The sequence below is a fragment of the Argopecten irradians genome, chromosome 8 (assembly GCF_041381155.1).
Source record: "Argopecten irradians isolate NY chromosome 8, Ai_NY, whole genome shotgun sequence".
Lineage (NCBI taxonomy): Eukaryota > Metazoa > Mollusca > Bivalvia > Pectinida > Pectinidae > Argopecten > Argopecten irradians.
Genome location: NC_091141.1, coordinates 23,685,799 through 23,828,024, shown reverse-complemented (window position 1 = coordinate 23,828,024; position 142,226 = coordinate 23,685,799). Strand labels below are relative to the sequence as shown.

General features: G+C 34.9%; 5 protein-coding genes and 1 pseudogene across 8 annotated transcripts; 2 read left to right on the top strand and 4 right to left on the bottom strand.

Annotated features, from left to right (window-relative positions):
- Window positions 1-18,335: 18,335 nt before the first annotated feature.
- Window positions 18,336-20,541, bottom strand: LOC138328825 (uncharacterized). The gene is made up of 4 exons (XM_069275555.1): window positions 19,757-20,541; window positions 19,348-19,525; window positions 18,724-18,773; window positions 18,336-18,440 (listed from the first exon to the last, which is right to left on the bottom strand). Exons 1-4 carry the CDS (start codon window positions 19,763-19,765, stop codon window positions 18,387-18,389), a joined length of 291 nt encoding a protein of 96 aa, XP_069131656.1. The 5' UTR covers window positions 19,766-20,541; the 3' UTR covers window positions 18,336-18,386.
- A 12,232-nt stretch (window positions 20,542-32,773) lies between these two features.
- Window positions 32,774-43,785, bottom strand: LOC138329736 (cytochrome b-c1 complex subunit 7-like). The gene is made up of 4 exons (XM_069277024.1): window positions 43,668-43,785; window positions 37,481-37,520; window positions 35,039-35,167; window positions 32,774-32,985 (listed from the first exon to the last, which is right to left on the bottom strand). The coding sequence occupies exons 2-4, from the start codon at window positions 37,500-37,502 to the stop codon at window positions 32,789-32,791; spliced, it is 348 nt and encodes a 115-aa protein (XP_069133125.1). The 5' UTR covers window positions 37,503-37,520; window positions 43,668-43,785; the 3' UTR covers window positions 32,774-32,788.
- A 1,412-nt stretch (window positions 43,786-45,197) lies between these two features.
- On the bottom strand, window positions 45,198-49,702 carry LOC138329797 (monocarboxylate transporter 12-like; annotated as a pseudogene).
- Window positions 49,703-61,306: 11,604 nt separating this feature from the next.
- Window positions 61,307-76,830, top strand: LOC138329735 (G-protein coupled receptor GRL101-like). Its single transcript, XM_069277023.1, has 18 exons — window positions 61,307-61,461; window positions 61,753-61,798; window positions 63,433-63,596; window positions 64,337-64,415; window positions 64,867-65,018; window positions 65,717-65,887; window positions 67,245-67,355; window positions 68,293-68,418; window positions 68,820-69,032; window positions 69,397-69,757; window positions 70,491-70,642; window positions 71,346-71,495; window positions 71,983-72,099; window positions 72,511-74,079; window positions 74,349-74,506; window positions 74,799-74,841; window positions 75,369-75,595; window positions 76,072-76,830. Exons 1-18 carry the CDS (start codon window positions 61,443-61,445, stop codon window positions 76,195-76,197), a joined length of 3,984 nt encoding a protein of 1,327 aa, XP_069133124.1. The 5' UTR covers window positions 61,307-61,442; the 3' UTR covers window positions 76,198-76,830.
- A 7,315-nt stretch (window positions 76,831-84,145) lies between these two features.
- On the top strand, window positions 84,146-111,215 carry LOC138329734 (G-protein coupled receptor GRL101-like). Its single transcript, XM_069277021.1, has 20 exons — window positions 84,146-84,283; window positions 92,192-92,265; window positions 95,761-96,060; window positions 96,461-96,506; window positions 97,008-97,168; window positions 98,240-98,318; window positions 99,761-99,912; window positions 100,577-100,747; window positions 101,484-101,594; window positions 102,109-102,234; window positions 102,549-102,761; window positions 103,195-103,555; window positions 104,728-104,879; window positions 105,405-105,554; window positions 106,071-106,187; window positions 106,492-108,069; window positions 108,278-108,408; window positions 108,708-108,750; window positions 109,247-109,473; window positions 109,908-111,215. Exons 2-20 carry the CDS (start codon window positions 92,202-92,204, stop codon window positions 110,031-110,033), a joined length of 4,308 nt encoding a protein of 1,435 aa, XP_069133122.1. The 5' UTR covers window positions 84,146-84,283; window positions 92,192-92,201; the 3' UTR covers window positions 110,034-111,215.
- Window positions 111,216-113,060: 1,845 nt separating this feature from the next.
- On the bottom strand, window positions 113,061-139,859 carry LOC138329731 (mucin-22-like). Of its 4 annotated transcripts, XM_069277017.1 has the most exons (10): window positions 139,641-139,857; window positions 131,900-132,199; window positions 130,988-131,287; window positions 123,164-123,460; window positions 122,230-122,526; window positions 120,682-120,978; window positions 119,346-119,642; window positions 117,456-117,758; window positions 114,347-115,819; window positions 113,061-113,952 (listed from the first exon to the last, which is right to left on the bottom strand). In XM_069277017.1, exons 1-9 carry the CDS (start codon window positions 139,672-139,674, stop codon window positions 115,503-115,505), a joined length of 2,442 nt encoding a protein of 813 aa, XP_069133118.1. In that variant the 5' UTR covers window positions 139,675-139,857; the 3' UTR covers window positions 113,061-113,952; window positions 114,347-115,502. The 4 variants fall into 4 exon arrangements, with proteins under 4 accessions (XP_069133118.1, XP_069133120.1, XP_069133119.1 ...); XM_069277019.1 differs by lacking the exon at window positions 123,164-123,460 and having other exon boundaries at window positions 139,641-139,859; XM_069277018.1 differs by lacking the exon at window positions 122,230-122,526.
- Between the last annotated feature and the right edge of the window lie 2,367 nt (window positions 139,860-142,226).

Below are 142,226 nucleotides of genomic sequence, written 5' to 3'. Positions count from 1 at the left end.
ACGAATGTTAATTTGAATTCATTCAACACTTTGTTTGAAATTGGTTTCCCAACAGAAATTTAATGTTAAATAGAAACACATCGGCATCATTTTAAGCCAGTATATTGTTTGCTCATTTAAATAACCCATGTCACCAGTCTCGTAGTCATCGCTGTTGTTAAGATGTTGTCCTTTTTCAATTCCCATATAACCACAATAATCAGAATTCAAAATAATGGTCACTAATGGTATGATAATACAATAAATGTACATATATTGATATTTATCACAACCCGCCTGATATCCAGCGTTCTAGCCCGTGTTAAATGTTTGTATTGTAACAACAAACTATGAAAAAAAATCAAAGTGAGTTTAAAATGGTGAAGGTTCCACGTAAAACGAATATTTTCAAACTGCGTTGACCTGCACCAGATGTTGAATAATAATTTTTCAAAGTGGGTTAAGAAGGTCTTTGCGTTGATTTTTTTTTCAAACTGCGTTTTTGTAAGTCCATTTTAATATAAGTCTTTAACCCTTCAAAGCTATATTGCAGTGCAGTTGTCGGGTAGCTTTGATTTTTAAAAGTTTTGAAAATGCATCTGTTGAAAGAAAGCATTTATATATTGTTTTCATTAATGGGACAATTCACTCAAGCTTATTCTTTTACATTAACCAAAAAGCTAAATATGACATAAATGTATTGTTTTACATTTCCTATGATACATATAACATAAAATATTGACAAATTCCACGTCATTGTTTAATATTTTAATTGATACCCGTTGTAATTACAAATCATTGATCAATACGATTAAGCATGCACAATATGTACGCTGTACTCATACCCGAGTCAAAGTCAAGCACGTTAAACAAATGAACTACATCACCACTGAGGAGAAGGTAAACACACTACTGTCGGAGTGATTTGAGCAGTTCTAGACAAAAGTTGCATTACTCTACGAGCAAGGGACAGGGTTCGGCATACAAGATGTTTGACCACAATGGTGGACAGCGAGCGAGTTTTTCACGCATTTCACCACCATGGGCTTTTCTGGCATATCACAGTAAAACAGACTTATCTTATTTCTATTAGAACTGGGTTTTTTCCGATATATGTACAAATTGTAATGTTCTCTTAGACTAAATTGTCCCTTTAACACAGAGGTAGAACACTATAAGCTAGTTAGGTACGCGATACTTATGTTGCTTTATTACAGGTCTTTTCAATATACACAATGCCCATAACTGTTTCAAATCATATTATAACATATTGGATATTAGACAAGCCTCAATGTGAAGTTTAAAGACATTATCATATAAGAATATATAATGTAATTTCATCCATTGATAGCATGATAAACACACATTTCAAGCTGTTGTGCCAATGTTAACTTCACTGTCTTTTATATATGGTGTCGTCATGTAGGTCAACTTGTCGTCATAGATAGCGAGACATTAAGTCGTCAACTTAGTAACGTAATACGTCGACTTGGCGAGATAATAAGTCGACTTGACGAGATAGTAAGTCGACTTGACGAGATAATAAGTCGACTTGGAGAGATAATAAGCCGACTTGACGAGATAATACGTCGACTTGGCGAGATAATAAGTCGACTTGACGAGATAATAAGTCGACTTGGAGAGAAATAAGTCGATAATAAGTCGACTTGGAGAGATACTTATGCATGAGTTCATATTTCTCTATATTTGGAAATGTTCTTTGAAATTTCATAACGGGACAGATCACTTGACAAGTCACCAATTTTTCAACGCATTCAAAATATGGCAGTTCTGAAAAAAGTGGGGTAAAGTCAAGATTATTTGAATTGCATGGAATGAAAACACATATTGTTAGTAAAACATGATTATTTCGTCAAGTTGTAGAAAAACTGAAAGCCTCGGCGCAGTCCCGAGATCTCGTGCACAGCAAATTCCCGCCAAAGTCTCGGTTAATATAATTTCCGGAATATATAGCAACGAAGCGCACCGCAGCTTCGTTACAATATCATCTTCATCTAGAACAAATTTTGTGAAACTATATATGGTATAACGTAATTCAGGAGCAACTTTGTGGAAGGATTTCTTAAGAAAAATGTTACGCGAAAACCTGAGAACTATCAAAATTTTCTTTAGAAAACAACAAGACAGAGTCTTACCAGCATTACATCATGTATTTTGCAATATGTCATATGCTCTGATTTCCCATTATTTGAATAGGCTAATATATCATTGTCATGAAAAGGTAAAACTATAGCATATAAAAACTCTATGCCATTACATTGAGATTTAAAAAAGTAATATTATAACGTCGCAACCAGGTTGGCATTGCGCTTACATGTACAAATGTATCAACTCTAATGCCCAAAAGTGCGTTCATTTGGGTGCTGTCCAATGGTCATCGCTTTTCATTTAACAAACATATCCAGGATTCCTTTTCAAATTACAAAGCCAAAATAACTTTGAATTTGATTTTTTAACTTTGATTTTAAACTGCCAGGTAGAGTGTTTAATAATGAACTCAAGTTACACCTTTAACCTTTAAAAACCTTTTAATCATATAATCGAAACGAATGTTTAATTTGAATTTGTACAGTGCTATTCTGATGTATTGTTAAAAACAAACATGTTTGATAAAATTCGCTTTCATTGTTTTTTCTACACCAGAATCAGTTTATAAAGACCTGTTAGTAAATAATCAAATCAATATTTAATAACTTACTATAAAGAAACTGGAGAACACTCTATCAACAAAAACGATCCTTTGGGTGTAATAGATGGCCGGCATAGTATCAATTGGCAGCAAAGGAGTTCGATATAGCGATAAAACTTATCCTCCTTCGGATAACAGTTTAAAAGCGGGGCTCTTTTGCGTTGCAAGTATGAACTCTACAAGGTGTTCTCCTTTAAAATCAGCTGATATTGCAAATGTCAGCAACGACATCACAACGGTAGTTGCAAACATCATCTAGATAGTAAACAAATTATCGACAGATATACACAATCGACAGAAAACACACGTTTAAATACTTAAATCAAACAAAGACATCTATTTAGCTCAATAAGTATGTGGCATACACTATAATATGTAAACAATAACTATTACTATACCTTGAAAGATGACGTATTTCGTATTTTATAATATTTTCATTTAGACTATTTTGATGATTCAAGATCATGGGTTCTCTTGTTGTAAGGATATTATTGTCTCATAGTATTGTAGAGGGCCATATGAAATAGTGACCTTGCCGCAGCCGAGAACACTATGCAATAATGCCCTCTCAACCAGGCCATAATGAGTTCAGTACATCACCTTAACATGTGTACATGTCATTTTCATTTCATCGAAAGGTCAACATTGCTTCCTGTTGCAAATTGCGTTATTGCTTGTTAACAACCGGGCACATACGGCACATTACTATTGGTTCTTATAAAATAATCATAATTTGCATACTTAGCAAAACAACTTTACTCGTAGGCCAGTAAGTACATTCATAAAAGATATAAAATATCGATAAAATGCCTGACAACATTGGGTTTAGTTTTTCATGTGTGGATATCTACGGTATGTTAGTCTTAAACCATTGTGATTACAATGTATCTTTGCTGTGCATCTATGTTAAAATTAAGATGTTTAAATTTGCAATTGTTAATACCGCAGCAAAATAGACGAAAAATTCCTTGTCAAGAATGATTTCATTTTATAGTCCATGATCACAGCGTAACACACACAAAAAAGCAAAACTTTAGTACCAGGTGTTTCAGTTCAACATGTGTAAAATCAGAACCCATTCCAAATGTTTTCACCGTGAAATCCATACGCATTGTCCCGTGATAAGAAAACATTTATCTGACCACAGGCAAGAATATCCATGATTTTAATGGTTTGAGATTTTTTTTCTCAGCCTAATTTTAGGACAAGCTATACGAAATCTCTGCACGTTCTCAATACTTGTATGACGTTGCGACAACAATATCAATATCAACAATGATATAATGTCTCACAGCGATGAATACGTCAACTCATTTATGATACGTCAGTCTTGCTTGCGTTGCTGGCACAACATTTCAGGGACAGAGAATGACTCACTGGGTAAGAGAAAAATATTCACCCCATTTATCTTTTTCAACCCTCAGAATAGGCTCCTTAAGCTGCCAAAGGCTCTGCATAGCCTCCTGTGAGACAGCTGAAAAATTGGAACTTTTGAGTTGAGATTCTCTTGTCTCACATGGGGTGCACGATTCTATAAATCTTACCGATGTCAAGACTCTCGTTCAATGTTTTTTTTATATAGTAGAGCGGCTAAGGCCGATCTATTGGCAAAATCGTTCAAAGTTTGAAGAAATCATGAAACTTTGCATATAGCTTCCTTAGGACATAAGGTTTCAGGAAAAAAATGAACCCCAAAAAATAACGGTCCCTAGCGGCCGCCATATTGGTTTTCAAAATGGCCGCCAAAAACCACCTTCTGTGACCCATAACTCATGTTCTATACCAGCTAAACCCAAAGTTTAAACATCTACACCCATATAATTCATACTTAGGAACATTCTGGTAGTGTTAAACTTTATGTAGAATTACCGCCATTTTGTATTTCAAGATGGCCGCCAACTTTACGAGCTAAATATATATATATATATTGCATTTAAATGGCTAAGCTGATTTTAAGTTAATATAGTGAGAGTACTTATATTTTTGTTCTGTTTGATACATAAATAATTTGATTTTTTAATTTTAACATATCCGTCATTTTGAAATCCAAGATGGCCGTTTGAATTAAAGTTGTTTTTGTATTTCACTCTGTAAGTGATCGAGCAAAAAATCAAGTTAACACTCTGAAAATGTTTATATATATGACGTGCCTTGAATTGCAACTCTGCAGGCATCACCAAAGGATAATCTTTCATGGGCTTTATCGAATGCTCATCTGGAACGTCCTCAAAGTCGCAAGTCAACAGCGATTGACCAAATCACTGCCCATTTGATGATAACACATAACTCATACCTTGTCACTTCTACTGCGATCAATAGGGCGCATTCTCTTCTGTTTTTGACAGTAACTCCACAGTTGATTTCTTGTCATTACCCATTACTTTCAATGTTGGCAATAGCTTTTAAGTTGAACGTGCAGGAAACAGGAACACCTATTCCAACATTATAGAGTACTGGTATCTTCTTCCAAACCTTAATACTTTGTCTTCCTCTTTTCAAATCTTTCATCATAGCGTAACTCCTTTGGAGCTTTCAAGTCATTCATAACCACTTGAGAACATCTAGATACACATTTCACCGTATGGTGCCTGAGAACACAATCCACCTTATCTTTCATGTGTATATATAAATTCCTTCTTCAGATCATTCGGACGTCTGTCATCCCTTGTTGCCTTTAGCAAAGTTGATGAAAGTGTTTTCTTTTAGTGGCTAGGGCTTCTTTGTTTTTTCTCTTTTCAAGATGTCTGCCAATTTACTCAGTACCTTCTCATGGCAACCGCTATATTTTCTTTAAGGAGCTGGGGTTGTAGAACGCGCAATAGTTCTTGGTGGCACAGTCAGCAGCCTGCACTAGTACTATCGGTCCCATTATTTGTCATATATCGACATCAAGCAGAACTGATTTCGGCAAGGTTCAAGATGACCAATATTTGACTAAGTTAAGTTGCTGTCTATGTGGTTATAATATTGTTTATACTATCATCTCCATTGTTTGCACTCAGTTTGAAGGCTTATTGTTCTTCTGCTCTCCATCGCTGCAATATATTTTCACCCAGTCCTTGGTGCCGTATGCATGTTTTTACTCTTCTTAATACAACACCATAACCTGTCTTGCCTTCGCCACCTTCATCTCCAGTAATGAGATTGGGAGTTCTAGCTAGGAGGATCACGAACATTTGTAAAGTTTTGACATGGAGATACTTATGACTATCTTTGCAACGACTTGTTTGTGGTTAATTCTAGTGAGTGCCACTAGCTACAGTCAATTTGATAGACGTACAATAAGGGGTTATATCAGATGAGGTAGACATTCAAGCTTTGGTGGCAAAACCTTGCTGTGAACTTACTCGAAGTCCTTCCTTAAGTAGTGCCTCCTGATGTTGAAGTCGTTCGTTATTACAACGAAACAATTTCCCTGACATTGTATCTGATAATTATCAGTAGAGGGAATATCTTCCCCTGAATCCACATCAAATTGACTGATATATGTGCGACCATCTCATCCATGAAGCTTCCTTTGGAAGACGATTCCTAAATGATATCCTTGCATTTAGTACATCTGCCTGTAGGTCTGATTTTTCTCCATCACACAAAGTTTCTCTCGGATGACTGCCAAAGTGATTTCGGTTGAATATTTTCTGATCATTCCCTTGCTGTGGTCATGAATAAAGATGTGATATCATCCATATGCATTAAATAGTTGCAGTCATAATAAACCATTTGAAGCCTTGAATGCCTTCTTGCTTCAGCCAAAATATATTCGTTAGCCGCCATGAATATTTTCATTTATCTGGCAAATAATATCTTACATTCCATTTTAAAGAAGGAGATGATCCTCAATTGTTTTTTGTTGTTTACAATTTATATCTTTCGGAAACACCTGCTCTGCTCTCTACAGTTTATCGGATATGAAATCTTTCTTCCGAATGACATAAATGAGTCTCTACAGTATCTTTTTATAAGGTTTTGGCACGTCTTGCATTTGTACAGTGTAAAGTATACCAATAGGTTATTGTGCTTATGTAGTGAAAAGTTTATTTCCAATTGCATGATATAGACGATTTCACAGATCAATTTGTGTTTGTTTCTCTAATTAAATATGAACTTAAATTTTGGGTTAAAAAGTCTCTGTCAAAGCCTCTTTTTAGAGTTAAAGCACTGAGTTCTTGTATGAGTGTTCTTTCCAGAATGACAAATATTGCTGTCGTATAAAATTTGGTTCTATAACTATACTTATCTTTTTGGCATGAAAATGAATTTGAAACACATAAATGGTTTTTTTCAAGCTGCTGTACACTGAAAGAGTTAAAGGTCCGATACCTGTCCGAAAGGATGAATGGATAAGGACGACGTCGGAGATTATAAACGACCCACTTTATGGAAATTAACGTTTGCATTCAATCCATCTATTCATATTGGTTTAGAAAATAAAATGCTAAGTGTAATATTTACAGAGGTTAATAACATTTGGTACTCAAGTTTTAAAGTAATGTTTCAGAAATTATCAGCCGTTTCAGTTAATTTATATAACTTTAATTTAATGCTGGCGGTCATCTTCAGATTGGCGGCCATTTAGAAAACTAAATAAGATTCAAATTATTTTGTATCAAATGCTACAAAATATAGATACTCACTGTATTTGCAGATATTTTTTTTATATATCATTATATATAGATATAGGTACATGTAGTAAATTTGGCGGTTATCTTGGAATACAAAATGGCGGTCTTTCTACATGAAGTTTAACACTACCAGAACGATCCTAAGTATCAATAATAATAAGTATCAATACTATTGGTGTAGACGTTTAAGAACGGGTTTTTTAAACTTGATTTTTTTTTTTGCTCGATCACTATCAGAGTGAAATTCGAAAACAACTTTAATTTAAACGGCCTTCTGGGATTCAAAAATGGCGGTCATTTTGAAATTAAAATACGAATTAAAATATTCATGTTACAAGCACTACAAAAGTATAAATACTCTCATTAATTTTGCGGGTTTATTTGCTTTGATTAATTGTATTATATACAGATATAGCTCGCAAAGTCGGCGCCATTATTGAAATACAAAATGGCGGTCCTTCTACATGAAGTTAAAACCACCAATATGTTCCTAAGTATCAATAGTATTGGTGTAGATGTTTAAAGTTTGGGTCTAGCTGGTATAGAACGTGAGATATGGGTCGTTGAAAGTGGTTTCCGGCGGTCATTTGAAAACCAATATGGTGGCCGGCAGAGGCCGTGATATTTGGGGGTCTATTTTTTTTCCTGAGACCTTATGTCCGAAAGAAGTCATATGCATAGTTTCATACTTTCTTTAAACTTTGAACGATTTTTATGCTTAGCCGCGCCACTAATAGCAAAGTAAAGCTGAACAGTTATTTTTTATCCGTTATTAAAGCGTCACCTGTTTTGACGGATGCAGCGAAATTAAATTTAGCCATTTTTTGCTTTGTTTAATTCCTTGGAATAATTAGAATTTTGGATTGTACATTGTTACATGAACGAATAACAGAAAGGAGAAACCAGCAGCTAAATTCAAAACACAATTTAATTATATATACAATATTATACAGAGATGGTTTACAATATCTAAAGTAATTGGTGGTGGTACAAGACTAGTACGATGATTTAAAGTGTTACTTATCTGTATGCGAATGTCCTGGTATAATCCTTGATCCTTCCAGGTTTCAAATTAACAATAATCACAAATCCACAAGGAAATTGAATGTCCACCGATGATTTGTAAAGTTCCAGGCAATATGAATAAATCCACACACAGTGTTGTAATAATCCACAGATAAAGTCACAATAGCTCTCCCAATAGAATCTAATATGGCACTGTACAATTCTTGATATGTCTCATTACAGGTCTCATTACAGTTCTGATTAGCCTTGGACAGCTGGAGTATATATAGCTAAACCCTAATTCAAGAATATTGGAGAACCTTCTACTTCTAGAAATATCTAACTAAAAACAGTAAACAAATAAACACACATAACTTTCTGGAAATAGATCATTCTAGATCTCTACTTAAAATCAACATGTTTACAAACATATTTGTTTATACATGATTATATTCTAGAAAGTTCTATAACCTAAATCAATGATATGACCTTCATAGGATGTATTGATAAAAAAAAAACTATAGGAGTTATCTCCCTTATCTCATAACTACATGTATTTAGTGTCATACATAACACACCCCTCCTTAAAGAAAAGAAAGTTTTCTTGAAAAGGAAACTTTCTTGACATATCAAGTAATATTTAAATCCTTGATAAAGCATCAGCTAGAATATTGTCTTTCCCTTTGATATGTTTGATGTCAAGATTGTATTCTTGCAAAGTCAAACTCCACCTGAGAATTCTTTGATTTTTGTTTTTCATTTTCCCAATGAATGTCAAAGGGTTGTGGTCGGTGAAGACCAACACAGGCACAACTGTAGTGCAGAGATACACATCAAATTGGTTCAAGGCCAAAATCAACGCTAAACATTCTTTCTCAATGGTGGAATAATTTCTCTGGTGTTTGTCAAACTTTTTCGAGAAATAACAAATTGGATGGTCAATTTGTTCAGTACCTTCTTGCATCAAAACAGCACCAACACCTACATCGCTGGCGTCAACAAACAGTTTAAACTGTTTATTAAAATCTGGAGCAGTCAGAACTGGTGAGTTTTGATAGTATGGCTTTCAATTTCTCAAATGCAGACTTACATTCGTCTGACCAAACAAATTTGACATTTTTCTTTAACAAAGCAGTGAGTGGAGCTGCTATAACAGAGAAATTTTGACAAAATTTTCTGTAGTATCCAGCCATACCAAGAAATCTCATCAGCTCTCTCTTGCTTCCAGGAGATGGAAAATCTATAATTGATTCTACTTTGGCCTGAACAGGTTTAACCTGCCCCTGTCCTACAACATGGCCTAAAAATTCAACAGTTGCATGACAAAATTCACATTTCAATAAGTTTACAGTCAATTTCATGGTAGTGAGTCTTTCGAAGAATTCACGAATCCCGCGTAGATGGTCTTCCCACGTGTCGTGGTAGTTGATGACGTCATCGATGTATCCATCACAGCCTTCCAGGTCTGATATCACGCTGTTAAGAAGACGTTGAAATGTTGCCGGGGCATTCTTCATACCAAACGGCATAACTTTGTACTGGTACAAACCTTGTGAGGTTACAAATGCCGACACTTCTTTAGCTCTTTCTGTTAATGGCACCTGCCAATATCCTTTCAACAGGTCAAACTTGCTTACGTACTTGGCTTTGCCAACTTTGTCAATACACGAGTCAATCCTTGGAATTGGATAAGAGTCTGTTTTACTGACAGAGTTTACTTTTCTGAAGTCAGTACAGAACCGGTATGTCTTGTCTGGCTTTGGCACCAGAACACATGGAGAGCTCCATTCACTTTTGCTTGGTTCAATAATATCATTGTCCAACATGTATTGAATTTCTTTCTTTAAGTGTTCTTCTTTCAAAGGATTGACACGGTAAGGATGTTGCTTGACAGGTGGCGCATCGCCTACATCCACGTCATGATAGATAGCATCTGTTTTGCCTGGTGTATCCGGAAACAAATGATTAAAACTCAAGTATCAAATCTTTCAGTTCATTGCGTTCCTTTTCTGATAGATGACACAGTTTCTTGTCCAAGTTCGCGAGCACATCTGAATTCCGTAACTTAACACCACAGTCTAAACCTACATCTTGTACACCACCATCTAAGTCTAATTTACAAATATCAGCTGTACTTTCACTTTGTGATGGTACAGAGGCCAAAGTAGCAATAGGTTGAGAGGTCTTGCTCTCTTCTCTATCTACATATTTCTTAAGCATATTAACATGACATAATTGAGTTTTCTTGCGCCTCCCTGGAGTTTGTACAATGTAGTTAACATCATCGACCTTTTTCTCAACAACATAAGGTCCAAAATATCTAGCTTGCAAAGGCTGACCCGGTATTGGTAATAATAGAGCCAAAATTTTGTCACCTGGATCAAAACTTCTTGCACGGGCATCTTTATCATACCATGTTTTCATTTTGGTTTGAGTAACGGCCAAATTTTCTTTTGCCAGTTCACATGCCCTTGTCAACCTTTGCTTAAAGTTAGACACATACTCTAAGAGATTCACTTTAGAATCTTCGTCCAAAATTTTGTCTTTCAAAATTTTCAAAGGACCACGTACAGTATGTCCAAACACAAGTTCAAAGGACTGAAGCCAAGAGATTCTTGTACAGATTCTCTAACGCCAAACAACAACATGTGTATACCTTCGTCCCAATCTCTTTTGTTTTCAAAACAATAAGATCTCATCATATTCTTCAATGTCTGATGAAAACGTTCTAAAGCACCCTGAGACTCTGGATGATAAGCACTAGACTTATACTGCTTGATCTGGAGCTGGTACATGACTTGTTGAAAAATACCAGACATGAAATTCGAACCTTGGTCCGATTGGACAGCTTTTGGAAGACCAACCAATGTAAAGAATTTAACCAAAGCCTTGACTATGTTAGGGGCTTTAATATTTCTGAGTGGAATGGCTTCAGGAAAGCGTGTGGAAGCACACATAATAGTTAAAAGATACTCATTCCCAGACTTAGTTTTGGGTAGAGGACCTACACAGTCTATAATGACTCTACTAAATGGTTCCTCAAATGCTGGAATGGGGTGCAAAGGTGCAACAGGGATTTTCTGATTAGGTTTCCCTACCACCTGACAAGTATGACAAGACCTACAAAAATCAGCCACATCCCGTTTCAACTTGGGCCAAAAGAAGTGATCTAAGATCCTGTTATAAGTCTTGGTCACACCTAGATGCCCTGCCATAGGTACGTCATGAGACAAACTCAGAATATCTTGCCTATACCTCGGTGGGACAACTATTTGATTGACAACCTTCCAGTCTTCCTCGGGAGACACATCAGGGGGGGCGCCACTTGCGCATCAACACACCTGACTGACGGAAGTAACAAACCGGGACTTTCTCAGCCTCTTCCTCACTCAAAGCCCGATTACACAATAAGGAGATTTCAGGATCTTTCTCCTGTTCTACTATAAGCTCCTCTCTAGACAAAGATGATTTACTCATCATGTCAGACAAAGAAGTACCCTTGTTAGGAACAACTCTATCACTATCAAAGTCTACAGGATTGCTCAAAAGATCACACTTGCTCCCGACATCCTCTATATCATGAGCCAAGAAAGTGTCACCTAACCCTGGACTATAATGATCCTCAACTACTGCAACATCAGAAACCTTCTTACTCATTGAACGAGTTACAGCACAAGAAGGGAAAATACCAGGAAATTCCTGTTGAATAGTCTCAGCATCATCTGTTTTATCTGGAATACTGGACACTAAGGGATCTACCCTAACTTTCTCTCCAGCCAAGTCATTGCCTAAAATGAGCGACACGCCCTCTATGGGAAGTTCCGGTCTAACACCAATGGTGACAGGCCCAGTAACCAAATCTGACTTTAAATAAACACAATGGAGAGGCACATTAACAAAACCTAACTCTACACCTTGAAGCAAAACACTACTACCAGATGAGGTCTCCTCAGACAAAGGCACTACGCCATCTAATATCAAAGAATGAGAAGCCCCAGTATCTCGCAAAATCTTCACAGGTTTCAAGTTGGTAATATCACTAGTAAGTGAAACAAAACCTTCAGAAATGAAGGGAGAGTACTTCTCCAAGACGCTATCAGACTCTGAGCTCTTAATCTCAACAGACACTTTAGAATCTTCCACAATATCACTAAGTTTCTGACTAGGCTTTGACATAGCTAACACAGAAGGAACTGACTGTTTACGCCTTTGCTCCTTACGCTGGAGAGAATAACATTCAGACATAGTATGCCCTACTTTCTTGCAGTAATTACAAACAGGACCAGAAGGAGACCCCACACCTGCCCTATGATCTGTTTTAGAATCAGACTTAGTCTTATCACCTAATTTAGGTTTGTCGTTAGAAGGGCCACTAAAGGTTGGGTTCCTAGGCTGACCAAATTTACTAGTACCTGTGGTACTGTTTTTGTCTTGAGAACTGTTTTTAACAAATGAGCCTTTGTGGGTGAGAGCGTAATCATCAGCCATTGTAGCTGCTTCACTAAGTGTTTCAACTTTTCTCTCATCTAAATGAGTTTTTATGTTTGTGTGGACACAACGTTTAAACTCCTCTATCAACAATAATTGCCTCAATTTACCGAAATCGTCATCAATTTCTTTAGAATCACACCACCTATTAAATAATTGTTCCTTTTCTCTGGCAAATTCTACATGAGTTTGTTCATCTCTCTTTCTCGAGTTTCGAAATTTCTGGCGGTAAGCCTCAGGAACTAACTCATAAGCTTTCAAAATAGCTTTCTTGACTACTTGGTAATTTGAAATATCATCTACAGATAAAGAAGAATAAATGTCTCTAGCTTTACCAATCAAGACACTCTGAAGAAGCATTGTAAGCTTATCTTCAGGCCATTTCATACTATCAGCTATTTTCTCAAAATGCAGAAAATACTTGTCAACTTCTTTCTCTTGAAAAGGAGGAACTAACCTAATATTTCTACTGACATCAAAACCTCTGTTTCCTTGTAAACCCCTAAAAGTTGGATTACTTGAACCGTCTTGAGAAGCTAGCTCTAATTCTTTAATTCTAAGTTCTGTTTCAGCTTGAATTTTCTGCTTCTCTAGTTCTAACATCTGATCTCTCTCGATCTCTTTTTCTTTTAATTTTCTTTCCATTTCTTTTTCTCTTAACTCTCTTTCTTTGTCTATTTCTTTTTCTCTTAACTCCTTTTCTATTTCTCTTTCTCTCATTTCTTTCTCTATTTGTTTCATTTTCATTTCATTCTCTATTTGTTTCATTTTCATTTCATGTTCAAGTTCCATTTGTCTAATTTGGATTTCTGAAGTGACTGTTTCCTCTATACTATCTAATGCACTAGAGTCAAATTTGCCATTGTCAACAAAATATCTTATAATTACATTCCTAATTTCAGCTTTCCTCAAATTAGTTTTGATAGTAAGGCCTAAATGTTTACCCAATAATAGTAAATCCTTCTTACTAACTTGCAAAAGAACTTCCAGGGATGGCGCTTTAACAAACTGTTCTACCTGCATAGTAGTCATATTTATCTAGCTGTTGGTTTCAAATGTAAACTCAAAGTTTGTACACAAATTTTGAAAATTTCTTAATTAATTTTTCAAAGTTAGATTTCACAAATTGAATATCGATCCCGGACACGAGCCCCCAATTTCTGTTACATTAACGAATAACAGAAAGGAGAAACCAGCAGCTAAATTCAAAACACAATTTAATTATATATACAATATTATACAGAGATGGTTTACAATATCTAGAGTAATTGGTGGTGGTACAAGACTAGTACGATGATTTAAAGTGTTACTTATCTGTATGCGAATGTCCTGGTATAATCCTTGATCCTTCCAGGTTTCAAATTAACAATAATCACAAATCCACAAGGAAATTGAATGTCCACAGATGATTTGTAAAGTTCCAGGCAATATGAATAAATCCACACACAGTGTTGTAATAATCCACAGATAAAGTCACAATAGCTCTCCCAATAGAATCTAATATGGCACTGTACAATTCTTGATATGTCTCATTACAGGTCTCATTACAGTTCTGATTAGCCTTGGACAGCTGGAGTATATATAGCTAAACCCTAATTCAAGAATATTGGAGAACCTTCTACTTCTAGAAATATCTAACTAAAAGCAGTAAACAAATAAACACACATAACTTTCTGGAAATAGATCATTCTAGATCTCTACTTAAAATCAACATGTTTACAAACATATTTGTTTATAATATGATTATATTCTAGAAAATTCTATAACCTAAATCAATGATATGATCTTCAAAGGATGTATTGATAAAAAAAACTATAGGAGTTATCTCCCTTATCTCATAACTACATGTATTTAGTGTCATACATAACAACAAGTAAATATTAAAAGCACATAAGCAAATATCTTTATTAATCATCCGAGACGTTTCTACTGTCGATTATAGTTTATTATACTGATTGTAATTCTTCATTTTCGCTCACATTTAGTTACTGTTTGATTTCGATGTATGAGTAGTAAAAAGTAAAAAATAGACAGATACACAATTCATTTGAAGCATAATACTAATTAGGGGAATGAGCCCTGAGCTTCAGGTCGGAAACTGGGTCTCCGCGTCAAATAGCACATCTTATGTACGTTACTAGCGGTATACGGTCCCAAGAAGCCATGCTCGTGCACGACTTTTGAAGGTTGCTGTTATCTTAGTGTTTCCATCCCAGCGCAGGCACTCAACATTTATTCAACGTTTAGATCTGGTTGATATTAGGTCACGACGTCGATAAATGTTGATTCAACGATTAAACAATGTTAGAATTTCTGCGTTTAAGATTTGTTGAAATCTAGCATTGAAACAATGTTGATTTGTTCAACCTTTCCGATATTGAAAACGTTAATGTTGAGAAAAGGTTGACTCAATTACCAGTTTTCAACATAAGCATGATTACTTCAGATAAAGCATAGTTTGGTAGATGTATCATATTTTGTTACAATATTAAATGATTACAGTACTGAAGTGTGAACATTGCGCATTTTTTTTAAATAGAACGAAACTGTTAAATCGGAAATAAAAAAAATCGAAGTTTTCACAATAATATTCAGTATAACCTCCCTTGTTGGCCGCTAGGGTATAACGACTTTGCGCCGTATTTTCTACTTCCGGTTCTTTCTTCACGTACGACTGACCAGCGGTCATTACATCATCGATTGAACTTCATAATTGTAAATCTTCACGCAGACTTATCTTCCATTTTTGAGCAACGAACACAAAGAAGTATTTCAAGGTAAGTTATATGTTTAATTTGCCTTGCACAAGCGTTTCTCTTTCTTTACAACGGATGTATGACCCAAGTGAAAAGGGGGGCATGTTATGGCTTATTCTTACTCCAAAAATGTTAGAGGTACGACACGACGAGACACTTTTGATCATAACGTCATGTCTCAGAATGTTCTAAATTGAGAACATCTAATATTATCAAATCGGGGAGAAGTCCTTATTCCACTATTATAGTGTAATTGCAATAATACAGTAGCTAAATATAGCATAATATATATATATAATATATATAATATAAACCTGTAAACAGTAACAAAACAAATCTGTCAAAAAAGGGTAATTCAAACAAAAAAGCGAGTGTTACATTATGTTAGAATATGATCCATGATCTTAGTTGTTACGAAAACGATGTCGCAATTAAAAACTCGTCTGTACAATTTCCTGTAATTATCGACATACTGGTACTAATAACAAAGGGGAGTAACTCAAATCATTTTCGGCCACCTGTCAAAATAATAAAAAAAACGTGTGAATTCCCTTTCGGTTGAAGCGACTATAACTTGAATGACCAAAAAATGGGAGAACATGTACAACTTATTGTGACCTTCAGATGGATTAGTAAAATGATAAATAATTAAAGGAAATGAAGAAACAATTGCAATTTTCTGCTAGAAAAACGATGGTTTTACAGAAAAATACACGGTTGAGTTTTTTTATTTTAACACTGACCATGTATAGATAGCATACACAACTCTCGCTTTTTTGCAAAGTATTTGGTATTAAGATGGTATTGGTATTCCACTATAATAGTGCTCGTGGAGTGCGGACTTCTTCCCGACCTGATTATTGGATTAGTTATGGGTTACCACTGATCAATTGTGTAAAACCAAGTTTTCTCTTCGGTATATTAATTCAAAAAACAAATTCCCTCTGACATTAATTCTAGTTATTTCAACTGAGTTGTAATAATAATTATGAATTGATTGCATGGTATTGAACTGAATGAATAGTAACTAATATCTGTAAACCGCCATACTAAACGGCATGTCCGAGTACCCCAAACACCTAAATGTGAAACAAAGCTTGTTTACATAAATATGCATACATAATAAAGGCAATATTTTTATTGATAAAGTCAAACGTTTCATCTTTCCAAAAGTCAAAACATATAATTAAAATTACACATATACATTAAATGTTATTTTACTATCTTTATATAGTTGTCCAACTTGTACTGAAACGTTTAAATAAATTAGATTTAATGTATATATATTATAAAAAAGAAAAGTTTTGACCAAATTATACTGTTGGCACGCATATGCTAGTATGCTACTGACTAACTGTGCCTGAGAAGATGCTGATATTAACAATAAATAAAATGAAGCAACGAGATATCTTTCCAAATAGTAACCAAAAGTCATAGATTTTTTATTTCTATGTTATCTTTCGTAATTGCAAATTATATGTGCATGTTTCTTCTATATCGACTACTTGATAAGGCTTTTGTAATGATTATATTTTCCAGAAGTGATCATTGAACACCACCAGACCACAATCCATTTGTGCAAGACATGGATGGCACAGTATCTCAAGTATGCTCCCGAACGAGCAGGTGGAGGAGGCCGGCGGGCCATCGAGGTCATTGCGTGAAACTAAATATTTAATAAAAAAGAAGTGTTTTAGTTTTTTATACTATTGAATTGATATAAGGTTGGATTTTGTTAATTAATGCATAACCAGCTATTTAACAACGTTGAATCAACACTATATTTCAACATTGAATCAACGTTGAAACATCCAACGTTGAAATTTGGTTCGTTGATCCACTTTTCAAAATCTAATATAAATTGACTGTTTATTCAACATCGCACTTCAACGTTGATTCACTGTTGAATCAACATACTTGTGCCTGCTGGGATAGAACATTCCAAAAATTGAAAGCATACCAAAGGTTTTCCTGTTTCAAAAGTCCTCATTTATCCCATAACTACGCATGTTTCTTAATGGACAAATAATATCATAAATTCCATAGCTGTTGGTTATCGTTTATGTTTTACACACCAGTTTGTAACCACCTACGGCGCCTCTGATTGGTCAACTCTATCATCATTTGATTTCTATTGGTTTTTTTTTACATAGGACTACTTTTCATTTTTCTTTTAAATTATATTGTATTTACAGTATAACAGGTAGTTGCTTATTGACAATAAGCATTAGACAACCGAATTGTAGTTCTCTACTTAGGTACTATAATTTATTGCGGAAAGATATAATGAATCATTATATGGTGGTTGGATTTTTAATGTAGACGAGAAACAAACAATTACCACGATATAAACAAGTTCCGCAATGCTTGACGATTGTTTATCATGCTTATCTAAACTCCTGTTAGTTATTTTTCGTATTTTTAAAAGACACTCGCTCAAGTCTCTTTAGAATTCGAGTTCGACAAGCACACATATGTTTATAACACATGTTGATATAATACGAGCACACCTTATTTTCTCACTGAAATTGATTTGTTAACCCTTCATACGTGTATCTGAGCGTTTTCAGCAATGAATGCGATTGATAACATAATTACATGGTATATATCAAAATATTTTCTAAAATAAATGTTAAGTTTGTTCCTCTGTTTATTGACCTGTGCATCAACAAAATGTATAATGAAATTAAGACAACGCTTATTCCAATACTTGTTATACCGAAAAAAATAACCCAAATACATGTAGTTGTAACAAAAATAAAACTAAAAACTGTATAATGCTGCCATGTTTTAATTTATCTTATCCAAATGACACTACCGAGTTATTTATCCTACAACAGGTCCATTATGATGGTGGTGATGCAGTTCAGCAGCGATATGCTGAAACGGAAAACGTAGAACATTTTATACACATTATATTATAAACAAAAGACACACTGGTATTAACCTTTGGTATGTATATCTCCGGCGTAGATATATGTCAAAGGTTTAAATACTTTAAAGGAAAGATAACTATATCGTATTACTGGTAATATATATAACCTTTGTTATGCATATCTTTAGAGTAAAAATATGTTTAAGTTTTAAATACTTTAAAAATAATTGTGCCTTAATGATTATTTATAAAAGGTTCACATAACAATAGAATTACAGGTATACTTACCGTTGACATGTAATGTAAGAAGACATGCGTTTCAGCTGGTGACGAAATATCTGGGAAAATCATCAACAATTTTTACTAATGTATGAAGTTTTAAATTACAGAATGCTTTTGCAAGGAATAAAAGACATATTTTTGAGTAATTATATATGGATTTCGGCCTAAAATCTTACTTTCGTCAGTCAAAACACGACACTGAATACATGTTCTCATAAAATCTTACGTTTCTGAAGTTTCAGAATTTTGTATAATCTTACGGAAATATAGAAAAACGAACCAATCGAAATCAATGGAAAAAACTGTCAAATTCACGAATCATGTATACTATTAATTGTAAACATATTATGCTAATCAACACGTTTGTCCCCTTAATATAGCTTCGCAAACATTCCTTAAGCTTAATAACTTTAAAAAGTCCAGTCTTTAGATATTACAGAGTTAGCTCCCTTGCGGGTAGGTACCCATTGAGACGTCATTATTCTGTGGGCGCGTTTCATATCGTTTTCTACGAAAATGATGACTTACGTCCGCAAATATAAGACGTCATAATCAAAACCTACTCGCAAGGGCAGATAACTCTATCATATACAAATACTGAATAAAACAAAGCGAGAGGTAATCACTTACGTTCAACTAAGGCGAAGACTTTCGAGTATCCGACTTGTTCTATATAAGCTGTAACTGTCCCATTTTCAGCTGCCTTAGCTAGATTTAACATCAGAGATTGATCTTCAGAAGATAACTGCTGAAACGCAGCGTTACCGGTCATAGTATTGATGATGTTTTGGAGGCTTCGTCGGCCGACCTGTTGATGCAATGGAATATTGTTTTGGTTTGTTGAATAAAATGGTTTGTTTGGGTCAATTTCATTATTTTTCTAATGCAATTTGCACGTATTTGTTGTAATCGTTAATGTAAAATGATACAATCTGTGTTACCAAAAGTATAAAGACAATTTATTATTGTTTTATTTTTAAACCTAATCGATGCTCTCCTAATCTACGATCTCATAATTCAAAAGAAGGAAAGACCCTACCGCTGGCATAGTTGTTGTTTCTTCCTGCCCGAGTTCCTATTAAAAGATAATGACATTACATACAGATTTCCGTTGCTCTTTAAACAACGATCACATACAACGTGTAAAACTCTAAGAAGACCACATTTTAATCATTTACTATAAAAAGATAGCGAACAACTTGTTCCAACATTCCTGTCATACCGGCCATGCTTTGTAATGAAACTCTCTAACGAGTAATTGAAAGGCGAATGAATACATTTAGTTCTACATAGCGATGGATGTGGTATGAAGACTGAACATTTTGAGTCTAATTGAATTATCATATGATCTGACTAACACGGGAAACAAATATCACGAATTCCTTATTTCCTTGCACTAATGAAAAATTTCAACGTCTCGATCTCGCTCAATAAAATATAACTGGTATTCATCAAGAAACAAGGAACATCCTCTATTTATTTGACACGCAGATATTTTTATGTCTGAAATATTTTGTTAATAAAAAAAATATATATATGTAAATACCACAATGAGATATTTTTCAAGCAGGTGAGCCTCCTGTTTGTTGATTTAATTCACATCTGTAATGGAATAGCATATTTAGTATTTCCAGTGGTTTCTTTGTTTTTCATTATTTTCGCAATGACTTTAGCAGACCTATTTGTAACGGTAATAGTTAATTAATTCATATATATTTCTTTATCTTTCTGAAGATTCTTCAATACAAAACATCTACATGTTTTGTGAATACATGCTATACAATATATCTAATTATATTATATTGCGGTGTGTTTTGCTTGCTCCTGATTGGCTTTTTTTTTTTTTTTTTTTTTTTTACAATTTGATTTTGATTATATTTCAATAATGTCCATTTGCGAAGAAAATGGAGATAACCGAGGCAGAATGACTATCGGTTTGTCGTCAGAATAGTGATGAGTTCCGAAATGGAACGAGTCGCCATATTTTATTTTCAACTGAAAACAAGTTACTCTGATATAGCATTCCTTTGAGCTGCTGAATTTTTGTCATGGATGTATCGGTCTACGGATGCGATATATATCCGATGTCTAATTCTAGAAACCTGAATTGTTCGCTTAGATGCTCCAAGACTTGTTCTGCAATCTAATGTTCTGTACGCGCATAATGGCGTAACTATGGAATTCCCTGAACATTCCAGAAGCCCCACCCCCTCCGGTTGTACTAGAAACCGCAATCAGCGATACATTTTATTGTTTATTATCGTTACAATGCTTGAAAACATAGTGTGATTACAAATAATAATTAAATTGGGTCTAATAACAGCTCTTTCTTGTTATTATAAAATCCGTCAACTAATGACGAGGAAACTTTTACATTTCATTGTAAAGTTTCGTACTGTCAACTGAATATTGTCAAAACGCAATTCTGTCATCTGTGAAAAGGTAAAATGTAAAGTATTCAAAATTTAAGCGTGAACTAGAAGTATTCCCATACGCCATTGCGATTACGCTATTTTGAACGCAAACAGAGAAATTTAAATTCCAACAGCTTCTGTTTAACTCTCGCGTCAACATCTGTCTGCGTAGAAGCTTAAATGTATGGTCTATTATGTCTCCCGGCAACTACCACGTAAATCGCACGCCTCGCGTCAAATTACTAAAATTGGTCAAAATGAGGACAAGCAGAACTTGACCAGATTGAGACCGCAAAATGTGATACGCATTAACTGTGGTTTTCTTTGCCCGACTTTAAAAAAACCCATGAGAAGCAAATGTCATGGTCTATAATACGACAAAACATCACGGCAGTCCGCGAAACTGAATATAAAATAATTCCGTCTAATCACAGTACCACGTCGACCGAAACTCGATTCTATCAAGACCAATCTACGTAGTGGGTGACAGTGTTCTGTTTTCAGCGGCTGCTAATCAGTTCAATTAACTATGGATCTTTTCCATCTCGGGTAACTGGGGGAATGTATGGCTGTGATGTAGGGTCTGTAGGACCTGAAGAAAGTGGTCTTCTGGAGCGATGGTCGAAGGGGCAGCACTCGCGAACACCACAAGGGACGCCAACTGGGCAGGAAAAAGCATCATCTGAAATGTGACCGAGATGATGACAGTAAAAAGGCAAGTAAAATTTGTCAAATTGCAAGCCGAAAACATAGAATGAAATTGTATTCAAATTTCAAGCCGAAAACATAGAAGTGAAATTGTATTTTGAACTCAAAATCTGGAGGATTACGACTTTGAAATAAATATGTCGGGACACCGTAACTACACTCTCTCTCGGGCCGGCCCATGGATATCTTACTCCCAACCTGCAGATATTAATCATGTCCCAAACACACAATCCGCAGAATTTTATTTGCTGACAATTATTCCAATCGGTAATTGATTTGCGGCTATTTCGATATTTTCCGTCGACTGTATGGGTAGTTTTCCAGTATACTAATTCATGTGTAAGACTCTATATGCATGTTTCGAGGACGAGAGCCTGTTCAGAGTGATCCATTCAAAACCTGACACAAAAGTCCCTTAAATGACTCGAAAGCTTTTTCGATATACGTTTAACACAGCTTAATAGAACTGAAATTTTAAAAAAAAAATTGTGTACCAAATGGTGCAGGCGCGCAAAGATGTTCTGGTGTCTTTTATATTCTTATATTCTTATTACAAAGAAAAATATTTAGGAAAATAAATTATAATTTAAAAATGAACATGTTTTTAAGTTCTTGAGTAGATAGCTTTTCATAACAGAATCAATGTTTCAATACATGTAATTGTAGTAGTCAGCATTAAATCACATAATGACTTATTCACATTTTATGTATATGCTAAAAAGTAATTGTTTAAGAAGCTTTTGTTCACAATGTGAATTTATAATAATTAAATAAACAAAGAAAGTTCCAGATAACTAACCTCGATGTGTTATGGACGGTTGGTTCGACTCTCCGTACTAAGTGTAAGTCTTATCATGGTCAGTCTATTATTTATATAGTATGTCTTCTGGTGACTATTGCTTTGGAAAACATAGCACCGGTCTAATTCACGAACCGTCCAGGATTCCCGCCACAAAATCGAGTGTTCATTTGAGTCTCCAGCCTACCGCTGATTACTCCCTCGCGCGATCCATCAGACTTCTAATCGTCTGATACCTATCGAGGCGCGTTATATTTTATGAACCCCTCATGTATATAGAGGCCCCTAGGGCAAGTGATCTATAATAAGACAGGAGATCAGTCGTAGGGGTTAACTATATACTCTGTAAAGACAAATTAACCAAGGATGGTCCAAGCGCACAATATCAGACCGCTAGTACTCAGATCTCCCTCAAACCCGATAAATCTAACTATTTATAAACCAGAGATACGATAAGTGGTATAAATCTTTTGAGCAACCATATTCTCAACAGAAGTACAACTATCAATAATACACTCATTAATTCGCATAATGATTTCGGTGGCAAAATAGTTCACGGCAACTATTAGAAATTTGAAGAATGAAAGCTGGGCATTTTAAACAATATTATATTAGGACAAAAACGTACATACGAATTTTTTTCTAAAATGTCCTGTCATTCTGACTCATGTACTATTTTCTAACCTCTACTCATTATATTCATCAGAAGCGAATGTTCGAACTTCGAACTTAAGACCGCCGTTCGTTGGTTTCCTCCGGATATTTTTGCTTTCTTCTGCCTCCTTAACCCTCCAGGTTTTTTTTTTATGCTGACTGATATCAGGACGAAAAACTAATCAAACAAAACCAAAACAAACACCACTAAGAGAAAACACTAATTTTAAAAGAATTATGACTCAGTGTGGTAATTTTTGTAAATTACAAGTTTGCATCAGTGTGATACAGCATTGATTACATGGGAAAACGGGTACATGGTCCTAGTTGTAAGAGGTGACAGGAACTTGTGCTCGCTGTTCCGGTGTTGGTTTTGCGGATGGGCGCTTATTACATACGTCTTATTGTTTGTTAATTTGTTGGGTTTCTTTGTTGTTTTTTCGCGCTATGTAGATTTTATCAATTAAATTCCACGCTTAAACTGAATTAAAATCGACCGAATTGGTATTTGTTTATTGTTATAATATACAACAAGAAAGATATATACGATAAGATGAACTTACTGTCAAATTTTTATTAAAAAAAAGTAGTTTTTATTTTTATATCATGCCGCAAAAACAGAAAAACAGAGCTCAAATCACGATAAATAATTATTGGTTCTATAATGGATTCAATCTGAAATTTATTTTCATTCAATTGTGCCATGAATTTTAATTAAACCTGCTGATTCAAACGCAAAACGAATATTTGTAAAAGGTATATTGATTGGGGGAAATCCGATTTATTAATAAGCACCACTAATGACAATAGACTGAAAATAATGATTTCTCCATTAAATACCCTATCTAACTTCTGAAAAATGCCAATGATACAATTAATAAATCAACAAAGCGTTTCTTCCAATGAGGCATTTGTAGGCGGATTTTGTTATGAACAAATGTATCTACAGTCCTGTCGGAAAAAAATGTTATGTGATGAGTTCAACATAGCCATGTAAAAGAGTGATACCGTAAATAACGATAGTTTGACTTTGGAAACTTTTGGTGTTTTAGTACAATAATTTGTTAATTTTAGCGTTTCCATTTACCTATTGTATCTATATACATGTTTTCACACATTTAATAAAATGCAAAAACTCGAACAGATGGAATTGTTTATATAAATTGAGTATCATTAACGAATAACAGAAAGGAGAAACCAGCAGCTAAATTCAAAACAACACAATTTAATTATATATACAATATTATACAGAGATGGTTTACAATATCTAAAGTAATTGGTGGTGGTACAAGAGTAGTACGATGATTTAAAGTGTTACTTATCTGTATGCGAATGTCCTGGTATAATCCTTGGTCCTTCCAGGTTTCAAATTAACAATAATCACAAATCCACAAGGAAATTGAATGTCCACCGATGATTTGTAAAGTTCCAGGCAATATGAATAAATCCACACAAAGTGTTGTAATAATCCACAGATAAAGTCACAATAGCTCTCCCAATAGAATCTTATATGGCGCTGTACAATTCTTGATATGTCTTATTACAGGTCTCATTACAGTTCTGATTAGCCTTGGACAGCTGGAGTATATATAGCTAAACCGTAATTCAAGAATATTGGAGAACCTTCTACTTCTAGAAATATCTAACTAAAAACAGTAAACAAGTAAACACACATAACTTTCTGGAAATAGATCATTCTAGATCTCTACTTAAAATCAACATGTTTACAAACATATTTGTTTATACATGATTATATTCTAGAAAGTTCTATAACCTAAATCAATGATATGACCTTCATAGGATGTATTGATAAAAAAACTATAGGAGTTATCTCCCTTATCTCATAACTACATGTATTTAGTGTCATACATAACACACCCCTCCTTAAAGAAAAGAAAGTTTTCTTGAAAAGGAAACTTTCTTGAAATATTAAGTCATATTTAAATCCTTGATAAAGCATCAGCCAGAATATTGTCTTTCCCTTTGATATGTTTGATGTCAAGATTGTACTCTTGCAAAGTCAAACTCCACCTGAGAATTCTTTGATTTTTGTTTTTCATTTTCCCAATGAATGTCAAAGGGTTGTGGTCGGTGAAGACCAACACAGGCACAACTGTAGTGCAGAGATACACATCAAATTGGTTCAAGGCCAAAATCAACGCTAAACATTCTTTCTCAATGGTGGAATAATTTCTCTGGTGTTTGTCAAACTTTTTCGAGAAATAACAAATTGGATGGTCAATTTGTTCAGTACCTTCTTGCATCAAAACAGCACCAACACCTACATCGCTGGCGTCAACAAACAGTTTAAACTGTTTATTAAAATCTGGAGCAGTCAGAACTGGTGAGTTTGATAGTATGGCTTTCAATTTCTCAAAGGCAGACTTACATTCGTCTGACCAGACAAATTTGACATTTTTCTTTAACAAAGCAGTAAGTGGAGCTGCTATAACAGAGAAATTTTGACAAAATTTTCTGTAGTATCCAGCCATACCAAGAAACCTCATCAGCTCTCTCTTGCCTCCAGGAGCTGGAAAATCTATAATTGATTCTACTTTGGCCTGAACAGGTTTAACCTGCCCCTGTCCTACAACATGGCCTAAAAATTCAACAGTTGCATGACAAAATTCACATTTCAATAAGTTTACAGTCAATTTCATGGTAGTGAGTCTTTCGAAGAATTCACGAATCCCGCGTAGATGGTCTTCCCACGTGTCGTGGTAGTTGATGACGTCATCAATGTATCCATCACAGCCTTCCAGGTCTGATATCACGCTGTTAAGAAGACGTTGAAATGTTGCCGGGGCATTCTTCATACCAAACGGCATAACTTTGTACTGGTACAAACCTTGCGAGGTTACAAATGCCGACACTTCTTTAGCTCTTTCTGTTAAGGCACCTGCCAATATCCTTTCAACAGGTCAAACTTGCTTACGTACTTGGCTTTGCCAACTTTGTCAATACACGAGTCAATCCTTGGAAGTGGATAAGAGTCTGTTTTACTGACAGAGTTTACTTTTCTGAAGTCAGTACAGAACCGGTATGTCTTGTCTGGCTTTGGTACCAGAACACATGGAGAGCTCCATTCACTTTTGCTTGGTTCAATAATATCATTGTCCAACATGTATTGAATTTCTTTCTTTAAGTGTTCTTCTTTCAAAGGATTGACACGGTAAGGATGTTGCTTGACAGGTGGCGCATCGCCTACATCCACGTCGTGATAGATAGCATCTGTTTTGCCTGGTGTATCCGGAAACAAATGTTTATACTCAAGTATCAAATCTTTAAGTTCATTGCGTTCTTTTTCCGATAGATGACATAGTTTCTTGTCCAAGTTCGCGAGCACATCTGAGTTCCGTAACTTAAGACCACAGTCTAAACCTACATCTTGTACACCACCATCTAAGTCTAATTTACAAATATCAGCTGTACTTTCACTTTGTGATGGTACAGAGGCCAAAGTAGCAATAGGTTGAGAGGTCTTGCTCTCTTCTCTATCTACATATTTCTTAAGCATATTAACATGACATAATTGAGTTTTCTTGCGCCTCCCTGGAGTTTGTACAATGTAGTTAACATCATCGACCTTTTTCTCAACAACATAAGGTCCAAAATATCTAGCTTGCAAAGGCTGACCCGGTATTGATTGGTAATAGGGCCAAAATTTTGTCACCTGGATCAAAACTTCTTGCACGGGCATCTTTATCATACCATGTTTTCATTTTGGTTTGAGTAAGGGCCAAATTTTCTTTTGCCAATTCACATGCCCTTGTCAACCTTTGCTTAAAGTTAGACACATACTCTAAGAGATTCACTTTAGAATCTTCGTTCAAAATTTTGTCTTTCAAAATTTTCAAAGGACCACGTACAGTATGTCCAAACACAAGTTCAAAGGGACTGAAGCCAAGAGATTCTTGTACAGATTCTCTAACGCCAAACAACAACATGTGTATACCTTCGTCCCAATCTCTTTTGTTTTCAAAACAATAAGATCTCATCATATTCTTCAATGTTTGATGAAAACGTTCTAAAGCACCCTGAGACTCTGGATGATAAGCACTAGACTTATACTGCTTGATCTGGAGCTGGTACATGACTTGTTGAAAAATACCAGACATGAAATTCGAGCCTTGGTCCGATTGGACAGCTTTTGGAAGACCAACCAATGTAAAGAATTTAACCAAAGCCTTGACTATGTTAGGGGCTTTAATATTCCTGAGTGGAATGGCTTCAGGAAAGCGTGTGGAAGCACACATAATAGTTAAAAAGATACTCATTCCCAGACTTAGTTTTGGGTAGAGGACCTACACAGTCTATAATGACTCTACTAAATGGTTCCTCAAATGCTGGAATGGGGTGCAAAGGTGCAACAGGGATTTTCTGATTAGGTTTCCCTACCACCTGACAAGTATGACAAGACCTACAAAAATCAGCCACATCCCGTTTCAACTTGGGCCAAAAGAAGTGATCTAAGATCCTGTTATAAGTCTTGGTCACACCTAAATGCCCTGCCATAGGTACGTCATGAGACAAACTCAGAATATCTTGCCTATACCTCGGTGGGACAACTATTTGATTGACAACCTTCCAGTCTTCCTCGGGAGACACATCAGGGGGGCGCCACTTGCGCATCAACACACCTGACCTACGGAAGTAACAAACCGGGACTTTCTCAGCCTCTTCCTCACTCAAAGCCCGATTACACAATAAGGAGATTTCAGGATCTTTTTCCTGTTCTACTATAAGCTCCTCTCTAGACAAAGATGATTTACTCATCATGTCAGACAAAGAAGTACCCTTGTTAGGAACAACTATATCACTATCAAAGTCTACAGGATTGTTCAAAAGATCACACTTGCTCCCGACATCCTCTATATCATGAGCCAAGAAAGTGTCACCTAACCCTGGACTATAATGATCCTCAACTACTGCAACATCAGAAACCTTCTTACTCATTGAACGAGTTACAGCACAAGAAGGGAAAATACCAGGAAATTCCTGTTGAATAGTCTCAGCATCATCTGTTTTATCTGGAATACTGGACACTAAGGGATCTACCCTAACTTTCTCTCCAGCCAAGTCATTGCCTAAAATGAGCGACACGCCCTCTATGGGAAGTTCCGGTCTAACACCAATGGTGACAGGCCCAGTAACCAAGTCTGACTTTAAATAAACACAATGGAGAGGCACATTAACAAAACCTAACTCTACACCTTGAAGCAAAACACTACTACCAGATGAGGTCTCCTCAGACAAAGGCACTACGCCATCTAATATCAAAGAATGAGAAGCCCCAGTATCTCGCAAAATCTTCACAGGTTTCAAGTTGGTAATATCACTAGTAAGTGAAACAAAACCTTCAGAAATGAAGGGAGAGTACTTCTCCAAGACACTATCAGACTCTGAGCTCTTCATCTCAACAGACACTTTAGAATCTTCCACAATATCACTAAGTTTCTGACTAGGCTTTGACATAGCTAACACAGAAGGAACTGACTGTTTACGCCTTTGCTCCTTACGCTGGAGAGAATAACATTCAGACATAACATGCCCTACTTTCTTGCAGTAATTACAAACAGGACCAGAAGGAGACCCCACACCTACCCTATCATCTGTTTTAGAAGCAGACTTAGTTTTATCACCTAATTTAGGTTTGTCGTTGGAAGGGCCACTAAAGGTTGGGTTCCTAGGCTGACCAAATTTACTAGTACCTGTGGTACTGTTTTTGTCTTGAGAACTGTTTTTAACAAATGAGCCTTTGTGGGTGAGAGCGTAATCATCAGCCATTGTAGCTGCTTCACTAAGTGTTTCAACTTTTCTCTCATCTAAATGAGTTTTTATGTTTGTGTGGACACAACGTTTAAACTCCTCTATCAACAATAATTGCCTCAATTTACCGAAATCCTCATCAATTTCTTTAGAATCACACCACCTATTAAACAATTGTTCCTTTTCTCTGGCAAATTCTACATGAGTTTGTTCATCTCTCTTTCTCGAGTTTCGAAATTTCTGGCGGTAAGCCTCAGGAACTAACTCATAAGCTTTCAAAATAGCTTTCTTGACTACTTGGTAATTTGAAATCTCATCTACAGATAAAGAAGAATAAATGTCTCTAGCTTTACCAATCAAGACACTCTGAAGAAGCATTGTAAGCTTATCTTCAGGCCATTTCATACTGTCAGCTATTTTCTCAAAATGCAGAAAATACTTGTCAACTTCTTTCTCTTGAAAAGGAGGAACTAACCTAATATTTCTACTGACATCAAAACCTCTGTTTCCTTGTAAACCCCTAAAAGTTAGATTACTTGAACTGTCTTGAGAAGCTAGCTCTAATTCTTTCATTCTAAGTTCTGTTTCAGCTTGAATTTTCTGCTTCTCTAGCTCTAACATCTGATCTCTCTCAATTTCTTTTTCTCTTAACTCCTTTTCTATTTCTCTTTCTCTCATTTCTTTCTCTATTTGTTTCATTTTCATTTCATGTTCAAGTTCCATTTGTCTAATTTGGATTTCTGAAGTGACTGTTTCCTCTATACTATCTAATGCACTAGAGTCAAATTTGCCATTGTCAACAAAATATCTTATAATTACATTCCTAATTTCAGCTTTCCTCAAATTAGTTTTGATAGTAAGGCCTAAATGTTTACCCAATAACAGTAAATCCTTCTTACTAACTTGCAAAAGAACTTCCAGGGATGGCGCTTTAACAAACTGTTCTACCTGCATAGTAGTCATATTTATCTAGCTGTTGGTTTCAAATGTAAACTCAAAGTTTGTACACAAATTTTGAAAATTTCTTAATTAATTTTTCAAAGTTAGATTCCACAAATAAAATATCGATCCCGGACGAGCCCCCAATTCTGTTACATTAACGAATAACAGAAAGGAGAAACCAGCAGCTAAATTCAAAACACAATTTAATTATATATACAATATTATACAGAGATGGTTTACAATATCTAAAGTAATTGGTGGTGGTACAAGAGTAGTACGATGATTTAAAGTGTTACTTATCTGTATGCGAATGTCCTGGTATAATCCTTGGTCCTTCCAGGTTTCAAATTAACAATAATCACCAATCCACAAGGAAATTGAATGTCCACCGATGATTTGTAAAGTTCCAGGCAATATGAATAAATCCACACAAAGTGTTGTAATAATCCACAGATAAAGTCACAATAGCTCTCCCAATAGAATCTTATATGGCGCTGTACAATTCTTGATATGTCTTATTACAGGTCTCATTACAGTTCTGATTAGCCTTGGACAGCTGGAGTATATATAGCTAAACCGTAATTCAAGAATATTGGAGAACCTTCTACTTCTAGAAATATCTAACTAAAAACAGTAAACAAGTAAACACACATAACTTTCTGGAAATAGATCATTCTAGATCTCTACTTAAAATCAACATGTTTACAAACATATTTGTTTATACATGATTATATTCTAGAAAGTTCTATAACCTAAATCAATGATATGACCTTCATAGGATGTATTGATAAAAAAAGCTATAGGAGTTATCTCCCTTATCTCATAACTACATGTATTTAGTGTCATACATAACAATATGCATTGCTAGTAAACACTTGAACATCAACTTCTTCTGGATAGGCAAGCTTTGCTGGACCAATATGGATATGGTGTTAAAATGCTATTTCAGGCTAATAATTCTAACCCAGTTTTACTAATTTCCTATTAAAACTAAGCAACTAATGTTCATAAAAGTGTTTTTCCTTTATAAACTATAGTAAATTTGATTCCCTCCAAAAGGGGAAAATCTGAAATCCCAGGGCCATGAAATTCACACATTTTGTAAAGGGCCTTAAGACCTTCCAATCTATGAAGATTATTTGGTTCCATCCAATCTATGAATTTAGAAGACAAATTTTTGATAAGTTAGCCAATTTGACCCCTTTTGGCCCCGCCCCTCTAAACTCTGAGGGTCAGCCAGGACCAATATGGATATGATGTTAAAATGCTATAAATCTCCTATGAAAACAAAGCAAATAATGTTCATAAATTAATTATTTTCCCCTATATAAGCTATATTAAATTTGATTCCCTCCCCAGGGGAAAATCTGAGATCCCAGGGCCATGAAATTCACATTTTTTTGTAAAGGGCCTTAAGACCTTCCAATCTCTGAAGAGTATCTGGTTCCATCAAATCTGTGAATTCAGAAGAAGATTTTTGAAGTTTTAGCCTATTTGACCCTTTTTGGCCCCGCCTCTAAGGCCCCTGGGAGGCAGTCATTGAAAATTTGTTAATGGGATTCAAAGGCCATCTCATGGGAATAATTCTGACACTATTTGACTTATTTTCTATGATAAATGACCAAATAATGCTCCAAAATGGGTTTTTACAATATAAACTATAGTAAAGTTAACCCCCTCCCCAGGAGGAAACCTGAGACCCCAGGGTCATATAAAAATTCTCCTTTTGTAATTTGCGTAAGAAATTGGACTACATCAAATACATTTTTGACTTATTGAAATTTTTTATAATTATAAGATATCTGTGGTAAGTGTATAACAAACTATTCTTATAACAAAGTAATTTCATTGGATGGTCCCCAGAGGTTCGTTATAATCTTGTTTTACTATGCATGTGCACGTGTTGTACATCATATTTACTAGCTAAGATTTACATCATCAGAGGGACAACTGTAAACAAAATCACTTGCACTTCCGAGATAACGTTCTCTAATACAAACTAACTTATAGCTCAGGCAAACTTTTCATTACCAAACAGACATTAAAATACTCTGGCTATAATTATAAGCTAATTGAAAAGAGAAATTCATTTCAATCAGAATTTCCGAAATAAGACATTAAATACTTAATCAATTTTACAATTTCATTACAAATTTCCATTAAAAGTTAAACTCGCATCATTCATTATTCTTTTCATTTGAAATGTTTATTTAAAGTTTAATTCGCATCATCCATTATTTCCTTAAATAGAATTTTCTATATAAAGTTTGAACTTGCATCATCCATTATTTTTTTGTTAAAATTTTCCTTAAAATTCATTAGAATTTCCCATTAAATGTTTAACTCGCATCATTCATCATTCCTTTTATTAGAATTTCCCATTAAATGTTTTACTCACATCATCCATCATTCCTTTTATTAGAATTTTCCATTAAAAGTTTATAACTTAATCATCCATTATTTCATTCATTAGAATTTTCCATTAAATGTTTTACTCACATCATCCATCATTCCTTTTATTAGAATTTTCCATTAAAAGTTTATAACTTATATCATCCATTATTTCATTAATTAGAATTTTCCATTAAATGTTTTACTCACATCATCCATCATTCCTTTTATTAGAATTTTCCATTAAAAGTTTATAACTTAATCATCCATTATTTCATTCATTAGAATATTCCATTAAAACTTTTACTTACATCATCCATCATTCCTTTTATTAGAATTTCCCATTAAAAGTTTAACTCACGTCATCCATTATTCCTTTTATTAGAATTTTCCATTAAAAGTTAATATAACTCACATCATCCATAGTCCATTCCTTCCTATCCAGGATTGTCTTGCCTGTACTGTGTAGGAAAGCTCTGCTAATTCTAAACTGCCTTTCACGCTGAACAGATTCAGGAAGTCGCTGGACTGCAGCCTCCAATACTCCTGGGGCGTAGATATTACGCTTCGTACAGTCATCCCGGTACAGTCCTGCCAACGTATAAAAATAAATAAAGGTCTCAAATTACCGAGTGTTAAATGGGACTTATTCATGTACCATGCAATACTCGATAATAACGTAACTATTTATAATTTTCCTGCTGAAATGACGTCTGAGCTGGATATCATATTTTGATGGCATTCCATCACCAATAGACTAATAGAATCTTACATGGGTCGGTGAAGTGGACAGGGATATCTCAACCCGAGTGAAAGAGTTAATTTTGCCAGTCAACCCGAGGCTTGCCGATGGTTGATGGAAAAAATCTTTCATGAGGGTTGAGATATCCCTGTCCACTTCACAGACCCATGCAAGATTCTTTTTCTCGCATACTTAGTAGAACAAATTACGAGATTCCACTTGGTTTCCAGCTTTTTCATCGCGCCATTATCGCAGGAACGTTGTTATGCGTCAAAATTGATGACGTCATCTACAATGCGCGGCGCAGTTACGCCACATGTATTGATGACGTCACGTTATTATCTCGCACCTCGGACAGGGAAATCTCACTTGATACCCGGTGCTAGATTTTTCTATCTCGTCCGATCTGTCTGGTACCTTTACGCGAATTTTGGCGGAATTTTACGCAATTCACGTAACAGTCCGCGCCTGTGACGTCAAACTCTCAAACCGGTGACGTCACAAGCGTCAGATAATCAATATATATGCATTCAGTCATTTACCATGCATTGTTTGGTTGTTGTTTTTAATCATGAAAACAGACTGTACCGATTAATCATCGTTTTCTCTTTGATATAACTGAACTATAGTTTTATGCGGAATGACTGAAATCGAAGCGCAGATGAAATGGTTAATCGGCTTTGAACCAGGAGGCCCAAGACGGGATAGTTTTACACTCTGAACGCGTATATAGATGGGTTTTGTTATATCTTAGAGGCGCGAGAAAAAAAAAATCTATTACCTTTAAGTGATCGAGATCGGGTTATCTCAGTCTCGGGCTAAGATTTTGTAACATCCAAACCTCGGCTAACGCCTCGGTTGGGATTATGTTACAAAATCTTAGCCCTCGACTTAGATAACCCGATCTCGATCACTTACAGGTAACAGATTTTATTAATCTAGCGCATGTGAGCTGTCTTACACCCCCCTGTGTAAGATAGAGTTATCTTTTCTACAGCAACCGCGGGATATCAATAACAATAATCCTACACAATCATTATCGAGTATCACCTGGTACGTGAATTATTCCCATTTATAACAGATTTTTGAAATGAGTCTTAAAAATGTTCATTTTTGCGAGTCTTTACCAGCAAAAATCAAAGACAAGCTTCTTTAAATCCAATACAAATTTATCACAAACTTAGATTACTTATAACAAGCTACATCTAGCAGAATTTCAACGTCAAAATAGTAGGCATAATTCCATGGGAGCAGCCATTTTCTCATATTTAACTTCCTCAAATCGTGACGTCAATTAATTACGTCACAATGGACTTTCAGTCAATGAAAAGTGCTCCAGGTTATACATTATACTTCTGACACATGCAAAAATATTGGATATCAGGCAGATTATGGGATAAAATATTTCTTTGAACTTAACACCAAAGATTAATGGTCTGTGAGAAGTCATGTGGGCAGTAAATGAATATTTTGAAATGTGGTTTATATTTTTCAAAAGACTATCGATTATGAGAGGTAATAATCAATTATTAAAATGGGAAATAACTTAATTGTGCTTATTTTATACTGTTCTGAATCTTTACTGCCATATATATATATATATTGGTGCAAAACCACACTTCAAAATGCCTTAGGCATGTTAGATATGTACAAAAAAAAATAAAAATTAAAAAAAAACTTCTTTTCACTGTTAGTTTATCTGATATATCTTTCTAAAATTCTTCAAGTCTTAAAGATTAAATATATAAATATAGGGAATTTTTTTGTAAATGGTATACAATTATGAAATCGAATTGTGATTTTAATTTACAACCAATTCCCAACACTAAGGTCTGATCCATGCAAAACTAATAATATAAAAGTTTTATCGTTAACGATTATAAATACTTAAAAAAGACTCACCCATTTGTGGATAATATATTAATTTTCTGTAAACTTTCTTGTTAAACATCTGGGCTAAGGGATTTGAGAAAACTGCAGTCGCAATACTATCTGCCCATGAGGTCTTCACCACTTCAGACGAAATGCGGGCTGAAAAATAAACATACAAACAAATTAAGGACTTATATTAAATTCATGTAGCAATTCTATCTTTGTATATTACAGAGTAACGTATATTATAATCATCTCCTTTGCAGAAAGGTTTTAATTGTGACATCATTATATTTTGTGAGGAAAATGTGCATATTCCAGTATCAGGCCTTAATCAAATTACAATACATGAAGCAGTATGCGCGTGTACACTGATGATCGTAATATATTATACATGTTCATGTGCAATCTGGAATCCAGTATATATATATATTGTGAACATACATATATATAATCTTTGACCATACATGATTTTGTTAGTATCATGTTTGATTAATGTAAAATTGTTTGTATATACATAAATATTTACCGAATTGTTAATTGCATTATTGGTAAAAATACTTCAGCTGTTCACTGAGTAACAATACTGTATTTGCTTGGAACTTTTATTTTGATTGGACACTTGATTTTTATATAATAAAATATGTCTCAAGTTAATGCCTTATCAAATCCACTATCAATTCTTTATACTGTAAAGTTTATAATGAATAAACAATGTTATTTCATGGACTTTTCTTGATGTTAATGTTTGCAGGAATATTTAAGGGAACAGATGATTATTTCTTTTAAAATTCTATTCCGGCTTTATGGGTATGAGAGGATAAAGATAATTGATCTGTAAGTCATGTAATCCTGATGAAGCCATATCATGTTCTCTGTGTGATGAAAATTGCTCCATATCAACAGAATAATAGTAATCAACACTATGCACTTAAAGATGCTCCATCGCTGACAGAGCATAAATCATATTCATTATTTTAACAATAATTGGTGTTTTCTCGTATATATATATGTCTAATTAAAGTGAATAGTCGGGCAAAGAAAACCAGTCTAAATGCGTTCATTGGCCTTCCAAAAGTTCTCACATATTAATACAACGGCCAAGTTCTGCTTACGTTTCCCAGTTCTGACCATTAAAGTAAAGGAAAGTTGAAAGCATTGAAAGCGAGGCTGCGTGTAAATGTACCGTGTAACCATGGACATAGTCAGCCGGAAGGACCAATTAGGATTCCTATACTTTAAATTAATTTCTTCGTACGCAGACAGATTTTGGCGAGAGATTTTATTTTTCCATTTCATAAGAAATTATATTGGATACATTCACACCATTTTTACCGACTTTAGCCATCCTTGCCCGACTGTTCACTTTAACACAAAAAATAATATTAGATAATTTATTTTGCCTTTGGTACATGTGCAATCATTACTTTATTCCATATAAGATATAGTGACAGATTTTTTTTGGGATGCAATTAATTATTTTTCATATTTTTAAAATGAAGTAAAATTAGAAGCTCAAACTTTTCAATGTTGGTGTAAAGTATACGTATCTCCTAACCTTTGTAACTGAAGAAAAACACTAAATCGTCTGCTCCTGTTTTTGATAATGAAAAAATACCATATGTCAGCGGTGGAGCATCTTTCGTAATAAGATAAAATTAACCATACATATAATTATTGAACCATACGCTACTGTTTAGGTGAACTTGGATAAGTTTTTATATTTCAGAAAAAAACTTTTATCTAATCATATTACCGTCATCCATAAAATGTATTACAATCAGCCAGTTTTGAAAAGACGTTAGATGGTACTGTCATCTCGACGACATTTTTCTAGCACTTTATGTAATAAAATTAGTTGCTTTCACAAATATCTGAAATTATATGTACATGCAGCTGGTACAGATGATTCTCTGGGTACCAATGGAATTCTTTCGTACATGTATTTATCATAAAATATAGCAAAATCAGCTCAAGCTGAAGCTAAGCCATTATCTTCGCATCCATTTTTGATAACCGTAATATATATTACGTATACGGTCACCAATGTGTGCACAGTCACGTAGGTGTACAGTAGTCATTATTATTATCCACATGTGGGGTTTGCGCTGGATGGGTATTCTATAAATGCGGTCCTTCTCAGATAAAATGGAGTCCCCTTATGTAATGGGGTGGACTTTCAGAACAAAAAGTGCATGGATCCTTTAGAATTTATTCCGAATTTGCATATTACAGAGTTATCTGTACTTGCAGGTAGGTATTGATTGTGACGTCATGTGTTCGTGAGTGTAACATCATACGTTTTGGAGAAAGCGATGTGAATTGTGCTCACAAAACAATGACGTAACAATCGATACCTACCCGCAAGGAAGCTAACTCTAATATGCAAGGACGGAATATGCTGAAAAAGGATATGGCCAATCTTAGACAGTTCATATATATACATTCATGTATACCAGTTAATATACTTACTGACAACTGATTTTGCACTCATCTTGACCAGCTGTGTAGCCTGCAATGAATGGCAACAAAAAATATTATAGTATTTTTAATATCTTACCATTTAAAGCTAAAGGCTCGCAGAAACATAAAAAAAAATCTTAGTCTTGTTTTATAATTATCACAGGAATTGAACGACCATTTATCAAAGTAACTCCTACATTTTTAGCTCACCTGGCCCGAAGGGCCGGTGAGCTTATGCCATGGCGCGGCGTCCGTCGTCCGTCGTCCGTCGTCCGTCGTCCGTCCGTCCGTCCGTCCGTCCGTCAACATTTCCTTTAAATCGCTACTAGTCATAGAGTTCTGCATGGATTGTAACCAAATTTGGCCACAAGCATCCTTGGGGGAGGGGGAACAGAACTTGTATAAATTTTGGCTCTAACCCCCCAGGGCCAGGAGGGGCGGGGCCCAATAGGGGAAATAGAGGTAAATCCTTTAAATCGCTACTTGTCCTAGAGTTCTGCATGGAATGTAACCAAATTTGGCCACAAACATCCTTGGGGGAGGGGGAACAGAACTTATATAAATTTTGGCTCTAACCCCCAGGGGCAGGAGGGGCGGGGCTCAATAGGGGAAATAGAGGTAAATTCTTTAAATCGCTACTTGTCCTAGAGTTCTGCATGGATTGTAACCAAAATTAGCCACAAACATTCTTGGGGGAGGGGGAACAGAACTTGTATAAATTTTGGCTCTGACCCCCTGGGGGCAGGAGGGGCGGGGCCCAATAGGGAAAATAGAGGTAAATTCACTAAATCGCTACTTGTCCTAGAGTTCTGCATAGATTGTAACCAAAATTAGCCACAAACATCCTTGGGGGAAGGGGAACAGAACTTGTATAAATTTTGGCTCTGATCCCCCAGGGGCAGGAGGGGCGGGGCCCAATAGGGGAAATAGAGGTAAATCCTTTAAATCGCTACTAGTCATAGAGTTCTGAATGGAAGTTTACCAAATTTGGCCACAAACATCCTTGGGGGAAGGGGATCAGAACTTGTATAAATTTTGGCTCTGGTCCCCCGGGGCAGGAGGGGCGGGGCCCAATAGGGGAAATAGAGGTAAATCCTTTAAATCGCTACTAGTCATAGAGTTCTACATGAATTGTAACCAAATTTGGCCACAAACATCCTTTTTGGAAGCGGAACATAACTTGTATAAATTTTGGCTCTGACCCCGCTGGGGCAGGAGGGGCGGGGCCCAATAGGGAAAATGGAGGTAAATTCTTTAAATCGCTACTTGTCCTAGAGTTCTGCATGGATTGTAAACAAAATTAGCCACAAACATCCTTGGGGGAAGGGAAACAGAACTTGTATAAATTTTGGCTCTGATCCCCCAGGGGCAAGTGGGGCGGGGCCCAATAGGGGAAATAGAGGTAAATCCTATAAATCGCTACTAGTCATAGAGTTCTACATGAATTGTAACCAAATTTGGCCACAAACATCCTTTTTGGAAGCGAAACAGAACTTGTATAAATTTTGGCTCTGACCCCCCGGGGCCAGGAGGGGCGGGGCCCAATAGGGGAAATAGAGGTAAATCCTTTAAATCGCTACTTGTCCTAGAGTTCTGCATGGAATGTATCCAAATTTGGCCACAAACATCCTTGGGGGAGGGGGAACAGAACTTGTATAAATTTTGGCTCTGACCCCCGGGGGCAGGATGGGCGGGGCCCAATAGAGGAAATAGAGGTTAATTCTTTAAATCGCTACTAGTCCTAGAGTTCTGCATGGATTGTAACCAAAATTAGCCACAAACATTCTTGGGGGAGGGGGAACAGAACTTGTATAAATTTTGGCTCTGACCCCCTGGGGGCAGGAGGGGCGGGGCCCAATAGGGAAAATAGTGGTAAATTCACTAAATCGCTACTTGTCCTAGAGTTCTGCATAGATTGTAACCAAAATTAGCCACAAACATCCTTGGGGGAAGGGGAACAGAACTTGTATAAATTTTGGCTCTGACCCCCCGGGGCCAGGAGGGGCGGGGCCCAATAGGGGAAATAGAGGTAAATTCTTTAAATTGCTACTAGTCATAGAGTTCTGAATGGAATGTAACCAATATTTGGCCACAAACATCCTTGGGGGAAGGGGATCAGAACTTGTATAAATTTTGCCTCTGGTCCCCCGGAGGCAGGAGGGGCAGGGCCCAATAGGGGAAATAGAGGTAAATTCTATTAATCGCTACTTGTCCTAGAGTTCTGCATGGATTGTAACTAAATTTGGCCACAAACATCCTTTGGGGAAGGGGAACAGAACTTGTATAAATTTTTGCTCTGTTACCCTGGGGGCAGGAGAGGTGGGGCCCAATAGAGGAAATAGAGGTAAATCCTTTAAATCGCTACTAGTCATAGATTTCTGCATGGAATGTAACCAAATTTGGCAACAAACATCCTTGGGGGAAGGGGAACAGAACTTGTGTAAATTTTGGCTCTGGCCCCCCGGGGGCAGGATGGGTGTGGCCCAATAGGGAAATAAAGGTAAATCCTATAAATCGCTACTTGTCCTAGAGTTTTGCTTGGATTGTGACCAAATTTGGCCATAAACATCCTTGGGGGAAGGAGAACAGAACCATTGGCTCTGACCCCCTGGGGGCAGGAGGGGTGGGGCCCAATAGGGGACTTAGAGGTTAATATCAAAATTCCTTCAGAAAAGAAACAATGAACCTGTATTCAGAACATTACTTGGCATTACACACAAACCAGGTGAGCGATACAGGCCCTCTGGGCCTCTTGTTTGAAATAACAATACAATTTACATGTATGAACAGCGACCCTGCAGGTGCACCAGAATTTGGGAGGAATTCTGACAATCTACCTGCTCTAAACATGATGTTTAGTGGGTTGGATCAGGGAGTCACAACTCTTAGTTTCTGACCACCCGAAACAGATCAATTTACCTAATCTTGAGAAGAAAATAAATCAGAAAAGGTTCTAGAGTGTAACTATAGTGTGACTAAAACATGAAATAATTTTCAAAATTGGGGCTGTAATTGATCCCATGAACCCTTGATTACATTGTATTAATTAATTAGCTGTTGCTCAGGTCTTCATCTGTATAGATCAACCAATGCAATTGCAACAAGAATATGCAAAAGAGTAAGACTGACTGAGGCATTTGCCAATGTTAGTCCATAGTTTTAAATGAAATATATATATTGAAACCTTCATGAATCTGTTTCCTTTGGTTAGAAGATAAGTCGTGATTTGTGACTCATAAATTTATCTTACTGAATTGGCCCAATTCAATTAAAATTAGACTTGTAATTCCACTACGACACTTTATGTTACACTGACTTCAATTGAAAATCTAACAACTCCCTGTTCAGGTTCACCTCAGCATGACCCCTATATGCTTAGCCAATCAGAGTAGTGTCACTTCTGAAATCTTTGATGTGAATGAATCTCTCAAAAGTGTAAGTGGCTATAGTATATATATGTCCAGATATGTTAATTCTAGGCCAGGGGTCACGCTGAGGTGACCTCGAACAGGGAGTTGTTAGATCTTTGTACAAATATTGGAGTGTAACATAGAGCATCATATATATATATAGTGGAGCAGAATTACAAGTCTAATTTTAATCAGAGATTTAAATAGTATTGGGATAAGTAACTAAGGCTGTTCTCGCGATATCACGTACACACCTATTGTTATCGTAAACGGATGAACGGTTACCGCGAGACCAAGTCGTGCGTCTGCGCACTAATAGCTGGAGGCGAGTTATCATAGTGTTAGCCCGTGAAGCTGTGTACGGCATATTTGACTACAAACCAATAAACATCGAAAAGTATCTGATAACTTTTTTACTATTACATTATATATTAGAGACGCTCATCTCATGCATGTATATATATTTTACATGTTGTGTTTTTATGAAAAATTGTAAAATTAATACCTATGTATTGAAAATTCTGTAAGTAATGATCATAATGTTAGTAAATTTTGGTGATTAATGACATATTATAAAAGCTTTTCTTGATTTGTTAGAATGAAAAATACGACACATATAAATTAAATGAATTAAAACCTGGAAATTCAATTCGGCTTTAGTAAAAAAAATTGCTTGGTAAAGTAGGATAGTTAAATAAATTATATTCAAATCTCTGGTGAAGCGGAATATTTACATTTCACTTAAAGATGCTCCACCGCTGACAAATGGTATTTTTTTCACTATCAAAAACAGGAGCAGGCGATTTGGTATTTTTCTTCAGTTACAAAAAGTTACTTACTTTACACCATTACCACCATTGAAAAGTTTGAGCTTCTAATTTTGCTTCGTAGTTAAAAATATAAAAAATAATTAATTGCATCCCGAAAAAATTCTGGCACTATATTCTATATAGAATGAAGTACTAATTGCGCATGCAACAAAGGCAAAATAAATTATTTAAAATATTTTTTTGTTTAATTAGACATATATATACACGATTAAACACCGATTATTGTTCAAATGATAAATATCATTTATGCTCTGTCGGCGGTGGAGCATCTTTAAAATTGACTTTTATTTCAATATGGTTCTATGCATTATAAATAAAGCTGTTTGGGAAAATTAAGATAAAAAATAGAAAAATATTATCTATTTTACAAACTTAATGTATAGCCTTCAAGACTCAGACACAGGTAAATGGACCCCTATTGAGTTAAGTGAGGCGATGACCTGGGGCGGTGGCCAGGTGTTCTGGCCGACGGTTCACCTGATGACAGTATGACACCTGTACATAGCAGTTGCAAATCACTTTCCGTTAATTAGATATCAAATTATGCTATCACAGCTCGATCGACACTGTATCTCTTCGCCATGATACATGTATGTTGGCTACCATCGATAATTTGTTAACACTTGTACTTGAGCTTTTAAAGTTTCCATATGTACAAACTCAACCAATAGAAAATTAATATTTGAAAACTTAATGGAAATCAGTCAATTATTGAATTCAGAGTACGTGGTTTTAATTGTGCTACCTTTCACGACCCTATCGGAACAGTATCGTCGCCATTATAAATTTAGGGTAGCTTCGATGATATGTGTACAGTTTTACCTCCGAAAAATTCAAAAGGTTCAATATGTTCAAATTAGATCAATTTAATATATTAACATTTAAAATTTACCAAGCAACAAATATTTGAAAACTAAATGGAAATCGGTCAATTATTGAATTCAGAGTATGTGGGTTTTATTATATTAATATTTCACGGGGCGATCGATTGTACCGATCGAGGAAGTAATCATGTCGGGATGAGGACATTCACAGTTAACATTACGTTTATTTAGTGTAACACCTCTACAATTATGAAAATGTGATGGATTATTCAAATAAATTACATTTTCAATAAAGAGCAAACTTTAAGCTATTTGGGGTTTTTTTCTGTTCATCTCCTGAATTATAGCCTAGATCGCTTCATCGGACGAAGCGTAGTTTCAATATGGCGTCGTTAGACTGTACTCGACTGTAATTTAGACACGCGATGCACTCTGGGATAGCTTCCGCTGCGGGCGTCGTTAAGTAAGGCTATGAGCTACCTTCTTATACCTACTATTTAAATCTCCGTTTTAATTAGATTGAGAACTGGCCCAAGTTAAAATGACATTGTTGGACACCATTGTGACTTGTCCTCTATTTCTAATTTAACAATTTGATAAGTGGTGTATACATGTATGTCGAAATCATATTACTTTCGGATTCCCTACACACTAGTTATTAGTAATGCACAAAAACATTTCCGTGGGCATTGTACAATGTATAAAGCAATGTTACATAACTGGGTGATACTAGCTTAAAATTGTGGATACGTGATACTGAAAGGACAGGCGTGTCGTTCAGTGTAAATCCACTTCAAATGGAAAATTATCTTCTCGTAGTTAAATATTTTTGTCAAATTGAAATTTATAAATAACATCCAAACTTCGGGTGAGCACATCCTTAAACGATATTGAAAGCTCAAAGCAAATGAAACAAGAAAATTGAGATTATTCTGACGTTGGACAACGAGCCCAACAGTGCCAGGTCAGTGGCATGGCTGACAACAAACGATGCCCGATTTGTCCTGCAAACGAACTTTAGGATTGAATCTTTGAATTATTATTTTTCTAATTATTCTCCAATGTAAACATCAGCATAAAATATTAGTAAAACAGTTAAAAATAAACGTAAAATAACCTATCTTTTCCTCACCTGATCACCGGTCTTCTTTCCGTAGTGACCTTGAGTGTTTACTCGTTCAGACGCTTGTAATTTGCCAAACGTGTAGGTTACCCAGATTTTAGCATAGGCACTAGAGAACCTCGATATGTTTGGTAGCAGTGTACAATAGATTTGAAAAATTCAGCAAAATAATGTGCAGGCTTTAATCATGTACACACATCTTTTTAACCTTATATAACACCTATATAAAAGTATATATATTTTTAATCTACACAACATATTGCAATTGTCATGCAGAGTTTATTTTTTGGAGAGGTCTGCATTTTGTTGTTTTGTGAGCCTGTAAAAACCATGGTAACCAATTTTTTTTCTTTGAAAAATTGCAAAAAATTGGCATTTTCAACCCAAACTCTACTGTACTAGAAATTTTTTTCTTGAATACAGTTTAAAACCAAGCATCACTGTCGTGATAGCGGAACTGAGCCTATTTCGACATAGGTATATTATTAAACTTTTGAGCAATCTTACCTCGTACCGCGGCTATCAATTTCTGCTGCTACAGAATTGAGTTTTTCCATCTTAGACGCACATTCGGATACCCTCTAAATCATTAATCTCAAACCCATTTTGGGGAATTTCTTAATGCAAATGCGAAGCCTACATATAATTCTCTAGATTGAATTCACCAATTTTAGGACATATACATTATGAAGATATGTAGAGGTAACTCCTAGGTGAAGAAATATATATTAGTATTATTCCTATTCATTGACCCTAATTATTTAAATCATCATCTATTTTCGAAAGATTTGATGTGTTTACCAAATTTGTAGTGATGTGATTCTAAATATAGTTCGTGGTATGTTTAGTCACCGCAGCAGGCTTCTGAAGGGTTGTTTTTTTATTGGCGGAATATCATTAGCTTCGCTATATCAAGTTTATTAATTCCTGCTCCAATTTAAATACCCGCGTATGATATCTAACATTTGACCTTTGCTTTTGTTTAAATTGTTCAAGACGTGATGATAAGTGAACAAGTAAAGACAAGCTTATATCTGTTGTTACTCTACAAAACTACCCAACTCGTTTTATGTTCATATTATACAAATTAATGGAAGTGGAACTTGGTAGATACGAACTCGGATAATTCGACAAACCCGGCTTAATACGAAGTACTTTGTCGGTCCCGGCCGAATTCCCTCATTTATCTTTGTTTGAAGAACTCTGATAATTCGAATTCGGAAAACTCGAAGAGCTCGGATAATACTACTAATTTAAAGGTACATACATTAATTTGTATAATATGAACATAAAACGAGTTGGGTAGTTTTGTAGAGTAACAACAGATATAAGCTTGTCTTTACTTGTTCACTTATCATCACGTCTTGAACAATTTAAACAAAAGCAAAGGTCAAATGTTAGATATCATACGCGGGTATTTAAATTGGAGCAGGAATTAATAAACTTGATATAGCGAAGCTAATGATATTCCGCCAATAAAAAAACAACCCTTCAGAAGCCTGCTGCGGTGACTAAACATACCACGAACTATATTTAGAATCACATCACTACAAATTTGGTAAACACATCAAATCTTTCGAAAATAGATGATGATTTAAATAATTACAATGAATAGGAATAATACTAATATATTTCTTCACCTAGGAGTTACCTCTACATATCTTCATAAACCTAGTAAGTTACCATGTACATGAATATGGTTCATGTTTGTTTTGTTAGTTTGTACTACCAATATCAGGTAAGTACTAAAATTGACTAGACTGATGTCTAATCCTATTAACATTTTAATATAGTTTTGTCAGAACAATATTCGGGATTTCGAAATTGAACCCTCCACTATACAAAACTGTACTTACCCGCCACACTGAAGGAGGTCCCATAGGTCCCACCGGAGTCGACTATAAAACCTAAAAGAATAATTTAACGATTTCACATTTTTCTGCTGGAATGTAGAAGGGGTAAATCAATGGTAGACAATAACATGGAATCGTTATTTTATTTACAATAGGGATTACGTGTTTCACTACATTAATTACAGGTTACAGTTTGGTTGTTGATATAATACACCTAGTCTTATAACTGGCATGGACATCTCATATAGCACAGAAGCAACGGATTCAGTCGTTTTACGGCCATAGTTTGGCAGGGCATTAACAAACAAAATCACCAGATCAGATTCCATGCTGGAGAAATGTTAACTGTTTTACACAGGACATATATTGCACATGTTGATAACCACCTCCTATAGTAGTATACATGTATTAAAATACTCTTTTCTGGTCTCGAAATATATATTTTATGTCACTTACTAAAACAGCCAGTGCTCTAAATTTGAACTTGCTAAAATGGTATACGGTGCCATAGTTTGGCAGGGCATTAACAAACAATTCACCAGATCAGATTCCAAGCTGGAGAAATGTTAACTGTTTTACACAGGACATATATTGCACATGTTGATAACCACCTCCTATAGTAGTATACATGTATTAAAATACTCTTTTCTGGTCTCGAAATATATATTTTATGTCACTTACTAAAACAGCCAGTGCTCTAAATTTGAACTTGCTAAAATGGTATACGGTGACACCATGTTTTCCAATAAAATCAATATATTCACAATCATTATGTCATTGCTACAGTGTTCCCTGATGAAAACCACTTGCTAAAACAGCAAGTGCATGTTTTCCCACTTGCTATTCGGTTACATCTACTTGCAAATAACAAGTAAAAAGCATTATTTTTGAGCTCTGCTTTGATATGTGGATATGAAGAATAGGGATATTCCACCTGATGGTTACAAAATGTCAAACAGGAGGCTTGTCTGGGGTTTACAACATTTTGTGATTCCGAGAGTAGGATATCTTTATTCTTCATATCCACATGTGAAAGAGTATATTTCTCTCATACCTCGACCTTTTATTGCAGTTTTACTAAAACTTTGATATCCTAATAAGTTATAAAAACTGTGAATGTAACTCAATTCTCTATATATGAAAACTTGTACTGTATAATATTTCCGAAGCAAATCATGCTTGTATCATTTTAAGTAACATCAGACCAGTCTCTGATAAACAATGGGCACGTGTCTATACAATACGGTTGCAGGCAACATGAACGTATTGCATTAGACCAGTCAGTATTACACCTGTAGTTATGAGGGAAACGGTACTTATCTCATAACTATGCATGTTTCACAATGGAAAAACCATGTGATAAATTCCATAGCAATTGGTTATCATTTTTGTTTACACACTCCAGTGTATTTACTGTATTCAGGTAGAAGCTTATTGAAAGTATTAAACAATAGAATATTAGTTCACTATCAAGGCACTATAGTTTATGGCGGAAAGATATCATTACACGTTGCATGGTGATAAGTTTCCCTGAATGATCACCACGGTATAAATACTGAGTTAAAGTTATGGGATAAATAAGTTTCACAACGCGTGACTGTTGTTAATCATCTTTATCTAAACTCTCGTTAGTTAATTTTCAAATTTCCCAAAGACACTCGCTAAAGCTCGTGTCTTTTAAAAAATTGAAAATTAACTAACTCGAGTTTGATAAACAACCGTTACTTGTTGGGGAATCTCTATATATAATATTTACCAGCTAATGGAGGTCCAATCAGGGTGCCGACACCAGTGAATACCATCTCTATACCAAACGCAGTCGCTAAATTCTGAACCCCTACCAGATGTGGTGTAATGATGTTCAGTAAGACGTAACAGCATCCGGAATAGGACCCCAGAAAGGCAGCATATATTGTCTGTCCAGCAAAACTGGTACCATAGTAAGGGAACAGCAACGTCGATACACCAAGAAGAGCGAACGTTCCGAAGTATAGAATGGAGTTGGATATGTTTTCTGTATTTCCAGCGAGACCTATGAGGAACCTCGATATTTCATTATCCAAGTTACAGTCATTAGAAAGGACGCTTGGAATGTAGGCGTTCCGCATGATATTGAAAAGTATGGTAGGTGTACATACATCATGTAAATTCCTACATGGCTAGAAAATAGACTGAAACATATCATTATGAATGGTATACTGGTAAAAACTTTTACTCTTTCACAAAATCTGGTCTTTTTAGGTAGACTTATGAACGACACTGACAGATTGGTGTCTGAAACGTTTATTTCGTCTTTATGATATTCTAGATAAGAGGGGAAGCACAATGCCCCACAGACAGACATGTTAAGAGCGATCCCCGCCATTATAAAGAAGAATCCACTGTTTCCATAGTCGTCTCTCACCATCTGGATAACTGGCGATAAAATGAAAACTCCCACACCGGCACCACATGAGGCGACTCCAGTTGCTATGCCCCGCTTTTTCTCGAAGTTCAGCCCGACTACCACTAGTCCCGTTGTAAATATAATTCCAGAACCACTTCCTGATAATACGAGGAATACACAAATGACTTATTAAAGATGCTCCACCGCCGACAGAGCATAAATGTTATTCGTCATTTGAACAATAATTGGTGTTTAATCGTGTATATATATATGTCTAATTAACACAAAAAATAATATAAAATAATTTATTTCCCCTTTGGTGCAAGCGCAATCATTACTTCATTCCATATAGGATATATTGACACGGAATTTTTTCGGGATGCAATTAATTATTTTTCATATTTTTAACTTGAAGTAAAATTAGAAGCTCAAACTTTTCAATGGTGTTAATGGTGTAAAGTAAGTAACTTTTTTAACTGAAGAAAAATACTAAATCGTCTGCTACTGTTTTTGATAGTGAAAAAATACCATTTGTCAGCGGTGGAGCATCTATAACAGACTCATTATTATATATGTTGTGCAAAACTATGAAATATTGGCAAATACTTTTTAAACAATATAATTTACTAGATAGCTATTGTCAACAACCTACGTGTTTAATTATTATCATTTTTTAATATCTCATAAACAGACGCGGTCGCCAAATACTGTTTATTGTGCAACAATTGACTAAAACTGACATGAACAGCTATATATACTCCCTATTTCTGTAATTATTCCCCCTTATGTATTAGAAACTGAACAAGTTAGGGTGATCAAGCTTTAGGAGATAGATATCAATGAAAAATTTGTAAACGCTTTGTTTTTGAAATTTTATCAAGAATACATGATAATCTTACCTGCAATAAAGCCGTATGAGAGGAATATAAGTTCTAATGACGTCATGAATGCACTTGCTATCAGTCCTGACGTCATAATGACGGAGCCGACGATGATAGAAGTCCGACAGCCCCACCTGTTGATAATCCAGCTCCCGACGACACCTGAAGTGTGGTACAATAGCCACAGAATAGACTGATGTCAATGTTTGTCACATTTATTTGATGTGATGGATGGAAAAATCAAGTTGTAATAACTATATGTATGACTACGCGAGAATGGTGCCGGGATGTTTTTTTTACGTCATTGAATGCATTATGTTGCCTGGACAAACATTTTTTTTGTGCGAAACAGACACATACTATCACTAGAAACGTTAGAATAGTAAACAAGAGAAGTTAAAGCTAGACATTATGTTGGGGACTGTCAAAAATACTTGTATAATATTATACAGCATATTAGAAGGGCTGCAATATGAATCACATCAAAATCAGCAAGGTAGGCAAGAAGTCTTGAAATTTACCTAATGCTTGAATGTTCGATGGCCGATAGAAGCCTATATAGAAAGTATTTTACAATTACAAAAATCCTAGGCAAATTAAAAAAAAAAAAAAAAAAAAAAGCTCGGCATAATGGTATCACTAGATTACAAAATTTGTGTAGGCATATTGGTAATACTAGTCCCATATCGGCCATGGTATGAATGAATGTACCAGAGAAAGGTAAATAATTAAACTGGTTTGGAGCGTACCTAGTAATACCCACGCCATTACACATCATTTCACGCATTACAACTTCACTGAAGTGCAACTAGTACGGCAACGATGTTTTGATTCGTTTCCGGTATCGCTTCGGCGACATGAAGACCACGGTACCGTGCTTTGTATCACTAATTTGCTGGCGTTACGGCTGATACCATGATTCATGGTATGTAGTGATTGCTGAAGAGTATGATAAGTTTCAACCATACCAAAAGAATATATTATTATCTGTTTTCTTATATTTCAAAAAATGCATTTGAATATCACACATGACAGAAAACACAGCTAAATTTTTCGTTCAGCTTCGATTTGCCTACTTATATTGAGGTATAGTTTTATTGTGATTCAATATTGGAAATTTTTAGACTTTCCAGTTTCCATTGGTATATATTTTGTTTACAATAATGTTGAAATTACTTATGAAATACAACAATTTGTGTTCGATATCACACTAGTGTCGCAACGGTTTTGAATTTCAATAGTGTACGGTTGAGACACAAGTTAAAAACAAAAGTGAGTGTACGGTTTGGATTTCTTTCTTTCAGAAAATGACATGAAAAATGGACCAATTTGTGTACTATTTTTAGAATTAAATTCATTAGACAAAATTTTAACGTGTATGCGGTAAGACGACTTAGGAAAGCTTCAAGTAAAGTTTCAAATACTGGTAATGCTATCTTCATTTTGTAGTAGACTAGAAATGGGTACACTAGTTTATCCCGTAATGCGCTTGATATACAGTAACAGTTTTGCATACATCGGCTATTGTAATTAAAAAAAAGCATATCAAATAGCACGCACAAGGACTTAAATATACTTATAAATACTTGTTGCGAATTAACACACCATAATAGAAATATATATCACGTGACTGTGTTTTAACATATATCCGCACCATGATAAATATGGTAGAACAACCAATTTATGTCACACACCGATGCATGTCAAAATATGACAACGAATGCTTAATTGCACTAGTGAGACACGGGCAAAGTCATTAGTCGTTCCAGTTATAAAGAAAAAAAGCTAAAGTTTAATTACAAAACGCGTTCGGATACGTCTGTATAAGAAAGAATATTATTTGATAAACAGTTGATGATTTTGGGGGAAATACTTGGTTCGATTTGTGTTGTCATGAACAACCGATTAAACAATGACAGTGTCTGACTACCGATAAACCAAATATACAAAGATATTTATACTTTTTCAGTTTTAGAATACTTTAACGTTATTCAACGAATCCTCACATTGACTTAAACTCAGTTTTTGTGACCTCTTGAACTCTGAAGAAATTAGTACACCAAAATCCACATGTAACTGCCAATGTTAATATCGAGAATTATCATACATTGGGTTTAATAGCCAGACATAGGTACTGTACATGTGTACAGTGACAATTAGATAAATATCGGTTATTAACGGGCACGAAATTCAATCTAACGTAATTTCAAAAACGATGAAGAGACATCAAGAAACCAAGAAGTTACGCCCACAAGAGTTTGATAATTAGCTAAAGTGTATATCAATGTACACCCAACACAGTGCCCATGGACCATTTTATACGATTTTAAACAGAAAAGCATCGCTCTTTCCAACGATAGTAATCTGTTTCTTAAGACTTCCTAGGAAAATGATTTTTGGCCGCTAAAGCGTAGGCGTGGTAGATTTTTCTTGGTTTTTTTGTGTGTGTCGGGGAGCTTTCCACCTTTCGCAATATATACGTACTTTGTAGAGTGTGAGTTTAACGATTTTTACCTAGACCCCTTAAACGTGTAAACATGGTCTATGGGCTCTTTGATTGGTCCATATTGAAATGAACTGTAGCTTATTCTCAGATCCTTGTGGTTACGCTAGGATTTGAGGACGGCGGAACAAGATGTCCGACTCTATTGCATATTTACAACAAATTTTGCCGTTAAAATTCTCCCAAAATAGTTTTTGTAGGTATGCGATAAAGTGTTTCATAAATTCAAAAGTTTTCAACTAAGCTAGTGTACGCTAATAGTGCAAGCATGACCGGACTTAAGAAATGACACAAAATCTCAAACTGTGTTATTCAATACACGGATAGGTTTAATTTACAACTTTAGAGATCCCAAGTCTTACACAGGTTACTGTATATACATTTTACACCATTCCGAAATAAAGTGTATTTATTTAGTGGAGTCGTCAGTATGACACAGTGTTGTATGTATGACCACCTGACGTGTATATTAGTGGAGCCGTCAAATATGACACAGTTGTGTGACGACTCCTGATGACCAAACCTGACACAGTGTATATTAGTGGAGGATCGTCAGTATGACACAGTGTTGTATGTACTGTATGGCCATCTGACGTGTTTATTAGTGGAGTCGTCAGTATGACACAGTGTTGTGTGTACGACCTCCTGACGTGTATATTAGTGGAGTCGTCAGTATGACACAGTGTTGTGTGTATGACCTCCTGACGTGTATATATTAGTGGAGCCGTCAGTATGACACAGTGTTGTGTGTATGACCACCTGACGTGTATATTAGTGGAGCCTCCTGTCCGTCAATATGACACAGTGTTGTGTGTATGACCTCCTGACGTGTATATTAGTGGAGTCGTCAGTATGACACAGTGTTGTATGTACTGTATGGCCATCTGACGTGTATATTAGTGGAGTCGTCAGTATGACACAGTGTTGTGTGTATGACTACATGACGTGTATATTAGTGGAGTCGTCACTATGACACAGTGTTGTGTGTATGACCACCTCACGTGTATATTAGTGGAGCCGTCAATATGACACAGTGTTGTGTGTATGACCTCCTGACGTGTATATTAGTGGAGTCGTCAGTATGACACAGTGTTGTGTGTATGACCACCTGACGTGTAATTAGTGGAGCAGTCAGTATGACACAGTGTTGTATGTATGACAACCTGACGTGTATATTAGTGGAGTCGTCAGTATGACACAGTGTTGTGTGTACGACCTTCTGACGTGTATATTAGTGTAGTCGTCAGTATGACACAGTGTTGTGTGTATGACCACCTGACGTGTATATTAGTGGAGCCGTCAATATAACACAGTGTTGTGTGTATGACCACCTGACGTGTATATTAGTGGAGCCGTCAATATGACACAGTGTTGTGTGTATGACCACCTGACGTGTATATTAGTGGAGCCGTCAATATGACACAGTGTTGTGTGTGTATGACCACCTGACGTGTATAATTAGTGGAGCCGTCAATATGACACAGTGTTGTGTGTATGACCACCTGACGTGTATATTAGTGGAGCCGTCAGTATGACACAGTATTGTGTGTAGGATGACCACCTGACGTGTATATTAGTGGAGCAGTCAGTATGACACAGTGTTGTGTGTATGACTACATGACGTGTATATTAGTGGAGTCGTCAATATGACACAGTGTTGTATGTATGACCCCACCTGACGTGTATATTAGTGGAGTCGAGTATGACACAGTGTTGTGTGTATGACCACCTGACGTGTATATTAGTGGAGCAGTCAGTATGACACAGTGTTCTATGTGTATGACCACCGTGACGTGTATATTAGTGGAGTCGTCAGTATGACACAGTGTGTGTGTGTATGACCACCTGACGTGTTTATTATTTTATTCTATATGCAGTATGACACAGTATGTTGTCATGGTATGACCTCCTACTGACGTGTATATTAGTGGAGTCGTCCCTATGACACAGTGTTGTGTGTATGACCACCTGACGTGTATATTAGTGGAGCCGTCAGTAATGACACAGTGTTGTATGTATGACCACCTGAGGCGTGTCATATTAGTGGAGCCGTCAATATGACACGTGTTGTGTGTATGACCACCTGACGTGTATAATTAGTGGAGTCGTCAGTATGACACAGTGTTGTATGTACTGTAATGGCAATCTGACGTGTTTATTAGTGGAGTCGTCAGTATGACACAGTGTTGTGTGTACGACCTCCTGACCGTGTATATTAGTGAAAGGTCGTCACTATGACACAGTGTATGTGTGTATGACCTCCTGACGTGTATATTAGTGGAGGCGTCAGTATAAACAGTGTTGTGTGTATGACCACCTGACGTGTATATTTTTGTGGAGCCGTCAATATGACACAGTGTTTGTGTGTATGACCTCCTGACGTGTATATTAGTGGAGTCGTCAGTAAATGACACAGTGTTGTATGTACTGTAATGGCCATCTGACGTGTAATATTAGTGGTAATGTCGTCAGTATGGACACAGTGTTGTGTGTATGACTACATGACCGTGTATATTAGTGGAGTCGTCACTACTGACACAGTGTTGTTGTGTATCGACCACCTCACGTGTATAATTAGTGGAGTCGTCAGTATGACACAGTGTTGTGTGTACGACCTCCTGACGTGTATATTAGTGGAGATCGTCATTATGACACAAGTGTTGTGTGTACGACCTCCTGACGTGTATATTAGTGGAGTCGTCAGTATGACACAGTGTTGTGTGTATGACCACCTGACGTGTATATTAGTGGAGCCGTTCAATATGACACAGTGTTGTGTGTATGACCACCTGAGTGTATATTAGTGGAGCCGTCAAGATATGACACCAGTGTTGTGTGTATGAACCACCTGACTGTATATTAAGTGACCGACCAATATGACACAGTGTTTGTGTATATTAGTGGAGCCGTTAATATGACACAGTGTTGTATGTATGGCCACTTGACGTGTACTATTAGTGGAGCAGTCAGTATGACACAGTGTTTGTGTGTATGACTACATGACGTGTAATATTAGTGGAGTAGTCATCTATGACACCAGTGTTGTATGTATGGCCACCTGACGTGTAATATAGAGTGAAGCCATCAGTATGACACAGTGTTGTGTGTATGACCACCTGACGTGTATATTAGTGGAGCCGTCAATATGACACAGTGTTGTTATGTAAGGCCAACTGACGTGTATGTTAGGTGGAGCCGTCAGTATGACACAGTGTTGTGTGTTTGACCACCTGACGTGTATATTAGTGGAGCCGTCAGTATGACACAGTGGTGTTGTGTATGACCACCTGACGTGTATATTAGTGGAGTCGTCAGTATGACACAGTGTTGTGTGTATGGACCACACTGACGTGTAAGTTATTAGTGGAGCCGTCAATATGACACCAGTGTTGTTGTGTATGACCACCTGACGTGTATATTAGTGGAGCCTATCAGTAATAGACACAGTGTTGTGTGTATGACCTCCTGACGTGTATACCACATGATAGTGTAAGTGACCTGTCAGTTATGACACCAGTGTTGTGTGTATGACCACCTGACGTGTATATTAGGTGGAGCCGTCAATATGACACAGTGTTGTGTGTTATGACCACCTGACGTGTATATTAGTGTGAGCCGTCAATATGACACAGTGTTGTGTGTATGACCACCTGACGTGTATATTAGTGGAGCGCGTCAGTATGACACAGTGTTGTGTTGTATGACACCTGACGTGTTATATTAGTGGAGCCGTCAGTATGACACAGTGTTGTGTAGTATGACCACCTGACGTGTATATTAGTGAAGGGCCGTCAAAGTATGACACGCAGACTGTTGTTGTGTGTACCGGACCACCCTGACGTGTATTGTTAGTGGAGCCGTCAGTATGACACAGTGTTGTATGACTGATGGACCACCTGACGTGTTTATGTAGAGGAGTCCGTCAATATGACACAGTGTTGTGTGTGTATGACCACTCTGACGTGTATATTAGTGGAGCCGTCAGTATGACACAGTGTTGTTTGTATGACCACCTGACGTGTATATTAGTGGAGCCGTCACTATGACACAGTGTTGTGTGTATGACCTCCTGACGTGTATATTAGTGGAGCCGTCAGTATGACACAGTGTTGTGTGTATGACCACCTGAACGTGTATATTAGTGGAGCCGTCAGTAATGACACTGTGTTGTGTGTATTGACCACCTGACGTGTATATTAGTGGAGCAGTCAGTATGACACAGTGTTGTGTGTCATGACCACCTGACGTGGCCTTGTATATTAGTGGAGCCGTCAGTATGACACAGTGTTGTATGTATGACCACCTGACGTGTATATTAGTGGAGCCGTCAATATGACACAGTGTTGTGTGTATATGACCACCTGACGTGTATTATTAGTGGAGCGTTCAGTATGACACAGTGTTGTGTGTATGACCACCTGACGTGTATATTAGTGGAGCTCGTCAGTATGACACAGTGTTGTGTGTATGACAGTGTTGTGGAGTGTCAGTATGACACAGTGTTGTGTGTACCATCTGACGTGTATATTAGTGGAGCCGTCAGTATGACACAGTGTTGTAAGTGTATGACCACCTTGGACGTGTATATTAGACGAGAAGTAGCGTCAGTATACCACAGAGTTAGTGAGTAAAATGACCACCTGACGTGTCACATCTTAGAGGAATGCCGTCAGTATGGACCCAGTGTTGTTGTATGACGACCTGACGTGTATCTTAGTGGAGCCGGTCAGTATGACAGCAGGGTTGTATGTATGACACCTCACGTGGATATTGGTGGTGTTGTCAGTATGAGGACTGTATTGTGTGTATGACCACCTGACGTGGTATATTAGTGGTGCCGTGAGTATGACACAGTGTTGTAGTGTGATGACCACTCTGACCGTGTACTATGAGTGGGTTGTCAGTATGAGGACTGTGTGTGTGTGGGAGCTCATGACACCTGACGTGTATATTGTAGTGGTGTTGTCAGTATGGACCACAGTGTTGTAAGTGTTGCCACCATGACGTGTATATTAGGGGGAGACGTCAGTAAGACACAGGTTGGTATGAATGACCTCCTGACGTGCTATATTAGTGGAGAAGTCAGTGATGGAACAGGTTGTGTGTACAGAGCACCTGACGTGTATATTAGTGGAGCCGTCAGTATGACACAGTGTTTTGTATGACCACCTGACGTGTATATTAGTGGAGCCGTCAGTATGACACAGTGTTGTTTGTATGACCACCTGACGTGTATATTAGTGGAGCCGTCAATATGACACAGTGTTGTGTGTATGACCTCCTGACGTGTATATTAGTGGAGTCGTCAGTATGACACAGTGTTGTGTGTATGACCACCTGACGTGTATATTAGTGGAGCCGTCAGTATGACAGAGTGTTGTGTGTATGACCACCTGACGTGTATATTAGTGGAGCCAGAAGAGATCTAATTGGCCCTAAGTGTCATCTGACTATAAATACAATACAACAATAACTAACATTCTGCTTGGTAACATCTCCCTTGATATCGCCACAATTTAGAAGCGTTCCGAGAGAAAAATGAACATGGCGGTGACGGTTAAAGTAAGTGAGCTACACGATGTTTAAATGGAGTTTGTACAAAGTACGGGTGATGACACCTCCAAAGAAGATTATGGATGATCACAGTTCTGGGTACTGTTTACCCTAATCCCACAAGCGTAGATAATTTTGTGATTTTGGCTTGGTTTTTGAGGTATCCCATTAGAGCCGAAACGACAATTCGACCGGACAGCGGAAATGTCTACCTGGCATTAAGCCCAATGATATTATTGGTGATAGACGATTATAACCCCTATAGAGATAGACAGGCTAGTAGCCCTGCTTAAGTCCCATGGAATATCATTAATTAGATATGATATTTGAATATTCCCGCTAGGTAAACAGGAAGTGGTGGTACCTGTTGAACCTTGACAGAAGTTGTCATGTTAGCCGTGTATAATCGTGGATCGCGGGGCTGGAGTTAAATTATAGTGTATTTTATAAAGAGTACAGTATTAGTTATTTAATAACAACCATGTATATATTTATTAGGCTGTGTTTAATTTCATAGTGCATTATTGTGGTGTATATAATGTTGCTTATACCTAGTACTGATGTGTAGTATATTTAAAGGTCAGTAACGCGGGATTGTTTACTCATGTTTCCAGCCAGAGTTAGGTTGTTGTTTTTAAGCGATGGCCAAAGCTTGGTGACCGAAATAATCAGTAAATTGTTACGGCACATTCTTTAGTAGCGACTACGTGGGATGTTCTGGGGAAAGCATGGCAGGATCATCGGCACGGTCTATGCACGTGTTTAACTAGGTGAGCCAACTTACTTGTTAAATTATGTTACCGACATAGGTATGGCTTATGGTAGGGACTTCTACGTGGATATGTTCTGGAAGGAATGGAACAGGACATCACGTGGTCCACACACCTGTTTAACTGCGCAGTATAGTTTTGTGCAAAATGTGCATATTACTGGCGGTTCTGTCCAGCCTCAAACCAAGTCCAGTCAGAAAATCAAAACATTTCTATTTTGTTAAGCCTGCATTCAGGCGCCGGTAAGGCTATATTGTATTCTGAATTAAAATTAGTAAATTTTGACAGTTTATGATGAGCTAGCTGGGTAACCTTTGGGGCAAGCATTGTCCAACGGCACGTGTACCCAGTCACGTACCCAATCATTATAAATAGCCCCCCAACAAGGGCCGCAATAAGGCCCCAGTCAGAACTGAAACCAGACGGAGAACGGAACTGACTGAAACTTGGAGACTGAAACTAGACTGAAATTAGACGGACATCAGACGGGAATAAGACTGAGACTGGGTACTTCCGCGGGGTGGTACATCACATACACCTACGTCACCGCCCTCCTCTAGGGCATCACCTTTTGAGAGAGAGAGAGAAAGTGAGAACTCTTGTCTACACTTTGAATAAATAAAAGCCGTCAACAAGCTTCTACCCTACTCCTTGTCGTCATTTCGACCAACACAGGTTTTCTATTCCTCGACAAGGTGGGTAAGGGGTTATTCGTCCATTTACGACCAACACAGCACATCCATTAGAACGACATGGGACCTTGATATATTTTTGAAATAATTTTAAACTATCATTTAGGAAGTTAGATGGTTATTATAAGAAAACATGAGCTTGGTAGAAAAAACTTTTATATAAGCCGGCACCTAGTGCATTATGAATTGATTAGCTCCGAAAATAGTCTAGATCAACAGGCGACTGGAAAACCCGGATATGCCATAACCCATTGTTAAAATGGCTGGGTATTTAGAAACATATTTATCCATTCGGGTGGGTTGTGTCTCTGCTATTAACACGAGGTATCGCGGTCTATTACAGGACCTAATGTGGAGATTGGCTCAGATAGACATTTTCCCACAAGCCCTCCACCGGGCTATTAGTTCATGAGTAGACATGAATCCATGTGAGGGCCACTTGCCAGGTTACTGACGCGTTAGTCAGAGGAAGAACCACCTTTTCTCGAAGTATCTTCCAGGGTAGACATTCCACCATCAACAAACCTAGCAAGTTCTAACAATGATTCCTGGCTTACTGTTAATAGGACGTAAAACTATCAAACGAAACCAAATTCTGTCTTAAAGATTCTGAGTGGTTTTAAACCAAGGAATGTTTGTATCAACAGATGGAACAGCCATTTTGACGATAATCAGTTTCCATGACCAAGGGCGGCATTAGTGGACGTACAGTATTAACGTGTTATGTCCCAATGTTCACCACTTTAGACATTCAAAATAGTAATATTGTGCTGATGTCCTGCATGTAGCAAATGGTGTATAGCTGATTATAGGAAACCTTAGTGGCGGAATAATTGTATGTTATTGTACCCATATAAGCCGATTGATTAACAGATTTTGGGTTGCACCACCATCACTCAACTGTTGGATAAAAGTTGAGGTTACACATATACTTACCATATATATCTAGATATGGCTGATTGAGCAGTATTACCGAAAGTGTCGTTAGCAAAATATCGTTATCAATTTGAGTAAGACACCTAGTTTTGAATAAATGACTTATCTGACATTTAGAGAAACGTGATCCATGAAAAAGGTTTCTCATGAATTGACACTAATTGTATATGTAAGTTACCTCCATTTTAAGTCCCCCTACTAGTTCAGTAGACACTAGTTGTCAGCCGTGTTGTCATTTAGCCAACGGAATCTTTATATCGAAGCAGTCACGCATGCTCATGTGCGAACGTAGCCCGTCATCACCATAGACCGTACAGACTATATGGAAAATGTATACTTTCTTTTGTTTCAAAAACACCTATATTGTTATATTGAAACGATATGTGGGCATCTGACCAAATTGTCATCAATCGTTATGAGTTTTGATTAAATGTTTACTACAGGTAAACTAGAAATGTTTATATTTGGCCTGTAATCTTGTTTATGATGTCATTTAAAGTATTATTTTACAAGTGCTTGCTCCCCAACGCTCCTCGCATTGAGTCGACATAAGCAATGCAACACCAACTTGCAACATGTAGCAGGGACAAATCCCTTGAAATGACACGGTTACAAAACATTGCCTATTGAAGTAATACTATAACGAAAAATTTAGAAAACAGACATGAATTTGTAGGAGTATGCGTTAACTAAAATGTCATCTTCCTATTGCTAGGTTACCACTATGCTGTCTAAGAAAGAAAGACAATTCGGGTAACCACAAGTTCGATTTTCTGATATAAATGACCGAGAAGATAATGAAATTAGAGACTATCATTAGAGACAGCCGACTATTCCCAGAATAGAAGGCTTACTCATAGACAGCAAAGTTGGATTTGTGTTTTTTTCTTAGAAAGTAGGGCACTACTCAAAAAAATTTGGCCCAGTCAGTATAACGCTTAAAGATAGGAGCAGCCACACATTCTTAGCCGTGTTTCAAATAGGACATTTGCAACTTAAGCCAAACTATTTACTATGTTTGGTCTATGTAATGCCGTATACAGAAACTGCAATCCTGGGGTTTAGTTCTTTCAAAACACGTTAATCTCCCCTGAATCATCACGTTTTCAATGTTTTTGACGCTGTATGCGTATAGGGGCTTAGAATCATTTATGTATCACGTTTAGTATCACTAAAATTGGCTGCACTTTTAATGACGGCTATTAAGTCCAAATATGTCAGGGATCACTTCCTAATAAACCATGGTCACACAGCGATTGCATCCGTTCAGATTTCAGTGTAGAACAAGCATTTGTGGTAAAAGTATTCTGAAATATAATTTTCTGGCAATTATTTTAATGAATTCTGGTTCCATTTACAGATTGAAAAATATATCTATAGTAGTATGACATGTTGGAGATATTACTTTTCTATTTCTTATTTAGACCACCATCGTGTAAAAATAATAATCAGAAAATGCGTGTGCTAATTGACGGAACACGGAACATACTAGAATGACAGTACATATTTAAAGCGGAATGAAAACGGAACATAGAAAAACACAGAAACATATGAGATGAAGTTCAATATTTTCTTTGATTTTTTGGGGGTTGTTTTCTGAGCTTATAAATCTTTGCATTAAATCCTTTTGAATTATTGGTATCAAAAGTATTATTAAAACTGTTCGTTAGTACGAGACCTGGCTACATGTACCTTGCACAAGCTCATAAATTATAAAATGGCTTTCAACAGAACAATTAAAATTGCTAAGCAATACAATCATATCATTGTTTAATTTCCATATTCTTTCCCATCCAAAAGTTAAGCTTAAGTGTAACCCACTTAGCTTTTTGGGAAGTTAATACTTGTGAGGACATTAGTATCATAAAGGAGTCCTTTGCAAATGTATAAAAAAATGAAAATGACTTTTATTATGTTTTATCTGTAAAGCACTACGCCTGACTGGGTCATTTGTGGTAAGCTTCCAGGACACACTGACACTGAATTGTACATCAGATGATCCCTCGCCGTTTCCATTGCGATGGTTCTTCTGGGGCAACAACGGATCCGATGAGATACTTCCGGGTTCGAACCGATGGAGGTACCGAACGACAATTACAACGACGACAATTTCCGATAACATAACATCGAGTGTCCTACAAGTCGAATACAGCTCCCTAGACGATACCGGTGGTTACGAGTGCCGTTCAAATCAAGAGACAATATTAGAGATGGTTTTTATACAGCACGGTATGTACCAATGCAAAAAGTAAATAAAAATAAGACAATAATTGCATTGATATATAACATGAAATCTTCGAAGGAACTCTCTTTCGTAGTATGAAGGTTTTCGTGGTAATACGATGTAACAATATGCAAATTAATCGTTGTTTCTTCATTTATAAGTTAAGTGCTTAATCTAATTTGTTTATTCTTAGTATATCAGCTAAATAGTATCAGTGAACATCTTTTTGTCTTTTAGAGTATCACTCTCAAATTTAGGTTTGGCCTAATATCTGTTGTTGATTTTCTTTTTCGTAGATACGTGTTTAGACAGGGACAAAGTAGAGAGTATTTTTATTCCTGGGTAAGTCTATACTCTCATTAATTAGTTTCGCTTGATATCATACTTTTGTGAAAGACCAATTAAAGGAAAAAATTCTATAATACTTTTTGGAAAGCTGATTGAGGTAATCAAATCTACTATATGTTAACATTAATCTTTATGGTACTATCATTATGTAATGTTACACAATTACCCTCTACGTTGTAACAATACATCGAAAGAAATACAGTCAAACCTGCTCTAACGACCGCCTGTATATAACGACCGCCTTTCTATAACGACCGGTTTTTAGACTCCCCGTGCGTTTTTACTATATAATGGCATAACGACCACCTGTCTAATGTGGCTAACGACCGGTCGTTTTAGCCCCGTCAAAGTTGTATAACGACCGGTCCCTGAGATCGACTTTTCGAGTACGGAGTACAGTGTATGTGTAGTAGCGTCCCTTTGACCTACTTCCGGTAATTAACTCCCTTTGTAAGCTAAAGGCAGCCATTACTGAAGCCCAAGCTATGAATTGTTTATACAGTATTGTTTGGTTTATAACCTAGCGGTCGTAACATTTGAGGTACAAATATGGTTGCCAACTTAAGGATGGACGTTTTAACGACCGTTTATGCCTATCAACGACTGAAATTATGTTTGGTCGCGAACGCCATGTGCATGAAAAGATCACTCGTAAAGCGTGATTTTGAAGCCACAACTCGGATGATACGGTAGGCAAAATAAAACATGCCGATTTATTTAATGTGTTCCGTTATTCATTGTCGATATTTAGCATTGTTTTATTACTAAGAAATGACCTGTACTTAAGATATTTCAAATTAGGCCAATAAATTTACGTTCTTCTTCTTTACGATTAGAGTCAGTCGGATTATCGCCCGTTGTGACCCGGGTATATTCTCGACGTGTTTCTAAATAAAATACGGTCCGATTTCTTGGTAGAAATGTTACTGAAAGTTAATATGTGTACCTTCATTGTGATTTTAATAGTTTTTAGACTGTATATTGTGAGAAAACGCATCCAAATCGATCTTTCATGTTCCGAGATTAATCCGTCAAAACTGGTTACACGGCAACATTACATACGACTTGGCAGCGAGAATATGTTGTAAAAAAATATTACACGCATACATTTTCTGAAAATAATCGTTCACAGATAATTCCGGGCCATGTGAAGTCAGTAATTAGGTAATGATTATGTTCATAGCTGAAAAAATCTACTTTGTATCAAAACGAGTTGATTTTGTTATGATCGAAATTTCCGATTGCATTAAAATAAAACGAACACAAATCACGGAAATATATTGAGACAATTATTTCTTAAATAATGCATGGCAATAAATATATAAACATCCAGTAGCAGGTCTGTTTTGTATTAATACAATTCTGTTTTATTTACTGGCTCGTTGGTTGGCATGAAAGCCCCAACCTGTCTATAAAGGCAACCTGTCTATAGTGACCGTTTTTCTGTCTCCCCTTCAGTGGTCGTTATAGACAGGTTTGACTGAACAAGTGTATACAAGAAACAAAGCCCAAAAAACTTACCGGAAAATTAACCGGACTTTTCCACCACACAAATAATCAATTGAATGCTTCACAAAAAGCTCATCAAAAGATATGAGATTTCATTGAGCGTTGTTTCATCGTTTCAGAAAAGGGTGTCTTTTTGTAAGTTCGAATAAAGGCCGAGATTATGACTGTAATAACATTGAAATATCCGACTGGAGAGATCAATTAGTCGCCACGGATATAATACAGAGATTTCTGTCCCATTACGGAATTGGAGGAGTTGGAGGAGAACAACATTTTCTGATAAGTAAGTTGATCAGGTTTTAATGACAGCTTACAGATAAATGAAGTACAAATACATCATCGATATCAGACTGATGGAAGAGTTTAAACAAGCTTATTTTTGTGTGAGATCAAATACCACGTAATTCGTGGATGAGTATCGAAAAGTAATTGCCGCGAAGACGCTTCAACTTCAGGAACTATATATATATCCATTAAACTGCGAAGCGCAAAAATAAACGGCCGTTACAAGGGCGTTAGGGCTGAAAATGCGAAGTTCAGTCGCCGCAGAAAAAGGTTGTTTACAGTACTAAAAAGACACATGTAAATAGTAAATACCTAAAGCGGAAGATGCAGGGATGTTACTCTCAATAAATGTGAAAATTTCGTTAGGAAATCACAGAAAACAAATTAAAAAAATCCGAACGAATCAACAATTGTTTATAGTTTGTGCTATATTGATACATGTCTTTTGTATATTTTGTAATATGTATTTTGATCAGATAAGAATGATAATGCAGACCCAAACTGTATGATAAACTTTTGATTTTATGGGCAATGTTAATATGTATCTTAACTTTGTGATTTTTATGAAAACATAATTTACATATATTCACTGACGACATTTTGTGATGGCCTGTTTGACATTTAAATGACAAAGGTTTATTTAGTTAGACTAATAACAACAATACTTTACTATCATTATCTTGATACATTGCATCAATGAGAATCACTTAAACCATTTTTTTATTTTATTTTTCTCAGAACTTACCAACAACGATAGAAATTTCCATTGGAAAAGCTTTATAAGAGACAATTCAAAACGCCTTTCATTTACAGCCTGGTGAGTTTTTTTATTGAAGAAAATGCTGATACTTCAAGGTTATGTGGTTAGTACAACCAAAGTACAATTATATATTCTTATCATTGTTACATATATATATAGTAGTTTATGCGGTGATGGCTCTCGAGTTGTTAAGGTGAAAAGACATGTAACCACTAGTTTTCCACCTGAAGGTTTCGCGTTCAAACCCAAATAGGGTATCATCAAAAACGTGTTAGACGTGTATAATTGTAAGTGTTTTAGTCTTAAGGAAAACTAAAATAGGCTGAAATTGTTCTGTTAATACAATCAAACAGGTTGTCGTAATTATTCAACCTGTGAGTGGTATGATCATTTTCACGCCGTATATCTATTATTGAATTAGTCTCGCCTGTCAAGACGTCGCACGTCTAGCTACTTGCAGAACATTTGCATAATAATCTTTGTACTTGTGTTCGTTTACATCTTCCAGGGGAGACTATCAATATGCTGATGAGTTCAGCACGTGCATTTCTATTTCGATCACGCCGGGTCGTACCTTCAGTAACTGGGTATATAGTAGGTGTTCTATGAAATACTCACTTTGTCTGAATTCTACAGGAACGGAGGAGAAAACAGTTCTGCGTAAGTACCGTAATTACAAAAAAACATATTCATGAATTATGTAATAATCACATATGTGTCGGTCGTGTAAATCAACATAAAACCGACAAGGTAATGTTGTAATTATTTGAAGATGGTATGACAAAATAAAATGTAAAACTCTTGGAACATTTAAGCTATTGTAGCTTCATTAGCTTAATTTGTGTTTAATTTCATAAAATTTGTAATGAAATGAACTTTCAGCGACATGTTATAAATTTTATGTAATCTTCATCTTACAACTGTGTAGAATAATACTTATAACTTTGGTACAAGCTAAAAGAGCATCAGCACCATCCAAAGGAACAATTGCTTTAATTTACAGTATATTGATCGAACATTTACAGGTTCAACAATCTAATTTAAACTCCATATATCTATTTAGCTTTGATGTTTAAATCAGCATTATTCAAATCGAAGGTAAACATAATATCAGATATTTCAGAGCTCATATTGAAATAAACTTGGACATACATTTTACAGTATAATGTATGAACTTTTAAGAAATATGTTACTCCAGGAGAAGACGCTTACGTACACTAAAGAATAGGTGTTTTTAACAAACTATTCACTTGTGGATACCCGTAAATGACCCTATTCAAGTTGCAAATGGACATTAATCAAATCAAATGATACTCCCAACCAACAGATGTTTTATGTAACATTTATGAAAATGTTAGTTCCAGCCACTCGTACACCTAATACCAGTGGATCGACAATGATACCCAATATCGTCCTTGCCCGCCTGTTTCGATGTCGACAGACAGGAGAATACATACTGTCCTATTTTGTGTGTGATCACCGCCCAGATTGTATGGACCAGTCGGACGAGAACGCATGTTCGGAAGGACGTAAGTGTTTTGTTGTAAATTGTGAAAAACACTAGTGATAGAAAATGGTGTCAAGGTCATCTATGTAATAACATACTTAACATTGTGACACTAAAAGTGAACACATAAATATGACATAAAACGACTTATGATAATATGTATCAACAGATTTATATATGGGATACTATGGAGCATACCTGACGATACTATTACCATGATATATTGCAAATGATCGGCATTATTCCATCCAATTTTTTTATTTCTATCATATTCATAGAAGAAAATGTTGTAGTGATTTTTACTGATGGTCTGACTAATTGTAATGATACTCAACTAGAACTGTCGAGTAGACGACTAATACCCCGCTCCACAAATTCAGTAATAACTCCATTAGTAGAGAGCATTACATATCCCTATATAGTTTACTCAACTTCCCTTTATGTCATAGTTTTGTGCACCAAATTTTATCAAACCTATCTGAAGTGATTTAGGAGGAGTTCGTCGGACAAAGATGTATCTATGGACAGACGGACAACCCGATTCCAGTAGACTGTCCCCACCCCATCCTCTCCCTCTCTTAACTTCGTTGTATTATACTTCGAAGTATAATTATTTAGTGTCTCTGTTTTGTTTCTGTTTATTGAACTGCCTAGGACGAGATTTAAAGGCTTTAAAAATTCTTTCAACAACCTATATCTCTGAGTTTGAAGCCCTCTGGTGACAATGGCCAGGTGTCTGTAGTTTCAATTTGTTTGTTACGCACGAGCATCCATATTTCTTTTTATGTAATGTTATTTAGTTTATCTCAGGAAAATAGAAAAAAAATAGAGGGTATTCCTTGTTTCTTGATGGGTTTCCGTTACATTTTCATCGAATGAGGTGAGATCTTTGATACGTTTCACGAGTGCGAAGTTTCCAACTCAGGAGATGAAATATTACCGGTATTCATCAAGAAACAAGGAATATTCTATTTATTACATGTTTGCTCGCTTCCATTTACAGAAGACCCTCGATCACTATTAGTTCTGTCAAAGTTTATTCCGCCATTGTGTTTCCCAGAGTTATTTGCCCTTGCGATTATTACATTGTATTTTTGTGAGCGTAACGTCCTATTTATACACAAAAGTATGACGTCATTTTTATGTCCAAACTAATAACGTAATAATCAAAATGATGATTTCACTGTCAATGCTGCATTCCGATTTGTCAAAAGCGAGGGAAAATATCAAAACTGATATTTTCACTTTAATGAAGTATATCGCTTTTATGTTCTCCCTAAAATCTTATACATTTGTATTTCACTGCGAGGATGTAATAAAACATGTAATGTGATTTCCTTGACAAACAACTATTTTATTATGTATTGTTCATTTTACAGGCGATATTAGTGGAGTGACTTTTCTCTGTGACAATGGAAAGTACATATCCCTGAATTTGGTGTGTGATTTTTATCGGGATTGTTATGACGGCTCCGATGAACGCAATTGCCGTACGTATATTTTGCTGTATACACTAGCAATAGAATTACGATGCATTTTACTAATATTTCTTCATCAGATATACTAACGATTTACTTGCATTGTTTACATTCTAGTCTGGTTTAAGGTTGATTATTGTTCTTCCAAATTACATACAGTGATATTTTAATGTATAATTACGTCATCGAGAAATAAGGTGGATCTCCTTCTTTGATGATCATGTTTTGTTAATAAGGGAGAAACATCCACGATCTGGGAAGACAATAATAACGATCGACTGTTCTCATTACCTTATCAATAAAATTCCCATCTTATCAAAAAACAGATTATTCTAAAATCGTCATTTATCGTACGGTTTAGGTCTTGATGTAGTTTCGGATGGATTGACCTATCAAATTACTGCTTCCTTATGTTTGCGCTGCAACGAAAACGTTTGCAAAAGGATTGTAGGATGATTTTCGCATATGTAGGCATCTTGACCAAAGAGCTCGGCATAGCTACATGTATATGTCGTTATCAGTTCATGTCAGAAATTGTTGTTTAATGAGAAAATGCATTACTCATGTCCGGGGAATATAGAGAACAACAGAATGTTATCCGTCATGGGATGTCGACAGATCTTCTATGAGTCGGAGTTATAATAAAGATTCGATTTTTTTTATTTAACAAAAAATAACGATTTGCACTGCTGCTCATGTATAGGGAGCACAAAGGACACCAGAACGTGATCTTTCGTGGGATGTTGTAAGATTTTCTATGAAAAGGGGCGATAATAAGGATATGATTGATATATTTCTTTAAGTTATTAACTAAAATAACGATTTGCGCGGTGGTAACATTTGCATTTGAACTCATGTTCAGGGAGTAAAAAGGACATCATCCTTAATGGTATATTTGTTTTATTTATTAACTAAAATAAGGATTTGCGCTGCCGCTTATGTTTTGTAGATAAACCGCACTGTGTATCGGGACAATGGAGATGTCACAGTGGTCAGTGTATCGCTGACCACAACGTCTGTGACAGTGAGGTGGAATGCCATGACGGATCTGACGAATGGTCAGACACGTGCAACGGTAAGTGGCGTATATGATCGTTGTTATAACTCTATCAGATTATTATACATGTATGTGCACACATTACCGATACACATCCATTCATTCCATTACATTATCTGTATACGTATGGATTGTATTGCTAGCTAGGTGAGGGCACCAAGGAAATTACACGAAACAAAATTACTACAAAACTGAAAACAGCATCGCCAGCATTTTCCCAGACTTGATTTTTTTAAACCTCTAAGATATTCATATCAATATGTTGTACATACATGGCATATCATGATTACAACAACCGTGTAATATATAGCAAAATCCGTTAGTTGACATCTATACAAATTGACTTAAATTTAAATAATGACCAAATAATAATGTTCTTGTTGATAAATAAATTGTTGAGTTGTTTGATATTTATATAGGTAACCTGAATCAGATTGAGTCTGTTAGGCCTTGCCCTTCCAGTCGACATGTTTCTATATATAGAATGTGCGATCATATCCCTGATTGTCATGACGGAAGTGATGAAAACCATAGTTCCTGTGACCTTGGTAACCCTACATATTCTTGCTCGACCTACTGTCTAAACAATTTATGTAACAATACAAAGGTCAGAGTTCATCTTGGAAACAGTGGTAAGCCAATCAAGCTTATCAAGATATAATGCCTAATCACTCTTTGAGCGTAACATATTGTTGTATTACAGTCATTTCGCGCCATTATATTCCTTTCTCCTGTCATGAATACGTGAGATTAACGTTTATATATATATATAACAAAAACAAGCAAAAACAACCGTAATTTGATAACAAAAACCGTAATTTGATAACTTGATACTTATTCAATGAGATTCAAGGAGAGATAACCAGATAAGAGAAAATTTTATGCAAATACGGAATAAATATGCTGGTCAAAATCACAGTCTAACATATGTACATGTAGTTATATTATGTTATGTAGAATGAAGTCATAAGTGACCTACTTTCCCGTTGTCTCCAGGTTTTGAATCGGTCAACTGCTCCTACCAGGGTTTAAAAACAGTTATGACGACCTGGCCTTTCTCGCCCTTTATGGACACCTCGCCTGATGAGGAACAATGTTCTTTTACAAGTAATAATCATGGATCAATCAACATCAAATTATTAACGGATCAACCTGTGTCTATCCGGTACAGAAATGAACACATTTTGACAACACTGATAGCTCGGTCAGGACATTGTACACAACATGTCGAGCTTTGCTTCAACAGTTTGCATTTGGCTAACCTGAACATTCATTTCACAAGCGATTTGGACGGCCTCTACATGCATAATTTGACCTACTGTGGAAATAACAGGCAGACGTGTGATCCCTATTATGGGTATGTATGGTCGATTTCCTTAAAGAAGAGTTCTCATGTATCAGCGCTTAATTCACGTATTCTGTCAACAACATTTTCTTTGTGTTTTCCTTTATATGCTTTATTTCCAACTTTTCAAGTAATTCAAAATGTAAGTTACATTGTAGAATATGTAAGCATCACTATTGTGTAATTTCAACGGGTTGTGAAAGAAATTTTGTAACGGATTCAAACAAAAGTTTGTAAACTAAATTTATTTCATAACCCCATGAAATTAAAAAAAGATAGTGATATCAATGCTTATATTTAATTTTCTAGACTACTTGATAGATAACTTGAAAAATAAAATACGTTTACACGTACTTTCCGTTGATTTTCCACGGGTTTTTTTCCAAATCAATAAGAAACGTCAGTGTTGCTATTGTAACGTTACGATAACGTATAGTTTCCGCGCCTTTTTGGTTTTTTCATAGTGGTATGAAAAAATGAATCGGCCAAACAGAAAGCCAGATTTAGTATGAAAACGAAGAAAATTAATTATATAAATACATTTGTATTTATCGCAGTCATTTCAAAACCAAATATTAATAATGCCTTCATAAAATATACACACTTCTAAGGTAATTGCGTGCATGATACCATTCTTCGTCGTATGAAGTACTTAGGCTCTGCTAATAATCGAAATTTTGTATATGTCATTAACAGACGAAACTTATTATATTTAGCTTCTTATTAATCTTTGTACAATCGACAGTTGTTATATAGAACCCCCAATCATCCACCCCTCATGTCTTGGAGAGACTACAATTTTAACAGGGGACGACGTACCAATTCGCTGGATACAATTGAGACAAAATGATGACTCCAGGCCTGTGTTACGTATATCTCCACTAAAGTGTTTTGAAGGTAAGGTTTGTTGTTTTTGATTGCCGGATTATCCACAACTGTTGGCTGTCATGGCGGTAGAAGACGCACGAAGCCAATGTTCCCTAAATGATAATAACTCAGAAAATCCTATTTCTCTCTCAGAGCTTTACCTTTATGGCATTCACTGCGCCAGAGCGTGTAATATCAAATAAGTTGAATAATCATTGGAAAAACCAGGAACTTTTTTGCAGTTATAAAGCAACAATAATATCATTGAAAACATAATTTTTTATAGTGTCTATAACAGGTTATCAATGTATTTGTCTTAATATGTATCTATACGAGTCTGGTTTAAAAACTCCTGAACCAGAATAAATCTCATCTTATCTTATAGGCAAACAGTCTGTTGAATTTGTATATAGTCTCCTAGTGATAGTGAAACCTTCATGTGTCATCAATCGTATGTTTATCTTGGATGGCTTTCATCGGTTAAAGTTAACATATTTAAGATGAAATCAATTTAGAAAAAAATAACCTAACTTGTTTTGAATGTCGCATAGTAATGAAACGACTGTTTAATATTGTCTGTTATCCGGCAAATTTCGGAAATGATGTCAATCTTAACCCGTCGATCTGTAATATTTATTACGTCCTTTTTATTTATCCATACAAATGTTTCAATTGCTACAAACTAACTTTAAGAAATTTTGCTAATCTTTAAAGCGTTTGGTTCTTTATTAAGATGAATCTCTAATCGATTCAAAGTATTTTGAGCCACAGCTTCACTGTCAGAATGGAATGAGCTATTATCCACATCATAGATGTTTGATGAACTTTGACGTTACTGGGGAACCTAGTGCATGCCGGGATCTGACTCATCTACAAAACTGTGGTAAGTATAGCACACAATACATATGATATACATCGACTTCCTGATAAGAAAGCTACCCTTTTTTTAATAATACATTCATACATGTCTAATGGATAAATGACGAAATCGGAAATAAAAACAGAGAGCGCATATGACATCAACAGTTCTTTTTGAGGCACAAAACGTCTGCAATTACAAACGTTATGCCCCACTCGGTATCCTGTTTTGCTTAGTCTATTGTCAAAATGATATGTGACGTGTAAAAATGATATGGGACGGAGAATTCTAATACTAAAGTTTCCCCCAGCGTTTTTGCCGCATGGCATGACAACTGATTATCTTGATCGACTACACTAATACACTTAATTCAATTATAACTGTATGCAAAGATGGGAAATAGGAATTGATATATACAATTTAACTAGTTAATATTTTTATTTGGTATGGGTTAACCGTTGAAATAACAGACCAATACCAGCTTTGAATGGCTGGATATTTTTTGTTTCAGAAACGTTTTCTTGCCCAGAGAACTATATGAAATGTCCAAACTCCTACTGTGTACCAGCCCGACTACTGTGTGATGGAATTCCACACTGTCCGAATAGCGAAGACGAGCAACATTGTGGTAAAGATACGACAGCAGTAAAATTAGCATTGCAGACGTCGAAATCATATATTTCAAACTTGTTTTCAAAATTTCAAAGACTAGTATTTAGTAATTTAGTCAGCTACAGTCAAACCTGCCTTAGTGACCCCCGCTGCATAAAGACCTCTGTTTAATAAAACCACTTTTTTCCGGGGTCACAAATGATATATTACACTTATTCGACGTGTATAAAGACTACATGGCTATAAAGACCACCTGTTCTTGGTCCCTTTGATGGTTTTTATAAACAGGTGTGAGTATACCTGATTTTCTTTAGTGATGGTTTCATTAAATTTCATTTTGCACTGTACATCTTTTGGGTAGATAACTGTTGAATAAACGGTAAGTGTGTTCAAGAAACTATTTAAAGCTTCTATTTCATTTTTATAGACGCCTTCACCTGCCCTGGATATTTCCGATGCCACATCAGTACGACATGCATCCCACTAGAACAGGTTTGTGACGGTGTTTCCCAGTGTCCACGAGCTGACGATGAGCGACATTGTGACGTCATTTGTCCAGATGGATGCTCCTGTAAGGGATTGATATTTCAATGCGTAGTCGACAACGTGAATAGATCTCTCTTGTTTAGTGAACTTCCGAGAACAACACGAGGGCTGAGTGTTCGGATGCGCCTTTCGGACTGGACGGGAAACCTTCCAATTTCATTTCCTGCAATGTTCTTCCTTTCAATGCAACATTGTCAGATCAAATCATTATCTTTCGGAAATACTTCAGTTTTATCTGATCTGAAATCCCTTTTAACCCTTGACCTTAGTAATAATAACATAAAAATCATACCGGCAGGTTCGTTCGCAATGCTTTCGCTTTTACAATATCTCATTCTAAACCATAATCCAATTGTTACTATAGAAGAGAATGCTTTTTCGGGTTTACGTTTGCTGAAAGAGTTAAATCTTTTTGGTTGTCAACTCCATACTCTGTCGTCGAACACTTTTGCTGAATGTGATGCATTAAACTACTTAAACCTCAGCTCAAACCTAATACATAGGATCGACCATGATACATTCAGGAATCTAGCTTATGTGAAGACGTTAGATCTGCGCTATAATGAAATAGTGCTGGCGGAACACGTATTTAAAGGCTTATTTAGTCTGAGTGTTCTGTATGTCGACTCTTACACACTTTGCTGTGCAAAACCTGCTTCGGTTACTGATCAAAACTGTTTCGCCCCACGAGACAGTATTTCTTCTTGTACAGATCTAATCCGTGTGTCCTTTCTGAGAGTTGCTCTCTGGGTCATTGGTCTATGCGCAGTGCTAGGAAATATATTTGTGTTAGTTTACCGATTAAAGTACGATAGGATAAATCTGACGAAGAGTTACTCTATCTTTGTGATCAGCTTGAGCTTATCAGATATTCTGATGGGGATATATATGGTAATTATAGGGGTTGCTGACGCTGTCTACAGAGGCCGCTATGTCTGGGAAGAGATGAGTTGGCGACACAGTGCCATATGCACAATTAGTGGAATTCTGTCTACCATTTCCAGTGAAGCTTCCGCTTTCGTTATTTTGTTTATTACACTTGACAGAACAATGGCCATCGTATTTCCCTTTTCATCTCGACAATTTACGATGAAGTCAGCTATGGTAACGTCTGCCTTTCTTTGGGGTCTTTCAATTGTAATAGCAATAATACCAATTTCGGCTTTCAAAGATTACTTCCAGGGTGAATTTTACAGTTCTTCCGGTGTGTGTCTTGCACTTCCATTGTCAGATTCAGCCACGCCTGGCTCTGAATTTTCAGCTGCTATTTTCGTCGGACTTAACTTTGTCATTTTTCTTGTGATCGCAATTTGCCAAGTTGCAATTTACAAAAGGAGCATGACCCACCAAAGTCTGAGAAATACGACGAAAAAGCAGTCCCGGGACATCGCTGTAGCCCGGACACTCACGGCGGTAGTGACTACTGATTTCCTCTGCTGGTTTCCCATAGGTGTTCTAGACAAGTGAAATATTTTCTTTAAGACTTTTTTTTCAAATTGATACAAATCTGAAAATCTAAATCAGTACGTTTCCTGATTTAGAAAATAAACACTCAAACTGTTATGAATCACGTTTATCAATCTTCATTGTCTTGGATCGTACTGAATATTTGCGCATCACCTATACAAATAGTTTGTCATTGGGTATAAATAAAAGATCCTGTACTTTAAAGTAGAAAAATACAATAAATTTGAAGTTCTATATGTTAGGGAAGCTTAGTTTTTTGCGATATATCTTCTATTGTAGGTATGTGTACCTCCTTTGGTGGAAGTTTGTCGGGAGATGTGTACGCCTGGATAATGATACTGGTACTTCCCATCAATTCGGCATTGAATCCTTTCCTGTACACATTTGCGAACACTTTAAAACGGAGAAAGGTATTCATTTATGAACGCGTATCAATTCGTGCGATCACAATTCTTCAGTCCATGAAAGAAAATCATAGCACGCTAATCTCATTAGCTAATCTCAATGATAAGATTACTGCTTAATTATGTTGATTTCCAATTACATTATGATGTCCAGTTTGTGTTTAAATGACACGAAACTGTAACGACGTCTATTTTTTTCAAGCATGTAAGCGTTGTCGTCGAAATATTAATTATATACGGCATAATTTGCTTTATTCCTACTGAATAGGTTCAGCGACAGTATTTACTTTTTTTACAGAATCAAAGTCGTCTACAGTCTTGTTATAGAAGAACAAAATCAGGTTAGTAGTTTTATCACAGACGTTTTTATCTGTTTTTGTTTCGTTAATATTGTATATCGTAGCTACATTACTTGCATGTAGGTATTCATTGGGACTTTATCATGCTGTTTTCCCGAAAAGTATGACATTATGCTCGCAGACAAATGCCGTCACAATCAGTACCTGCCCGCAAAGTGCAGATAACTCTGCATAATGCAAGTGTAGAATATCTTTACGGGCGATGACGAATGCGTGCATTTTTCAAGCAACAAAGAGGAATAAAAGAAGTATAATGTATTTTTGTTGTTTGAATATTATTGTTGATCTTTTATTTCCACTTACGCAGAAAATTGTAAATAACGATACCTTCATACAAAACTTGACTGGATAAACAGTCATAATCATTTGTTATAATATTTCAGCACGAATAATTATAAACATGTATTCTTAAAAAAAAGTTGTGATGATTACTTATAATAAAAAAATTAATAAATTATATTTTTAAAGCCATGGTATTTCTGTTTTATAAATACTGTGTTGTTGTATAGAAACCGAGATGACTAATGTAGTTCTGGACGTGTTGAAAACGTTTCGCCAACAAAAGGGAAGCAAATCTCTTCTTAAATATCTGCGTGACCCGGATACAGTCATTGAAGTCAAGGAAGCATTCAAGATAGTTCACCAGCTGTCTAAGAGTCTAGCCTATCTCCACCAACATGATCTTGTCCACGGAAATATATCTACTGATTCCGTAGATATATCGTTGAAATATAAGGTCTGTAATACGCTTATAACTTTCCTTTTTTACTTAACATAATTAGTTTACGCATTTAAACAGTTTTGGGGGGTAATTTCAGGTAATTTCAATGGTTTTCAACTGAATGCTTACATTTTTGTACGTGAGCATTTAACGTAAAATCATTTGGCAAATAATTAGTTAACGCATTCAAACAGTTTTAGGGTAAATTTGAATAGTTTTCAACTGTTTATATTCCCAATTTTCTAACCAATTAAGATATTATAAAGAGATGCGATGGGTATCTTTCTGTTACATACCAAACATAATTGATATTTATTTTAATAAATACTCGAATAACGAATAATGTTCTTCGTAGGTAATAAAATGAAAATAATCTACTTTTTTCATATATACCAGTGAACAGGAGTTCTTGAAATATGTGTTTTACAACGAACGGTTTTAATACAGAGAGTGACAATTGTAGTTATCCTGTGTTTGTTTAACGTTTACAGAAAGTGACAGATGCAGTATTTTCTATGGATCATCACAAAGTATCCCGTGATTCTGAACAGTTAAAGGACATCCACGACCTCGGTCTCGTGGTGAAGGCCTTGCTGAGGAAAATCAATCTTCCATGAACACCTCATCAAATCCTGATATGGAGGCCCCAGATAATGTGTCAGACAACGATTCAAATTGTATGATATAAACATGGAGAAAATATGTGGTTGAGAGGATGTTATTCTTCGTGTACTGTATACCATTTTCTTGATTCGCGAATTCGCGATTAACCGAAATGCGTGAAAGTTTATCTCCGCGAATATATAGAAACATTCTATTCAATTTTTAAATATGCGTTTTGACAAAATAAATCGCCAAATTTGATTCAGATCCGCGGAAGAAGAAATGTTTACAGCATCAATGGTATTACCTTTGGTCACCTTCAGTTCGGTTTGTGGAAATATTTTGCTGTGTCAAAGCCTGTTCCTTTTATGAAAATTAGAAGAATGAAACTGTAATTTTATATTGACTTTGTATTCGACATGTTATATTTTTAAGTTTCATTCCATTTCTTTTGTTATAATTTGTAATTATTATGTTTACCAGCGATGTGGCACTTCATCCATGATAACACATTTTACAACTAATTCGTTACATTTAACAACCTATTTGCAACATTTTACAACTGATTTGTCACATTTTACAACTGATATGTCACATTTTATAACAAATATGTCACATTTTATAACAAATTTGTCACATTTTATAACAAATTTTATTTATTGTTTGCCACATTTTACAACTAGTCATATTTTGTTTATTTATTTATTTATTTATCACAATTCACATGTCACTTATTTGTCCATTTTAAACTTATTTGTTACATTTTACAATTTTTTTTTACATTTTCCAACTTCATTGTCACATTTTACAACTTATTTGACAAATTTAAAACTTATTTGACATCTTACAACTTATTTGTCACATCTAACAACTTTATTTGTCACATTTTACAACTTCATTTCACGTTGAAGAAACCATTTGTCACATTTAAGAAATTATTTGTCATATTTAACAAATTCATTGTCACATTTTAGAACTTACATATGTCACAATTTACAATTTAATATGTCACATTTTACTATTTATATGTTACATTTTACACAACTTATTTGTCACGTTTTTAACTTTTTTCCCCATTTTAAAACTCATGAAATATATTTCATAATTTATATTTATCAGAATCTACAACTTATTTTGCTACATGCCACACAATGTACAAAGTATTCATTACGTTAATTACATGACACTTCCATATATCAGACGACAATGTTTTTATCACCAATCGCAATGCTTTCATAGCTTGTCACTAGGCTACTTTCAAGCGCTTAGCTGTACCACTACAAAGACAAAAGTTTAGTTACTAATGTTATATATTGTTCACAAGTTACAGCATCGTGTTGTGTATCTACTATCTGCTTTGTATTGTATTTATTTTTTGCGAAATATACCATTCTTAACTAAGAAACTAATTTTGGTACGATACTGTTTTGCAGTATATGTTGAGGAGTAGTTAGACATTTATGGATTCTGCTATATCTATGTAGTGTATCTGTAAGGCTTCAACTCTGACATATCATATACTCACACATTACCACTCCATCGCCATGTGTCACTCTCAAACCATAGTTTAAACTTAAACATTGCTTAAACATAATACGTTTCCAACCTTGAGACACATTTCGGCATTTATTACTATCCAAATATTTTCGCTACGTTTAAGTAATGTCAAAATGGTAAAACTTGTAAATACATTTGTAGGTGAACAAAATGGTTGATAGTGCCGACGGTTGTTTGGGGGTCGCCTACAAATTTAAATGTGGTGTGGTACTAATACAGGGTTTACATATATCGCAGTATCAAAACCGTCAACTGAGCCAAACAAAATTGTTGTTCATATATGTTCCTATATTTACATTGTCCATTTGTGACAATGCAACACATGCAAAATCCTGCAATGTTCATATACGTCAACATATAATTATGCAGACAATATTTTTCATTATTCCTACAAAGTAATTGTTTTACAATATCTACAGCGTACGCGTTCATAAATGTAAAAGTAAAACATAGTAACTGTTTTGATAATAATAAACAAGAACATTAAACTAAGTTAACTTAAAATAAGTTTTTGATTTTTGTGTATATGTATGTGGCGCAGTGGTAGAAGGCGCAGCTATGTGGCGCAGTGGTAGAAGGCGCAGCTATGTATGGCTAGGCGATTGGGTGCCGTAGATCGTAAGTTAGAGGCCCGGATAGGGCACGAGTCAATAAATTGTCATGCTTTGTTAAATTGTGTTTCTTTGATATTTTTTCAAATTTATAGTCGTTTTTTTACATTTGTGTAATGTATACCGGAATAATTGTGAAGCCGTTAAATGTTGTTGTCTTTTCTTGAGTATGGGGTAAGATTTGAAAATGAAATATCTGAAATTTAAGTTCAGATTTTCTAATTAATTTTAGTCTAGCATTTTGTTTTATGGTCAAAGCCATAAAATAAATAATATATTGCTGAAATTCGAAATATGAATGGATGTCTTCAGTCTCGATATTCCGGGGTTGCTGCCGTATTATCCACCTCTGGGCTATGTAATGACGAAACCGAAGGCATTTTAGGGAAACAAGCCTGACCAATCACATTCCTACATATACTAAATTACAGACAGCGCCGCGCAGCGTCAAAGCCCTAATTCGATATTCAAAGTACCAACTACCTGTTTCATCTGGTGTCGCACACACCGCCTTCAGTTTTACTATGACATATCTTAGGGGTGAATATCACGACAGTAGAGTAACCCATGGATTAACGACGTTTATCAAAGTATGATATTTTTTATGACATTTATTTTTGTTGATATTGATGCCGGAGTTTTGCAGACAGTGCGTTGTAGATTTTTTTTGTAAATATATGCATTAAGTTTGATGCTTAAGTAAGTTATATTACATCAAAGTTCAGGCAATGGGCAACGTTGCTAGATAAGAATGTTAAAAGCTTCTCAAAACTAAAGGTACATTGCACCCCATAACAAATCCACCCAAATTCGCCTATGGCAAATCGCGTTTTGGTTCAAATTCGAAATGGCCACCATAACTATATGGTCAATGTTTTAAGCTATTGGCCTAGAAATGTGAACCGAAAATAATTGTGGATAATCTAACATTTGGGAACAACTGTGATGCCGTTAATTTTCTCGAGTGAAATATCTTGAATTTAAGTTCAAAGCAGGTATTCTGATTACTTTTAGACTAGCATTTTATTTTATGTACATCTCGTCAAACCTCTTCCTTCTAACACCTACACTAATTAATGTAACATAATGTTTAAAGTATTTATAAAAATGACATGTTACGGAGTATTGGTTTTGATATAATAATAAGCTATTTGAAACTGTCGTTCAACCAGTAATTATGTATGGATCATAAGAATTTTGGGGATTACCAAAATCAAAATCGCGAAAAGATCAGGCAAATGTATGTGTGAAAGACTATGTCAAGGTTTCGAAAAAAACGTCGCGAAATATGGTAATCACCAACAACTCCCCATTGGATTGATAGACATTGATGACGTTGTTGAACCAAAAAAGACTTATATTTTGGAACAAACTGTATCCAGGTGTTCAGCAAATGAATTATTTGTGTGGTAACTATTGTTTATTGTACGGCTATGCACGTTTGTTATCGGCGGAAGACCACTTAGTCCCAAAAGTTTCATATATGACATATTTACAATCGTAGCACAATTTTGAAACAACGGAAAATTTATTTGATTATATATATCAGTGCTTTTGACCATCTTGCTTCTCATGGTGATCATTCAGCAAACGAGTAGTGCATAACCATAACCACATGAATTTTCTGCAGGAAACTGATACTTCAAATCCGTTACCTAATTCCCTATGGACTCCTGAAAAGAAGTACCCAGCATAAGCATGGAAACTTAAGAAGTTAATAAAACTCTCCTATCGACACGAAAAAGAGTTTGTAGTTTCTTGGTGATGTAGTCAATCTACGAAAAACATGTTTTTACATTTCTTGTAAATTATATTGATGTCCATAAATTTATTCGTTTAGACAATTTGGAAGATATTCAGAAATGCTCATTTATCCTTGGCAGAAATCATGAAATTTTACTCAATGAAGATAGATGGTCAACCTTATTGACCAATCTAGCAACTGTTGAATAATATGAAGCAGGAACTGTCTATTTTGATTATTTTGTTACTATATATAATTGTCAAACATGCCAATAGATGTCCAATTCGAATGACCAATCTGGCAACTTTTGTAAATAATGTGATCCAGCAATTGTCCATTTTGGGTTTGACATACAAACGTGTTTGTAAATCGCTGTAAAGAGGAAATAAAAAAAATGTCTGCATGTCTACTCCCTGCTAGGCGAAACTTAAATTGTGTTTTTGTACCTCATTAACATTGTTAATATATTCAAAGTAATCGACTGGCGATAATTTATGAATGCATTGGGCTTAATAATTGACCAGATTTGTGATTTAAATGAAAGGAAAATAAAAAAATAATACATATGAAAAAAACTATCACAAAACTTACACAAAGAATACATAAATGATACCACCGAACATTGTGTATTTTCAGAAAAGAAACTTCAATTGGAGGTAAACAGGTTTCTGATTCTCGTTTCATGCTAGCGAACGTTCAGGGTATCGCTATGTAATGAAGTCGAAAGGTATCGAATCCCGTGCGAAGTATGCCAATTAGAATACAAAAATGGTTATTAACGGCTTAATTGTATCTATGATATACAAAACAGACATTTCAATGTCAGGATTGTTTTTTACTTTTATTTTCATGTCATTCCAAAATTATGTCTGACATATCATTTGTATATGGAGCTCAGCATTATTAATTTGTAAGTGGTTCGATGGATGAGGAAACCAATCAGCATTATTTTGTGCATTCTATGGTGGCAGATTAAATAAAAGTCAATTATTATTACACTAGCATCGGATTTAAAACAAGCAATCAACAATGCGCATTAATGTACGATTCACTTCCTTATTAAAAATAGAATTGAAAGTCTTATAAGCAATATTTCGTCACCTGCTTCTATTGGTTCGAAAAGTACAAAAAGGCCCAGAGACCTAACTTAAATGGCTACCAAGTTTGTAAACATGAATAAATTGGCCTTCATTCAAAGCCAAATATGCCTTCTTGTGAAGTTCTGAGATGCCGGAAAACCGGAGCTCTTGGAGACAAACCACTGACCTGCAGTCAGCCTTGAACATAAATATGCACTATATTTACATTCAGTGACAAGCGATGTGATACACTTATTATATAAACATGTAAATGTTTGAAAAAACGATAATTCGCGTTTTGAATAAGCGATTACCCCAGTGACGTGTTATTAATGGATAAACGTTATTGCTTTGAGCCAACTATTAGAAATACAACATTAATAATTGAAATGTTTTTCTCAAATGTGCCGCAAAATAAATATCACTCACAGATACCAAATGAATCGCCGAAGTCATAAGAGTGTTCAGATATTCCTTATGACAACGTGTAATAGGTCATGATTGTCATCTGTCAGAATGGCATTAACGCTATGTCAAGTAATGATATGTGCTGTATAGATGGTGTGAGTGTTCGTTGAACACTGTGCGGGAGTTATCAGCAGCATCGCAAAATTATTGGCATTTTATTGACGTTGTTTAAACAAAGATTTTTTTCTTTAGACAAAGTATTCCATTGTAGGAAAACATCAACGATCGACCTTCATACTAACCAACCAATGACCTTTATTGTGGAGAAGAAACCAATCAGCATAGATACATATATTTCAAATATGTAGACCCAAATGTAATGGGATGTTAAATCTCACCATGAGGTTTTACTGCTTGAGAGCCGGAGATTTCCGCCTATTAGCAATTACTGTTCACTCCAGTTAAGAGGCACTTTCCCTTGCCTAATTATATTTATTTTGTATTTTTCTGAGGTTCAAACACCAGAAACATATATGCATAGAGATTGGAAACTCGTTGTTTGTCTTTGTTGATTTCCGCCTATTAGCAATTACTGTTCACTCCAGTTAAGAGGCACTTTCCCTTGCCTAATTATATTAAAGTGTATTATTTTAATCATAATATTTTTGCATTAGTACAAAGTTTAAACATTACATCATGGTTTGAAATGACCAGTTTCCCCGATTAATATAATTAAAATTATTTTTGAAAGTATGGAAATAAAGAATTTTATCTGGTTTTTCAAAAATCAGACATTCAAAACCGGAGTGAATTTAGTTTTTTTCAGTATATAAGTGTTTTTTTTTCCAAAATTGTACTTAATCATCTGTGAAAATTACTGAAGTTTTGTATCATATCAAAGTAATTCTCCTGTATTTTACTATTTAAGACTGTAAGTGTTTCTTCATATACGCCCAAGCAACCCAAAGTATACGCTACGGAAAAATGTATCTCTTGCTCAGAATTATTTAAATATACAAACTATGAATTAATATACAGTTTGTTATACATTAAAATTTGAATAAAAAAGAACACAAAACTTATAGAAAAAAAACTCACCTTTTACTTCTTCTTAATTTGATATTAACGCATAAATGATTGTATTTGTAAAGATGTTTGTGGGGAAACAAGGTGGGAACTTATCTTTACATGCCAACTTAAATATTATTTTTAACAAATAACTCTAAAACACAATACATTAAATAAGGTGAAAAGGTCAATAATGGTCTCTTAAAAGTTAAAGCCCCATTACGTTGTAATTTTGTTTCATTGGAAAGAAACCAAATCAAGAACCTTTCATAAGGGATGTTAATGTATATTTTAGCAAAGTTTGGTGAAAGCATAATGGGAAAACATCAAACACATAAATACGTAATAGCAGTAATATATAGTAGTCTTAGACAATACATACATACGAAGTGGATACGTGTTTATTATTTCTATGACCATCGTTATTTATTTATTAGTATACATATTTTACTAATGCCTGTATATAAATGACTGTATCATCTTTTGTTTTATATTTGAAAAGTTTTCAAATAAACGAGATGTTAGTTAAATTCCACACAAGCACTGCTTTGAAATCGTGCCAAATGCGTATTCCGCGAATAAACCAATTTCAATTTCTCGCCATAATTAAGGATTAACATAGGTAGGATGTCTGTGTAAATATCTCCAAAACGTAGTACATTGACTTTAATCCTTAAAGTGCATCCTACAAAAGTCTATCTCTTCTAAATTCCATACGTATCATTACGCCGTTTTATCAACAAATAGGAATCGACGTTAGAAACGGCAACGCCTTTTGTTCATTTCTAGACTAATAAAGTAATATATTAGCCAATGAAAATGTTCCTTACAAGACAGATTGAAGTATATAAACAACTACACGACAAATATGAGAGCCTAATTGAAGTAAAGTGTACCATTACCCGAGTTACATTGTATGCAGTTACACTTCATGGCAACGAGAATTCTAAACTCACGGAGTGACTTTCCTTCTTTATGAAGCACCGTTGTAATATTTTAGCTGGGGCAGAATATAGTATCCAAGAAACATTTGAGTTATCCTCCTTTTTTGAAAGGACCATTTTTTAGACAAAATTATGATTTTTTGGCACAAAATTATTTGATAGCATAGATATTTTAGAAATCCTACCATTTTTCACAGATTTTTTCAAATATCAGTTTTCCAATTTAAAAAAAATTATAATTAACGTTCAAAATAGCATGGTGAGGTATGTTACCTGCTCATTCGACAGTTCATTTAACACCCTTTTGACCTAGTCCGTTACATAAATGTCAATCAATACTGAAATCATATGCAGCTGCCTAACACATGTAATTTATGACATTATATAAAACACACAAGATGATGTTAGTTACACATTAAATGAAAAAAAAAATATGAGCAAACGCTGTTTCATCAGCTGACTAATGAAATCCATTTATCAACTCTATTGGTAATTGAGATAATAGTAAGTGCTCTTCTGACGATCCGTGTATTTATCTGGTAAATGCCAGCCCGGCGATTAAACGCGTGGTATATCTCTCAGAGTGCATTCAGTTGGTATTGAATGACAGGTTCGTGATACAATGTAGTACATTTATTTCGATGACGGATTGTGAGAACGAAGCGGACACGGCTCCACAGTATATTAAGGTATGTCATTTTATTCTTGCCTGTAAACCAATCAGTTATTATATTTCTCTCTGTTTCAGTATTTAGTCAGTAACACTTCAAACTATAATATACCAAATACAGGGGCGGATTCAGGTTTTGAGGTTAGAGGGGGCGTGTGACCAAGCAAATCAGGCGAGGGGTCTGGGGGCCGCCTAGGCCCCCAGAAGCTCTAGAATAAATGGTGCAAAATCCTGCATTCTGAGGATTTCATGAACACATTTTCCAGAAAATAATTTATGGATTTCGTGTCAAGTGTCATATTTTTTATTTAAAGTTTTGATTTAAATTTTTACTTACAGAATTGCAATATCAAAATCTTATATTTATATGGACATAAAGCGATGAAGGGTGCGGGTCTGGGGGCCGCCTAGGCCCCCAGAAGCCCTCGAATAAATGCTAATAAATCCTGCTTTCTGAGGACTTCATGTACACTTTTCCCAAAAAATATTTGAAGCCATGTAAAAATATTCATTTATTATTTTTTGACGTCTAATGTCATATTTTGAATATAAAGTTACAGAATTGCACTGCCTAAAATCTAAATATTTATAGAGGCACGAAGCAAAGAAAAGGATGGGGGTCTGGGGGCCGCCTAGAACGAATATACGTACCCGGCCTACTATGCATTTACATATTATTTTTGTCCAAAACAAACACAAATACCATGCTTACTATCTACTGTACCGCTCATAAAACGTCAAAATCACATTTTGTGAACTTGCCGTATTTTTTCCCCTTTTTCCTTTCTCCTCTATTTTTTCTTTCTTCCTTCTTTTCCTTCCATCCCCTCTTTCTTTTTCCCTTCTTTTTCCCTTTTCTCTTTTTTCTCTCTCCTATTTTAGGTGGGCGTACGCCGGGTCCGCCCCCCTATGGATCCGCGCCTGGAATACAATAACAAGCTATATTATGTTCACACTTTGTTCTTTATTGTTAACCATATTGTTATGATTATTTTACAGTGTTTAGTCGGATTATCTGAGATTTAAACTGAAAACTCGTAGTGTAAAATTTTACCTCAAACTTGAACTCGCATCTCTATATATATTTATATAGTTTTGTGAGTTCGAAACATGTTAGCTACAATCCACCATCTACAATGTATCTGAATTTAGAATAGAATACACAAGACGACGACAGTTATATTTACTATGTTTAATTTCCATACATATACTTTCTCTTCTACGCATCCACAAAACCTCCGAAGGAATGTAAATATAATCTGGGTCTATATTTGTATAAACCTTATATATTTTTTTCTTTTGGCTAAAACATACAGATCAAATGAAAACTGAGAAAATACACTACAACACAAGTTGTTTATGAGTGTTGTCTTTCGTGGTGAGGAGCTTCCTATTTTGTGGGTAGAAATATCCGTGGCTCGTAGTTTTAGCCGCACATGATTCGAATCGGAGAAACAACCTATGTATTACGTTATACTATGTCTAACACAAACACCAGTTTCTATTTTTTTCGATAATTTTTATTTCGAATAAAATGGGATAATAAGTAAAAATAATTGCAAAACAACACAACCAAGTAGCATAAATGCATGCGCATTTTTACTATTCTATTATATTGCTTGATGATATGAAATAGGAATGAAATAACAACACAAATCAAATCTGTAATACGGATTTAGACTGATAGAATCACTACTAATGCCCATATATCATCATTTTGGGTGACATTTTCTGTCCTCTACACTAGTATTGTTTTCCCATTGGCAGTATAATATGCCCGGGATGTCTGTGTGTGTTTTAAGGCATGCCTCGTTGAGATAGCACTATGTTAATATTACACTGGCCACATGTCTCTAAAATATTTAAAGAAGAAAATCACTTAAAATTTACTTGATTATATGTATTTCTACTACATGTCTGATTCTAGTTTCGAACTAAGGGGAGATAATCTAGTAAAGAGCTCTGCTGAGAAAGCCATATCAACAATTAAGGATCTTGTGGCTAGTCTATAAAATGACAAATAGTTCCGCTATTACAAAGAAACACAACAAGGAAGTATCTGAAAGGAGACAAAAAGGTCTTCATCATTAGTTAGGTCTAACCAACCAGCCAACCAACCAACCAGCCATCCAGCCAACAGACAAACCAACCAACCAACCAGCCAACCAACCAACCGACCGACCGACTAACCAACCAAACCAACCAAACAACCAGTCACCCAACCAACCAACCAACTAACCATCCAACCAGCTAAGCACCAAAGAACAAGCCAAATAACCAGCCATTCAACCAGCCAAACAACCAGCCAGCCAGCCAGCCAGCCAACCAACCAACCAGCTAAGCACCAAACAACAAGCCAAACAACCAGCCAATCAACCAGCCAATCAACCAGCCAATCAACCAACCAGCCAACCAGCCAGCCAGCCAGCCAGCCAACCAACCAGCTAAGCACCAAAGAACAAGCCAAACAATCAGCCAATCAACCAGCCAACCAGCCAGCCAGCCAGCCAGTCAGCCAGCCAGCCAACCAACCAAAAATATATTTCCTAAACTCTTTTAGCTCTGTATTATTTTTTTCATAAGGGCGGACTGTTCATGAATTGCTGTTCTGTTTATAGGAAGTAACCGACCGAACAACCCAAAACATCCACAACTAACAAGAAGACTATCCGTATTAAACCTAATATAAACTTTATCTTTGCTGTTGGTAGTCTTTACCGAAACAAAATGAATATACTTTGCCTTCAAATTAAATAGACAATATTGTCAGGAGTAAATGTCAATATCGACCAAACTTCGATGTAACGTTAAATAATAAGAAAAGCTCTTTACCTGTTCTAATAATATAATATAAGGTACTGGTAGAAAAAGACCTTTGAAGAGATGCAATACGATATTTGTTTTTGTGTTTTGATTAAAATTCATAGTTGATTTAAAACATAACACTAGATTGCAACGAAGCGTCGATGGAGTTTAAACATGTTGGGAAATGGTGTAACGGGAAAGTAATTTATACAGAATATTTGTTCAAATTTTCCTGATAAGTTATTAATTTGCGTATACCTATAATTTCCCTTCCTGTGGTTTAAAGATATATATTAAATACAACTTCGGATATCAGATGCGACACAACATTAGCCCTTTAAAAAATACCAAGCTTTGATACAATCAAAGGTTTGCAGTACAAAAAGGAATATATTTTGAAATTGAATCGCTTCGTTTCGTTTAAAATGGATCCCGGTCGGAGTAAACACGACATTCACTGTATATGTATATAGATCTGTGGCCGATTAGATCAAAGAGAAAGGAAAAACTCGATGACTTGTGATAGCAGTCTATGTTTTAATCATCTCTGCATTTTACCTAGGTCTCTATGGGGTCAGGTTTGACTTTATATAAAGTAAATGTCATTTGATGAAATTTCCCTACAGAGACTGGTATTTATGGGGTTCAAACGGTTCTAATCCTTGGGGAACACGACAGTGCACTGTATAATAGCTTTTTGATATAGGTCACATGGCTGGTCACTCAGCGGTTATTGTGAGTTGTTTTGTTCTGTTCAATAGTTTCGTACTGGAGGTCATTTGAGGACAGGTTTTCGATTTGATTTGATATTTCAACTTAATTGACATATTATGACATATGTTTTGCGCTACAAATGACTGTTAATATCTTCAGAATGTGATATGTATGATGTTCAACGAGGAAACCGTAATTTAAACTGCAGCAAGTATTATAAATTATAATTTTTTATTCACAAAATTTAGTCGTGTACTACAAAAACACTATCTTAAGACGCCGCGAAACGTCGTTTACCATAAAAATACTATCTTATGTCGTCACGAAAAGTAGTTTACCACAAAATACTAATTCAAGTCGTCATGAAAAGTAGTTTACCGCAAAAACACTAGCTTAAGTCGTTGTCGTTTTACAGAAACACGTGGTAAAATATGTGTCCATATAGATTTGTTTTCAATATCAATTTGTTTTCACTTGATATGTGAATTCATGTCATTATTTTTTTTTCAATTAATTTCTTGGAAATAGGTATTGATTTTGAGGTTGATTATTTGCGAGCGCTACGTCGTGTGTTTTTTTAGTGACAAAAAACTTATTTTTTCTCAAAAGATAATAATTTCATCATCGATTTCTTCCCGCGAGGGAGATTACTCTGTAATATGTAAATATCGGATCATGTGACAAACGTTAGATAGTTAATGGATGTCCTATTCAGTTTTTGAAATTGAATTTCGATAAAGCGATGATTTATTTGTAATACATACAGTAATATTTTGACAATATAATCCTTATAATAGTCTAGCATCCGTCATAAAGTATTCCTTACATCTCGGTAATGATTGTTAGGTATGTTATTGTGCTCACCTCTCCTTGACCCTGAACACTAGTCCCTATAGACTCTCGTTCATATTCTATTATGGCCCTTTCCAGAGGGAACTGTTCTCCTATAGTGTTGTCTGGCGAGGTATAGTCCCGAGTCGAAGACGAGGGAACTATACCTCGCCAGGCAACACTATAGGAGAACTATTCCCAAGAGAAAGGACCATAATAGATTTAATACGTCACATGCCATTCATTATGACGGCATATATTTGGTCGCGTGCTCATTTCCGGTGGAATATACTTTGGTATAGTTCCCGTAGACAGGTGTAGTCTGCCGTAGTCATGAAGGACAGGGAACTGTCACATAATAGAGCACGGCTGTTAACAAATCGCATTCCTAGTAATTATCAGAAAATGTACTAAAGCTGAAATTAAACACAAATCCCCCCATTATGGGGAAACCTTCAGGAACAATTGATGTAAAATGGAGTTGAATTTCTTAAAAGCTTGACCACTTTCAATTAATAAAATTGAAAATGTCAAAAATGGTCCCAACTAGGTTTTCGATCCAAACGTTTCATTTGCATTTGATGAAAAAATCACGTTTAAAACGTCACAGTTATGCCTGAAATATGACGCTATTATGTGCAGCCACTCGCTGGTGAAAGGCGTAACATTCACAAACATCTGGTATATAATGATTTTTACATTAATCTTTCACACTAAATTGTCGTAATTAGAAATATTTGTACAATAAACACTGAAAATACCAGTCAACAAAAACGACATATACACTATATGTACTAACTGCATTTATTATCAATGCAGTTTTTGCACAGTAAACATCAAGATTTTATGATGTCCGGTATCAAATGTCGCGATCTATTTTAAGAAATAATGACCAGGGGTCAAGTCTCAAAACAATCGTTATCATAAATATATATTAAATCCAGCCTGACACCCTGATATTTCATATGTTGAATTTATTTGCAATTTTTAACGATTAGTTCAGAAATTGTATCCTTAAAAGAATATGAAAGACTTTCTCTAAAGATTTGTTTCCAAAATGTTATTTTGCTATCCAAATGTTCACACAAAATAACATATATATAAGTTACTATTTGGTTTTTAGAAGGTCTTTGATATGCGTTTCACTTACAAACGTACTATATTGTATTAAGTTCCAATATAAATTTCTTGGGTTTGAAATCGAATGTATGTTTTTTTTAATGTTATCATTTATTTCCTAAATGGTCACTTTTACATATCTGTAAGTTGCACATTTGCCTCTAAGTTATATCCTTGCGATTAAGCAATATCACAACAAGATCAATTTGTCTTTTTTAACATCCTTAATTACAGAGACATGTATAGGCCATTATTTTGCAAAAATAAATAAGTAAATAAAAATATAAATAAAAACAAAAACGTATGCACTTGTAGATCACTGCTATCATTATGTATATATCCTTGTATGAACACATGGGTCAATGGGACAATGTTAACTGAATAATTTAAACGACAATCAGCTGATGATTAACTACTGCAGTGAATTAAGTTTGGCAAGTCGAGTTTGTTTAATTATGATATGGTGTATTAAATTACCACAATCAGAGGGGCAATAAAATAGCTTAATTTGGTTCAAATACCAAATCAATGATATTGGCCTTTTAGAAATCGTTACACACATCGACATTTTAAGTTATCGATAATGTCTACACAGAATCAATTTTATGAGATATGGAAACAAACACACAACGTACATAGATTTATAAATTCGCTTGAAATTAAGAAGAGGACAAGAAGAAAAGACGAGAAGAAAAAAGGGAGGACGAAAGGAAGAGGAAAAATGAGAAGAGGATGAGAAAGAATGAGAAGGAGAAGAGGAGGACGAAAAGCAGAAGACGGAGAATACGAAGAACAGGTCAAGAATGACAGATGAAATCAATAATTTTAATATCAAATAACCATAACTGTTATTAGAGCAGTAAGTAAAATAAAATCAAAACAACTAATACCCTGGGTTAACACATTTACGTATTTCGTCCATAAAAACCTATTAAATATATAGAAAATAACTAGTCTGAAATGCTCCGTGTGCAATTTAAATCATATGAATTGTTGAGACCACTGGAACTAAAAAGATCTCACTTTCTTCGTCTTTCGGGTGGTCTGTGTAGATATATTTGACTGTAATTATAATCAATCACACGAAAATTTCAAGCTTCACCGATATATTTTAAGATTAGTTATACAGTATGTGTCACTTTAATGTGCTTCGCTGGTGAGGTGGGCGGTTGTGAGATATGAAAAAGTAAAAACATAAATCACTGGGGACATAATACCTTCATTTAATATTCTATGCAATTCCAATAAAATGCAATATCGTGAATGTGGACAATGCGGCGGTGTTAATTGTTGAATAACATTTCTACAGTACACATCAATCAATAAATTTAATCAGATGACTTATTACATATGCATTAAATATCAACACAGTCCAGAATTTGATTTATTAATCAATCAGATATCCTTTTCATGTGTAGTGTTTCATAGCAACTATTTCCACAAAATGACCACGTGAAGGTGAAATGAATAAAACGCTTGTAATTAATCAACGGAATTTATTAATGTTATATCAAGTAGATCGATTGTTCTTGATGCTCAAGTTTACTGCAATTAGTTTCAGAACTCCCGTAGGATTTTTTTGACAAATCACGAGAAAGATTGTCATAACTGTATATAAAAACGATAACCGGGAATGTTGTATCACAATATACTCTGCCTACGCAAGCTCGTATACGCACCGTATATTAATTGAACGGCACAATGTAATTAATCTTTGCTCTTTTAGTGTGGTTCTGGCCAGTGGCACTGTAAGGTAAGACGATATATCCATTGAGTCTTAATTTTCATAATCGGTTTTACATCCGATGTGATTGGTGTTTTTATCACTGAAATAGTAGGAGACTGGATAATACCGTGATACGTCGTGTGATCGCTGATTGTTATCAAACGAGGATGGATTCATCTCTCCAATGTCTGTATACCAAAGGCGATTATGTTGAGCTAAATTGTTTCATTGAGTAAAATAGTGTTTCTCATCACAATTGAAGCTAGAGTTTGAGGAGTATTGTAATTACGATACAACGGATTGAGTATCACTATTATGCTTTGTCTGTTGTCATTTCCAGATTCAGTGTCAACAATAATTAGGTATGGGTTTTTATGGTGCTTTGGTATAGCAAATGGAGAAGTTGGAGTTTATTAGCTTCACATTTCCAGAAGTCGTTTTTTTAAATTCATTATTTGTTCACATGATGCACTCAAGTGTAATTTACATCAATAATGATGCATGATGTATAAATTAGAGTGCTAACCGTAAGCTTAATTTCTCTTCAGATGGTGATATACCCACATGGATATATAAAGATAACTCTGGCTGCTACAGTTAATTATACACATTCGTAAACAGTGATGTAGGACGGGGAAGTTTGATATCCTCATTGATCTTTCATATACATGTAAGTCTTAATCGTAAATATACATATTCATTAAAATCATTTTTTTTATTATTATTTTTCAGAAATAACACAATGTGGTGTGTGCAATTGGTGTTTACGACTTTCATATTATTTATTGGTACACAAGCCCAATCATGTAAGTATAGAATTACGTTAACTTTTAAATACAATAAAACCCTTTTAACTCGAACTGCAGGGGACCAGGTTCATAGTTCGAGGAATACGGGGTATTCGACTCATCTAAGGTTTGCCAAAATAGGCATATGTACTGGCCACAGTCTGTGACGAACCTTGCATGTCAATAACGTTTGAGGTAATTGTTTCTAGCATTTAAAACATTTGTATATATATAAGGGCGATATTCAATCGTTCAACGTTGTGAATTGCTGAAAATTGCTATTCTGTGACAAACCTTGTATGTCGATAACGTAGTAAGTATTATTTTCTAGCATCTAAATTATTCATAACGGTGATTTTCAATTGTTATGATAAAAAATGTGAATTTTATAAAAATGCACATTGTGAAATGCTGAAAATTGCCACAGTCTGTGACAAAGCTTGCATGTCAACAACGATTTAAGTATTGTTTTCCAGTATTTGAAATATTTATAACGATGACTTTCGATCGTTATGTTAATAAAATGTGTATTTTATAAAAATGCACGTTTTGAAATGCTGGAGATAATTTGTAAAGTGTAAATTAGGCAGAGCAAATGTCTAGTTAGCTATCTACAAGAGGTACAGTGCACTATATTGATTAAAATTCGCCATTCGCAGATGATTTTAAAATAATGCATAAGCACTGTAAAATTGCTAATCAAAATATTATCGTATTTGAAAGGCACTAATATAAGAGGAAACGATGCTTACAGAAACCAGGAAAGTTAAATGACCCAATTCGTAAAAAAACAATATACGGAACGCATTGGTTAAATATAACAATGATTTGCTGCATATGGATGAGCTCTGTCCTTTCAACCTTAACTTCAACTAAAACATTAAATAGACTAGCAACCGCAAAGGATGGAAATTGAATACCGATAACATAACGGAATACGGAGCCGTGACTCGTTAGGACAATCCTCATTTCTGTTAAATACTCAAATTGACAACTTCCGCATCCATACGATGGAAGCACTGTTCGACGAATAGATGGTTTCTTTACTATGCATTTGACGGGAACGAGATATATTTCTGTTCGAGGAATGACTGGTATTCGACGAATAGCAGTTCGAGCTATCCTGGGTTTTATTACATAAAGTATATAAGGGCACGGTCGGGACCATGCGATCAGTTCGAGAAATGGGTGGGTATTCGAGGAATGCGAGTTCGAGTTTTAGAGGGGTTATACTGTAATTTTCACTTTGATTTTTCAGTTTTCCATATTTGACTTTTTTCATATTTCATTATTGTGCACTTTAATTTGTTTTCATGCTAAATTTGACTTTCTAGTTGGTCGTTGTTTCATACCCTGTGAAAAATGTAACAATCAAGAATGACGCAAAAAGCCAAAAAGCCCAAGAAAATTAAAGAAACAAAAACATGTTAACATTAATGCCTTTAATCATTCTTTTTTAGACTAATTTATTTAATTGAAATACGATATAGTGTGCAATTCCATTGACTTATCATGGGATTTTTTTTTAAAGAAATACGCAAAAATCTTATAAAAAGTCTTATAATTGTTTTCATATCTTCTATGGAATAAAGAATACCGACATGTCAAACAATTCAGTTTGGCTTGTTATCCATATTTTGATTGCCATAAATTATTTACGTTACGACCTCATACCATAAAAAATCGATTCTTTCTTTAGCTGATAGAACGGATTAATGATATTTGATAGAAAAAAAAAAGAAAATTAAGATCTTACGAGATTAAATTTAAATGAAAATAAATATAAAACGTTTAAATATATATAGACTTCTAAATTGATTAAGTGATATCTTATTGAGATTTAGCACAAAATCAGCATATATTCGCAACTTACTTTAATTACATTCAAAGTAAGCAGCTATTAATAAGAATCTTCAAGTTAAATTTATCTCGAAATACTTCTAGTCAAATGTGACGTCATTAGAAATGCAATGACTAGATATCGAGGATCGAAGATCGGAGAACAAAACGAACGACTCCGAAAATGACTTTTATATCTGCCAGCATTGATTATTGTTTTATTATTTACATGAAACATTGTAAAATGACACAGCATAAAACTTAAAAGTTAATTAAAATGCCAAATCAATCCTCTTTTGCAATATATTTACCTAGTTATCAATAAGGATACAATATATCACATTGGTCAAATAAGGATCGACCATTTCTATAAAGGTTTTGTTGAAAACAATATAATTGTCAAAATGACAGAGAATATAATTTACGTATTACTGTATTGACTTTACTTCAATTGTGAGCTGCTCTCGGTAGAAAAAAAAAGTTTATAATAAATTAATTAACTGAAAGTAATATATTGCCTATCAATTTTGAGATAGCTTGATATTTAAGGCGTAAATAACTACTTTTAATATCCTGGTTGGTAGATTTATTATTCATCACATAACCATGCATGTTTAACAATCGAAAACCCACGTGATAAATTCCATAGCAGTTGGTTATCATTTATATTTACACAATCCAGTGTGTAAATACCTACGGCGCATCTAATTGGTCAAAACCAATATCTCTTGACTCCGATTGGTTATCTTAACTTCTGGCTACTTTTTTATAACGCATTCTATTTTTTATTATCATCGTATTTACTGCTTAACAGGTAGTTGTTTATTCAGAGTATCAAACAATAGGATATTGGTTCTCTATCCAGGGACTATATTTTATGAAAATCATCATTACACAATGTATGGCGGTAAGTTTATCTAAACTCTCGTTAGTTGGTTTTCAATTTTTCTTAAAGACACCCGCTAAAACTCGTGCCCTTTCAAAATTTGAAAAAAAACTAACTTACTCAAGTTTGATAAACATGATAAACAAGAGTCACTTGTTGAGGAACCTCTATTCATCTAACTTTTTTGTTGATTAATCAGAAAATGTGAACACTCGGAACTTCCCGCTAAAAATTGATGTCGTTGGTATTCATGTTGAGTTTTAAATAAGGGATTTAAAACGAAAATATCTGCACATTAGATAGCTATGGACTCAAATATTGGATAGATGATTTGTAAATAATTCTTTATAAACTAGATTTGACCTTGTTAACTAAAACATGTATAACTAAAAGACTCATTTTAGGGAGTTAATAGTCAGTATAGGAAGGACAATCACGAGACAAATGAACCACGAAATTCATCATTTTAGATATAGAGACAAAATACGTAGTCATAAAGCCAAAATCCTTCGGAGATCAAACCTCACACACTCTCCTGTGTGACGTTCATCCCCATAGATCGAAAAGGCTATGAAAACAGACTCCAAATGAACAATTTATTTATCTGTTTTTTTATTTCTCCCATGCTCTGACAAATGCAATCAATTGTATTGTAGTTTGATAAGCTTTTATTACTAATAATTGATTCAATTCTGTTATTTTGTTACTAACGGAGACATGTTGATCATAAGGGAATATACTGCAAATGTACAAATGCAAACGTCCTACATTATGTTTCATCTGTAAAGCACTACGCCTGACTGGGTCGTTTGAGATACGCTTCCAAGACACACTGACATTGACTTGTATAACAGATGACCCCTTACTGCTTCCATTACGATGGTTCTTCTGGGGCAACAGTGGATCCGATGAGATACATCCGGGCTCGAACCGATGGAGGTACCGAACGACAATTACAACAACGACAAGTTCCGATAATATAACATCGAGTGTCCTACAAGTCGAACACAGTTCCATTGGCGATACCGGCGGTTACGAGTGCCGTTCAAATCAAAAGACAATATTAGAGACGGTTTTTGTACTTCACGGTATGTACCAATGCAAAAAGTAAATAAAAATAATACAATAATTGCATTGATATATAACATAAAATATCCTAGGGAACTTCCTTTCGTTGTATGAAGTCTCCCAAAACACGCACCTCGCACTTCACACACGCTACACACTGCATGCATGGGAGGCGGTCCTCGCATGACCCTGGCCGTTAATAGGACGTTAATTAATTAAAAACAAACAAACAAAGCGGTAGAAAACATAGTCAATCTACAGTTACAGTGATCGCTATTTCTTAATCTTATTTGTTTACTCTTAGTATATCAGCTAAATAGTACCAATGCAGCACATTTTTGTCCAGTAAATATCTTTTTAGGTTATCACTATCAAATTTAGGTTAGGTCTAATATCTATTGTTGGTTTTCTTTGTTGAAGATACGTGTTTAGACAGGGACAGAGTAGAGAGTATTTTTATTCCTGGGTAAGTCTATACTCTCATTTCAATGGCTTCGCTTAATATCATACTTTCTTTCGTGAAATATCAATTAATGAAAATTATCTAATAATTGTTTAAAGTTTATTAAAGTAATGAGATCTACTATATGTAAAATTTAGTGGAAGCCTAACTTTTATCTATCAATCAATAGGTAAGTTGTTGCGGAGACCGTTTTCATGCAAAATGCTATTGTCAAATTTGCACTTTATTTTTATTTTTATTTTTTTATTTATTTTTTTTTTATTTATTTCATATTCTTTTATGAAAATCATTTTGTTGAAAATGATTGTCAAATATAGGTATAAATATGACATGTACTGTTCAGAGTTTCACTTAGAATACATATGTAACTTAACTGGTACATCGAAAAAAATAATTACAAAAGAAATAAAAACCACAAACTTAAATAACTAGTATGAATAAAGGGCGTTTTTCTGAGCGCATCAAAAGATATGATTTCCATTGAGTGTTGCTTTACCGTTTCAGAAAAGGGTGTCTATTTGTAAGTTCGAATTATGGTTGGGATTATGATTGTAACGGCATAGAGATATCCGACTGGACAGATCAGTTGGTTGCCTCGGATATAATACAGAAATTTGTGTCCCATTACGGCATTGGAGGAGTTGGAGAACAACATTTTTTGATAAGTAAGTTGATATGGTTTTAAGGACAGCTTACAGAGAAGTGAAGAACAAATTAATCATTGACAGCAGACTGATGGAAGAGTTTAGAGATAACCGTGATAATAGGCACAAACTCTGGAAAAGTGTCAACAAACTGATTTTTGCTTGCGATTGGATTTTGCGTAATTCGCGGACGCAGTTAGAAAGGGATCGCCGCAAAGACGTTTTAATTTTTGGAACTGTATAGCTGTATAACTATTAAGCTGCGAAATATTTTAGTCGGAAATTGCTGAAAGCAAATTTAAATGATAAACGATTTCTGAAATGAACGAAATGACCGTATGTAATATATATATATGTATAATTAACACAAAAAAAGTTTAGACGCTCAAACTTTTCAATTGTGGTAATGTTGTATAGTAAGTAAGTGACTTTTAGGAATACATACTTGGGAGGTTTGCATTGACGACATTTTGTGGCAACATTTAAAGTAATATGTACCGTAACAGACCAAAAGTTTTGACTTTTTTTTATTTTTCTTCATTAATCTATTGAAAACTATACCATTGGATGAATTAAGCCGTGAAAATCATTCAAGTGGCTTCAAATGCCTTATAAACGTTACTACCAACACAGAAATTATGTACTGTAAAATTGTTGTTTTTAAGCCTTATGTATGTTTAGATGGAAACTTTCCTGCATAAATCATAAATTACTAATAACACTGTAAACATGTGAAATGAAATTGTGGACCATAATTTGGCTTCATGGTCTGACAGTAGGAACTCATTTCGCTTCACTATAGATGCACATATAATGTGTTTTGGCAGTACTGTTAAAATTATTTTTCTGCTCTAATTATTTTGTAAAATTAAAAATCAAAACCAATGGATTGACAGTACTGTAATTTTCAATACGTTATTAAATTTTTGACATGAACACATAATAAAAGAGTATCTTGATTCGTGAGCATGGAAAATACGGCACAAATTACTTTAAATGACAAATGTTTAATAAGTTAGACCAAATCCAATAGTTACTATCGTTATTTTGACGAATTGCATAAATCCATTTGCAGTTTTTTTTCTTCTTCAGAACTTACCAATAATGACAGAAATTTCCAGTGGAATAGCTTCATAAGGGGCAAATCAAAACGTCTTTCATTTACAGCCTGGTGAGTTTATCATTGTAGACTTTGGTAATACTTCAAGGTCGACATCGGTAAGCACAAACGAATAACAAGTATATATTCTTATTATGATAGCAAACGTGCTGACGGTGGTCGCGTTGTTAAGGATGTATTCTTCTGAGGTTTCAGTCCCGTTGAAGTCTCGTTTCGACAAAGATCAAAGAAGTTATGAGATTTTCAAATACAATTTATCAATATCTGTAGCAAATTTTGTCAAAAAATTACAGTTCTAACTTTTGCAGATTTTTTTATACGGGGATTTTAAGAAATGGCCCATTTGGCGGCCATTTTGAAATTTTGTCTTTTTTCGCTTCAAGTAGAGCCACAGTTTTACCATTTTTTACTGAAATTGTTTTTACTTAAATCATCACTGCACCAGCATTTTTAGCTGTATTGAGCTAATTTTTGCTGTAAATCTTTACTTGGTTCGTGATAATTAAAATATTGAGCATTAATGTATGAAATGATTCACTGTTTTCACTTTATTTTTACATTTAATGGTAATTTGAGCACTTTTAATTTTTACACTAAAATACTGAAAAATAACAAATATTCAAGTGGGGCAAAAAAGTAAGCACACGGACCCCCCATTTTTCTGCCTGATTCTGAAAGAACAACCCTTTTATGCAATATATGCAAAATATTAACAAAAGTTTAATACCAGAACTTTTTCTATAAAGGGTTTGATTTGGCAAAAATGGCTGAAAATGGTGCATTTTGTAGCTCAAAATTAAGGGGTAGGGGTAGCATATCTTGTTATTCTGAGAAAAAATATTAGTCTTTTTGATCAAAACTGGTATATTTTAAAAGAAAACTACTGGAAAATAAATTCTACAAACATAAATACATATCAAACACCTCATTAGGAAATTATGGCTTTAATATCTTGTGTATATGGTCAAAACGGCAAAATTCCCATAAAATCCAATATTTTGTCAACTAGGTATCTTTCAGTGACAGTAGCTCAAAAACGAGCACACGGACATATGTTTTTTCTTTCATTTTCTTTCATGGTATGAACTCCTCTTTCCAAAAATCTATATGAGAAAAAAAGTTTAATACAAGAAAATTTTGACTTCTCAGAGGTGTACATCCTTAAGGTGATAAGACATATTACCACTAGCTTTCCACCTCAGGGTTTATCGTTCCAACCCAAAGAGGGTAGGATATCAAAAACTTGTAAGATATGTATAATGGTAAGTATCTTAGTCTTACGTAAGGAAAACTAGAATAGTCCAAAATTGTTATGTTAGTACAAAGAATCAGGCGGTCGTCACAAAATGGTTAATTGATGTCAGCCTTCAAACTGTAAGTGGAATGATCATTTTCACGCTGTACATCTATTATTGTATTAGTCTCGCATATCAAGCTATTCGCAGATCATTTCCTTAATAATCCATGTTCATTTATTCGTTTACATGTTCCAGGGGAGACTATCAATATGCTGATGAGTACAGCACGTGCATTTCTATTTCTATCAAGCCGGGTCGTACCTTCAGTAACTGGTTATATAGTAGGTGTACTATGGGCTACTCTATATGTCTGAATTCGACAGGAACGGAGAAGGAAAAGGTTCTGCGTAAGTACTGCATTTACAAAAAAATATTCACTGACATGAATTGTGTTATAGTAACATGTGTGTTGGCCGTTAAAATCAACATATAACCGACAGGTGATGTTATAATTATTTGAAGATGGCATGACAAAATAAAATGTAAAACTCTTGGAACATTTAAGCTATTGAAGCTTAATTTGTGTTTAATTTCATAACGTTTGTCTTAAGAACTCTTAAGAATAAAATTTTAACTTTCAGCAACATGTTATAAATTTTATATAATCTTCATCTTACAACTGTGTAGAGTAATACTTATAACTTTGGTACAAGCTAAAAGAGCATCAGCACCAAGCAAAGGAATACTTGCTTTAATTTGCAGTATTTACAGGTTCAATACATTTAGTTCAACTCCATATATCTATTTGGCTTTGATGTTTCAATCAGCATTATTCAAATCGAGTGTAAACATTATATCCGTTAATTCAGAATTCATATTACAATAAAAATGAATATATAGAAGTTACACCAAGTATAGACGTTTACGCACGCTAAAGTATAAGTGTTTTAATTCAAACACTTCACGGGATGATACCCTTAAATTATCGTAGTCAAGTTGCAAATGGACATTCAACAGATCAAATAATAATCCAACCCAACAGAGGGTTTGTGTAACATATCTGAAATTTAGTTCCAGCCACTCATATCCCTAATACCAGTGGATCGACCATGGTACCCAATATCGTCCTTGACCGCCTGTTTCGATGTCGGCAGACAGGAGAATACATACTGTCCTATTTTGTGTGTGATCATCGTCCAGATTGTATGGACCAGTCGGACGAGGACGCGTGTTCGCAAGGGCGTAAGTGTTTTGTCGTACATGATAAAAAACGATAGAGATAGAAAATGGTGTCAAGGTCATCTCTGTTAAAACATACGTAACATTGTGACACTAAAAGTGAACACATAAATATGACATAAAACGACTTCTGATAATATGCATCAACATATATATAGATGGGATTCTATGCAACGTACATGACGATATTATTACCATAATGTGATGCAAATTATCGGCATTATTCCATTCAATTGTATATGTATATCATATTCTTAGATAAATGTTGGATTGAGTTTCACTGATGGTCTGTCTAATTGGTACGATAATCAACTAACTGTCGTACAGAATGGATGCCTAATATCCCCGCTACACGAATTAGTAATAACTCCATTAATAGAGGACATTACAGATCCCTATATAGTTTACTCAACATCTCTTTATGTCATAGTTCTGTGTACCAAATGTTATCAAAATCAAAAGTAATCTTAGAATGAGTTTGCCGGATAAAGTTGGGACTACAGACAGACAGACAGACGGACGGATGGACGTGCTTTAAAGGCTTTACAATTATTTCATCAGTCTTGTGATGATAATAGCCAGGTGTCTGTTGTTTGAATATATTTGTAACGCGCGAGCATCCATATTTCTTAAGTCTAATGACATGTTATTGAGTTCATCTAACGAAAATAGAACGACAACATGTTAATGTGATTTCCCTGACAAACAACTATTTTATTATGTATTGTTTATTTTACAGGCGATATCAGTGGAGTGACATTTCTCTGTGACAATGGAAAGTACATATCTCTGAATTTGGTGTGTGATTTTTATCGAGATTGCTATGACGGCTCCGATGAACGAAATTGCCGTGCGTATATTTTGCTTTATGCACTAGAAATCCAATTATTAAATTCCGATGCATTTTAATATCATTATTTTTTCATAAGATATGCTAAGATATACCTGCATTGTTTATATTCTGGTATTTGTAATGCGTCCAAGTTACATACAGTAATAATTTGAAGTATAATGACGTCATCGAAAAATATATGGTCATGTTTTGTTAATAGCAGAGCAAGGTCAAGGCAAGCTGGCAAAACACTGCTAAAGATCAACTGTTCTCATTACCATAAAAATAAAATTCCCATCTGATTAAAAAACAAATCATTATTACCACTCCATTTATCGTATGGATCAGGTTCTAGTGGAGTTTCGGATAAATTTACCAATCGAATCCTTACTTCTATATGTCTTCGCGGCAACGAAAACGTTTGCAACAGATTTGAGAATAATTTGCGCATATGTAGGCATTCCGACCAAAGAGCTCAACATTTTGTTTATTAACTAAAATAAGGATTTGCGAGGCTGGTAATGTTTTGCAGATAAACCGCCCTGCTTATCGGGACAATGGAGATGTCACAGTGGTCAGTGTATCGCTGACCACAACGTTTGTGACAGTGAGGTGGAATGCCATGACGGATCTGACGAATGGTCAGACACATGCAACGGTAGGTGGCATACATGAGCGTTGTTATCAGTCAATCAGATGATTGTATGTGTAACATGTTGCGTGGTGATTGTACAAATTAAAAGGACGATACATTCATTCATTTTATTGTATTACTTGTTATGTATAAAACGTTAATTATGAATTTTAGTGCCACCTAGACAATGGCACTAAGAAAACTACAGGCATCAAAATACTACAAAAGGTGTTTAGAACATCTCCTGGATATTCGTATCAGATTTATTCAAATACAAATCATACCAAATAAGAATTTTCGTATCAATAAAAAAGTATTGTTCATTTGTTTTTATCTAGGTTACCCGAATCAGATTGAGACTGTTTGGCCTTGCCCTTCCAGTCGACATGTTTCTATATATAGAATGTGCGATCATATCCCTGATTGTCATGACGGAAGTGATGAAAACCATAGTTCCTGTGACCTTGGTAACCCTACATATTCTTGCTCGACCTACTGTCCTGACAATTTATGTAACAATACAAAGGTTAGAGTTCATCTTGGAACCAGTGGTAAGCCAATCAAGCTTATAAAGATATAATACATAATCAATATTTGAAAGAAACAGATTTACAAAATCAAACAGTATCCATTGCCCATGCAACGTTGACATATTTTTGTGTTACAGTCATATGTTTTACATGTCAGTACCATTTTTCCGTATATGCATATTACTAAATTACACAGGTATCTCTCCTTTATCCTGTCATGAGTATTTGAGATTTACGTTACGCTATTTAGAAAAAGAAACAAGCAAATGTAATTCCCGATTACAGAATATTTACTTCAAAATTAATACTTATTCAAGGAGAGATAACTGGATAAGAGAAAATTGTATGCAAAAGCGGAATAAATATGTCGGTGAAAATCACGATTAAATGTATGTTGTAATATTATTGTATGTAAAATGACATCATAAGTGACCTACTTTCCCGTTGTCTCAAGGTTTTGAATCGGTCAACTGCTCCTATATGGGTTTAAAAACAGCTATGACGACCTGGCCTTTCTCGCCCTTTATGGACACCTCGCCTGATGAGGAACAATGTTCTTTTACAAGTAATAATCATGGATCAATCAACATCAAATTAATAACGGATCAACCTGTGTCTATCCGGTACAGAAATGAACACATTTTAACAACACTGATAGCTCGGTCAGGACATTGTACACAACATGTCGAGCTTTGTTTCAACGGTTTCCATTTGGCGAATCCTCACATTCATTTCACAAGCGATTTGAACGGCCTCCACATGCACAATTTGACCTACTGCGGAAACAGCAGGCAGAAATGTGATCCCTATTATGGGTATGTATGGTCGATTTTTCTTAAAAAGAGTTTCCGTGTATTAGTGCTTAATTCACGATCTCTGCCAACTGTTTTCTTTTCCTTTGTGGTTGGTTTCGGGATTTTTTTTATAAAAAATGCTCTATTTCAAAACGTTTCCAGTAATTCAAAGTGTAAGTTAGAATATGTAAGCATCACTATTGTTAAATTTCAACTGGTTATGAAAGAAATTGTGTAGCGGATTCTCACAAAAGTTTGCAAACAAAATCTATCTTATTTAAGCATTGATGTCACTAATTGTAACTTCATCGGATTGTGAAAGAAATTTTGTTTGCAAACTGCGTGAATCCTCGTAGCGGATTCTCACAAAAGTTTGCAAACAAAATTTATTTCATAACCCGATGAAGTTGAAAATTGTAACATAAATGCTTATAATTAATTTTTCAGACTATTTGATAATATAAAATACGTTTAAATGTACGATTCCATTAATTTTCCAATGGATTAGTTTTTTTTTTCATAAATCAATACACAACGTCGACGTCTCTATTGTGACGTCATGATAACGTCGGGTTTTCTCGCTGTTCTCGGAGTTTTTCTTCAAAGTATATGAAGAAAAAGGATTTGCCAATCAGAAAGACGGATATAGTGAAAACATATAAATAAAAACAAATAGAAATTAATCATAACCCCATGAAATTAAAAAAAGAATATTGACATCAATGCTTATATTTCATTTTCCAGACTATTTGACAATAACTTGATAAATGAAATATGTTTACACGTACTATTCGATTGATTTTCCAAGTGATTTTTTTCCAAATAAATACGAAACGTCAGTGTTGCTTTTGTGACGTCACGATAACGTCAAGTTTCCGCGCCATTCTCTGATTTTTTTTCATAATGGTATAAAAATGAATCGGCCGATCAGAAAACCAGATTTAGTATGAAAACAAAGAAAAATTAATCATATAAATATATCAATATTTACCGCAATAATTTCAAAAGCAAATGTTAATAATACCTTCAAAAAATATACACACTTCTAAGGCAATTGCGTACATAATCTCATTCTTCGTCGTATGAAGTACTCAGGCTCCGCTAGTAATCGGAATTTTGTTTATGTCATTTAAACAGGAAAAAGACGTAATTTATTATACATATCTTCCTACTAATCTTTGTACAATCGACAGTTGTTATTTAGATTCCCCAATCATCCACCCCTCATGTCTTGGCGAGACTACAATTTTAACAGGGGACGACGTACCAATCCGCTGGATACAATTGAGACAAAATGATGACTCCAGGCCTGTGTTACGTATATCTCCACTTACATGTTTTGAAGGTAAGGTTTGTTGTTTTTTGATTGCCGGATTATCTACAACTGTTGGCTGTCATGGCGGTAGAAGACGCACGAAGACAAGGTTCCCTAAATGATAATAACTCATAAAATCCTATTTTTCTCTCAGAGCTTTACCTTTCTGGCATTAACTGCGCCAGAGCATGTTATAGCAAATAAATTGAATAATCATAGAAAAACTCAGGAACTTTTTTTTCAGTTATAAAGCAACAATAAAATTATTGAAAACAAAATTCATTTTGATTTTCATTGGTTAAGGTTATTGCCTAAGATGACATTTTAGAAAACAAAATAATAAACTTAACTTGTATGGAATATTTCTGAATGACTTCTTTATATTTTCTGATTTTAGGCGAATTTCGGGAATGATATCTAACCTAAACAGAAACCCGTCGATTTGTATTGTTTAATATGTCCTTAGTGACCTGTATTCATCCATACAAATGTTTCCATTGTTACAAACAAACATTTTTGCTTATTTCCAATTAAAACGTTTGCTTCTCTATTAAGATGAATCTGTAATCGATTCGAAGTATTTCGAGCCCCAGCTCCACTGTCAGAATGGGATGAGCTATTATCCTCACCATAAATGTTTGATGGACTTTGACGTCACTGGGGAACCTAGTGCATGCCGGGACCTAACACATCTACAAAACTGTGGTAATTATCGAACACATTACATATACTATGCATCGCCTTCCTGATAAGAATGTTGTCTCTTTTGTTGATTTTACCTTCAAACCATTGCATTAGCTATAATAGACTTACTGATAGGGAAACTGTTCCTTTTTTTGATAAAACTAGCATACCTGTAAAATGGATATAAGACGAAATCCGAATTTAGAACAGAAAGCGGATATGATATCATCAGTTATTTTGAGGTACAAAACGTTTGTAATTACAAACATTATGCCACACTCGGTATCCTGTTTTATATTGTCAAAATGATATGTGACGGAGAATTTTAATACAAGTTTCACTCAGCTTTTGTGTCGCATGTCAACTGATTCTATTACTTTCTTGATCAAATACACTAATACATTTAATTTAATTGCAACTCCTTACAAAGATGAAAAATAGGAATTTATATATACTACTTAACTAGTTAATATTTGATAAAAGTTTAAATACCAGACCAATGAAAACTTTGAATGGCTGAACTTCTATTTGTTTCAGAAACATTTTCTTGCCCAGATAACTATATGAAATGTCCAAACTCCTACTGTGTACCAGCCCGACTGCTGTGTGATGGGATTCCACACTGTCCGAATAGCGAAGACGAGCAACAATGTGGTAAAGATACGGCAGCAGTAAAATAAAATAGAAGCATATATATCCAACTTTTAATATCTAAGATTAGTATTTAAGACTTAAGTGAACTACAGTCAAACCTGCTTTAGCGACCACCTCTGTATAAAACACATCTGTATAAGAAAACCACTTTCTCAGGTTCCCAGTGAGTTTACCTGACTTTCTTTAGTTGATGTGTCCATTAAATTTCATTGGTCTGCACATCTTCTCGGGTAGATTACTGTTGAATAAATGGTAATGGTGTTAAATAAACACGACACTTTAAAGATGTACTTCATTTTTACAGACGCCTTCACCTGCCCTGGATATTTCCGATGCCACAGTAGTACGATATGCATCCCACTAGAACAGGTTTGTGACGGTGTGGCTCAGTGTCCACGAGCTGACGATGAGCGACATTGTGACGTCATCTGTCCAGACGGTTGTTCGTGTCAGGGATTGATATTTCACTGTGAAGTCGACAAAGTTAATAAATCTCTCTTGTTTAGTGAGCTTCCGAGAACAACACGAGGACTGAGTGTTCGGATGCGCCTTTCTGACTGGACGGGACACCTTCCAGTTTCATTTCCTGCTATGTTCTTCCTTTCAATGCAGCATTGCCAGATAAAATCGTTATCGTTCGGAAACACATCAGTTTTATCTGATCTGAAATCCCTTTTAACCCTTGACCTTAGTAACAATAACATAAAAAGCATACCAGCAGATTCGTTCGCAATGCTTTCTCTTTTGCAATATCTTATTCTTAACCATAATCCAATTGTTACTATAGAAGAGAATGCTTTTTCGGGTTTACGTTTGCTGAAAGAGTTAAATCTTTTTGGCTCTCAACTCCATACTCTGTCGTCGAACACTTTTGCTGAATGTGATGCATTAAACTACTTAAACATAAGCTCAAACCTAATACATAGGATCGACCATGATACATTCAGCAATCTAGCTTATGTGAAGACGTTAGATTTACGCTATAATAAAATACAGCTAGCGGAACACGTATTTAAAGGCTTATCTAGTCTAAGTGTTCTGTATGTCGACTCTTACACACTTTGCTGTGCGAAACCTGCCTCGGTTACTGATCAAAACTGTTTCGCCCCACGAGACAGTATTTCTTCTTGTACAAGTCTTATTCGTGTGTCCTTTCTGAGAGTTGCTCTCTGGGTCATTGGTCTATGCGCAGTGCTAGGAAATCTGTTTGTGTTAGTTTATAGAATAAAGTACGACAGGATAAACCTGGCGAAGAGTTACTCTATCTTTGTGATCAGCTTGAGTTTATCGGACATTCTGATGGGGGTATATATGGTAATCATAGGCATTGCTGACGCTGTCTACAGAGGCCGCTATGTTTGGGAAGAGATGGCTTGGCGACACAGCACTATATGTATAGTCAGTGGAGTTCTGTCAACCATTTCTAGTGAAGCTTCCGCTTTCGTTATTTTGTTTATTACACTTGACAGAACAATGGCCATCGTATTTCCTTTTTCATCTCGACAATTTACGATGAAGTCAGCTTTGGTAACCTCTGCCTTTCTTTGGGTTCTTTCTATTGTAATAGCATTAATTCCTATTTCGGCTTTCAAAGATTACTTCCAGGGTGAATTTTACAGTTCTTCCGGTGTGTGTCTTGCACTTCCATTATCAGATTCGGCCACGCCTGGCTCTGAATTTTCAGTTGCTATTTTCGTCGGACTTAACTTTGTCATCTTTCTAGTGATAGCAGTTTGCCAGGTTGTGATTTACAGGAAAAGCCGAACTCACCTCGCATTGAGAAAAACAACAAATAAACAGAGCACGGATATCGCTGTTGCGCGCGCACTCACAGCGGTAGTGGCGACAGATTTCTTCTGCTGGTTTCCTATTGGTGTTTTAGGTAAGTATAAATAAAAAAATCTAAGTCAATACGTTTGCTGATTAAGATAATAAACAACACGTTTATCAATCTTACGTTTTCTTGAACTGAATTTTTAGGCATCACATAAATAGTTTGTGAGTGGGTATAAATTAAGATTGCTTTAAATCCGGAACATGAGATGAATATTTAAGGGATTCTAGTCTTTTTGATAGATTTTGCATTGCAGGTATGTGGACCTCCTTTGGCGGTAGTTTGTCCGGAGATGTATACGCTTGGATAATGATACTGGTACTTCCCATCAATTCGGCATTGAATCCTTTCCTGTACACATTTGCAAACACTTTAAAAAGGAGAAAGGTATTCATTTATATATATATGTGCCAGGTTGCTTGCGCTCACAATTTTTCAATCCATGAAAGAAATACATAACACGCTAATCTCATTAATAAAATTACTACTTAATTATGTAGATTTGCGATTACATTATGATGTACAGTTTGTGTTTAAATGACACGTGACTGTAACATTTTTTCTAGGATGTAGACGTTGTGGTCATCGAAATATCAATAATATCATTCTCTATGAATGACTATATTTCGGCATACTTTGCTTTATTCCTACTGAAGAGTTACAGCGACTGTATTTATTTTTTGCAGAGTCAAAGTCGTCTACAGTCTAGTTATAGAGGAACAAAATCAGGTTAGTCGTACTATGATGGAGGTCTTGGTTTTATTGGCCTTTTTCGTTGATATTCGGTCTTTGCATATCACAGCTACATCACTTGCTTGTAGGTATTCATTGTGACATCATCATTTCAGTTTGACGTTATGCTCACCGACACATGTCGTCACAATCCATACATGCCCGCAAAAGGATAGATACATCTGTTATATGCAAATTTTAAAGCAGAATATCTTTACGGGCGGTGACATATACACGCCTTTTTCAAACAATAATGAAGTATTTATGTTGGTTGAATAGATATATTCGAGCTTTTATTTCTACTTAAGCAGAAAGTTGAAAAATAACGATACCTTCATACAAAAAGTGACTGGATCAAGCCATAATCATTAATTGTAATATTTCAACACGACAATTTATAGATATATATTCTTAAAAAATAAGAGTGGTGATGATAACTTATAACCCAAAATTAAATTAATTATGATTTTAAAACCGTTGTATTACTGTTTAGAAACCGAGATGACTAATGTAGTTCTGGACGTGTTGAAAACGTTTCGCCACCAAAAGGGAAGCAAATCTCTTCTAAAATATCTGCATGACCCGGAAACAGTAATTCAAGTCAAGGACGCATTCATGATAGTTCACCAGCTGTCTAAGAGTCTAGCCTACCTCCACAAACATGATCTTGTCCATGGAAATATTTCTAATGATTCCGTAGAGATATCGTTGAAATATCAGGTGAGGGATAACTTTATAACCTTTTTTTACTTAAACCTTTTGAACAAATAATTCGTTAACACATTCAAACATATTTGGGAGTATTTTTCAATGGTTTTTAACTGATTGCTTACTTGAACTTTTGGCGTTTAACGTGCAGATAATTAGTTTACGCATTCAAACAGTTTTAGGGTAATATTTGATGGTTTCCAACGGATTCTTTTCCTTATTTTTTAACTAGTTAAGAGGTTATAAAGAAATGCGATGGGTATCTTCCACACACATCTGTTACATGCCAAACATAATTGATGTTTATGTTAAGAAATACTCGAATAAAGATATAATAATCAACGTAGATGATAAAATGAAAATAATGAAATATGTGTCTCACAGCAAACAAATTTAATACAGAGAGTGACAATTGTAGTTATCCCATGTCTATTTAACGTTTACAGAAAGTGACAGATGCAGTATTTTCTATGGATCATCACAAGGTATCACGTGATTCTGAACAGTTAAAGGATATCCACGACCTCGGTCTCGTGGTGAAGGCCTTGCTGAGGAAAATCAAACTTCCATGAACACGTAATTAAATACTTACATGAAGGCCCCAGATAATTTGTGAGACAACGATTCAGTTTGTATTACTCGTACATTAATTAATCACATTAGGGTTCAGATGGTTATATTTTTCATGTACTGCATACATTTTGGTTACTTCGGTACTTTTTGTTAAAATCAATACGCGAATGTATAGACACGTTCCATTATATTTTTTTAAACCTCGAAACCTAATCTTCGTGAACTTGTTTTGACAAGGAAATCACGAAAATTAGAACGAAATTTGAAGAAAGGTTTACATCACAATTACACCATCTATTGTCACCTACTTTGATTTGTGTAAATATTAATCTGGGTCGAAGTCTGTTCCTTTAATGAGAATTAGAAACAATGACAGAGTGACTTCCATCATTGTGTTTTTATTTCTGTGAAAGCATTGTGACGTGTTTTGACGAGCTATGACGTATTGACTATGTTGGGAGAGCGTATGCTTTAGATGGTAAACATTAGTTTAAGGAAATTTAATGCATTTATTTATTAAAGTATTGATTTAGCAGCATCACATAAATGGGAAATTGATATTTAGGTACTCAGATTTTTGCACAATATAGAGCTAATAAAATTTCGCGTGATTGGGAAACAGTAAGGATAATTTGCAGTCTCGAGAAACTTTATTACTAACAAGAAAACCTAATGCTATGAGGTAATGACTAAAACTTAGAAAAGTTTAAAAATCATTTAAACTCAATACTACATAATACTGATGCCCGGTATGTGATTAATGTAAAACCACCCATATGTATTGATCGGACGGTTTATTTGTCACCTACACTTTGATTTGTGTAACAGTTAAGTTGGGTCAATACCTGTTCCTTTCATGAAAATCAGAAGCAATGAAGCTTCATACTGCATCTTATATCTAAATTGATAGTTTGTACAATTTGTACAAATTATATTTATCTCCGATGTGTAATGATATTTACCAAGTGGCACTTAACTCAGTATAACTTCACATTTTACAACTTAATGTCACATTTTACAAATTATTGTCACATTTTACAGCTTATTTGTCACACTTTACAACTTAATGTCACATTTTACAAATTATTGTCACATTTTACAAATTATTGTCACATTTTACAACTTAATGTCACATTTTACAAATTATTGTCACATTTTACAACTTAATGTCACATTTTACAAATTATTGTCACATTTTACAACTTAATGTCACATTTTACAAATTATTGTCACATTTTTCAACATATTTGTCAGATTTTACAAATTATTGTCACGTTTTACAACTTATTCGTCAAATTTTACAACTTATTGTCACATTTTACAACTTAATGTCACATTTTACAAATTATTGTCACATTTTACAACTTAATGTCACATTTTACAAATTATTGTCACATTTTACACCTTAATGTCACATTTTACAAATTATTGTCAATTTTTTCAACATATTTGTCAGATTTTACAACTTATTGTCACATTTTATAACTCATTTGTCACATTTTACAACTTATTTGTCTTATTTTGAAACTTAATTTATCATTTTGTACAACTGATGTGTCAAATTTTGCAACTTATACGTTACATTCCACATCGTTTATGATCATTTTAAAGCTAAACACGTTTCACAATTTATCTATCAAAATTTCCAACAAATTAGCCACATCATATCACTTATTTGCAACAAGCCAAACAATGTATTAATCATTTATCATGTGGCAAATGCGTCACGTGAGACTTTCATTTATCAGACGACAACGTATTTATCACCAATAGTAATGGTATTATACCCTGTCACTAAGCTTCTTAAAATCGCTTAACTATATACAATTGTAAAAATATTTTTTTTACTTGATTAAATGTGAAATGTGAAGTGGCACGCAATCCAGTATAACGTCAAACTTTCCACTTATTGTCACATTTACAACTTATTTGTCACATTTTATACCTTAATGCCACATTTTTCAATATAGATGTAAGATTTTACAACTTTTTGTCATAATTTACAACTTCTTTGTCACATCTTAACACTTATTTATTACATTTGTAACCTATTGTATTATATTGTACAACTAATTTATCACATTTTGCAACTTATTTGTTAAATTCACATCATATTTGATCATTCTAAAACTAAACACTGTTCACAATTTGTTTATCAAAATTTCCAACAAATTAGCCACATCATATCACTTATTTGCAACAAGCCACACAATGTATTAATCATTTATCATGTGGCAAATGCGTCACGTGACACTTTCATTTATCAGACAACAACGTATTAATCACCAATAGTAATGGTATTATACCCTGTCACTAAGCTTCTTTAAATCGCATAACTATACAATTGTAAAAATAAATTATTTAAACTGATTAAATGCATTTGTTCACACCTAAGAATATCTTGATGTGTATTTACTGTCTGCTGTTTTGTTTTTGTTGGTTGGTAAATATACCATTCTTGACTACAAAACTAAAAGTGTATTTTTGGGAAGTTTGGACAATGCTTTCATCGGATATTGATGCAACTTGAAGACAAGCTAAGTAGTCGTTAAAGACGCATAGCCAATGTACTTTTGTGTATTTTGTCCTGGTTATAAAATTTGATAGATTTTCATGAATATTGAATGAATAACATTACTCAACGTATCCATCCAGAAAGGACGAATTTCTTTTGAGAAAGTTACATTTAAAACCAAGTCGGAACCAATACAATCTATCAAAACTACAAAATACAAACAAAACAGAAATTTGTTTGAAAGCAAACAAAAACGGAGTGCGTACATGTATAAACTGGAACATATCGTTAACATTTTAAAACACTATGACATATATTGCTGTTCTAATATTTTCATTACGTTATAGTAACATCAAAATGGTACAGAGCCATTAAGTCATGAATAGGTGAACAATAGGGTGACAGTGCCGACGACTGTATGGGGTCACCTACAAATGTAAAGGTGCCACGGTACCAATATAGCCTTTATATGTATTCATCTACACACTTACAAGTAACTCAAACAACCATATTGAATGAATACGGCCACACCCTCAGAGGATGACAGAGTATTTATTAAATCAACAACAAATGATATCCCTATATAATACATGACAAAACTTAGGTGAAATACAATTACACATTTTTGTTTCAAGAAAATATAAACCAAAACCTCAATGTGAGGCTTACAAAGTTAACCGCTAAAAAGACAGTGAAAACATCTTCCCAACTGAAGGCACCAACTGAAACAAAATATTATTGCGGTTCATGTGTTCCGATGTTTACTATGTCTATATGTGACATATTGAATAGCTTTGTCTCTAGGGGAATAACTCTTGCAATGAAAGAACAATTATCTCCCTTTGGCAATATAATGTAATCTTACTACACTCATACAGCTGCATACTCAACATCAGGATGTGTTTTCTAAGGTAGCATTATAACAATTAAAATACCACTTTTTGTATATTCCATCATTACAAGATGGAGAAAGAAGACGGATGGGAAGTTGATCCAAAGGTATCGTATTGGTAATTTTGGAGGCCGTATGCATCATTTTTCCTCTTTGACAGTTTTGGTTCTTAACTTATTAGACTTTGCTAGTAACTGATTGTAATACCTCTTGCATCGTTGAGTAAATGATGTAAAATATTAAAAGGTTGGTTGCTTTTTGAATAAGACACCATTGAATTGAACAGATATGTCTTCAGTGTTTGTTATGCACCGTCTTTTGGCCTGAAGACACCAATTTCCAGTGAAATTATGCTAAAATGAAGTCATTGAGGAAAGAAATAGTCTTTGTTTATCCCTATTTCAATGTAACGACGGGAAAATGGACATTTTTATCTAAATACACCATCTTGTGAAAATTTCATCTCGGTGTTACTGGTGTTCTGGACAGTATTAAAACTCAGCGGCACCATCTGAAATGAAAGTCAAGATCCTCTTAAAAAATCGTGAAATACACAATCATTACACCCGCATTTACGGGAGTGGAAGGTTTGCAAGGTATATGTATTACAGTGACGAAACTGTTGTATTTCATGTATATGTTTTAAACAATGTCAACATATAATTCAAAGATTTATCCATGTTTCATATTTATTAATAATTTGTCTATTGGAAATCAAATGCAAATCAGTCGCCCTGAAAAGCCTCTATCCTACTCTCTTACACTTTTGTTTACATGGAAACATTTCGACGTTATATTGCCCAACTCTTGTTTACAAGGGGACAATCTGGACAGAGATGTATATTTCCAGTTACCCATTGTAACCAAGTTAACAATCGCATGTATTACGTCAGGATAAAAGTTACCTTCAGTAGCTGTGTAGTCTGTTCCATGGAAGCAGGTGACGGTACCAGTATCACTATCCAATGTCGTGATTTCAGTGATTAGGACAATCATATATATGTGATGGCAACTTCAGATCCAGAGAAATGAACGTCATTATAATGTGAACCTGTATCCCAAAGCCAAACCTTAGAAAAGAGGCGCATCACACAAGTCAAACCGAGCACGTAATTTCATACTCTAGATATATTCTAATTTAATTATGATATATCTTAATCATTCATTAACAATGATAAAATCTTAAATTTTATCAATTAATGAAAAAAAAACCCGTAAAAATATATTTTACTTTATAGATCACACTCTTGAATTACTTGTATTTCTATATTGTAATCATGGATGGTATTGACAAAAATAATGTGCCATTCATTGTTCTCATATATACAATTATTCGATTATGGATTTTATTATAAAGTTGTTTGTAGATACATAATGTACCATACTTTTGTAATCGAATAGTGCTATTGAGGTATTTAATGTATAAATTTGCACACTGACAAAATACAGCATTTTATATAAAGTAGCACAACATGATTCATTTATAAAATTAAGTTCGAAGACAAACAATAACGTGATAAAATGTTACGAGAAAACAATATGATGGGACAACGTACCTTATCTTCTGTCGTGATACTGGTATTATACTGCAAATTAGATATCTACATACTCGCATTTAACGTACACGTGCACATTTACGCGTTCATCGCTCACTCAGACGCCAGACAAACACGTCATGAACACAATGTCAGCACACAAACGAAATACAATAGAAAACATGAATAATTAAACATGAAGACAACCTAATGGAAGTGTAATCAGTGTGTTTAAACCTAATTGTATTGTATATACTATATTATGTGGTATATGTTTCTAATGTTGGAATTTTTTTTAATAGCCACGTGTGTAAATATATCAGTAACCAACGGCCTGAAATATAAAACTCATGAAGTTAATCAAGATAATTGTAAATATGTACGTGATTCCTGACAATTTATTTGGTACAGTGATAAATTGAATTGAATTATGTTACAGCCAGTTCGAAGAAAAAATAACAATAAAAAATCATCTTGGTGAAAAGAATATTAATGACAATGACATTTTATTGGTTCATTACGGACGTCATTCATTAAATAGTCTACATGTATTGTATAAATACTTACTGTTTGTCACTGACAATGTGGTCACTGAGCTCTGTCCAGTACCTATAACATTACTAGCCGTACAGATATACTGGCCCTGGTCACTCGGCTGGACTCCACTGATGGTCAGGGATGGTGAACTAACCGATGATCCGGTGTATTTTCCAGAGATGTTGACGACTTTGAGCCATTGGACAGACGTATGTGAGGGATTAGCAGATACGGTACAATTCAGTGTTACAGTACTTCCGGTCAGCACGCTGTAGCTTGGCTGGGAAACCACAACAGACGGTTCATCTGATAACAAAAACCTTATTAACCTTAATTTAATTCAAAAATGTATTCAGCTATTACGTGATAATGTGTAAACTGACAAGAATTGACCGAACGCCAGACATATTGTAACCACGCCTTGTGCTCGCAAACGCACGTGGACGTATTCAATGGTTTAGCAAATCAGCAACGCTGTGTTGTTTATTACCAGATGTGCATCCTATATATATTTGTAACATTTTCATTGAAAATGTAAATGGAAGAGATATGACCGGACAACAACAGTACTTATTTAAACAATGATGAAACTGTATGCTAACATTCTAAGACCCGATAGATCTGTACACAACGTTTAGAATACACTACAGGCCTACTTGTGTTTGTACATGTAAATCCTGCATGTTCCGCGATTGACGTCGTTTTATTTGAAAACCTCCAAAATCCCATCCTTAGTAACCCAGGCGATATACACACTAACGTTGATACATTGCTGACAGTGGGTTACCGAGAATGCCAAAATCCGGAAATAATGACATGTTCAAATAGGGTACCATTATAAGATCCGTGTAGTCAAGTAATTTAAAATGTGAATTGATCAAAGCAGAACTCAAATGATCACTCATTGGAGGAAACCCTGTGGTCGTGACACATCTCCTTTGTGCAGGCGGTTTTAATCGGACGCCGTGTCACAACTACGTTAAATATCCTGCCATGTTACTATGCAAACGCCTAAAAATAAACTGATTTGTTCTGTGAAAATTTTAAAAGTTTTCCACTTGCCAAGGTCCGTCATTTTGGAAAATACTACAGATTGGCACTTACTGCTAATAAACTGTGGCATCATTGCCACTAGCACTGTTGGTGGTAAGGGATGGGCCTTTAACTGTTAATCTTGTGTATTTAGTTCCGTCAATAGTAAGTGTGGTAGCTACACCATTGTCGATACGCTGCCAGAAAAGATTAGTTTATAAAAATAAATATAAATATAAGAACCCTTCTTTATTCAATTTTAGTAATTGATACATATCCCAAACCTTATCTTACTCCTAATCTTGTTTAAATCCCAACCTTATCATTCTCCTAATATTATAAACTTCCGCTCTTATAGTACTCCTAACCTTATTAAACTCCAAACCTTATCATTCTCCTAACCTTGTTAAACTCCTAACCTTATCTTTCTCCTAACCTTGTTAAACTCCCATAATTTATCTTACTCCTAACCTTTTTAAAAAAATACTCCTAACCTTGGTGTCTTACTCTTAATCTTAAACGTGCTGCTTTACCCTTAACCATTAGGATGTCTCCATACTTTGTGACAGTATACAACTTATCAGATCGTATCATGAATAAAATATTCTCATAGAAACTTTTATTATCAAATGTCTAATAAGCCCTCGGATTTACAAGCACGTTTCCACAAATAAAATGGTAGACGAATACTGTAAATGGAAAACGTTAAACAAGGGCAATAGGCAAGGTGTTCTCAATACACGCAGCAACCACACCCCAACAACACATCCTTAAGTTAATCTCGGTGTAGTTTAGTCCTTTTAGAAAATCTTCATTCTTTTCGCAAAATTTCCTAGATAGGTCAGACTTCTCATGGAGTGGTTGCCAGATGATTGCGTAATGTTTTCAATAAATGATCTTCCCAACTCACTTCCAGTAACCGTCAGTGTAGTAGTCGATCCTGCCGAGGTGCCTACAACATTGGTGGCAAAGCAGCTGTATATTCCACTGTCAGTGGGATTAACGTTGATAATAGTTAGAGATGGCGTGCCGACTTGCGAACCAGAGTAGTTAATATTGTCAATGGTGATTGACTGTGTACCGGAGCCAACATTGCACTGCCAAAATACATTGGTATGGGCTGGGTTCGCATTAATTACCGTACACCAAAGAGTGATAGAGGTTCCAGTTGTGGCAGTGTAAAAAGACTGTGTTACTGCAGTCGTTGGCACAGCTAAAATAAAAAATCAGTGGTCTGTATCCCTCAATGATTTTTTATTTTGTTTATATTATAACTTACATTAACCAATTATATTAACCAACTGTCATGAATACCAACAACTTATAATATGACGTAATTATCATAATAAAATTGTTATGTTATAAGTGTCACTCGTGGGATAATGGATTATGACTGTTGAAAAGGCTGTTTCTTTCTAGAACAAAAATAACTTTGGTGTTTTCTTCCTGAAAGAAAAAGTCTAGGACAAAACGCCCCTCTGGATAATGGACAAAGAGCTCTTCCGGACAGAGGTTTTTAGGACAAATACAGCTTAGAGTACCGTTTGTTCCATTATTCTTCAAATTCTCAAAATCAGTTTTTCCTCCTTATTGTCCATACCAAAAACTACACAGATTATCCTTTACCAGACGTAGAAATCAATGACAGTTGTGTGTTTTCAGTACCTTCAGTGCTGGCCCCTCTCTCTATAAGGGTAGAGCTAAATTACGTTATCAATCACTTTCATGTTCAGTAAAAAAGATCTTACACATTTTATAAATTTATTTAAAAGTACGTTTTGTAAAGTGTCCTAGCCATTTGCAAAGTTGTTAAAGATGTAAATAAAGACATTTTCTGATAACTTCATTTGTATGATTTACTATGAAATTCCATTAATTACTATGATGTGCAATAGATATTTTATCAATATATAGTGTTAATTGCTCGTAAAAAACAAAATTTCAACCACTAAAACACACATCCGATGTGATGACATCAGAAATTAATCTGATCCATATGGAGTGGAGATTGACATAGGTGTCACTAGATCAGTGTTGTGTAATATGACAGGTGTCACTAGATCAGTGTTGTGTAATATGACAGGTGTCACTAGATCAGTGTTGTGTAATATGACAGGTGTCACTAGATCAGTGTTGTGTAATATGACAGGTGTCACTAGATCAGTGTTGTGTAATATGACAGGTGTCACTAGATCATTGTTGTGTAATATGACAGGTGTCACTAGATCAGTGTTGTGTAATATGACAGGTGTCACTAGATCAGTGTTGTGTAATATGACAGGTGTCACTAGATCAGTGTTGTGTAATATGACAGGTGTCACTAGATCAGTGTTGTGTAATATGACAGGTGTCACTAGATCAGTGTTGTGTAATATGACAGGTGTCACTAGATCAGTGATGAGAACAGCGGCAGGTGTCAAGTACAAAATGAATACCATGGAAACTTATACGGTCCTCTTAAATATTTATTCACCTTGAGCTAACCGATACATAAATGATTGCAATTACCAGGAAAAAAAAGGTTTGGTATCAGTTAAGTAAGCATGCTAAAATATGTGTTCTCAATATATACCAAAAATGTAAGGTAAGATCATGGTAATTTCAAATCAGCTTCAACAAAATATACTCATTAAAAAGAAATAAACAAGAACATGTTATCCGTGCAAAATGATCTACATTTATGACTCTTAGATAAGGAAAACGTCAGTATTTTGACCAATATGATCAATGACTAATTACATTGCCAAGAATTGATGATAAGCTTGCTAAATAGGAAATAAAATTACAACATTAAACTTACTTCCTGAAACAGTGAGCGTTGTAGAACTTTGTCCAGTTCCTACAGCGTTGGTGGCGAAGCAGGTGTAGGTACCAGAGTCAGCGATCTCTGTGGATATGACGGTAAGAGATGGGGTATTGACTTGAGAACCAGAGTAGTTAACATTATCAATAGTGAGGGACTCTGTTCCAGAGCCAACATCACGTCGCCAGAAAACGGTAGTATGGGTGGGGTCGGCTGACACTGTACACACTAGGGAAATGCTGGTTCCTGTAGTAGCACTGTACGAAGCTTGTCCCACAGTGACGACAGGGATGGCTGAAAAATAGATATAGAAAACAGGTCAAAGTAGCATACAGGGATGGTTGAAACAATGGATATAGAAAATAGTACACAGTAACGACAGGGATAGCTGAAACAATGGATATAAAAAATAGGTCACAGTAGCAACAGGGATGGCAGAAACTATTGATAAAGAAAATAGGTCACAGTAGCAACAGGAATGGCAGAAACAATTGATCTAGAAAAAAGGTCACAGTAGCAAGAGGGATGACTGAAGCAATGGATATAGGAAATAGGTCACAGTAGCAATAGGGATGGCAGAAACAATGCATATAGAAAATGCGTCTCAGTCGCACATGCGATGGCAGAAACAATGAATATACCAAATTGGCCACATTCGCAGTAGAGTTGCAAAAACAATGGATATAGAAAATAGGTCAGTAGCAACAGGGATGGCAGAAACAAAGGTTATACAAAATTGGCCACATTCGCAATAGGGATGCATAAACAATGGATATAGAAAATAGGTCAGTAGCAACAGGGATACATACAAAATGGATATATAAAAAAGGCAACATCAGCACCTGGGATGGCAGAAACAAAGGATATAGAAAATAAGTCACAGTAGCAATAGGGACGGCACTAACAATGCATAGAAAACAGGTCTCAGTAGCACCTGCGATGGCAGAAACAATGGATATAGAAAATAGGTCACAGTAGCAACAGGGATGGCTAAAATAATGGATATAGAAAATAGTGTTCTGTCTCAAAAATGATGCAAGGAATTACCAAACAGTGAGCGTTATTTGGCATTGTCCTGCAGTCAACTACTTAGTAATACTTACACTAACAATTAATTCTGCAGCGTCTTGTATTTTTATCTTATTATCTATTCTTACGTTTATGAACGTTGCAAAAAATGCCCAAAAGACATGTATATTAAAAATACAATTTTGTATCCAACACCCAAGATGATGCTACTATATTAATAATAACCTAATATTAACCGTTTCTTAATTTCAAAGAAGTGATTTGTATAATTAAGATGGACAACATTTGTATTTAAAACACTTACATCCAGTCACTGTCAGTTGCGTAGTAGCGCTTGATGTTCCAGCAGCATTAGCACCAAAACATGTGTATGTTCCTGTGTCTGTGGGATCTGCTGAGATAATGGTAAGAGATGGAGAGGATGTGCTGGCTCCAGAGTAGTTAACGTTATCAATAGTGAGTGTGGAGGTGACTCCATTGATAGTACGCTGCCAAAAGACATATGTGATGGTCAAGGATGACGTCACAGTACACTGAAGGGTGAAGGTCGTTCCTGTGGTGGTGGAGTAGGAAGTGGAGCCAACAGTCACGGTCGGGGCAGCTGTGAATACAAATAATATATGTGATCTACTCATCAAGGCATTTATATGATTAGATGTAATATTAACTAATCTAGTCGCTATAGTTTACAATGCTACGTTAAACGAAACCATACACATATTACAATTACTAAAGTACAAAAAATTAAATTACAAAAGTCTTTAAAGTAAACAAACATAGATAAGAAATTATAGAAAGAAATGGCTTAGCTCTGTATATGCTATTCGTATTTTTCAATTTTTAATTTTATACTGCGAATGCATGATGCAATACGGCGGTTTCGAGATCCAAAATCAACGTGGGTAAAGTACTATTTACCGTGGATTAGGCCCACCTGCCGGTGATTATGACGTCACAAAAATTACGTCAATTGACGACGTCATAATCACCGAAAGGTGGGACTAATCAATGGTAAATAGTGCTTTACCCACGTCGTTTGGGATCTCGAAAACCTCGTATTGTAGAGTAATCCTCCAAATAAGAATGTTCCACAAATTCAAGCAGAAGGCCAATTCCAGCTTATATCGAAGCCTCCATTTGTAACAAAGGGGCAGAGCTCTGAACCAGGTGAATGTACCTTCAACTACCTTATTCCAGTATAGATCATTCACATTTTTAACGTATCTAGATTATTGCTGCAATCAAGCTTCATTGAAATCGCTCCAGTAGTTCAGATCAGTTTGTAACAAAGGGGCTACGTAACTTAAAAGGTGTTCCGATATAGAATGCACACATTTACACTATATAAGGACTATTGCTGTTGCCAAGTTTCATTGAAAAGTATCCAGCTGTTTAGGAGGAGGAGTCGTTTTGTAACAAAGGGGTATTACTCTAAAAAGGCGGAGGTATTTTGTTCCTATATTGTTACGCACATTAATACTTTATATAAGAATTATTGCCACTAAGTTTTGTTGAAATTCCTCCAGTAGTTTAGGAGGAGTAGTCTGTCGATCGTTGTGTCTATAGACAGACAACCTGAATCCAGTATACCACCACACCTTACTTCGTTGCTTAGGGATATAATTATAAAAGATCCAAAACAGTTTTGATGACTTCTAGTCATCTAATAAAACCCTTGCAAGATATTTATACCTACGCTAACAAACTTCACGGCCAACACCAGAGCCACAGAGGTAGCTCAAGGTTACATCCATGCCAAAGCGAAAAATGAGTTTTGACAAATCGGGCAACAGAAAATCATGTTGTGCATAATTATATTAACTTCTACCGACAGCAGTATTAAAACACTTACATCCAGTCACTGTCAGTTGTGTGGTAGCGCTTGTTGTTCCAGCAGCATTAGCACCAAAACATGTGTATGTTCCTGTGTCTCCGGAATCTGCTGAGATAATGGTAAGAGATGGAGAGGATGTGCTGGCTCCAGAGTAGTTAACATTATCAATGGTGAGTGTGGAGGTGACTCCATTGATAGTACGCTGCCAGAAGACATGTGTGATGGTCAGGGATGACGTCACAGTACACCGAAGGGTGAAGGTCGTTCCTGTGGTGGTGGAGTAGAAAGTGGAGCCAACAGTCACGGTCGGGGCAGCTGTGAATAAAATCATACACATGATATAATTAGAGCGCTGTCATCAAAGCATTCATATGGTTATATGTAATATCAAAGTCGCTATAATTCACAATGCTACTTTTAATCTAATGAAATCAAGATCATCATTTAACATTGACTTAAAGACTTAATAAAGTTAAAAAGACTTGAAATTAAACATACGTACTGGATTAAAGCTCAATCAAAGAAATAGCTAAGGTCCATGTTGTTAATATTTTCTTTTCTATTTCGATATTGAATTTATTATTTTCCAAAATGTAATTAATAACATATACAGGAAACCGTTCGAAAAAATCAAGACAAACCCACAATACTTAAATTAATGTGAAACAAGCATGCCGAGTCATCATGGGACAATATATGACAACGTGTCCCAAAACATAATCAGATGCAATCATTTATCAAATAGATTATATACTAGCAATATCTGCAATATATAGGTGATCCTGCTTTCATATGAAACCAGGACGGACAAAGAAAAAAAAGAACAACCAAATTTAGGCCCAAAGTTGTATCAGTGTCAGAGCCAAAATTGAGTGGTTAGACAATTAAGTTGAACAGACAGCTAGTGCATATTTATGACAACTATTACTGATAGCAGTATTAAAACACTTACCTCCAGTCACTGTCAGTTGTGTGGTAGCGCTTGATGTTCCAGCAGCATTAGAACTAAAACATGTGTATGTTCCTGTGTCTCCGGAATCTGCTGAGATAATGGTAAGAGATGGAGAGGATGTGCTGGCTCCAGAGTAGTTAACGTTATCAATGGTGAGTGTGGTGGGGACTCCATTGATAGTACGCTGCCAGAAGACATTTGTGATGGTCAAGGATGACGTCACAGTACACTGAAGGGTGAAGGTCGTTCCTGTGGTGGTGGAGTAGGAAGTGGAGCCAACATTCACGGTCGGGGCATCTGTGAAAATCAAATAAAAGTAAAATAAATCTATTTTTACTATTTGTCTCATTCATTTATTTTGTCATTAAATTGAAGTTTGACTTAAAATAAAGAAACATGACAAAATCCAAAATATGCTGGTATTCAGTAATTTCAAGATATGTCATTGAGTAAATTTGAAATGGATATCAATAAAGATGTATCTATTAAAGTCATCTAAAATATGCAAACTCTCAATTCTTAAGTATTTAATAAAAAGTAACAAAAAACACTAGATGTCACTCTTGCTTGGGTCTCCAAAGAAGATACCTAGCGATCAAACCAGTTTAAATATTTTAAAAATAGAAAATGTGACCAACTGTGAATTCAAAATTGAAAGAAGACTCTAAAAAAGCTTTACCTAGGCCCGTGTTTCACTAACAACCCTGCGTTACAAATGTATAACGCCAAAGAGACATTTTGTGATCCACAGTGTAGAATAGTCCTTTCCTTCGTATCCACATATGAAAGATGATTTTTCTCTCACACATTGATGTTTTATTACAATTTAAAGATATTTAACCGCGACTGCAAAACATGGAATTGCCGTAATAGTTTTAATACGAATTATGTTGTTTGCAATCTTTGTAGTAAACTAACCTACCTTTTGAAAATAACATTACAATTTTATCCGGAAAATAGTAATCTTTTGACGTCACGAGGTTTTGAATCGGTAATCATGTTATACAGCCTCATACGACACGAGTGTATTACATGGGATAAACCAGTATTACATCCAAAGGTATGATAGAAAAAAAGTATGTATTGTGTATGTGTAAGCTACATTAAAACTACTAACTTGTATAATGTTTAAACAACATCGTGTACTGGTAACGAACTGATTTAACCCCTTAACTCCCAGATACGCCAAACTACGCCAATAACGTGTCGGTGTTGAACAAATTGTCATAACTCCCTTATTTTAAGAGCTATCGAGATACTGATTATATCTGCTAAAACTAGAGATAACAAGTAATATTTTGTGTTCTTATAAAATTTTCATTTAACAATGTCTTCATGATGTTTTATTGAGTTTAAAAAAGATGCAGACTGAAAAACGGAACATTTTAAATTGATGACGTCGTCTTTCTGTCGGCGTAACATTCAGTGCACGGACCCGATATGGAATCCCTTGCTAATCAAAAAGTACTGAAAAATAATGCTTGAACTTCATACTGTTGATAACTTAGTATCCCAATTTTATATTTATCTTGCAATATCTACAAACATTTTTTTTCAAAAACATAGATTTCATCTAAAAAGTACGTGCGATGTGTGGTTTTATGCGATACATAGCAATATGTGGTCAGTTTTAACCATTTTTTCTCACCAATCTTGGATAACTTATAGATACGATGAAAGTCAGGAAAATAATGAACAATATACACAAATTTATCATTCATAACATACCATATTAACAATACAACGACTCCATAAATCAACAGATACATCCACGGAAAATTGCTCAGTCCCACGACTTGACGTTGATCGGTTTCACAAGCACCTGTGCGAAACCGATCGGCGACTTTACTAGAACACACGGATAATGGTCCTCAATTTTGCAGTTAAAAAACTCTAAACTCTTACGCAAAAATGTCAAGAAACATGTTTACAGTGATTTCTTTGACTGTATTCAAAAATTAAATTAATTCAGCAAATAAATCTTGCCGACGACAGATAAAACTATTTATAGTAACGGGGATTTCCCCGGACTTTCATTTCTAAAAGTTTCATGTATTGAAGCACACGTGTCCGACGCCGATTATTTTCTATGGTGGCCCGCATGTTTATAGCTAAATTGTTAGTATTGATTGACTAGGACATCTTATGAGTGACACTGTCATAATCACTGAGGACCTAATTAACATGGCTGTGTTATCAGCCGATATACATGTAGATCTACTGTACGTACGTGATACATGTACAATGTGCATGCGTGTAAGTATGCCGGACACGATGCGAAGTTTTCTGAACACAAAAAATACAAAACATACATTGTACCTAATATGCCGTAACCTCATCGTAAATATTAATTTGTATCAATACCAATAGAACTAAACACATATATACATAAGTTATATGTACATGCCGTGTAAATATAAAAAAAAACATTGATACGATATATATACCCATACATAATTTGTGGATTGGAATACTAGATTAACTTCAAATACTGACTATGATATCTTATCTTTATTTTAAATATATACATTTTGTTTGATATTTAGAAAATTACTGATTACAAGTAATGGAAATAAATAATTTATGTGTCAATGACAAAATATATTAGACAATCTATAATGATATTCAATATCCAGATCATTTTTTATATTTGTTTTTTTAAATATGATTCTTCAAATTTTACTGTAATGAATTTGTTCTTCAAATACAAACTAGAAATGTCCTCCAGGAGGAGGTCAACTAATTAATCCAGTACAGTTTAGCAAAAATAGTCTATTGACATGTAAATAAAACGTATGAAATGAAAACAAAGGAATCTATGTTTTGAAATTTTAGGGGGATCCTGACACAAACACAAAGTTCTACATTTTTTTTTACAATTCTTCAAAAAGTGTTCCAATTTGGATAGATCATGTTAACTTATGTAGTGAAAGTTGCAGAGATACAATCATTTAGAATAATGACACCTTTCATATACATACCTATACATGTACATCATGTATAGTACAGATAGATTCAGTATCAATAAAAAATCTGCTCTTAATCTCAAATCAAAGATTGACACAAACAATGTACTATTTGCACTAAAAACATTAAAAATGCAGGTTGTCTGATCATACAAATAAGTCAACTGAATCTTAAACATTATCTTCTTTATATTGCATATGCATTTACATGTAATCCAAATTATGGTTTTCCGATGTTAAGTGACAGGGCAACTTGAGCAGAGATACAAAATGTATAAACATATTTTGCCTGTAAAGTTGTTCATGCTTTAATTGACACAAATGTATAATATTATGCTCTGTGATAGAGATACTATTGATATTTGTCCAGAAAAAGATTAGACTAAAAAAATGTACATGTAAAATCACAATTTGGAAAGGGGTCAGATGTATTTAACATAACCCTGTAATGAGACTCAGCATTTTCATCATGTCTTTCTGCTTTCTTTATTAAAATAATCATATATGATTTTTGAATTGTTTCTTGTTGAAATAATACATGTTTTTTATCTTTAGCAAATCATTTGTAAAAAGATCATATGTCAGAAAACAATGTTCAGATACATGTTTATGGATTTATTCATAGCTATATCAAAAGTGCACATGTAGTAAAAGTGAAGTCAATTCTTTGGAATTGTTATCACACAAGTACAAGTTGTATAACTAAACAAAGACCACATACGTGTATTACAATACATAACATATGGGGATGTGGATGTGGCGCAGTGGTAGAAGGCGCAGCTATGTTTGGCTAGGCGATTGGGTGCCGTAGATCGTGAGTTCGAGGCCCGGATAGGGCACGAGTCAATGAATTGTCATGATTTGTTAAATTGTGTTTCTTTGATATTTAACATATATACAGGTAGACACTGCAGTGTGTCTACAATCTGAATAAGACATAGTACATGCAATGTACATGCTATGTAGATACTGTAATATGGTCAAGACATAACATTCATATATGGCAAAGATATGAATCATATATGTAGACACTGCGCGTATCATTCATGTGTAGACACAACAGTTATGGTCAATGCATAAAACATATACATGTATAGACACACAGTGTATCTACAATATGGTCAGACACTGCAGAGTACCTACAATGTGGTCAGTACATAACACACATATATCTGTTGACACTGCAGTGTATCTACAATATGGTCAAGACATAACACACATATATCTGTAGACACTGCAGTGTACATGTATCTACAATATTGTCAAGACATTAGACATATACATGTGTAGTCATTGCAGTGCATCTACATTAGAATATGGTATATACATAAAACATACACATGTATAGACACGGCAGTGTACATGTATCTACACTATGATCAATACATAATTTAACACATATACATATGCATGTTTGTAGACATTGCACTTGTATAACCAATATGGTCGAGATAACACATATATATATATGTAGACACCACAGTGTATCTACAATATGGTCAAGACATAACACACATATATCTGTAGACACTGCAGTGTACATGTATCTACAATATTGTCAAGACATTAGACATATACATGTGTAGTCATTGCAGTGCATCTACATTAGAATATGGTATATACATAAAACATACACATGTATAGACACGGCAGTGTACATGTATCTACACTATGATCAATACATAATTTAACACATATACATATGCATGTTTGTAGACATTGCACTTGTATAACCAATATGGTCGAGATAACACATATATATATATATGTAGACACCACAGTGTATCTACAATATGGTCAAGACATATCACGTACACATGTATGTACACACTATATGCAGTGTATCTGCAATATGATCAAGAGTCAATAACACACAAGTATGTGCATTACATGTAGTCCGCTAAACCTGCCTATATTTTTAGGCTTCTATTTTTTTATTTTGCCAAATATATAGACAAAACAAATTTATTGAAAAAAGCCTAACAATATAGACAGTTTAAGCTACTACATTACATGGTACAATATGGACAAGGTATTCATCACATAAACACGTATATGTACGATGCATTTTTTTGCAAATGTATATAGATGTATATCTGGGAAAAAGTGAGGGCTTCTACCATAATATATATATATATAAGGTTGTCTTTTTAGTAACCAAGCAATAAAGAACTGGACATAGAACACACAGATGATAAATGATTAATAGAGATGGCTTGTATTTCTATCAAATATAGAATATGTATATGCGTTTTTGTCTTAAAAAAATAACATGCAAATTATTATGAGTACATGTACATGTAGAATACACAAATTTTGTCAAGAAAAAACAAAAGCTGTCTGCAAGTCTTTTACTCTGTATTAATTTATTACCTTAATGGATATTGATACTTTTGTGTGGATAATTTTTTTGTTTGTTTGATTGATTAACGTCCTATTAACAGCTATGGTCATGTAAGGACGGCCTCCCATGTATGCGGTGTGTTGCGTGTATGTTGTGTGAGGTGCGTGTTTTGGGAGACTGCGGTATATTAATGTTGTGTCTTCTTGTATAGTGGAACTATTGCCCTTTTTATAGTGCTATATCACTGAAGCATGCCGCCGAAGACACCAAGCAACACACCCCACCCGGTCACATTATACTGACAACGGGCGAACCAGTCGTCCCACTCCCTGTAATGCTGAGCGCTAAGCAGGAGCAGAAACTACCACTTTTATAGACTTTGGTGTGTCTCGGCCAGGGGACAGAACCCAGAGCCTTCCTCACAGGGGCGAACGCTCATCTCAAGGCCAAAAGTGAGGCGGTGCCAAGGGAGGCATTAGGAAAGATAAAGTCAGTTAGAAAGAAGAGAAAAGATAAGATCCCAAATTTAGTCGCCTTTTACGAGCATGCAATAGGGGCAGCAGGTACAATTCTAACGCCCTACCTGCAAGGCATTGTGTGGATAAACTAAAGAAACTTACAATGTTGGTAAGTTACAAATTACTGCAGTATACTATGAGAGTACCGTATTGCATTTTTATTGTGTACAGATATATATTTATATATATTATCTAAACATCTTGATAAATATTTGTAAGCCAGCTTGCTACAATGACATACAGGTTATGATGTTGGTTTTTGGCGTTCCAAAAAATTGAAATGATCTGAGTATGAATATTAATATTTAATATTATAAACAGTAACATGTCAAACAAACGATTTTGCAACACATTACATTTTTTTCGATATTTTAGTCAACTGGAAGCCCGTGAAAATGGTTCTATCAGTGTAAAATCACATTTTCCGTAGTTTATATTTTGGTTGCCATGGTAATATTTTTTTACGCAAAAGATAAATGATTTGATACCAATTCTGACCACGTTCTCTTTTGAAATTAATACGAAAGGTAAAAGATCACCAAGCCTGTTAAATATAGAACAAACTTTCTCTAGATGGAGCAAGCCAGGTGAAACACTAATTTAAGCATTTTCAAAAATCATCGGTTTTTAATTTTGTTGGTAACCATGGTAATATTCAAAATTAAATTGAAATTATGGCATTCGATGAAATTTTTAACCCTTCTGCAATAATATACTTGATTGTTAGGTTGATAAGTTGACATCTAAATAACTTTCATTGTCTTAAGACTTATAAATGTAAGAAACTTTAACTTTTTTGTAAAAGTCCAAAATTTTGGTTGCTATGGTAACGTAATTAATGTGAAAACACCATTTTTCTTACAAAATTTGAAAAGGTCGTGATCTGAAGTTTCTAAATATACATGGGTTGATTACCAAAATTATTGCTGCAAAAGGGTGAAAAATCACTTTGAAAAAAATGTCAGATTTTCGAGAACTCTGCTAAAAATTCTTGGGAGTTAAGGGGTTAACAGCATGGTATACTTTAAACCAACTGATTTTACAGCATCATGTACTGTAAACCAACTAATTTTACAGCATCGTGTATTGTAAACAAACTGATTTTACAGCAATATGTACTGTAAACCAACTAATTTTACAGAACCATGTACTGTAAACCAAGTGGTTTTACAGCATCGTGTACTGTAAACCAAGTGATTTTACAGCATTGTGTACTGTAAACCAACTGATTTTACAGCATCGTGTATTGTAAACTAATAGATTTTAAAGCACAATGCTCTGTAAACCAAGTGATTTACAGCATCGTGTACTGTAAACCAAGCGATTTTACAGCATCGTGTACTGTAAACCTAATGATTTTACTGCATCGTGTATTGTAAATCAAATGATTTTACATCATCGTGTACTGTAAACCAACTGATTTTACAGCATCGTGTATTGTAAACTAACTGATTTTAAAGCACCATGCATTGTAAACCAACTGATTTAACAACATCGGGTATTGTAAACCAACTGATTTTTACAGCACCATGTACTGTAAACCAATGGATTTTACAGAACCATGTACTGTAAACCAACTGATTTTACAGCACCATGTACTGTAAACCAACTGATTTTACAGCATCGCGTACAGTAATCCAACTGATTTTAGCATGCAGTTCAATTTTGCATACTTAACGGGCAAGCAGAAATCGCAAAAAAACAGTTGCTGTGAATAAAGTCTCAATAATGTGTAAAGTAGACCCATGTGACAGTAGTCAGACATGAAAACGCAAAATTACACAACTATAAGCAAGGCAAGATTTTGCGCTTACGCCGTCCCCATATAGTTTTCTGCATCAATAATGAAATAGAACCCAGCTTAAGTTCTTATATACTTTTCCAATCACATAAAGGATCCCCATTTTATATTAGGGGGAGGGGAACATTTATAGAATACACAGCGCAAATCCTTAAAGATGAAAATAACAAAATACATTCGGTATATAATACTTACTTCCAGTTACAGACAATGTAGTGGCAGCACTGTTACCAGTTCCAGCACTGTTGACAGCAAAACAAGTGTAAGAACCAACATCTCCGGAATCGGCAGCGATAACTGTTAAGGACGGTGTGCTTGGGGATGACCCAGAGTAGTTAACATTGTCTATGGTCAGGGTTATAGTATTGCCGCCAATGGTTCTCTGCCAAAATACAGTGGTTACAGTTGTAGCTGATGATACTGTACAGGTGAGTGTCACACTAGTTCCTGTTGTTGTACTGTAGGCAGACTGTGCAACAGTCACAGTTGGTACAGCTGAAAACAAAGGAACATAAACTATAGAAACATATCACTGCTACTATTGGTACTATAAGCTTACTTGGTACATTATATTACGAACTTTTGTTCTACTATAGAAACATATCACTGATACTGTTGGTATTATAGTCTAACTTGGCTCATTATATTATGAACTTTTGCCATGGTTCTTAAAAGTAAAATAATGTTATTAAAAAATATAATTACTTTCCGCCTGCCACGACCTAGGCCGCGCACAGCTCTTACTGGAGCTAAAAATACACTAAAGGTAAAATTCCACGTGACGTATTATGGAACTCCCATGTCCAAAACAGATTGACCCTAGAAGTCAATTTCATTATTCGCTTATTTTTTCAATACTTTAAACAAAAGTTATGTGAATTTTCAGTTTTTTACAAGTATTTGTTAACATGACATCATCATAGGAACGTCGTAATGCTTCCAAATTGAAGATGTCTTCGGTATTTGAAATCACATGTACTAATGACGTCACACCATTGTCTAACGGGTGTGAGTTGTAATTGAGTTTTTAATTTCCCTAACTCGGTCGTGGTCTGTGTTTAGTTTTACCTGAAAATTGATATGGCTCATTCAAGAACATATGCTTACCGGATACAATGGTGACTGTAGCTGTAGCACTGGAGCTAGTTCCAGCAGCATTTGTAGCAAAACACTGATATGTTCCTGAGTCGGTTGTGTCAGAATTGATGATGGTCAATGAAGGCACAGTAGGAGTTGAACCAGAGAAGTTGATCCCGTCAACAGTGATTGTTACAGTCCCCGATCCTATATCACGCTGCCAGAAGATGGACGTGACAGTGGTGTCTGAGGTGACAGTACAGCCGAGAGTGATGGTCGTTGATACCTGTGCACCGAATGCAGTTTGTACAATAGTTACATCTGGCGGATCTGAAAGAGAAGCATTGAACACCTATAATATATCATCAAATGTGCTACATCGCCTCCAAATAGTATCTTATAATTAGTCTTAAATTTAGCTACTCACCTACAAATAGACCTACGAAAATTAATACCTTCCCAATAAATGTCGCACACTTTGCCCTTGATATTTATCGTTTTACGACCTACCTTATATGTAGGCCGCATGTTAAAGTTCTGTTCTAAGTTATATTGCATAGAGTGTAATGGATGCGTTATAAACAATGTAGATTGCAACAAGGTCAGTCAGGTAATGAAAATGTGTACCTGTGTTATGCTCCTTAGATCACTCTGTCAGCCAGAGACAGTTTGGAGTACATAGGTCATGATGTTCACAAAACAGAGGTCAGATGATATTAGTTTGGAACACCCCTCGTATCACCACACACTAATAATCCAATTGTTATTAATTCATAGCATTGCACTTTGTTAGAAACTGAACTAATTGCAAAACATAACCAGTCTAAAATACTTTAACCCCCGAATTCCTGAAATAAATCTGTTTGCTAAATGTTTTAAATGAAATATTTCAAATTTGGCTGGTCTAGTAAATGTGTTTCCTTCTTCAAAACCAGAGCTAAACGTACAATTTTCGAGTACGACGCTGGAAAGCTGCATCGCCAACCCAGACCCCAATCTAAATACAAGTACTTTTTAATAATGGAGTAAATGTTGCATACTCAAACTATTTGTCAAAATTAATGGTAAACGTTGTGTAATAAATAGAGGTTGTACATATTAATAACTTGAAACCATAGGCTAGTGTAACTGAATTAACCCCGAATTTGATAGTGTAGACAATACTTACATGTACTGTTGGAGCACCTATAGTAGTACAAAGTAAATACTAGCACAACAAATAAAGTACTAATACTAAAACATGTACAGCGTACTGTAGGCTGACCGTGCTAATACCACATATATACTGTAAAACCCTCTATTGGGTAGTAAGGCAGACTATGGCATATGTTGACAGTTTCAACAACTAAAAGTCTACAACAAGGATTTGTCTTACAGTTGAGATAATATGATAAGGGGTATCGGTGTCAAACTACATGTAGCTATTCTTAGACGTTCAGTAAGTAGAAATGCATGGAATAGTTGTTTTAATAATTAAAACGATTCGTTATTAATACATTCATTTAGCAATTAAAATTTTTAACGGTCCAGCACCGTATTCGTTATTCGGTTTTCAATTCTGAATAACGTATCAGGTACCGGCATCTTATTCTTTTCTCAGTACGACTTACATACCACCACCGGATTCGTTATTAAAACTGATTATCGAAAAACGATCTAAAGAGGTGTTTTACGGTTTTAAAGTCTCGAAATGATGTCTATGTATATTTTACGGAATAACGAATAAAGTGCTGGTACCGGATTCGTTATTAAAAATTGAAAACTGAATAACAATACAGTGTTGGCACCGGATTTGTTATTCGAATCCCGAATCCCGAATCCGGTGCTATCTTTACATTTATCTAATTCAACATAATATATTCACTGGTATGTTAACCTAATCGTTGATTGTGTTAAATTCCTTCTCAATGTTACAAGGAACAGGTATATCCTAACATTTATCAACGTGAAATACACACTTCATACTGTAAACTACACTTCATACTGTAAAATACTCACTTTCTACTCCAAAAACACACTTTATACTCTAAACTAAACACTCCATACCCTAAAAGAAACACTTCATACTATAAATACACACTCAATACCTCACAATACACACTTCATACTCAAAATACACACTTTATACTTTAAAATACACACTTTATACCCTAAAATACACACTTCATACTCAAAAATACACACTTTATACTCTAAAATATAAACTTCATACTCTAAAATATATAGTTTATATGCTAAAAGACACATTTCATACTTTAAATACACACTTCATACTCTAAATACACACTTTATACTCTAAAATACACACTCCATACTCTTAAATACACACTCCATACTCTTAAATATATAGCTTGTATGCAAAAAATCACACTTCATACTCTAAATACACACTTTATACTCTAAAAGACACACTTCATATTCTTAATACACACTTTGTACTTTAAAATACAAACTTTATTCTCTCAAATACACACTTAATACTCCAAAATACGCACTTTATACTCCAAAATACGCACTTCATACTCCAAATTATACACTTTATCCTCCAAACCATATACTTAATACTCAAAAATGCACACTTCATACTCCAAAATATACAGTTCATACTCTAGAGTGCACAATTCAAGCTCTTAATACACACACTTAATACTCTAAAACACATACTTTATACTCTAAAATAAACACTTTATACGACAAAATAAACACTTCATTCTCTAAAATATGCACTTCATACTCTAAAATACACATTTCATACTCTAAAACGCACAGTCCATGGTCTAAAATACACACTTTATATTCTAATTTACACAGTTCATTTTCTAATTTACACACTCCAAACTATAAAATACATACTTCATACTTAAAAATACACATTTCATACTCTAAAATACGCATTTCATAGTCTAAAATACACACTTCATACTCCAAAATATACAATTCATACTCTTAAATACACATTTCATACTCTGAAATACATATTTCATATTCTTAAATATACAATTTTTATTCAGAAATATATAATTCATACTCTTAAATACACAATTCATACTCTAAAATACACACTTCCTACTCTAAAACACACGTTTCATACTCTGAAATACATATTTCATATTCTTAAATATACAATTTTTACTCCCAAATATGCAATTCATACTCTTAAATACACAGTTCATGCTCTAAAATATACACTTCATACTCCAAAATACACACTTAATGCTCATGAATGTACCATTCATAAGCCAAAATATACCATCCATACTCTTAAATACCCACTTCATTCTCTAAAATACAAACTCCGTACTCTAAAATACACATTTCATACTCTAAAATACACACTTCATACTCCAAAATATACACTTCATACTCTAAAATACACATTTCATACTCTGAACTACATATTTCATATTCTTAAATATACAATTTTTACTCCGAAATATATAATTCATACTCTTAAATACTAAGTACACAATTCATACTCTAAAATACCACACTTCATACTCTAAAACACACAGTTCATTCTTTAAAATATACATTTCATACTCTAAAATTCACACTTCATACTCCAAAATATACAATTCATACTCTTAAATACACATTTCATACTCTGAAATACATATTTCATATTCTTAAATATACAATTTTTACTCCCAAATATGCAATTCATACTCTTAAATACACAGTTCATGCTCTAAAATATACACTTCATACTCCAAAATACACACTTAATGCTCATGAATGTACCATTCATACGCCAAATTATACCATCCATACTCTTAAGGATGTACTCCTCTGAGAAGTAAAAAATTTTCTTGTATTAAACTTTTTTGCTCATATAGATTTTTGGAAATAGGAATTCATATCGTAAAAGAAAATGGAAGAAAAAACGTATGTCCGTGTGCTCGTTTTTGAGCTATTGTCACTCAAAGATACCTAGTTGACAAAATATTGGATTTTATGGGAATTTTGTCGTTTTGACCATATACAGAAGAAATTAAAGCCATCATTTCCTAATGAGGTGTTTGATATGTATGGATGTTTGTAGAATTTATTTTCATACTCTAAAATACACATTTCATACTCTAAAATACACACTTCATACTCCAAAATATACACTTCATACTCTAAAATACACATTTCATACTCTGAACTACATATTTCATATTCTTAAATATACAATTTTTACTCCGAAATATATAATTCATACTCTTAAATACTAAGTACACAATTCATACTCTAAAATACACACTTCATACTCTAAAACACACAGTTCATTCTTTAAAATATGCATTTCATACTCTAAAATTCACACTTCATACTCCAAAATATACAATTCATACTCTTAAATACACATTTCATACTCTGAAATACATATTTCATATTCTTAAATATACAATTTTTATTCCCAAATATGCAATTCATACTCTTAAATACACAGTTCATGCTCTAAAATATACACTTCATACTCCAAAATGCACACTTAATGCTCATGAATGTACCATTCATACGCCAAAATATACCATCCATACTCTTAAGGATGTACTCCTCTGAGAAGTCAAAATTTTCTTGTATTAAACTTTTTTGCTCATATAGATTTTTGGAAATAGGAATTCATGTCGTAAAAGAAAATGGAAGAAAAAACGTATGTCCGTGTGCTCGTTTTTGAGCTATTGTCACTCAAAGATACCTAGTTGACAAAATATTGGATTTTATGGGAATTTTGTCGTTTTGACCATATACAGAAGAAATTAAAGCCATCATTTCCTAATGAGGTGTTGGATATGTATGGATGTTTGTAGAATTTATTTTCCAGTAGTCTTCTTTAAAAATATACCAGTTTTGATTAAAAAGACTGATAGTTTTCCTCAGAACAACAGTATGTGTTACCCCTACCCCTTAATTTTGAACTACAAAATGCACCATTTTCAGCCAATTTTTGCCAAATTTAACCCTTTATAGAAAAAGTTCTGGTATTAAACGTTTGTTAATAGTTTGCATATCTACAGGGAAATGGTTGTTCTTTCTAAATCAGGCAGAAAAATGGGGGGTCCGTGTTCTTACTTTTTGACCCCATTTGAATATTTGTTGTTTTTCAGTATTTTAGAGTAAAAAATAAAAGTGCTCAAATTACCATTAAATGTTAAAATAAAGTGACAAAAATGTATCATTTCACACATTAATGCTCAATATTTTGATTACCGCTTACCCAGTAAAGATTTACAACAATAATTAGCTCGATACAGCTAAAAATACTGGCGCAGTGATGATTTAAAGTTGTATGGTCTATCACTTTCGCTCTTTTTGTCGTAATGAAAACTGTTTAAGTGTAATACATATTTTTCGCCGTCTGTCTGAGTTTAAAACTTTCTAATTTTACCACTTTTTATAAAGTTACAGCACCGGAAGTATTTTTAATTATAAATGTAAAAAATCTTTTTAACGTGTACACGTGAAAAATAGGCCCGAAAGATGCCGAATCATTCCGAACTCTTCCGAACGTCGTCGCGATAATCTCGAAGTAACACGAGAGTTGTAAAACCAAGAGAAAATGTCAACAATTTTTTCATAAACAAAACATGTGGTCGACCTCAGCAAACTGGATTTACAAAGAAATTAATTCTCGCTCATTACAATATTTGATACACACAATATTGAATTACGTCAATGCGTAAATTGGATGGTTCAAATACTCGCTCTGTGGACATATATATACATGTACCAGCACGATTTGCTCATATTAGCCAGAAGGAAAACGTAAACAAACACATGTGCGCTTACGCTAGTTACCTTGATCACCACGTGCAGGACGTGTGGACGTCAGTCACGTGATACGATTCGGAATTCCGACAAAACCCGAAGGTACTGAACATGGCGGTGATTGAAGGCGTTTTATTCAAAACCAGGAATATATGATTCCTAGATTACGGCTCTCTTACAGGCTGACATATGGTTTTGGGGAGCTTAATCATTAAGTTACATGTCCATGTTCAAATATCAAATATTAAAGCGACATATCGTTACAATGAAAATTACCAGAAATACAACTTTAAGTAAAAACAATTTCAGAAAAAAATGGTAAAATTGTGGCTCTACTCAAAGTGAAAAAAGACACAATTCAAAATGGCCGCCAAATGGGCCATTTTTTTAAAATCCCCGTATAAAAAAATCTACTAAAAATAGAAATGTAATTTTTTGACAAAATTTGCAACTGGCAACTTGCTACAGATATTGATAGATTTTATTTGAAAATCTCATAACTTCTTTGATCTATGTCGAAACGAGACTTCAACGGGACTGAAACCTCAGAAGAATACAACCTTAAATACCCACTTCATTCTCTAAAATACAAACTCCGTACTCTAAAATACACAGTTTATACTCCAAAATACACACATTATACTAATACACATTTCATACTCTTAAATACACAATTAATGCTCTAAAATACAAACTTCATACTCCAAAATATACAATTCATACTCTTAAATACCCATTTCTTACTTTAAATACACATTTCTTACTCTAAAATACACATTTCTTACTCTAAAATACACATTTTCTTACTCGAAAACACACAGTTCATACTCTTAAATATACACATCATACTCCAAAATCACACTTCATACTCCACAATATACCATTCGTACTCTAAAATACACACTCCGTACTCTAATTGAAATACACACTTCATACTCGAAAGCACATAGTTCATCGTCTAATATACACACTTTATACTCCAAATTGCACACATTATACTCCAAAATACACACATCATACTCTTAAATACACATTTCATACTCTTAAATACACAATTCATACTTTAAAATACACATTTCATACTCTAATACACACAGTTCAAACTCTAAAATATACACTTCATACTCTTAAATACACAATTCATACTCTAAAATACACATTTCATACTCTTAAATACACTATTCATACTCCAAAATATATAATTCATACTCTTAAATACACATTTCATACTCTGAAATACATATTTCATATTCTTAAATATACAATTTTACTCCGAAATATATAATTCATACTCTTAAATACATAATTCATGCTCTACAATACACATTTCATACTCTTGAATACCCAATTCATATTCCAAAATATATACTTCATACTCTAAAATACACATTTCATACATTTAAATGCACATTTCATACATTTAAATGCACAATTCATACTCTTAAATAAACACTTCATACTCTTAAATATACACTTCATTCTCTAAAATACACAATTCATGCTCTAAAAACACACAGCTCGTGGTTTAAATTACACACAATTCATACTCTAAAATGTACACTTCATATTCTAAAATACACACTTCATACTACAAAATACACAATTCATACTCTAAAGTACACACTTTATACTCTGAAATCTACAATTCATACTCTTAAATACACACATCATACTCTAAAATACACACTTCGTACTCTAATATAAACGCTTCATATTCCAAAATACACACTGTATACTCCAAGATATACAATTCATACTCTTAAATACACACTTTATTATTTAAAATACACACTTCGTACTCCAAACTCTACAATTCATACTATTAAATACACACTTAATACTCTAAAATACATACTTCGTACTCTAAAATACACACTGTGTACTCCACAATATACAATTCATACTCTTAAATACACACTTCGTACTCTAAAATACACACTTCATACTGTACAAAAACACACCACACCTCTCATACAATATCAAGATCCTAAATCTCCTAAACAAACACACTACTTACTTTGAGATAGAGTCCCTGGTAGGATGAGTATCATAAATAGCAGCAGGACAACCGGGTGAGAAACATTTGTAGGAAGGTTTATTTTGAGACCTCTCCAGTTAGTCAGTTTTGTATCACACTTATATGCTTAAGACTTTCCTTGGGAGAGTAGCGCATCCGATGTACCGAGGACGAACAGAGTTATAAATCGTTTTCACAATCTATTCAGAATCTATATCTTATAGTTGGTTTAAATAATCAACGTCACTCTGTCACATACCACAGAATTACACTAGCGAAACATCTTCCGGGTAACGGTAGCGTGGATTTATGACCATGTTTTGTGTATCAGCGGTTGCTCAGCAAGATAAAGTTGGACAGTTATTCTTTATTCGTTATTCGTTATTCGAATAACTGTCTAACTTTACCTCTGGCCGGGTAAAGTAAAGTTATTCGTTATTCAAGCGTCACCTGTTTTGACGGATGCAGTCAAATTAAATAAAGTCATTTTTTTTTGTTTAATTCCTTGGAATAACTATATTTTTCGGAGTTTTCCAGTAATTATTTAAAGCACATACCTTTCTAAATCATTTGAGAGTTTTATTTTCGATAATAAATTATTTTACTGAAACCAAATCTTCAGTTGCGTTCACATTTATTTACTTTTTAACTAAAATGTATAAGAAGAAAATATACGAGTTAGACAGTTATATAATTGATTTGGATCATAATACTAACTAGCGGAACGCGCCCTGAGCTTTGGGTAGGAAACAGGATCTCTGGGTCAAAATCCTATATACATTATCAGCCGTATACGGTCCAAGGCCGTGGTAAGACATGATCGTGGACGACTGTTGGAGGTGGCTGCCAACTAAGTGGTGCCCATAGAACATTCCATAGAAATATTATTCAAATTGAAAGCGGAACGAGCCCTGAGCTCTAGGTAGTTAACGTTGTTGGTGATTTAAACGCAAGAACGGGAAACAGACAGGATTATATAGAAAATGATCGATTACATGATAGTGTACGCAATATGAATAGTATGTTTAGTTACAATGATGAAACAGAAAAAATAAGCGTAAAAGTAGGGATAATGAGGTTAATACATTCGGTAGAAGGTTGTTAGAAATATGCAAATCATAAGGCTTACGTATAGTTAACGGCAGACACCAAGATGACGATCACGGCTCTTATACGTTTTTCAACACAAATGGAAAAAGCTTGATTGATTATTTGCTGACTGAAGGTTCACATATTGAGAAGATAACCAAATTTGATTCTGGTAATTTTAATACATATTCGGATCATAGTCCCGTCTCATTTACCATTACTTATAGTAAACTCATTTCCTCAAATGAAGAGGATATAGTTACAGAGAGTGATTTTTCAAGCAGAAGAAAAAGTACATCAGTAAAGTGGAATGATGAAAATATACTTTTAATCCTGAATAAATTGCATGAGTCTATAGGGAGAATAAATGAAGAAATGGATGTTGATTTTGATAGTCAAGATGTAGTTAATAGATGTGTAAATAATATAAGTCAAATATTCAATGAGTCTCTGCCATATTGTGTATGTAGCGATAACTCTGTTCGGAACCCTGTCAATGATAGACGTCAGGTTAAAACTACAACGGACAAACCATGGATAACCCAACAATGCAAAAACATATTTAGAGAATATAAAAAAAATCATTAAAACAGTTCAATAGGGACAAGTCTGAACAAAATCATCGGATATTAGTTACTGCCAAACGTGATTATAAAAAATAGAGTATAAATTGAAAAGGCAGTATAAACGATATGAAGGAAATATGTTGGATTTCTTGAAAAGATCAAACCCTCGGCAATTCTATAAGTTAATAAAAAAGAAGACACCGAACAGAGTTACATCTACCCTATGTATTGATGAGTTTTATTCACACTTTAAAGAGTTAATGAATGACAATCACGAAGGAGCCACAAATATGCCAGATGTTAATTTAAATCCAGTTTACGAGGAGCTTGATAATTATATTACTACATATGAGATAGAAAGAGCTATTAGAAATTTGAAATGTAATAAAATCTGTAGTTAGGATTTGATTATTAATGAAATTTTTATACGTGGAAAAGGAATTATGTTGCCATATTTAGAAAAACTGTTTAATGCTATTTTTAGATCTGGGTTTTTCCCAGAAATCTTGTCTCAATCTTGCATAGTGCCTATTTTTAAAAAGGGTTGTGTGAATGATACAAATAATTATCGAGGGATATCGCTAGTCAGTTGTTTTGGTAAACTGTTCACTAGTGTCTTGAATAACAGAGTTATGGAATGGGAAAAGGAAAACTCTATTTTGACCGATGCTCAATTCGGCTTTAGAAGGGGAAGGTCAACGACCGACGCCATATTTGTCTTACAGACCCTTATTAACAGAAAATTAAAAAATAGAGGTAGACTGTATTGTTGTTTCGTAGATTTCAGGAAAGCTTTTGATTATGTGGATAGAAGCAAATTGTGGACTAAATTGATTAATTGTGGAATTAATGGAAAATTTTTAAGAATTATATTCTCTTTGTATAAAAGCGTAAAATACAACGGTCATTTGAGTAATCATTTCCCAAATAA

Bases quoted from the DNA above. Each gene is read 5' to 3' on its own strand.
- LOC138329736 (XM_069277024.1), bottom strand. From the start codon at position 37,502: ATGAGTGCAAAATCAGTTGTCA. The intron at 35,168-37,480 runs GTAAGTATATTA...TTTATTTTTCAG, and splicing joins GAGTGCAAAATCAGTTGTCA to CCCGCATTTCGTCTGAAGTG. The intron at 32,986-35,038 runs GTGAGTCTTTTT...ATACGTTGGCAG, and splicing joins AATATATTATCCACAAATGG to GACTGTACCGGGATGACTGT.
- LOC138329735 (XM_069277023.1), top strand. The intron at 70,643-71,345 runs GTAAGGTTTGTT...TTCTTTATTAAG, and splicing joins TCCACTAAAGTGTTTTGAAG to ATGAATCTCTAATCGATTCA. The intron at 75,596-76,071 runs GTCTGTAATACG...TAACGTTTACAG, and splicing joins ATATATCGTTGAAATATAAG to AAAGTGACAGATGCAGTATT.
- LOC138328825 (XM_069275555.1), bottom strand. The intron at 18,774-19,347 runs GTAAGTGATTAC...TGATTTTCCCAG, and splicing joins AGTCTTCGCCTTAGTTGAAC to ATATTTCGTCACCAGCTGAA. The intron at 18,441-18,723 runs GTAAGTATACCT...TTTCCGTTTCAG, and splicing joins TCTTACATTACATGTCAACG to CATATCGCTGCTGAACTGCA.
- LOC138329731 (XM_069277017.1), bottom strand. From the start codon at position 139,674: ATGATACTCATCCTACCAGGGACTCTATCTCAAA. The intron at 119,643-120,681 runs GTAAGTGTTTTA...TCTATTTTTCAG, and splicing joins GCAACTGACAGTGACTGGAT to CCATCCCTGTCGTCACTGTG. The intron at 117,759-119,345 runs GTAAGTTTAATG...TTTTTATTTTAG, and splicing joins AACGCTCACTGTTTCAGGAA to CTGTGCCAACGACTGCAGTA.
- LOC138329734 (XM_069277021.1), top strand. From the start codon at position 92,202: ATGTGGTGTGTGCAATTGGTGTTTACGACTTTCATATTATTTATTGGT. The intron at 103,556-104,727 runs GTATGTATGGTC...TACAATCGACAG, and splicing joins AAATGTGATCCCTATTATGG to TTGTTATTTAGATTCCCCAA. The intron at 108,409-108,707 runs GTATTCATTTAT...TATTTTTTGCAG, and splicing joins ACACTTTAAAAAGGAGAAAG to AGTCAAAGTCGTCTACAGTC.